Source organism: Agelaius tricolor, unplaced genomic scaffold (genome assembly GCF_023055355.1).
Source record: "Agelaius tricolor isolate 1412-34295 unplaced genomic scaffold, bAgeTri1.0.p SCAF_1, whole genome shotgun sequence".
NCBI lineage: Eukaryota > Metazoa > Chordata > Aves > Passeriformes > Icteridae > Agelaius > Agelaius tricolor.
Genome location: NW_027269261.1, coordinates 89,821,107 through 89,943,002, shown reverse-complemented (window position 1 = coordinate 89,943,002; position 121,896 = coordinate 89,821,107). Strand labels below are relative to the sequence as shown.

Here is a 121,896-nt window from a genome sequence, read left to right as displayed (position 1 = left end):
TCTGAGGCCAAGACTCAGAAGTCATTTTGTCCCTTCACCTGGAGAAGAAACGCTGAATGAAGGGCAGGAATATATCACCAAACTACTTCAAACCACCGGCCTGTCCCTCTGGTATCCACCAGCTTGCTGATCCCCGATGCAGCCGGGGGTCGGGATGCTGTTCCAGAGCGGGGAAAGCCTGTCCGAGCCGGGGCCGTGCGGGACGGCGGGGGCGGCACTCGGGCTGGCCGCGGGCCAGCAGGGCCGTGCCAGGGCGCGGGGGCGGCGCTGCCGGCGGGGCGGCTCCGCGGGGCCGAGGCTGCCGCGGTGGAGCGGGCGCGGGGCAGAGCGCGGCACGGCAGCGGGAGCGGCCGGCGGTAAGGGGGCACCGCGGCCGCGGAGGGACGGCGAGCGGCCGCCTGCAGGTCAGAGGGGTGCCGGGGACGCGGGGCCAGGCGGGCTGCCCGGGGCCGCATCCCGGCGGGGCTCCGTTCGCTGCAGGAGCAGTGAGGACAGGGACAGACACGGGGCAGGTGCAGCCCCTGGGGCGCCTCGGGCACCGCTCCGCAGCCGGGCAGCCGCCGCGGGAGCCGGCCGTGGGCGCTGGGGAGCCGGGGGGCTGAGCTAGAGAAGCTTGTGCCCCCTCCTTAGTAGGGAGCTGACAGTGGATTCTGTCCCTGATGCAGGGTTGGGTGGTTTTTTTTTTTTTTTTTTTTTCTTTTTTGCAACGTGACTGCGGTGCGTGCAGGAGATTGGACTAGCATGACACCCTCGCTTAGTTTATTGGCACGAGATGAAATAATTTATGTCCTGCTATGTCCTTCTGTGCCATACAGAAACCTGCATTATTCTTGCACTGTAACCAGTACCGGGTTACTGGTTAACTGCTTTAATAGGTTGTGGCATGGGAGTACAAACTTTACAAGAATTAGTAAAGTAGATGGGTTCATAATAACTGCAATTATACTTGTTTCTGTACCTGAAAAGAAAAATTTACTCTGTGGGCCACTTCTGATTATTGCTATTTAGTTGTGTAATGCTTAGATGTACATAGTATTTACTGTGCTGGAAGGATCTGGTCTTTGAGGATTAAAAGACTGGGAAACCTGTCCATTGGTTGATTGTGAAAGTCTTCCAGCTTCCAGCTACCTGAGAAAGCCTTGTGGATCTGTTAGAGTTAGTAAACTTGGAAATTTTCTCCAAACCTTATTGATTGTGGTTGTTCTCATTATATATATCACTCAAATATTTATTCAAATACATAATACCGAACTAAAGGATGAGCACAAAATATTTCTTTTAAGGATTGTGCTAAGTAGTTTCCTTAGGAAATTTATTTTTCAGCATGAAGACTTTGACAGGATGCAACATGTTAGAGATGTGCAAAATCAAAAATTTCTTTTGGGGATGCATAGCAGGATTATAGCAGATGTGCGATGGCATCTCTTGGTAGTTGTGATTTTAGGGTTTGTGTCTGGTATCAGTACTATCTGAGATTCTGGACACCAAAGTTCCAGCAATCTTACTCATTCAGCAGGAGATGAGTAGCCAGAGGTGGTCAGAGATCTAGAAAACATAATCTTTGGGAAAACAGTGCAAGAACTGGAATGTTGCGATCTAGGGAAGCAAAAACTGATGAGAGATGTGGTAACAATCTTTGACTGTATAATTGGTTTCTGCAGAGTGGTGGGAAGCAAACTCTTCTCCACATCCAGTGGAGATATGACAAGAGCCAGGAAAGGTTAGGTTAAATTGGTAGGGAAAATCCTGTCTAATTATAATTGAGCATTTCATGTCCAAGCAATCACCAGAAATCCATAAGACAAATGTGATCCTGCCTTCCTTTTGTCAAAGACACTAAATGACCTCTCCAGGTCCATTAAAGATTCCAGGGGTGGCAGATGCAACTAGGAGACCAGCCTGTGAACTCACATACTCCTGATGATGATCATGCATATCAAAGAACCAGCTCTGTGAGGTAAACAGGGCTCAGTGATCCATTTGTAATATTTCACTCTCATGCCTAACTTTTATACTAGATTTTGTTATTCTTCTCCCTTCTGCTCAAACTGCATTTGCCATTGAAGTCTGAGAGCAGTGGTGTGTGATCTGCTGATGAACATCACATCTTGGTTTGGTACCATCATAGCCAGTAAATTGACTTGTTGGTAAATGTTAGGAAATTTCAGCTGCATTTTGAAGTACAGTTCTGCAAAGTGGATCACATTGTTTCATTGAGTCCTCAGTAATTCAGAGTGTCTCAGAAAGTCCATGAGGCAGAACTACTTTGGTTTAATTCATGTCTATATTGGCTATGATTATCATCGTGGAAAGTACTCAGAATATAATTCAGTTTGCAAGCATACTTTGAAATTTGTAGTTTGTCCTACTACATTTAACAAAGTTTTGCCTGCAGTATTAGCCAAACTAATTACAGAAATAGCGGACTTAAATGAGTATAGGTGGTTTTCTTCCCCTTACCTCCATTCTAGAGCTTTTTGCTGCTTACCTCAATATTTATTCTTTTATCGTGTTATTCTTTGTATTATGTTTATGAATTTTAATGTTAATTATATTACAAATTCTACCACAGTCTTTACTTCCAGAAATTAATTTCCCAGTATAAAAAAGGATCACTTAGGTTTTTTTGAACATTCCTATTTTATAAGAGTGGGAACAGGCAAGGCCTAACCTGTCTTTCTAGATTATTTTTTACTATTTTGTGTCCTGTGTTCTGCCCTTAGTATTTGGATAGACATTGAATAAAGCTGATTCAATCTTTCCAGTGTCTCTTTATGAAAAAAGAGACCCTTTCAATGCTCTTAGTCATCTGTTTTATTAAGATGTCTTTGTTTCTGCCTTTTTTCTCTTCTTTGAGCTGACATGACCAGAGCTGAGCCCAGTAGGCCTGCTGAAGACATGCTGTTCCTGAGGCATCTTCTGCTCCTTGCTTCTCAGCTGCTTTCCATCACACCCATGGCAGCGTGGCAGGCTAGAGTGCTTGAAGACTAACCAAGATGTGCCTTATAAAATGTCTTTCATTTGTTTTTTCTGATTTGTGGCTCTGGACCCCATCAGAGTTTCTCTGAATCATCTCAAGGATGAATTTTGTCAGGGTATAGCAGTAGGGGCTCCCCATGCAGGGGTGGCAGGGATGAGCCGGGCCTGTCCCACTGCCCCAGCACAGAGCAGAGTCTCTGGGGGCACCAGGGCAGCCCCAGCCCTGCACATCTGGTGCCTCCCTGGGAAATGGCTGAGGCCAGGCTGGGACCTGGGCCTGCACCTGGACCTGGCTCCATGAGGCCATGGCCAGGTCAGGCTGGGCTGTGGCGTTACTGGAACAGGGGCTGATGGCCCAGGGGGCTGACATGGCAGCTCGAGTTGTGGGATGGGCTGGTGAAGGCTTGGTGAAGGCCCTTGACTCATTTCAGAGGTTCACTGACCCAAGTTTTGTGTTGGTAACATGTGAAATCTACCCATCAGCACAGTAGCAGGTATCGGAAATATCCGGAAATGTTGAGCTTTAGGGAGAGTGGGCCTACACAACCTGGAAGGTCAACTTTGGCATCTGTCCCAGGGTGACAGTCACAAAGAGTCTGCCTGAGAGTTTAGCTCCCCCACTTACACAAACCAACGTGGCCTCTAGAACGGGTGTTCTGTGATAGAGAAGTGTGTGCTTGAGCACCGCATTGTTCTGCAGCATTCCTTGGCTCGCCTGTCCTGCAGCGTGTCGGGCCGCAGGGTTTGCTGCCTGCTGTGCATTCTCTGCGTGGAGAATCCAGGGCACCTGCTCCCACACCGCTGGTGGCAAAGCTCAGATCTTTGGGTTGAAGGTGGCTCCTCCAGCCAGGTCTGCTTGTAAGTAGCCAATACTAGTCATCTGGAGTAAAATTTAGGGTAAGCAGACAATTATCAAGAAGATTGCTACACCATGACAAGACATACTGCTTTGTTGAGTAAAAGCAACCCCATAGTAATCAAGGCTTGACATTTCTTCCCCCCTTTTTGCCCATGAAAATAGGCTGAGCCCTGCAAGGCTTCTGTGTTCCTTCATTTAGAACTTGTCTGGCACTGGAAAAACACAATATGTGGTAGAAGAAAACTTGGGCCTGTGGGAGTGTAGAAAAATGTCTTGAGGGACTTTTTTCCTCTCTCTGGTTTCTGTGGTACTGGGGTGCAGTGAGACTTACAAAGGAAACTTTTCCAAGTTGCTATTAATCTGCACAGGCATTGTTTTAAAGCACTGCTGATTGGTTTAGTCTTTGAGGGTAGATGTCAGGCACACTATTCATGATTAACAGCAGATAGAGACCAGGGAGATGAGCAATATTGATCATACTGAATAATACTATGAGTGGAGAATACAAGGTAAATATGTGTCAACCTTTTGGAATTTTGTGTGATTTATATAATTTCAATGTTGTATAATTGATCTTTTTATTAGTGTGCTTTATGCTGTAGTGAAACAGGATTTAAATAGTGAGAAGTTAATAGTTGCTCCAAGTAAAACACACAGGCACTGGAATGAGCCCCAATCTCTATAACTAAGAACATGCAAAAATTCCAGGGAAGTTTGTTCGAACTTGATGTGGTGCAGAATAAAACCATCATTCATGCCAGTGAGATTTGCATTTTTCCTTGAATTTTCTGTCTGTTCAAAACAAGCCAGTTAAGTGTACTGTTTTAGCACATAGGAAATTTACCTTTCTACCTTGTATATTTGTAGTTTAAGGCTGCTTCATAATTCAGATTTTTGCATTCCAAGATTTTTCTCTCTCCTGTGGTTCTGGTAGCTTGCTCTGAAGCTCTAGTTTGAACTAATAACAAAGAAGGGCTGGAGGCTTCTTAGTAATGACAGAAATGAATATAAATATGGCAAAATGAGCTGGTTATGGAGATCACAGAAGGTAAGACAAGGAGGGACTGGGATGAACTGCAGGTCCTCTGGGGCAGGAATAGTTGAGAAGTGGCTGCAAGGGCTCTTTGGCTTCAGAACTCTAGTAGTTGGTGTCTTCTGGCAGCCGACAATGGGACAGAGGCATGAGTAGGGCTCAGGGACAGGGAAGGTTTGGCAGAGATTTGTGGCAGCAGGGTCTCTTTCATTCCCTCACACTTTCCATCCAGACCAGTTCTTCTCATTGTCTTTTTTACTGTCCCACGTTGTGGGGTGCCTTTTATGGCCTCTGCAGTCATCCATTTTTACTCAAGCTAACATTTTTTCTTTCCCTCTTCATTGCCCCCTGCTAATCCTCCCCAGGCTTTGGGAAAAGAGCTGGGATCTCAGGGTCAGTTGTTCCTGCTGTCAGGAAGGTGGTAAAGGGGGGTATGAAGAGAGGTGAGGGGCCTGGGCAGAGGTGAAGACAGCACTTCAGTAACCTTTTAGAGAGAGATTTACTCCTTCTGGAGCCCTGCTTGATGCGAGGGATGTCTGGCAGAGAGGCACAGCAAGTGTGCCTCACGTACACTCAGTCTCTGTCCTCGGAGATGGTGGCAGAGTGCTGTGTGAATAGGTGCTAATCAGCAGTTGAGGATGTAGCTCTGCCATTCCCGTATTTAGCATGGGTAAAATCTGCTGCAGAAGGGGACTACTTGCTTACAAAAGTGCAGGTTTATGGGTGTAAAAGATGTTGGATGAAGAAGTGATCATTGGGTTTTTGAATGTTTTAATTAGGAAGTTAATCTTATCTGGGAGGGCTTTAAATATGGAATATACACAGCTGTGTATGTGCTGTGCAATAAAAATTGTAGGATATTTAAAGATACCTGTTTATCTGTTGAATATGTTAGAAAAGCATCTTTACCCAAGCTGACTTTGAAAGGGAAAATTGAGTTGTTGGGATGAAGAGTGCCCCATCTTCTGTGGCTGGAGTGTTCATTAACAATGCCATTTGATTAGCTCAGAACTTTTTTGTATATTTCAAAGACCGCTTACTCTACCCAAGCCTCTGTATTTTTTTTGCATTTAATCCAGTTTACCAAATATACAGTATTGATTTGCATTATCCAAACTGAAAGTTCTTTTCCCTTTTGTGTAAATTTTCAGAGCCATTGTGATGACAAAACATGTCCTAACTTGCCTGAACTAATTTTTATCCTACATCAAAAAATGGAAGAAAAAAAACAAACTCTGAGCTCTAGTTTGAAATTAAGCCAACAATTTTTAAAGCATGCCAACTTGGATTTTCCAAAATATGTTATAACAATCTGTACTTTCTTCATTAAGTAAAGTTAATGATTTCCAAAAGTTTTCTTTTTAGTCAGAACTGTCTCAGCATATAAAAAGGAGCCCAGTTGTGGGGCTCGAAGGTGACTCGAAGACACATAAATGAATCGTGCTGCAGCTGGTATAACAGCAGGAGTATATCTAGGTGTAGCCTTTAATAGACATTTGGGAAGTCTTGTCAAAAGTACCTTGTGCTCCTTTTGGTCTCAGTTGGTAATTCCAATTCCCACCCCCTTATGAGCTCCCTGGTTCCACAAGAGTTGCCAGGATCATGTATCTAGAGGTCTAGATAAATTTGCATAGTTGTATTAAGAGTACAATTTATAAAAGTATCAGATTATTGAGATCAGTTTAAAATTTGTGGTATAACTCTTGCTTCACTAAAGTGTGCAGACTTTTGCCAGACTAGCAGAGGAACTGCCAACAAGCATGATGGGCTTTCTAGACTGTCTGTGTAATTCATACATTTGAGGGAAGATGTATGAAGTAGTATGCAATTCTTTTCCTGATGTTGGATGCTGAAAAGGTTCAAATTTTAGGTGCAACTAGAAAACTCCACTGTCAGTGTCCTCAAATGTATTTTTTTTTCTTAGTCTTTTAACCACCTGGGATTACCCTGGAGCTGTGTCCCCAAGAGACTCCATTGGACAGAGATCTAAGCAAGGCCATTTAAACCTCTTTAGTTGCAACCTTCCTTGACCAGATCAGTATGTTCCTCCTTACTTGCACTTGGGATCTGACCCTGGTTTTCTACTGTTTCCCCTTTACTCATTGCACATGGAAAAGACGGAATAATATTCCCAGCTGATTAAACAGTGTAAGTAAGCATAGCTGCAGTGTCCTGTGTGGAGAAGAGGAGCAGACACATCTGTGCAATGCTTACAGGGTGGGTGAATTATGCAGAACGTGGCTTGATAGAAGAAGTGGAAATGGACCATGCAGAGCTTGTAGTATTGTGAATTCACTTCTTTCTCAGTTGTGGGAAATGTTGCAAAAAAGCATTCTTTGGGAAGTGACTCTGAGATTACACTTTATGCCCAAGACAAAAACCCAGGGGAAAGTTACATAATGCTGGACTTCCATTTTATCAGAGGTTTGATTACCCATGGAAAGTGGACATGGGAGTCTCCAGCTCTTTAATTCTTGGTCTTGATAGCACAGGACTATAAAGGGTAAAGTAGATCACTCCTGGCAAAATATAAGCTGAACTGAATGTCAGTGTCTTGGTAAGAATCTATGTGCCTTCTTTCCCCAAGTGGAATGGTATCTGCCTAGCTATCACATTTTGCTTAAAAAGTTTCCATTAAGAGGGAGCAGAACTGGGTGGATGAAAGTGAGAGAACTTTTGAGATAGATCATGACATCTTCTGTCGACTCATGGGACAGAACAGTGTGGAAAAGTACAGCCAAGAACACTGGAGTTACTGTACAGCCCTTCATAGCAAAAGTGAAGTGAAACTCTATGTGGAAATATAATAATACAGAGTGTTAATATGTGGAGGGGAATTATCAAAGACAACCCCCCTATTACCTTTCCCACTGAAAAGAAATTTAAATTCTCACCTACTGAAAAGAAGTCCTCTGTCTTTCAGAAGCTGTCGTTTGCAGTGAAAGTGAGCATCAAATGGCAAACCTAAGAAACCCAACCAAATAAATTAAATGTCTTTGAATAGGTGTGTCTGGAAGTTAAGAGAGAATGGGGAAATAATGGCAGTTAGGAGACCTGGAGGCATTTTTTCGTATCCCTGAAAAGTAAAATCCAGAATTCTTCAGGTCCTATGTAGAATGACACCAGCCATGAGAAATCAGTGATGATAAAATCTATCTAAATGCTCACAATATATTAAACTGTAAAAGATATGCCCTTTCAGTACAAAGAAGATAAAATGATAAAGGAGTTTTTTTGCTGTTTTACTACCATGGAAAAGAATAAGTGTTAGGGAAGAGGAGGAAGATTTGCTGAATAGAAATAACAGCAAATTCTTTTTAAAGGTCCTAGACAATGGTGGTTTATGTTTGTTATTCCCTGGTGAATTTTCAATGAGGAGAAAGGAATGTAATTGTATGCCCCTGTGATTAAGTCCATTTGCTGTGCAGAGGGGCCCACATGGCCATGGCGTGCTCATGACTGGGCTGAAATGAACATTGACAAGTTTTGCCAAAAAGGGGAGGGAAGCCGGAACGCAGAGGATTTCATTAAGGAGCTCAAAAGAGAGGACAGCTGCACCTAATTTTCAGAAGCACATATTTGTCTTCGAGGAAGCTAAGCAGTACCAAGAATAAAGATTAATTTTTATTTCCTAAAGAGCAAAGACATTCCATTTATTTTATCTTGTGTTTTCTTTTCTGATCTGGATTTAAATAAGGTATCTGCCCTCAGAAGAGGTGTTTCTAGCAAAGGAGAATTTCTTCTCTGTGCATGCATAAGTATACCTACTAAGTACTCACTGTAGTTGTCAGTGGCTCATGGTTTGATGGTACCTCTCAGTAGGAAGGAAAAGGCATTCAACAAAACCATCCTGGAGCTGTCCAATACAGAGCATTTCCTTTGAAGAAGGCTTGGTTTTCTCTGTTCTTCAACACTTGACCACATGCAGTTTTGGACTTGTTTCATAGTCACTGTATGTGATTTTTAAATAGATCTGGGTGATCCATGTCTCCAGCTCCTGCAGAATTACTTATAGGATGCTTATTGGGCAACTGCAGGCAATGAAATCTTGCTCAGAAATCAAGGAGCTATGAAAATTCTGTTACATGGCGATTTCATTCTGAAAACTCTCTTACATTAATACTACAATAGAACTTGGGCACTGATGATTGACACCTGAAGTAAATATGTAATTGCTTTAAATAACCTGTTTTCTCCTTTGAATAAACAGGAAGTAGCCTTCCCTCCTGAAAATGAGTAGGTTAAGATGTTGAGAACATTTTGATACAATGGAAAATATTGATAATTATTACAAAAATTGTTATGAATTACTTCTATGTCCTTTTGTGATACAAACACAGATTTTTGTACTTTTCCATGAAGTAGTTATTTTCTAGTTTTTGTTGCTTACACCTTTTTCACTAGTTGATGTTTTCAGTCTATTTTGGTTTTTGTGGAACCTTAAAAACATGACTGAAAAGAAATTGGCTTTCTGTATTTGTATATACACTTTTTTCTTCTTTAATGCTATCTGAGAACCAATTATCATGGACGCATGGACGTATATAGAGTTCCTGTTCAAGTTCTTTCCAAAACATACATGAGAGTATTTAATTTTAAAGAGCTAAAATATAAAGTAATGCTTATGTATTATAATAGCATTGCTAGCTGTTGTGGCTAAATCATAGCTAAATTGTGTGAGTTCTCATGAATTACATAGCCCAAAGAAGAATCAAGAATGTAATCACACATTTTGAAATAAGGCTCAGTTACAAGAAAATCCATTTTAGTGAGAGCTGGATTTATTTCTTATAGTTTAAGTAAGGAAACAGTATATGATACTATACACACCATTTTTGACTCTTGATACTATACCAAAGATTCCTCCAAAAATACATTTTTTTAGGGAGATGATCGTTATATAAAATAAGATTGTAAATAACCATGTAAAGTTATTTAGCCTATTGCATAGATTATCTAGAATTCACACACCACGTACATAATTATTGAGGTCTCAAAGTACCTTCAAATACCACAATTTTTGCAGTGGCAAATATAACTTCTGTGAAATTACCCTGAAAGACTTAAGTTGGCATTCTTGTAGAATTCAATATTTCAGTAGTTTTGTATTTTGTAAACATATTATCAACACTGGAGGAATAGAATTTCAAAGAATACTTCTTTTTGTTTCTTTACATGAAAGACAATGTTTGGTGGAGGTTTGAGCACTGCATATCATTCTGTAACTGGAAATAGAATAGCTGTTATTTAAAGTTTCAAGTTAGAGGGTGTAATGTGTATGCTTATTTATTTTGATTACTTCTTGATCTGTTTTGTTTGCAGGCCCAGTTGTACAGACACAATGCTTTGTTTATGCCTTAACACAACAAATTACAGTCCAGGTGCAGATTTTATGATCCATTGAGATCACTATTCTTTTTTTTTTTTTTTTGAGTGGAAACTGCAGTCTATCCAGTCATTTTAAGTTGAAGAAGTTACACTCTGTACAATACTTGGTTTTGTCTAAACACACAGATGTTAATTTTACAACTTGTAGGTAAATGCTATAGTTATTTTTACATGTCTGTGTTAAAGTTTACATATTTTTTTATACTTCAGCATGAAATGTAGACAATAACATACTTTATTAAAACCAAATTTGTCTGTCTCTTCCTTAGTATTAAATTCTGTAAAAAAATTTTCTATATTCTTTGGCAGAAGTAAGGTAACTTTATTATTGGCTTGTAGCCAATAGCACACTTAACGGCTTCTTTAGGATTTTCCCCTTCAGGATGTCTTTGAGCAGAACTGGAGAAGTGTCTCTCTGTCTCTGGCACTCACTCAGTGATGCTCTGGAGCACTGAGAGCCAAGACCTGTGGCAGGGGCTGTGCCTAACTCCAGTCTACCTTCACCGCCACAAGGTTGCCCTCTGGTACAGAGGTTTCAACACCTCGTGGTCATACTGTGTTCTTACCCCTTACCTTACTAGAGGAGATAAATATACAAATGCATTTTTGAACCTTTTTAAAATTCATGTTAATTAAGTCTACTAACATTTTTTCTGCAAAGCAAACTTTATAGACCAGGAACATAAAAGGGACTATGTTTAGAAACTCTTCATCTGCATCCATGTTGATTTCTTTTTGTGCTTGTTGTCTGATTTAAATTAATTATTGCTATATGTTGGATAAGTTGGTTATATAGCTTTTTTACCTTTATTTTTCGCCATATGTAGTTGTTCATGCTGCATTCTTACTATATTTTCAACAGTTTATCAATCCCACAATTTAAAAGCTAATAGATATTTTCTAGTAACACTCTAAAAATTATTAGGAATCTCATCATTATGGTGAAATAATATAAACCAAGTTACTTTATGTTGATTCTCCATAGCATAAATGTAGGCACTGATGAATCTCTAGATTGGGGTTACCACAACAAGAACCAGCAGCACCTCATTTTGTAACTAACTGCTTTGTAACTTGTAAAAATGCGCTAATATTACCTCCAGCATCTTTTGTGCTCTGATGAAAAACGGTCAAACTCTTGGGAATGTTGGCAGACAGTTGACAATTGTCTCAATATAATTAAAAAGAATCACTCCCAAAAGGGAGGCTGCAGAACACCATGGCGTGAAGAATCTGTGCTGGTGGTACTGTTAAACCATGGCTTTTTATTTACTGTAGGAAATACAAATTGATGTTTAACACATGCATTTATCTCCATAAGCCTTCTTTATATGAGGTCGCTAAGACTGTATGCACAGTGCTTTTGTCCAACTGTGTAATCCTTAGCTTCAAGTGCCACAATAAACCCTAGAAACACTACAAATGTTTGCTCTGAAATGCTGTAAGTGATGCTCATGATGTGCTCCCTCTTGTATATAAATTCATCTTTTTAAACAAACAAACAAATAAACAAACCAACCTGAAATCAACCACTTTTCTAAGAGCATGAGTTTGATATTAAAAAAGAAAAGCTCATCTCAAGTTGAATAGCTCTGGAATATGTCTCAAAATGATTTCTGGCACAAATAATAATTATTCCTTTCACTTTTTAAACTTTCTATTAAAACTTGTGATAATATAAAATCTGGGTTTTTTTTTTAATTTTTTTTATTTGAGGTATTCCTCTGAAAGCCAAGTTGTACACCTGGTGTTATGCAAGAAAGCATGACCTATACTTTGTTCAGGCCTGTGTGTTACCATCAATATGCTGGGTAAGCAACTTGCCATAGGTCCTAATAAGTGTGCCATGCTGCTTTTTTCATCCTTTTGCAAACTACCTTGCTGACACTTCTTAATGGACTCTATGGAAAATAAGTTACTCGTGTCCTGTACATTTTGAAATATGGGAACTACTTCAGAAAAATCAATCACTGTTTTTGAAAGAAAAAAATGTTCCCTATACTGCTCTACTGGTCATTTAATTCACTGGTGGCTAATTTAGGTCAAATTGGCTGATTCAGAAATGTGACACTCTTGAATTATTAAGAGATTCTAGGCCCCTTCATGTCAAAAAGAAGCAAAAAGCAGAACTGTTTGCACTTTTCTCTTGAACATGAAAGTTGCAATTGGAATGGCATGAAGGATACAGAATAGAATAATAAAATTCTTAAGGCTGGAAAAGACCTTTAAGAACATCAAGTCCAACTGCCAACCCAGCACCATTACTACCTTGACCATTAAACCATGTCCTCAAGGGAAAGTCTTTGGCTGTTTACTGTATGGATTATATAACCATTTAATAAAATATATAATCTCTCAGAATAGTCTGTGGTAGGTCTTCTGGTAAATAATATTTAGCTGTTGCTCAAAAGAGGGAGGAAAGTGCCTGATTTATTTCATTTCCCTGGTAGGAACCTAAGAGATGTTTGAGTGATGAGTGCTTATGACTGTTTGGGATCACTGCTGAGTATAGTAGCAAGTCTCATGGCCTGGGGGCCAGACGACTCTCTAACCCATATGTTGAGCATTTCTTCATGGATGTAGAGTGGGAGGAAGGAATTTGCCTTCTTCCCATGAGTAAACTGGCAAGATGGAACAGGATGCAGCCTTCCACCCCCACTCCATCCTTGCAGTGCCAGTTTGTAGGGAACAGCCTACAATGCACAGAAATTATTTTCTGCAGTTTTGAACACTGAGATTTCTAACAACTTCTAAGTGCAGAACAAATGTGCATGCCCTTGTCTGTTGATACTGTAATACCGAAAACTCTCAGCCTTCAAGGTAGTTCTCCTCACAATATCCTGGAGTTTTAGTGTTGCACTCCCACTTAAACTCCCCCAGCCCCAAGAGAGTGCTGACCAGGACTGCATGCAGCTTCTGCACCCTCACTCCCCATACCCCAAGAGTCCTCCAGAGACCTTCAGACATCTGACCTTCCTCTAGGTTCTCTCTCAGTGACCTGTAGCAATGCAGACACCCACACAAGGAGCTAAATTACTTTTTTAAAGGCCATTATTTAAATAATCAGAGACAGGTTTACTAGCAGACACTGAGGGATATCTAAAAAGCAGCACTTCCTAGATCATCCAGAATAATTTTCATCAGGTTATTCTATGTAGATTACTTCAGCAATGTTTTTTTTTTGTCTTACTGTTCCATAGATAATCACCTAAATATGCACTGTTGCTCCAAGACTGGGATAAAATAGAGCAGACTGTTTGGATATGTGAAGTTGTGTTGGGTTTGTGTGGCCAGGTTTTGATATCAGTGGGGGTTCTGTGGTGGCTTCTTTGAGAAGCTGCTAGAAGCTTCTCCTGTGTCTACAGGGTCAATACCAGCTAGCTCCAAGGTGGGTCTGCAGTTGCTGTTGGCCAAGGCTGAGCCCATCACTAATGGTGGTAGTGCCTTTGAGATAATTTTGTTAAGAAGAAGGAAAAAACCTGTGCAATGGCAACTGCAGCCAGAGAGAGGAGTGAGCACATGGGAGAGGAGCAGCTCTGCAGATAGCAGGGTCGGTGCAGGAGGGGCACAAGGTGCTCCAGGTGTCAGAGTGAAGATTCCCTTGTAGCCTGTGGCAAAGACTATGGTGAGGCCCTGCAGCCCATGGAGGATGGGGGTGCAGAGATCCACCCTCCTGGAGGAGCCCACTCTGGAGCAGGTGGATGCCTGAACAAGTCTGTGACTCCATGGGAAGCCTGTGCTGGAGCAAGCTCCTGGCAGGACTTGTGACCCCGCAAGGGACTCACACTGGAGCAGTTCATGAAGAATTTTATCATGTGCAAAGGACCTTGGAGGACTTTGTGGAGCACTGCATCCCATGGGAGGGGACCCCATGCCAGAGCATGGGAATCTTCCTCTGAAGAGCAACAAATAAAATGTGTGATGAACTGATTGCAACCCCCATTCTCCCTCCCCCCTGTGCTGCTGGGAGAAGGAAGTAGAGAATTTGTGACTAAAGTTGAGGCTGGAAAGAAGGAAGGGCTATGGGGAAGGTGTTTTTAAGATATGCTTTTATTTCTTGTGATCCTACTTTGATTGGTGATAAATTAAAATAATTTTTCCCCTAGTAGAGTCTGTTTTGACTGTGATGGCAACTGGTCATGATCTCCCCCTGACCTCATCTCAACCCATGAACCCCTTGTTGTATTTTCTTTCTTCCTTCAGCTGGGGTGGGAAGTGATAGAGCAGCTTTGGTGGGCACCTGGCCTCTAGCTGGAGTCACCCCACCGCAGAAGTACAAGGTTTTTAAGTAGAAGTAGGGAATTTATCTGGGATCTTACAGTAACAAGCATATTAAAATAAAGAACAGCTCCCTGTTGAGATGTCTTCCTGGGACATCAGGAAATATTGGTGTTTTTTCGATGTGAAAAAGTGATTTACAGCATCCAGGGAGCATACTGTACTTTGTATGGTATCTACTGGCTTACTTCATATTTTTTCTTAATGCTTTTTATCTTTCTATGGTGAAAGGAGAGAAATACACAGGAATCTTCTACAGGAGGAATGCCCAGAGATAGGGTTTGTATAGTGCAGGACTGCTGCCCAAAGATGCTTTGCATCTTTGCAAAGCCTCCTGGATGCAGCTTATCCATTTATTTGTTGCTCAACTCTGCAGCTGCTTTGTCCTTAGTTGCTTGGTGGAGTGAATGAAACCATATGTTAGGGTTAGGAAGGAATTTTATGCTTTATAAAAGTAATAGAAATAATTGTCTACATAGGCTGTAAGAGTCATTACAGTTCAAAGAAAGTGAGCTGGATTACTTGCTGGAATATCTTTAGTCTTTTTGCAGGTGTAAAGCAGCTGGGTGTAGAAGTTCTGCATGGTTTTAATTTTTGCTTGGGATCATACTTTTCTGGAAATGTGAGTATTTCTCAAAGTACCAAATTTTGGATATACTTGAAACAGAAAATGTTTGTTTTCCCCTTTGAGTATGCACGTGCTAAAGTTCTTTATTCTTCCCTCAAAAAACTGTTTTAAATCTTAATGGTTTGATTTAGCTCCACTGAATACAACTGTAATTCTTTCAAACTTTTTCAGGTCCTAAATTCCTCAAGAATTTCTACTAGTTTCATTTCTTCATCCATCACAACCTCCTTTGAGTGAATTGTCAATATTTTCAATGAAAACAGGACTAAGTAAATAGATTCCTATCATTTAAAAACAATAGAATTGGAAAACCTAAAAATCCTTTTTATCTATTCATCTTGTATGATTCTTCCTGGATTGATGTCAGTGAGTTTGTATATTGTTAAAATACTAACATATAATCAAATATTTTAGAGGGCAGTGTGCTTCATGATACCTGTATATACAGTCTAAAGTACATTAAATTGAATAAACACCCATTCTTTCTATCGTGTAAAACAATGACATAAGGTTTTGAAGCTTGAACAGATAGTTTAATCATCCTTTCCTGTGGCTATGGATTTTTGTTTTTAAAGATGAGTCTGATTTGCTTTTAGTTGACTTTTTCCCAGAAATTATGGGAAAAGGGAGAGGACAGTTAAAGAATTGCAAAGGACTGGGCTTTCAAAGGAAGTTTTGATGCCTTTGGCTAAAGCAGGCATCCACGGCATTATTCTTATCCTCCCCAGCCTTTGACATGACTTATACTAAAACAAATAATAGCGTAAAGTATAATTTGTGAAAAAAGACAATGAATTTCATTAGCAGTCTTGCTGCTGGAATCCAAACTTGTTTGGAGGATGAATAGGAGAAAGGAATAGAAGAAAAAGATAAGAAGATTGAAAAATAAAATTTCTTTTTCTGATTCAGGTCTTTTCTTGCAGGAGACAAACAAAGCCTGCAGACTTATTCTTTCCTTTACACCGTAAATTTATTTTAAATCCCCTCTTGTGTATTTCTCACTGCATCTCTCTTGCTTTCATGTCAAATGTTGCAGTCCTCACATTGCAAATAACATCTTAGCTAAGCAAACCCTGCCCTCGCTTTTTAAAAGTATAGAACTAAAATAAAAAGATGAAAATAAAATCCATGTATTGGGAAAAAAAAGAAGCGGGTGAGGAGCTATTGGCAGAAATGTATGTCTCACATACGACAACCTAGTTGAAGCTGGTTGCACTGACAGTGTTTAGGTCCATAACTGTCTTGCTTTTCTGAGGACTTTGAGACCACAGCAGTAACTGATGAGCAATTCTGTGTATCTCTTGTCAAATGGGAATGATTCAAAAGTAGTCTTATAATTGCATTAGGAGTTCTTACTTGGATTGATTCCATTTTTATGTTGTCTTTATGACTCTTTTTATCAACACTTATTGTTAGAGATTGTTGTACTTTTCTCTCAGATTTAAACTGATTTCTATAGTGGTTTCACTGCTAAATGATATATAATTTAATGTAATTATATATAATTACTTTATATAATTTCTAGTTATTTCATTATTTGCCCCAATTATTGTTTCTCTTGTCAGTGGCCCAATTGAACTCTAAATTCCTTAGTGAAAACAAAATGTTCTCCCAAACTATTGCACCAGGTTGTAATTTTGATTAATTTTTTTCTCTTTCCCTGTTTGGTAATATAGATACTTTTACATGTGCACAGTCAAAATTCAAACATTGAGATTTCCTCTAGGAGTTGGTTGGAACATTTCTTATGTAGACTCCTATTATCATATGCAAGGTTAATTTCAACTGTACCAATTTAGTGTCAGATTTTATCCTATTGATTAGCTGTTTTGTTTTTCTTGGGTCCATCCAAGGAGGGAAAGTTCTGTGGAATCTCAAGATGCTTGATAAGAGAGAAGTTACAGCACAGGCCTTTCACAGACAGGATTAAATCATGGTTTCCAGGGAGACTTCAAATTCTTTTGTTGCAGCCAGAAATCTGAGCTGCCAAGCGTGGTTACTTCCTGAAGTTGCCCATCCGATATTGTTTCCCAGTCAGTCGTGTGTCAGTCCAGTAGCTCAAATGCTGTGATAAACTCCTTTTTCTTTAACCCATAATAACTAATTGCCAGGTCCTGGCACAGCATCCTCTTGGAGTGGGAATAAATCCAACAAAGTACGAAGTGCCAGAATAAATTGGATTTAAAAATACAAGTCTTCTGTGACTTCAGATGTTGGAGCATGAATCCAAACTGTCTCTGCTGTAGACTGGAGGAACATGTGGGTTTGTGTGCTTTACTGAATCATGTGAAAAATAAACAGTCAGCCCGTGTCATTTAAGAGCATTATTTGCTTTCAAAACTATGTAAAGTCTTACTTGGGTTATAGGATGTGTCAATTGCTTACTTTAGTCTTCAATGTCTAGCATGGAACTTGATATAAAGCCTTTATAAAATTTATGCAAAGCCTTCTGTTCAAAATCTGCTGAGAAGGTGATGAATTCTTAATCCCCTCTGCACCTTTATATAATCTTCATTGTACTTTATACATCATATATATATCAAAGCTAGAAATATGAAGTGTAATCTTAACATGTAGTACCAATTCCTGTGAGTTTATCTTTTTTGTATTGAATACCACTAAAAATAGGAATTGTAATCATGTTGGAGAATGACTGCATTTAAACTACTGGTCCACTAAATTTTTTTCTTACCTATCCCTAAAATGTCTTGTGGAATGAAGAGTGAAGTGGTTTGCTTTATCAGTAGTTTTGGCAGTAGTTTTAACAGTTGACTGTTAAGTGAACTATTTTTACTGAGAGATTTAAATTGTATCTGTGGCACAAGTAATTGAAATATCAAACATCATCTTGAAGTACTAGTTACTGTCTTTACTGTGTTTTGAGGGAGAAATACAATATAACATTTAAACAGCAAAACAGACCATGCTAATGTGTACTTGAGGGACAACAGATGTATGTGCAGAGTAAGGTGAGATTGATTTCGGAAAATGGAGATGAGATGTGATGTTACTGTTTCTCTGAGGTCTTCAATATTCATTCATGTTCTTCACATGCTTGGACATTCATCTTCAGCTAACTCAGCTGCTTGGCCATTAACTCTGCACAGCTCTCATTGCTGCAGCTGTGGACTTGAGCCAGCGGTCTGCATCCCTTCTCAATTTTCCATGTGTTTCTCCAGCTCCATTAGGAGATCTCTGGTTTTTATTCTGTCTGCCAGGTAGGCTTTAGATTCATAGAGGGAAAGTAAGCAAAACTCCTCAACCTTTCTTGCTGTTGTAAAAAGAGAGATAGCAAAGGTAGTGGAAATGGGTCAGGTGGCCCAAGCAGTGCCTGCATTAGTCTTTTCTTTTCAAGGTGGTCCAGGCATTGCTTTCTGCTTGATTTCAGGGTTAGGAAATAAAATATCTGAAACTGTGCACTAAGTGTACTTTATATTGCCATGTATTCATATATAGACTTAGTACAGCTAAGAATTAGCCAGAATTGAACCATTTTATAATGGCTTTTTATCCTTGTTGCACTAGTACTTAAAAAAGAAAAAAAACACAAAAGAAAATTCTTAGTATGTGTAACTTAAACACATAATTTTCTTTCTTGACCCCTCTTAATTAAACCACATCCTTAATCATATATTTAATGTTGTAGAAAACTCCTGGCATGAATGTAGTTATACTGCTGATTATGCCAAAATCTTTTATTCCAACATAGAAATAGAAAGAAATGGCATGAAGGATACTGATGGACTTGTCACTTTTGGAGATTTTATCTATTTATAGGCAATCTTGCATTTATGTACATGTATATAGGTGCAAACCAAGCTTAAATTAATCATATCTTTACAGCCTCACCCTTCCCAGGAAATGCTGTTATTTTAAATGTTTGCAAGTAAAACAGCCTCATCAGTTGTGCCCACCAAGAAAAATAAATTAATAGGAACAATATGTGGAAAACGTGAATGGAGAATGGGAGTGAAATCCAAGTGTAAATAAATACAGATTCAGATAAATTACTTGATAAAAGAAACTGACTTAGACTCAGACTTTTTGAATGCATAGGACTGGTAGTATTAGGTAGAGATAGAAATAAAGAGCTAAAGGTAAATTGCCCTACCATTTTATTTGCAAATCCCATTAATTCTGAAAATGAAGGAAGCAAATATAAAAACGTGGTGATGAAATATTGCATTACTTTTCCACATTACTTAATGCATATTAATGAGGATTTTCAGGGTTCCTTTTTCTTGCTGCTCAGTTCCTGTAGTATTGTGTAAATTTTGAAAATGCCAAGAGTCTTCTCTATGTCCTTTCACTCATTACTGTTGTAATGTCTTCATACTTGGCCCTTTGTACAGCAAACTTAATGATCTCTAATTGAATTATGAGAGTTTTATGCAGTGATGCAATATGAGAGAAGTGTTAACTTATTCTTGTAAAGCTTGCTAATGTATATAACCTTTAGTCTGGTTATTTTCTCAGAATGCTGGAAAGGATTAGAACCATACCCTTCCTGACTTTCTTCTTAGGCAGTAACTAGCAGTGGGAAGAAGTGAAGGAAGAAACTCTTCCTTTCAATGTAATTCTTCAGCAGAAATCTTCATGCAGCAGAGAAGCCAGAAGATTTTGGAGAGAAGAAATCTCTCTCTATGAGTTTGAATAGTGACAAAACTGCACTGAAGAGCAAATATTTTTGATTCTGTAAGATTCCAAATTGCTCTAAATGGAAAGTTTCCTCAGAGAGTATTCATGAAAAGAATAAAATTATTTATTTGTCTGGACACTGGAAAAATTGCTGTGGAAAGACTGCATCAGTAAACTGCCCTTTGAGATGCAGAAGGTGCTGCTTTCAGGCATCATAAATGCAAGGTGTAAATACTGCCTGACCTGCTTAGATGCACAAATTTTCTACTGAAAACTTAAGTTGGATGTGAAATTATTCTGCTGTGCATACAGAGGAGATGTCATTTGAACCTGTGTGTACTTGTGTGCAGCAAAGCTGTTCTGAGAATTGCATGCCGTTGCATCTGTAACACACTGACAGTCTTGAATTAGTTTGAAAATCAAGTAGAGGCTGTTGGTTTCAGTAATGGCTGTACCACATTTCCACTGTATAGGAAACCTGAATTCCATTCCCTTCCCAGTCAGCAGATTTCAGTAGCCCTGTTGGTGCAAATGCTGCTGCACAGCAAAATTGCTCTGCCCAGAAGAAAGTGAGAAATAAGTTTCAGGAACTGTCCCAATGGTTAAGGCTGCCTGCAGTGACAGCATGTGGGTGAGTTGCTGTGTCACTGGTTTCCAAACTTCATTGAGTTTTCCTCCTGTGCACAGCAAACAGTGAATGTGCATGTGGGAGGCTATCACCTGTCTCTGACCATGCTCTCATGGAGTATGGCTGATGCAGCCAGGTTTTATTGTGCCCCCTTTCTCTCCTGCCTTTGGTGAAGACAGAAATAATACTTTGTGAACTCTACTCTGGAGAACTGGGTCTTACACTACTACCCCATTGGTTCAAGGCTCTGATGTTTAGTAGCACTGCTAGGACCTTATCTTTTGTGTACACTCAGATGCAGAGAAATTTGCCTGAGTCTTGATTCAGATCACTCAGATATGTTGTGTTTGCTCTACAGCCCCTCATTTTGAGAGCTCAGAGCAGAAGCCTTTACATGAGCTGTTTATTTTCCCTCTGTCTGAGATAGGCAGTTTTCCTTAGAGGACTGTTTCCCCTCACTCTAACATCCCTTTTGCTATCAAACTGGCATATAAAATACCGAGATAAAAAGCATACAGTGGAAAGAATGGCCATAATGAGTCACACTAAAGGTCCACCCAATCCAGTATCCTATCTCAGTTAATCCCTCATTAAATCTTGTGGCTTTAATTTAAACAATTTAGTGGTGCTGGGAGATAGCCAGAGGTTTGCTCCTGCCACCCTATGCATCACCAGCATTACAAAGCCTGGGGCTGGTTGTGGGGCTCTGTCCCTTTTAAAGTGGAAAAAATAAACAACTATGAGGATGCCTTGAAAAATACAGTAACACATGTGCTATTTCTCCACTAATACTCTCTCAGTCTGCCACCCTTTACTTGAGCTGGATGCAACATCTGTGTATTTATTTAGTAACCCTGTATGAATTTCTCCTACATCAACTTCCATACGTTAAAAGTGGTTTGGTATAACTGAGAAGTGGGAAGCCAGTTCTATGTGTTTTCCTGGTTATGTTTGGTAAAACCACAAACTAATCACTAGGGAAAAAGAGGCCAAAAGTTTTATTTAAAATATTCATTCCTGGATTGGGTGGTGTTTCTGTAAGTTTCAAGTACACTTTTGATGCCTGTTCAATAACTACTGTGTTGACAAGATAAAGCAGCTAGGTCTCTGGGGTTGTTGGTTTGGCATCTCTTTTTAACTGTTAAAATGCAGTGCTATAATATTATTTTCTTTCTAGTATATTGAGCATTGGAATCCTCATTATCTGGTTGCTTAAGCTCTAGTTTTATCCTTTTAATTTTGTTTCCTGTTAATAGGTCCATTTTGGCCTACTAAACATTTATTTTGGTTTATACTTAAAACCTTGCCATGGAAAAGGCTGGAAGAGATTTTAGAATGATCAATTGTGCAAACCACCAACAAACCAAATAATCTATGTAAAATGTCTACCTCTACTATATTCTTTTATGTATTATAAGCCTAATACTTATACACAGTTTCATAGTTTAAAATTGATCCTTTTTCAAATAGCTGGAATAAAAACCTGCCACTTAATCTGTTTGAATGAAGGTGATATCCCAGGATTTGTGTAGCAAAACTGGAGAAGTTCTGGATCTTATGTCCTATCCCATAGACTCCAAGATGTGTCTGATTTCTTACCCATTCTGACACAAGGTAATATGAATAACAAAATATTGCTCTACCTTGCAATTATCTGTAATCTGAAGGAGAAATTTAATAACAGAATAATTATGGTCATGCTTTATTAACTTCAGGGAATTACATTAGGTGGGAGTAGAATTTCCTGGAAGTTGACTGCTCTGCAGTGAAGTGAATTCACCCTGAAAATTGCATTTTACATTGAAGGGTGAGATGAGAGAATACAAAAGAGATTCAGTATACTTTCTTTCACAGTCTTGAAATTAATGGATCTCTAATACAGTACCCCAAAAATGTATCTTTTACCAGTATGATACCTTTTTTCATTAAGCATAGTGAATAAATCTTTCTTAATTAAAATAAATTAGTCAAATAATATTTTTAACAGCAATATGAGACTTAAATTGCATCTTTGCTTGACGTGGGGTTATATTTCATAAACCATGATAGCAAAGGAGACATAAACAGAGGAAAAAAAAATCAAAAGTTGAAGATATATGTAATCTTAGATGTTGCAATACACCATCTGCAGGGCTTGGCTTTGCTGGGGAAGGGCTGGGGCTTGCTGAGACCCTGACTGCTGGTGTCAGTCTCAGTCCTGGGGTAGAGGAGTGGGAACTGTCCCCGACTCCCTGAAGCAGCCAGGTGTGAGGCTGAGACCAAAGTAGCACCTCCCCACCAGTAATACATAAACACTTGCCATGTTTTGGATCTTTTGGTAATGTCTTTTGATAATTGCTACAGAGTGGGATAGTGGGATAGTGTTTGGACAAGTGTGACTAGGAATGTAACCTACTTGTCAATGTGCCTAGCAGGAGAAGTATATAAATGCACCCCGGTGAAAACTGAGCTTCTGCAAAAAGGCTGGTGAGTGTTGATGAGTTTAGAATCTCAATTTTGGGCTTACATGACTGACACTTTTTGAGTCAATGGTTCATTGAAGAGTGGCCACATCTGGTCTTACAGATTTGATGCAGAGATGTTCCTCAGAGACAGTTTTAAAACTGCAGAAGCTTAGATTTTTTTTTTGGTAATACAATAACACTGTATTTTCTTTTCATTTTTCCCCATCTAGTTTTGTATCAAGACCTTGAGAATAAAATACACATGGCACAGATTGTAACATTTTTTCAGATGCTGTTAGTTCTGCTACTTCATGATTATATCTCAGCTGAAGATGGCGAAACAAGAGCAAGTAGGTCTTAATTTTTGCATTTCAGATAAGTGCAACTTCAAAGCATGCCTCAAATTTTTAATATCCATTTTGGTGTTCACATGTACCCTTCTGTTGATGGTGATTTTATTTCAATAAAGTTTTCCTGGTGAAAATCCAATAATATAAAAATAAAATAAAAATAGCTTAAATATCTTATTTCTTCACTAGGATGGAAATGTCTTTACTTGTGTCTTGGAAATGCCCAAGGTGGCAGATGGAACTATAAAGCTCCAGTCTTGATTTAAAATTGAGTTTGAGTATATGTATTTTCATTGCTTCAGAAGTCATGTTCTGAATAGCTGAGTGTTATGTGAGAAACTAAATAAGGAAGAATAAAGCTTCCTCTGTGAGAGGAAGCTAGCTCCAGTTAGCATTTCTCCAGCAGATTGTGGTCACTTGCTTTCAAGGAAGGTGAAATCTTTTCTTGATCGAAGTGTCCATAGGCAGATTTCAGGGTAAGGCAAAGCTCTCCTCCCTATGGTGGAGCTGCAGACTTTCAGAAAACAAAAGGACAGTAAGCCTCATGGCCTCATGTGCCATGAGATCAAAATAATCCCTCCTGCTTTTGGCCATGTCCTTGGCACCTCATGTGTCAGTTATCAAAACCTCTTTCACAGTCAATGGAAGGTGATTCTCTCCTTTAGAAAGTTACACCCTCCATCTGAGAATGGCTATGTAGCATGGAAGGACTTTGCTCTGAAAATGCTTGTGTCTGTCCATTGCCTGTAGTTGGCAACTTAGTCTAAAAACTAAGTTCATGACTGCAGCTAGGAGAGCTGAATCCATGCCTAAGTCATAATGCAGTTACAGGTAGTTAGTTAATGCTTATGATATTCTGTATTCTGGAGGTTGAGCTCATTCACTGAATACTTTTCTTCTGTAAAAATCAGAATATGCTACCAGCAACATTCAATTGAGACTCAGGATTTTATAATACTAGTTCTGTATATGCCATTTAGCAGTGTCCAAAGTCAATTAAAAGGTATTTGTAAAAGGATTCTCGAGTATTCAGGCTATAGCCTTCCTCTGCAGTGTGCTTGGTTTGCTAACAAAAAGGAGTTTTTATGTTTAGCATCTCTGCAGATGAGATATGAAAAGACCCAATATATATTCCTCTCTGTTTATTGACTAGAATGCAATTGCCAGCTAAGGAACTGAATTCCAGAATTTTTCATAGTTGTTTCTGGAGCTAATGTAAAAACCAGATAACACCTGCTAACCAGGTGTTGCTTTCAGGTACCAAGTTGGATCTGTGTAGCTTACACAATCTTACACAAGTTTGCCCTGATGAACTCTGCTATTTTTTTTTTCAGCTGGAATGCATATGTCAGTATAGATCCTAATATAAACATTAATTGATAAGACAAACATTTACTGTGGAGGAAGAAAGGGAAAATGTTCATTAAAATATTTGTTTGATTTTTTTTTTTAGGTTGCCGAACTGCTCCAGCAGATTTAGTTTTTATCTTGGATGGCTCTTACAGTGTTGGCCCAGAAAACTTTGAAATAATCAAAAGTTGGCTTGTCAATATTACAAGAAATTTTGACATAGGGCCAAAGTTTATTCAAGTTGGAGTTGTCCAGTACAGTGATTACCCTGTACTTGAAATTCCCCTCGGAACTCATGAATCCACTGAGAACCTCATCAGGGAAATGGAGTCCATACACTATCTGGGAGGAAATACAAGAACAGGAAGAGCTATTCAGTTTGCCTTTGACCATCTTTTTGCAAAATCTTCACGATTTTTAACAAAAATAGCAGTAGTTCTCACTGATGGAAAGTCCCAAGATGAAGTCAAAGATGTAGCAGCAGAAGCAAGGAAAAATAAGATCACTTTGTTTGCAATTGGTGTTGGCTCAGAAATTGAGGAGGATGAACTTAAAGCTATTGCCAATAAACCTTCATCAACTTATGTATTTTATGTTGAAGACTATATTGCAATATCAAGAATTAAAGAAGTTATAAAACAGAAACTCTGTGAAGGTGAGTATAAAATACTTTAGGTGTGCAAAATGTAGTTCTGTACATATATTTTTTAATTTCACAAGCAGAATGCATTATTTATGTAACCTAAGGGACCTGATACTCTTTACTATGATCTTTATTTTTTGGAAATTCCTCCCAAAATGTTATTTTCTCTGTCAAACAAAGAGATATATTTGGGAAAGGTATGGTGGTTTAACACAGTATGTGTTTAATTTCAATATGTATCCTTTTACCCTAAGCCCAAATTTTTTTTCATTGATAAAGTTTAAAAACACTAAAATATTACAGCAATTCTCATAGTGCAAGAATATAGAGTTTGCTTTATTGATTTCCTAGTTGCAACTGATACACACAATCATCCAGCTTTTCTTCTAGGGAGGTGAGAGGAGAGCCTGGCATTGCAACAAGAGTTCTTCTGAATACATACTTCTAGTATGTAAAAACCATAGAATTGTGGAATGGTTTGGATTGTAGGGGACCCTAAAGATCACCCGGTTCCAACCCCCCTGCCATGGGCAGGGACACCTTTCAGTAGATCAGGTTGCTTTGAGCCCCATCCAGCCTGGCCTTGAATACTTCCAGGGATGAGGCATCCATAACTCCTCTGGGCAACTTGTTCCAATGCATTAAGACCCTGACTGTAAAGAATTTCTTCCTAATATCTAATCCAAACCTACCCTCCTTGGGTTTAAAGCCATTCCCTCTTGTCCTGTCACTACATGCCCTTGTGAAAAGTCCCTCTCCAGGTGTCTTGTAAGACTCCTCTAGGTACTGGAAGGCTGCACTAAGGTGTCCCCACACCCTTCTCTTCTCCTGGCTGAACAACCCCAACTTTCCCAGCTTTTTTCCACAGGAGAGAGGCTCCAGCCTTCTCATTAACTTTGTGGCTTCCTCTGGACTTGCTCCAGCAGGTCCATCCTTCTTATGTTGTGGCCCTAGAGCTGGACTCCAGGTAGGGGCTCATGGGAGTGGAATAGACATCTGGAGTTGTAGCAAGCAGTTATGATGTTTCTTAGAAGAATTTTATAGAAGAGTTAGCCAAGACCAACATCGTAAAGTGACTCTTTTAACAGCATTACTGTATTGAGGTTTCTGAAATTTTGTAAAACAATGGCTTTCTTTTATGTATAAAAAAGATAGCAAATTGCTCCTAAAATGTATCACTCAGATTCTAGTATGTCAGTGGTATTTTGTACATGTTTTATTATCAAGAATTGATGCAAGACATATTTCAGTTTTACCATATTTCTGTACTTAGTAAGAGTGAAAAATAGATTTTGTTTGCTCTCACTTTGAGTATCAACTTCATTGAAAAAATATGGTGATGCTTTTGTTGAGGATACTAGTGTTTATTTCCTGCTACATTAAATGAAAATCATAGTAATTCCTTGTGGCTGATGTAGTAAGGTTGTCAGTCCAAAAATTAAATCCGCTAAGTGGAGCTAAATTCTTTAATAGAACTTCATACAGGGAGAAATTCCCCTAAATAAACACTAAATAAACACAATATTTTCTTTGACTAAAGTTTTAGAAGAAGTGCCGTTATATTTCATCAAGATGGATTTTCAGCAACAAGTTAACTAGCATCCTTTGAAATTCATCTGTGGTATTTCACATGATTTACAGCAGTAATCTGTGAATATTGACTATTTATACAAAGTGTACTTATTCTTTCACTTGAAGTGACCCTTTGCTTTGTCTCCCTTACATTGTGCACTTCCCTTGTTATAGCATTTAGATCCTTGCAGAGCAATCAAAGACACTTGGCAGCTTCATTTCCAACCACAATGCCTTTACCAGGTGAACTCCAAGACTGATAAACTGGAATTTTTATAGCTAAGTTGTGCATATTGATTGATTTATTTGCTTACTGATTATTGTGTTGTTAAGATTGACTTTGACTGAGGCAGAGGAAGTTCCATGAGGGCTGAGCAGCAATAGTTTGGCTGTGATCAACTACATGAAACTGCCTGAAAATTTAGCAATTCTCTCTTCATGGTCTTTGTGTAAATGTCTAAAAAAAGCTAGCTGTTGCTCTATGGAGTTTTAAAATCCATTCTGAAGTAAAAGTGTAAACAAAAAGGCCATAGGGGCAGTATTTCCTTTATGGACAATGAAGACTGAGGTTTGGTGGTTCTTGGAGCAAGTATTGCTCTTAGGAACAGGCTTGCAGGTGGTGTCTAATGTGCCTTTTGGGGACTCTAGTGTTTGTTTTAGAGTACATCAGGGGAATAAAGACTTCATGAACCTGTCTGCCAGAATTGAATGAAATATTTAATAAATATTTAATATTAATTATTTATTTTCAAAAGTCAATTGTTCCTATACTATCAATATGTTATAACGAGGAAAAAAAAATTGTGTCTTAGGAATGTATTCAGAAAGAAAACCCAGTGCAGACCTTAGAAGTTTGTCTGAAGGATGCAGAGAAAAGTTGCTTTGTCCCAGATACTGGGATTTAACATCATAAAGCTATTTTACACTTTAGGAAGGAAAATAAACATCTGAAAACTATGTAAAAACACTAAAAGGCAAAAAGATTTTAGAAAAGGCTAGAGAGTTGAAGTGACCGGCACTATGGACTAGAAATATAGTCCCATTTCCCATGAAAAATAGCTTTTAATTTTACCACTAATTTCTGCATGTTGTATAGTGGCTCAGTTAGTTATCAGAATAGAAGACCCAGAAAGGATCTACCAGACTGTGAATTTTTCATGTAATTCACCAATGTGCCACTGGAAAGAAAAAACAGTTTCCTAATGTGTAATTTTACACATGCTTAATTTGGTTGGTTGGTATTGGTTCAGAACAGTTATTTTGGCCCTGATCCATCATAATGAGCCTCTTATACAAAATATTCCTATTTCTGCCTTTAGTTTTTGATTTTACACCAAATTTGTAATATTCTATCTGATAGGAGACCCTATACTTGTCGATGTATACGTATGTGATTATCTGTAATCTCTGTTAATTGTGATGTGACTGTTATCCAGCTTTGCTATAAATGAGTTTAGAAAATAGTTCCATGATAACAATGCACATTTGAAGAAACCTGAAAAAGCCACTATTACTCTTACTTAATAGTATAAGTATGTTGACTTAAATCTGTGTTTTGAGAAGAATGAGAAGGGATGTTTTGTTGGACTTCGTTTTTTTTTTTCTTTGAAAGCATTCAGGATGCAGACATCTTAATTTTCAAAATGTGTGCAGAGTTCTTGAAATTCTTTATTTTAGAACAGACGAATAATTTATTTTTATTTTGGAAGTCAGGTGTCATTTTGCTGTGGAGAGGAAAAGAAAACTAAGGGGAGTTTATGTGGCTTCTTGCTGCTGTCCCAAGTACCTGTGACATCCCCATGATTGTCCTTTCCCATGACAGACAGGGTTGTGCAGAAAATTAGCAGAATTTTCTTGGAGCATATATATCCTGCCTCCCCCACCAGAATGGGGCAGCTTCTGGCTGCCCTGGGGTTGGTTAGAAAGGGAAGTCATGCAGTGTTGCTCATACTGTGAAAAGAAACCAGTCTAGACCTTCAAGCTGATAATTCCCTGGCACAGAGACAGGAGTTCTCCAGCCCATGGCTGGTCCAAATGGAGATAGGAGAACTCTCCACCCCTTCATTGGAATGTATTCCTAACCTCTTCCCTGTCTATGAACTGCTGCTTTTCTGAAGAAACAGTAGGAAATGAATAATGATATTTATTGTAAGCAGTTTAGCATAATTTTAATAAAACAAAAAACTTTATTTTTTATTGATTTGTTATCCTAATGTTCATTTTAGTATTAGGTTTCACTGTCCTATCTCTTTTTCTTTTTTTTTTTTTGTTTGAGAAAACTTATGTTGTCACAGAAAATATATCACACACTCTATTTTTCCATTGAGAATAACTTGAAGCAGATTTAAGTGAAATAGACAAAACAGCTCAGAGTCCATTTTGAGTTAAATAAAATGAAAATAAAAGTCAGAGATAATTTTAACTTTTTCTATTTTCAGACTGATTTTATAGTTGGGAAGGATGCTGAATTCAAATTGTTAGTGCATTTTGGAAATTAATATCTAGAATTTTATATAATTTTAGAACCATGCAATTTTAGAAATGAAATTCAATATATTCATTAGCCAGATACAATAATACTCTTTAAATACAATTAGTGACATACAGTTAGTGACAATTCAAAATACTATGTGAATGTAATTGCAATAAAATATGACATCTTAATATTCTTGCTTTAAGTTCCTGAGGATCCTGTAAACCACTTTTCTCATGTTGTACTTAACTGAGAGTTCTCAGTTATCTTTTTATTTCTTGAAAGGCAGATAAAAAAATTAGTTGGGTGGGAGGCTACTTTTCTTGGAAGTCTTAAGTCATATTTTGGACTGTCCTTGCATTTATTACTTTTCAGAATCTGTTTGTCCAACAAGAATTCCAGTGGCAGCTCGAGATGAAAAAGGATTTGACATTCTTGTAGGATTAGGTGTGAAGAAAAAAGTTAAAAAGAGAATTCAAATATCAACCACTAATGCAAAAGCTTATGAAGTAACCTCACGTGTTGACCTCTCAGAATTAACAAGGTATTGAATTTTATAAATGTTCTTCTACATTCAGTAAGATTTTTTTTTTGTTTCTTTAAATAAGAAGGACTTATTTTAAGATTTATATAAATGTTCAAGTAGTGTCTTGTTTTTTCCACCCTTTCCCCTTATTTAGGAATGTGTTTCCAGAAGGTCTCCCTCCATCCTATGTGTTTGTTTCCACTCAAAGATTTAAAGTAAAGAAGACATGGGATTTGTGGAGAATTCTGAGTCTAGATAAGAGACCACAGATAGCAGTCACTGTTAATGGAGAAGAAAAAACATTATCATTCACTACAACAAGTTTAATAAATGGCACACAAGTTATTACATTTGCTGCACCTAATGTAAAGGTAAGGAGTATATCACTATCATGCTGGAATGCTTCTTTAGGTACACGTTATTCCAGTATTCCCCTCTTTGAGCAAACCAGTTTTATTGTTTTCTAGTACAATCTGAAGATTGTCTTTCAGTCTTTCTTCAGTAATTTCCAGTGGAGTATTCCACTCTTGTAAAAGAGATTGTCTTAGCTGCAGATGAGACAGAGGATTGGAGATTGAATGTCCCTGTTATTGCATTTGTAGCAGGAATATGTGCAGTCCAGAGATGGCCCTTCCTGCCACAGGGAGTATTAGTTAAGTGAACAGAGAGGGCTATTTCAGCAGAAAAAGACTGGGAAAGATTTGCTGCTGGAGCACTTCATGGCCAAGTGGGTTCAACTTTTCTGGGAAGTGGAGGCCTGCATTCAAATCCCTACTCCAATTCAGGCTGAAGGAATTTTAAATATAAATCCTCAGTAAAGGAAGGACTCCTATCCAAGGAATAGGTCTTAACTTTTTTATGCTAGAGGCATTTTATACTTCTGTTACTAGATGGAGAATTTTTGCTTTTTCTTTCCAAATTTCCTCTACCTTTTAATAATTATTAGTAGGCGAAATAATTTTTTTATTATTTTAAGAAGCTATGTTAAACTTGATTTACTGGAAACTTGGAACTGAATTAAAAAATCCAGTTTCAAGTCAATACTCTATTTATATTTATCTATTTCTTGAAGCTGCACAAACAAATCAATCTGATTCATGCAGTCCCAGGTATCAATGAACTTAACCATGATAACACACAACATCCATGTTTTGTTTGTTTGCTTTTGTTTCTCCATGCCTGCCTTGCTATTATGGAGAACAATAATTCCATGGCTTTTTTAGACTTGTGCATCTCTAAACAGAGTATAAATGCCAATACACTCCTAATGAACATTTTTCTTTAATAAACCTTTATGATAATTTATCACCTATCAATTTATCACAAGTACCAATTTTTTTTTCACAATAATTGATAATCTGAAGTGTTTGAGACATTATACCAGTGCTTATAAATAGGCTTCTGGCTGCATATTTTTAATAAATACAGGTTTGAGCTTGTTCATAGTCATAGACTAAAAAAAAATAATCTATGTGAGTTGTAAAATAATTCTGAAATAGGGATTAATTATTACCAATTGTCATATTTTCAATTACAATATTATTTTGCAATACTTTATTTTACTATACAGTTTAGAATAGTTTGTATGTAAAATCTTCAGCCTATGTAAAATCAGCTCAACCATTAACAGCAGTTTGATTGTTGAAGTGCAGTTTTATCACTATTTAAATTGAAAGCATTTTGTTTTAAACAATGCTGTTTTCTTCGTTTTTCTTAGACATTGTTTGATGAAGGCTGGCATCAAATTCGTCTCTTAGTAACAGAAGACTTTGTAACTTTGTATATAGATGGCCAAGAAATTGAAACAAAGCCATTACATCCTGTTTTAGGTATTTACATCAGTGGCCTAACCCAAATAGGAAAGTATTCTGGAAAGGAGGAAACGGTACAGGTAGGCATATGTTAAAACTACAATAATTCAGTAATTCTGTTGTAGGTTAAATTGCATTGGTGGCTTCTGTTTTCTTGAGCTTACTCTTCTAACTTAGAGTAGACTGAAATTTAGTGTACAAAATTTAATACTTAAGAGAGAGTAAAAATGGTCAGGAGGACTTAGCACAAGTGATCTATCCCGTGACATAGATACTTAACTGGTCTCACTGGTTCCAAGGACAAAATTGATGCAACGTGGTTGCCTGAGTTTGGGAAGCAGTGTCTCAAATTTGGGAATTTCCTCTGCTTGACATTTGCACATGATGTCCTTCCATCAGTGTATGTACGGGTGATGCTGGTAAAAGAGGAAAATTTTGGTCAAGTTTCTTTCTCCTTGCTTTGCAGTCACAATAGTTTATGCTAGAAAAACTGACAGTGGTTTCATTTTCTTTTGGAACGTAGCAACAAAGGAGAATGGCATAAAACTTTTGTTTACCTCATGCCAGTGTTTTTATTCAATGCTTTTTAAAGATTTATACTGTATACTAAACACTAAGCATTAGGGATGCCTTCAGATGCTTCACCAGAATTTACTAATCTTATATCTAATATGAGCAGGTCTGTGTAGAAGCATCTTCCCGGGTCCGTTAAGGTGAAAAGAAAGAGGTTGGGCTTGCCTGTGTTATTAACTTGTTTCCTCAATGATATTGGCAGCCAGTATAGTTCATGCTGCATGTGTTTGGATTAATTCCCAGGGAATATGGATGGTGATTTCTATGATTTTAAAAAATTCTTGGATTGATTATTTTTATTTAAGTAATTCTGTTACAGTATGTTTAATTGGTTGTACATATTAATCATTATGAGTAACCTAAAAATATTTCCATACAGTTAATTGATTTTTAACTGTAGTGAATGCACAGACCTCTAAAGAGTCTTTTATGTTTGAAATTACAGTTTGATATACAAAAACTGCGAATCTACTGTGACCCAGAGCAAAATAATCGAGAAACAGTCTGTGAGATCCCAGGATTTGTGAGTATGATAGACGAACTTTAGAGGACTACGTGGCATTGTTTTACAAATCACTGTTTTAAGCTGACTTAATGAGTTTTTAAAATAGATTAATCTACATTGATTCAGCTAGTGCAAACACATGCTTGTTACAGGCCTTCTTGGTTTCAACCTTATTTTCTCACAGTTTTTTCAAGTTGTTTTAGTTTAGGTATTTAATGGTGCATTTTTGATATATATGAGTACAGAAGAATCTCAGAATCCTCTCTTAAAATTTCAGATTTTAAGCATTATAGAATAATGAAACTTCTAGGTTTTTTCAGTGTAAAATTTTTAAAATATGATTTTTCAACTTTTCTGACATACTCCTTGCTACTTGACAGGTCATTTAATCTATGAAATTTTGGTGCATAATCAGCAAACCTGCATTTCTAAATTGCCTTCTCCTGTTTGAAATATCTGTGCTGAGGTCTGTGATAAACACGCCATTATTTGAATTGTTGCCATGATTTCAAGAAGTACATTAAGTACTAGGCAGAAATAAAATCAAGACTTTATGACTCATGTACACAATTATTAGCAAGTTTATGGAGACCTTTGGCCCTCTCTTGCTCCTCTTAAAGTTAATAATGCACTGCAATGTAAGACATATACAAACAGATTTGGAAACCAGTCATGACTGACAGAGCCAGATTTAAGCATTCAGTTCCCATCTCAAAGCATAAGCAAGAGATTGATTTAAACATGCAAATTCAAAATAATCTCCTTTGCTTGGTGGATGAAACAAACTGAGCTAAAGATTATCAGTTGCCAGTGTCCTACTATGTAGACCCACATTCCTCATGTTGTGATTAGATTTTGTGTCATTTGGCTGGTTTGACAATAGAACCATTGAATCTCCAGCATCCAGATTTTCTTTTTTGTCAGACTGGCACTTATTGCCAGCTAGTCTGTTTTTCTTCTTTTTCTTTGGGACCAGTGGGTCTGTTGCATCCTTATCAGGGCTTTTTCAACTTTCAGTCAAGCAGCAAGTAGGTGAATGGATTATTAGCTGTTCTGAACTCTGAACAGGTGCAGGAATACTTCTGTAAAATTAGCTTTGAATCTTGAAGAAAGTTAAGTATTTATTTAACTATTATTTAACTGCACCACATATCTTTCTGCTCTTTAAAAATTAAAAGTAAGATATGAAAAGTAATCAAATTAAAAATATTTTGCATAAAGAAAGCAAACACTTAAAAAGTCTTTCATAGCTTATTTTCTTGCTATTTATCAAGGAGTTGAAGCCAAAAGTTGTTTTTTTGCCATTTTAGTTTCACTGTCTGTTTTTGTAAATTAAATTTGGACTTTGCCCATGAAATTCTGGACTCCTTCAGAAAATAAAAATGTTGGATGATCTTCAAGGAGGAATGTGTGGTTTGTGGTTGTATTCTGTCAGAGTGTGGTTGTGTCAGAGTTCCTGAAATAAGCAGAGGCTTTATGTACTAATTACAGACCAAATTAATTCCCTTTCCCAGAGATACCTTGCTGCATAGTAATTTTAAGCTCCTTCTATGATCTGTGGAAAATGAAAACTTTCTCTAGGGTTTGCTCAAGCTGAAAATTGAATACAGAAGAAGCTTTCTGTGTCCACAGAGTGTGTATGAAATCTGCAGTGACTGTGTGCATCAGAATAGTCCTGTGGTCAGTGTGGCTAATGGTGGCTACTAAACTATTAAGACAGAAAATTTCATGGTTGCTCTGCTGAAGTATTTTGGGTTGGATTGTTCTGTGATATTGCAGATACTGGATATCAAAAATCAATTGATAGCAGAGTCTAATGCAGTCACAGGAAAGCAAGAAAAAGCCAGCCTTGCCTCTGTGCTGGTCTGTTTTCCCAGATGCTGGATTCAGGCAGAGAGCAGAGATTTCAGAAATATTTTGGTACATTCTCTGACATGAATGAGCAAGCAGAGCATATTTTTGATGAGAAGTTACTTCTGGTAAAAGGTTTGAACCAAATCTAAACATTTAGTGTGTAAATACTGACATGGTTTAGTATTAATTCTGTCATTATCTTTTAAAAATTGCTACTGATGACTCCCATTGACAGACCCTTAACAGCAGTTAACTAAATTAATTTAATATGCATTGATAGCAGCTGTACATAAGTCTCAGAAAGTCTAAAAATTTGAATTATAATTTCTTGACAGTTACAGCTCAGGAGTTATGATTGGTTTTGATAGTGTTTCCAAATGAATGGATTTTCTTTTTAGAAATATTGCTGTACTCTTAAACTGTGTTTCTTCTTGTTTCAGAATGGAGAGGTAGGCTCGATCCTAAACTACTCAAACTCATTTTAAGGTAGTATTTGAGTTTTTATAAGCTTCTTAATATTCTAGGTAATATACACTTTGTTTTCAAAAGGGGACAGAGATATGCTAAGCTTAAGAGTGCTGGACTTCCCTTGCTTGAATTCTAGTCAGTAGCCAAATTAAAAATAATTTTTCTGAAAAAACACATGTTTATTAGAATAACTGGTCTGATGTTTTCCCCCAGTTCAACTCACTTGCTGCTATTTGCAGGGGGGTGGGGGATATGCACAGGGGATAATGCAGCTCTTACCTGCATTGTGCTTATGGGAACTCCCTGAACAGGACCTTTTCTGAAGATCTAATATGACAACTTCCCTAACCTTACCTGTAACTCCCAACTTGTACCATTGCAATGGAAACATGGGTGTTTGTGTTTTGGTCAATCATTTGACCCCAAGAAAGAATTCCAGTCAAGAAACATCTTAAAAGGTGTCATTATTCTAGAAAATATGAGTAAAATGCTCTGGAAAGTTTTAGATAATAAAAAAAAAAAACTTTTCTTTTTAGCTTGGATTCTTAAATTTTTGCCTTTCCATAGGTCTAAGAACTTGCTGGGTTAGGGTTGATGGATGAAAAAGAATTTACTGGATCTAACTTCAACATATAGATTTAGTAGAGATATACCTATAATAGATTTGATTTAGTAGCTCTCCCCTTTGCCCGCCCGAGTAAAATACTGAGGTTTCATGTGGGGCTTAATGATGAGAAGTAAATATCACAAAAAAAGAAATAAATTCTAGAGGTTTATGTGATCTGCCAAGGTTTAGTGTTTAGTGCTGCAGGGAGCATGGTTTGGAGGAGGTCACCTAATGGTCTTTGCAGGAGGGGCACTCTTGGCACCAGGACTAGTGACCTCTAGGAGTCAGTGGTAGCAGCTGTGTCCTGCCTCCCCTCAGGTAGCTTCATACTTGGAACATACGCCTAGGACATAGGATACTTGGGGTTTATCTTCTTTTCAGGCTCACTGCACAGCATAGCATGCCAATGGTTGGGATCATTATGCTATATACATCATTTTACACAGTTTTAAATTAACTTGTTATATTTGAGATTTGGTCACACTTCAAATTATGAATATAGATTAGCTAGAAGAAGTGGCTTTCAGGTTGCAAGATTTTAAATTTTCAAACTATATGACAAAATATTTGTGAAAAAACAGTTACAGGTGTCAACCCAATACCAGTACTTACTTTGTAAATTTTTATTCTGGATAAAATGATTATATGCACGAAAACTACTTGGAGGGCAATATTCAGATAAGCAGAAGTTCCAGCTGAACAAGGGAGTGAATGCCAAGACCTAAGTGAAAGGCAGCCTAAGGAAGGTCAGCTTCACCTGGTGTTCCAATAAGTTTGTTGGCTGCCTTTGGCATATGCTGATGGCTGTTTTCACTCTTGGTAGTGCATGAATGGTCCCAGTGACGTAGGCTCAACACCTGCCCCCTGCATATGCCCACCAGGGAAGCAAGGACCTCCAGGCCCCAAAGTAAGTTCTGTTCTGTCTTGTTGAGTGTGTATGACCTGTCTTTCCCTGCTACTCTTCAGCAAATGATTTGATTTGGACTGTTAATTGTTTGAGGATGAAATGGTTTTCTGACAAAATCTTTTAATGGAGAGGGGTTTCTTTCTTCTTCTTTGTAAAAGAATGAACTAGATGCTTATTGGGAGAGTTTCACATTAGCTGTGCTGATGACCTGCTTTTTGTGTTGATGAAGAACTAAAATGAGAACTAGCCTTGAGCTGCAGAAGTCTTACATGGCAAACTCAAATCCCCAGTATTTGCTTCATTATCTCTCTCAATAACTGTACTAGGCAATGTTTACAGAATTATTTATAAGTGCAGACAAGAAAACCCCAAATCACTTGTCTTTATTAAGCAAATGAATAAAAACCTTCTTGGCTGTCATCATAAAAGAGGTTACAGTATACTGTAGCTACCTCAAATCTAAGGGCTTCTTGATACAGTGGAGAAGATTTCTGGTCAGGGAATTGAAATCTGAAACACAGAGATCATTATTATTGTTTCATGTAGTATAATATCTGTGGTCTTTTACCTTTTTTATTTTCTTTAGAGAAAAAAGAGAGAGAATGAAGTATTTATAATTTTAAAAGAATTGAAAACCACTTCCTGTAAAGTATGAAGGAATATGAAATTTCAGAACTCAGATGATCTATATCTATTGCCTTATGTGCAATCTTCATCTACAATGCACTGTAATAGTTGTTTGGGGATAATTGAATAATACAGGTGAGAAGATGGTGCCTAACACAAAAGGCTGCAGAAAGTGAAAAGGAAGCCAATTTATGGTTGAATAGGTTGTCTAAATTATAATATATATTTATTAATGTTTGAATACTGGACTCTAGAACCATATGAATTTAAACTTAATTTTTGTGTTTGTGATATTAATGGAGTGCAATAAATTGAATTAAATCAAAACAATTTCAAAATACAAGTAACTGATTTTTAAGCTTTTCAAGTTAAAAGCAGAAAATTTCACAGTTAAATGGTATATTTGGAAGCAAATGTTTTCTTTTTTTCTCAAATCCAAACCTGGACTTCTTAATTTGGACAACAATAATTCTGGGTAGCTTGTTCTAATTGAGCAAATTATGACTGTTATGCTTTTCAAAAAAGACATTATTCTATATTATCTTCCACTTGGTTCAGCATTACACTTCTGTGGTTTATATGTGAAATGATGTTTTTTCACATTCACATTGAAAGCTAGTTTCCTGTTTCCCTTCTAATGTCCTCCCTATTTGTAACAATTCTGCAGTTCAAAGTGACCCACAGGTCTGTTAATGGTTCAGGCTGAAGAAATAAATACCTGCTTAACACCCCTGCAGAAGTAAAATAGTTTAGAGGGCAAGTCTTTTTTGGATTTTGCTGAGTTCAAATCAAAGCTGTTATTGAAACAAATAGAGAAAGTCAATACTCTAGGAGGATATACTGAGTAGGGTGTTAAGTTCCTGCTTTCTCACCATAAACATGAAGCCTTGGCAAGCAACTTTCCTTTTACTTCAATCTGACTGTAAGAGTGATTATCAAAATAATTGCAAAGAACTTCTAAGAGAAAATCTGAAAAATATCTTTTTCAACAGTAATTGTTGTGTCGAGAGGAGTTTATTATTTTACAGGTTTTAATCCTGGCTCTTGCCTTTTTAGTGCTTTTATCTTAAGAATTAGGCTCAGCTAAAGCAAATGAGAGATTTCTTCAGAAAATAACTATTTTATTAAAGAAGTTTTATTAAAGATTGTTTCATCTACTTGATAAAAAATGTTTCTATTTCCTTTTATTTACATGCTAAAAGACTAGAAAGCTTTTAAGTTGATGGGTCAAACTTGTGCTGTAACCAAGTGTGGATTCACTTGTCCAAGAACTGCACAAGAAGTTGGGGAGAATTTCCCCCCCCCAAACCAGTTCTTTTTCAGTGTAGGAATTGCTCCTCAATAGTAGGTCCTTGGATTTGTAGAGGCTGTTTTATGGAATGTGTTAGGGCTAAGGTTTCTTTGTGCTCATTTGAAAATACTCTTACAATTTAAAAATGCTTATATATTTTGTGTGTTCACATGTTGCTTCTCCATAGGGTGACCCTGGGCAGCCTGGGAATCATGGTTATCCTGGTCTGCCTGGTCCAGATGGTAAGCCTGTGAGTACTAAAAACTTAGTCATCTATTGTAAATGTAAAACTAACAGGAGAAAAAACATGGAACACTGAAATTTTTGAAATTTAGATCATTTTGTTGCCATTCTCTGAAACGGTGAATGTCATTTAACTGTATGAAACTGTTGTATAAATATGTCAATCAATGTATTTCTGTTTCAAGGTAAAATACTGTAAATATTAGAGTTGGGTACTGTTGTAAAGCAGAAAAGAGTATGTTCTCTGCTTTACAACACTATGAGTGTTTCTGTTGATCTTTGCATTACTTTGCAGCAGTTATGTTACTACCTCAGTCTTTACTCCTTAAGAATTTGTTCACTAGAAAGCACTTTGGGTCACCTGAAATCCTATCTATTTTTTTTAGGGCTTGCTCCTTGGTTGATAGAATTTCATGTAGGCTACCTCAAGTAGTCCATCAGAACATGTAGATATGCATGTAAAATTAAAAAAAAAAAAACAGATCTTTTTTAGTTCCAAACAGGTTAATTTCAATCACCATCATCACTGGTGGTGATTCCATCTGTAAGCAGAGTTAGTTTAACAGGAAGAAAATAGATGCTAAAATCAAAAATGTAATAGTTTCTAAAAATTGAACATTTCCCTCTTTTAAAATATGGGACTTATTATATTGAAACCTGAGCATGCTAACCCTGATAGTACAGGTGAGCAGTGCGTACATGAATTTTTCATCAGTCCCACAAGTAAATATACTCATTTTACATGTGATTTAAAATGTTTTTATTCTTTTGCTCTTAAACAGCTTTCGATAGCTATTAAATTCAGGAGTTTTTTGAACCAGAGTTGGAGAACACAATCTGAATTGAAACTATCAGTGCTTTAAAATACTGCATTTTGATTTTAGACGATCCTGAAAATACAGGTTTTAAAGTACTCTAAGATGGGGAAGTCTATTTAACCAGAACAGCTTTTCAATTGATATTTGGTGGTGCTTAAGCTTATGAAGAGCAGTTCTGATCTCCTATAAAAGACAAGTATACAGACTGTCTGAACATGGAGTTGCATGGGGGAAGGTGTCCATCACATCTGACCATGCTGATTTCTGGAAATAGATTTGCAGTATTGATAAGCATAGCAGAGCTGCCTTTAATCCAGCTAAATCTGATACTTTGAAAAGTAAGGGGTTATCATGTAAGCTTTAATGAAGGCAGAATGGACTGGATATTGGTAGGGAAATGTCAGTCTCCTCTCCCTCTCCCTCTCCCTCTCCCTCTCCCTCTCCCTCTCCCTCTCCCTCTCCCTCTCCCTCTCCCTCTCCCTCTCCCTCTCCCTCTCCCTCTCCCTCTCCCTCTCCCTCTCCCTCTCCCTCTCCCTCTCCCTCTCCCTCTCCCTCTCCCTCTCCTCTCCTCTCCTCTCCTCTCCTCTCCTCTCCTCTCCTCTCCTCTCCTCCCCTCCCCTCCCCTCCCCTCCCCTCCCCTCCCCTCCCCTCCCCCTTTTAACAAATAGATTAAGACTTCATTTCTGAAGCATCCAGTCAGGTACAACCATATTGTTTTAGAAACAATTTGTTATGACTCTTTCATATTTTAATAAAAAGATTTCCACTTCAAGGCTATTTATCCTCCCATAAGCACTAGAATTTGTAACAGCGTGAATAATGAAGGAGAAATATATTGAAACTGTAGACCTACTGTAACTTTGTAATCTGGCAGTCATGGCTTATTTTTTCCTGCAAATAAGTCATAATGTGCATAGATGGGCATTCTCTGAACATAAAAAAGATTACCAGAGTATCTCAGAATGAGAATCAAAAAGCTCCAGCACAGGAGAAGTTGTATGATTTTGCTGAAGGACTTACATTATTTTAAGTGCTTGCTGCTAAATCCTGTAACTTTATTAACTAAAGAATGTTTCTGAAATATCATTTGTAGTTTTTGTGCCTATTCTGTGTAAGGACATAATTGCAAACCAATTAGATCATCTCACCTTTGGCCAGTACATTATTTTCCTTACAGCAGATTTTTGAGTGTATTCCAGGCGACCTTTTAGCTGTGAATGGTCAGAGACTCTTTAGATCCACTGTGCAGGAAAACAGATGCCTCTCTCTGTCTTTTTCTTTCTGTTTTACTTTTGTATTTGCTAATACAACTAGCACGTTTTCTGTGCTGTCAGTGATTTTTCTTGTTTGGGGAAACTTTGCTCATCTGAATCTTTTTAGTTTTGTATCTCAGGGAACTTTGAGAAACAAGCATTTAATTCAGACGGCACCATAGGCTTACAGGTAGTTGTGTAGTCAGTTTTGTTTAATCAAATGGCTTTTGCATGAAAAGCTTTTCCTGCAAGTCAGTCTTTTCTGTTCCCAAGCACATTTTTATGTTCTTCTCTAAAGTCTTTCCAGTTTGCCTATCTGTTATTAATTTTCTTGGAACACTATAACTGGTCAACAAAATGTTTCTTCCTCTGAGAAGGGTTTTAGGCATGCATTTATATTACTATGTGAAACTGATTTTAGAGTAAAACATCTTATAAAATTTAGCTTGTTGTTTGTGGGCTGGCTATATTGTTGTAATACTTACTGTTAGTTTTAGTCCAGAAAAATTAAAAACAATTCCTAATATCTAAAAACTTACCAGAACATAATTGTCTACCTGGTGTTAGCAGTAAAATTGTTTACTCTAATATTTGGGGAAGTGAACATAAGCATTACTTTTTTTCAGACATTTCTTAAGTGTTATTTTTATTAGTTTTATTCAGACAATCTTTGTTTTTTCCCCTTTAATTGCCACCTCTGTTTATATTCTGATACATACAGAAGAGATGAATTAAAGAAACTGTAAAAAAGCCTGAAAGTGAGAAGCATAAATAATGAAAATATGTTTTTTCAATAAAAAATGTAATTTAGAAATGGAAATTATTAAACTGTCTAGTCAAGAAAAAACCACTGATAAATAAGTGCAAAGATAAAAATGATATTTGAATTTCAAATGGAACTCATTTTCATGAACATTATTAATCAGAAAGAAGGAATTGGAGTGATTTCTGGCCCTGGAAGCACTCAGCAGTCTAACTGTGTGGTCACAAAGCCATTTTTTATTCCAAAAGATGCTTTGTATGTACTGTGGAAAAACTCAGTTTAAGGGGAAAAATAAATTATCAGAATCTATGCAGTGATCACTTGTGGTTAATAGAGGTAGGTTATCAGTCTGCAGACAGAAATTTTAAAAATCCACCCATTTGTCAATTTTGAACTGTGAACCTGCAGCTGGCAAATCTGGACAATTTTCGAGTATTCCATCTAGTTTCACTCATGAAAGTTTGGAACAATTTGCCTTGTCTTTACAGTATGTACAAGAAAATAAAATAAGAAATGAGAAAAAATAAGCAGTTTATAAAAAAAAATCTTGTGAGACCAACTTTACTGATAGAAGTAGATATGGAATTCATAAGGTATCAAAAGCCACACATAATAAGTAATTTCTGATCATTCCAATATATGTTTTAAAAGATTATAGAACATTATTACAGCTGTATTACCTAGAGCTTAATATTTGGTGACCAACTGAAGGCCAAACCTTTTGTGATGTACTTACTTACTATAAGAGCAATGATGAGCTATTTCAACAATACTTTTGGAATAAAAATGGGTAAATAGTTTCACATATACATAGAATTCCCTGTGTGTTCCCAGATGGCTTGCCTGGGATTTAAGTTGTTCTAAACTCTGGAGCTACTTTTCTCAGAAAACTCTCATAGACAGAGTTGATAATTCAGCTGTGAAATGCTGTTCTCAATTCCAGGAAAATATATATTACTCAGTAATACTGTGGCATTTTTATTGTTAGAGGAAATCTTTCTGCTCTGTTCTGATGCAGTCATGTAAAGCCTTTCCTGAGACCTACAAGTCTGGAATCAGAGCAATGCCTGATGCTGACTTGTGCTGCAGAGACAGCTGTAGAGTTCAGACAAAAGGCCACATCACTACCTGCAGCAACTGCCAAAGGCAGAGATATGATAAGGATGAACATCTAAACAGTGAGCAGGAAGTTAGACTCCCTTAGTATATCATCCTATCTCCCAATAGCCTGAAGCTTATGAACTTTTAAAGCTGGATTTACAGCCTTTTATTTAATGATCTTGTTGGATCTTTTTTCCTCTGAGCTATTTGAGAACATTGTGTTTAGGTAAAATATTCTGCTAGGGGCTCTGAATTATGAAGGCCTTGGCAGATGATGGAGTAGCTAATGGAGGAAAGTGTAATGAAATGCAGAAATAATAAACATGGATACATGTCTGCATAGTTACAGCAATTTCTGTTAAGATGTAATGTATTATATGAAAAGAGTTTGAAGACTTGTAATGCTTTAGATAGTTGTGCTTTAAAGATTTTCTGCAAGAAACTCCCACAAGAGGTCTGCAGACTTTGAGAGTGTTTTCTTAACGCCAAGTTAAATTTTCCTTTTGCAGTTGAATTCCATTATGCTTAGTTACATCACCCTAAATAGTTCTTTTTATTTAGTGTTTACAGTTCTTGAATATCTTTAGACCATTACTGTTGATCCCTGGTTCCTTCCTAGCCAAATTGAGCTTGCTTACTTCTCCGTTTGTCTTTCCCAAGCCATCTTGTGTTCATGCCTTTGGTGTGGATGTTGTCCATTGATTCCAAAAGCTTTTCATTATGGGAGTGTGCAGTGCAGTTCTCATTGACTTATCCATAAACCCTCTAATTTTAATTTTTATTTTTATTTTTATTTTTATTTTTATTTTTATTTTTATTTTATCCTAATCAGAAGAGATATGCCTAGGAATGCTTTGTGAACTTTTGTCCTTTAGGTGTGCAAATGCATTGAAGATATACTGAGCTTTCCTCTGCTGTTGCACTCAGAGTTCTCTGCAATTCTCATCATATGTCCTTCTTGCTCACTTTTTTCCCTTACAGGCAAACTAAGTTTCTTTTTCCAGTAAGGATGATTGCTATTTTTTTGTGGCTGTTATATGTTCTTTGACCTAAGAAGTGTGTACAGTCTTTTTCCTTAGAACTATTTGCAAATTATTGCCATTTTCTTTAAATTCCAAAGTTTCATTTTATCTGTGATTCTTTCAAATACCCAGCAATCTGGGACAAAACTAATCTCAATGTCCTGCTGTTTATCACTTTCCTTTTAAGGATTTTCAGGCACTAGAAAATTATCAGTACCATTCTCACAACAGTAAATGATGAGGTAAATTTTGTGTAATCCTGATTTCAGATGAACTGATGTAAAATAATAAATGTGAATATAAAGTGCTGTGGAGTAGTGCTGACTGAAAACATTGATGAAAAATGATAGGTGGCATTCATTTTCAGGCGCATAAATTTAGGATTTAAATGGGTACAGAGACACAGGGTGTCTACATTCTCATAGTAGTCAACTGTTTAATTAATATACCACAAAAAGTATGGGATTTTTATGCTGTAAGGTATTTTTTCTTGCCCACACTGCAAGACAATTATTGCCTCCCAAATACTTTGTGCCACTGTCTTCTAACATTGGGTGAGTGTCTCAGGAGTCTCAAAAGGCAGGAGCTGCCTATATTGGTGGCAAATATAGTGTGTTCACCCTATTTGAAAGAGAACCTCCAGTCCTGAACTCATCAATTGAAAAGTGAGATTTCATCTCTGTTAATTTTACATAAAATGGCAGCCATGGCACTGCTATTCTTGCAGATATGTATGTATGTCACACAGGCACTCCTACTGAGGACTTTGTGATAAGGGAAAGAAGATTTGAGCTGAATTTAGTGCAAAAAAAAATTTGTAGGCATTAGCATGTAGATTGGTGATCCATACTGCAAAAGGAGTAGTGATACAAATATATACTCATTTTTAATGCAATCTGTGTTTTTTTTATTTTATAGAAGGTGTTTTTTAACTTGCCCAAATAATTGCGCTGCCATTGCACCAGATAGTGATTCTAGCTTTTGTGACTTTCTGTGAATTTCCTTTTGAATCTTGTCTCTTCCAGCTTTCCATTAAAAGAACACGTTGACAATGTGTTTGATTTGTATTGAAATCACATTACAATATCTAGCCCTGAGCTAAATATGCAGTTTTGTAAGCTGAAAACTCTTCTGCTGTCCTCCATTCATCTTGTGATTTTGAAATTTAGTTCAGCCAGGAAATTGTCCTCTTCTACTTCCCCTGCTCAGTTAGAGGGAGAAGGGAAATTGCATTGCAGAGATCTAAATTGTGAAATAGAGCTTTATTTGTATAGAATTATATCCTACAGAAAGTCACAGCGATTTTTTTGAGAATAAAAAAATGGATAAACTTTTAGAGGCATTTTTTGATTTGGTGAATTGTTTCAGCTACCCAGGAGGCCTATAAGCACTCTGGAGATACTCTACCATTTACAGTTAAAGCTGATTTTGGGGATACTATACCATTTACAGTTAAAGCTGATTTTGCTAGAACTGCCTTGAGCACTAAAAGTAAAATGCTTGATAAGGGATCCATGTATGACAGAGACCTAGAATTCTGTTTACTTCTATATTAAACATTACCAGCTGGCTCATCGGGCAACTGCTCAAATGTCTTTTGGGAAGAGGGCACAGCAAGGACTCTCTTGTATCTAACCCAGCAAATAATTTTAGCTCTGTTTATTATTCCTAGGAAGCTCTGACTGATTTAAAGAAGAAATCAGACAAACACATTGCCTCCTTTGTACTGAAAACGTTCTATTAGTGCCTTTTTGCCAGTGTGGAAATCACCCCTGGAAATGTTTTTGCCAAGGTTTTAAGCTTGACACCCATTTGGAAATAGGATTATTACTTCTCTCAGTTCCAATCAAGATCAGATTCTGGGTATTTGAAATTGGATAGCCTGTTTAATGGGATTTATCAAACTTAGTTTTGTCTGCCTGCTGAAATGTCTGAACCAAATAGCCTCAGAATATTATAGAACAATTTCTCTTCTTGCTTTATATGTTTTCTTTAAAAAATCCTCTTGGTAGCTCATTTTGTCTACTGCAAGGACATGTTTTTAAATGAGCTATGCAAAATTCTTATTCTTCAGTAACTTGCCTCTCTTAAAGGATTTTTTAAAGCCCTTGTTAATTTTGCATGAAAACTGGCTATCTTTGCTTTACCAATTGAATGAAATATACTAAAATATAGACATATATTTTGATTTTTGTAAAGGTTCTTTTGTTCTGCCAATGTTGATTTCTAGCAAAGCATTCCTGAAATTCTCTTTTTAACTCATGAATTATTTAGTATTTCTTTTTGTAGTCTCAGTCATTCAAATTATTTTTGTTTGTATAGACTGTTATATACCTTCAAGTTCATAGCTAAGTGCTTAGTATCAAGAATGGAATTTTTATTATGCAGAGATATTATAAAACTAGCTGCATAATGTATTAGAACATACCTTGTTTGTTAAAGCTGATTTCTGTAACTGGATAAAAGCCTTTAAAAGTCTTGGCCAGTTTCAGCTATTTTTCTTAAGAGAGAGAGAGAGAAAAAAAAATGTGCTACATATGTGGATTAATTTCTTTTTTTTTTCCCAGTGGAAAATAAAACAATATGTTTGTTATGCTTTTGTGTAACAATTCTAAAATGACTGGTTTTAGCTAAAGTCTGGAGGATGAGAACTTCAGCTGCAGATATGAAGGCTTTTGAAGGCTGAAATCTAAATCCCAAATGTATGATTGCAGTTGCTAAAATCTGTGATGTAAAATTATAGGATTGTGACAAAAGTTCTTTAGTAAGCACAAGGATTGTTTTTTTTCTTTTTAAATAGGTATTTTGAAATTTATGTATGTTGCTTTTGAAAAGTCACAAGTCTTGGTTCTTTTCCTTAGGGATACCAGGGATCAGCAGGAACTCCAGGTATCCCAGGAACTCCAGGGATTCAAGTAAGTTTCTATTTGATTCCTAGAATTTGAATATCTGAGACAAATCCTGCCAAGTCTCTCTCAATATCTCATTTGACATTGAGAGCTGAGGTGTGGGGAATGAAGAGGACGTAAGGGGTGTCATGAATCAGGGGCCATCCTTGGGTGAATTGCTTTGAAATTCATATGGCTTTGGGGTTTGTTGGTAGGCTAACAGTTAGAAGCAGGGCTAGGCAAAGCCTCTAGAAGATGGACTCAGCCACAGCTTAGATATTTTTATCCCAATCCAGAAGCCAACGGTAGTTTGTTCAATTTTTCTGTGAATCTCTAGCGGTGATCTGAAGTCTTGTCATGGTCATGGATTGCCCACGATTCGCAAGTCCCAAGCAAGTTTTCACATAAAGCCCAGATTGACGGAGGAGAATTCTTTTTCTTTGTTGTATTAATTTAGTAGTCCTTCCAGAGACAGTTGTTGGAAACCTGTGCTGTATTTTACTTGTGGCCTGATCCAGTCTGAATGATAGTCAAGGATTTACTCATTAGTGGAATTAAATCCACAAAATCTGAGAGCCTGCTGGGGCCAAGAGCAAGCCTGCAAAATGGCATATGTGGAGGCTGTCTGATGGGCTATTGAAGGGGACATCTCTGGCCTCAGACGTAGACAGGTTGTGATTTTGAACAGGCTAATAGGGCTGTGTGACATTCTTTTTTTCTTTTCTTGGGGTGGTCCTTGGTTAGAAGAAAAAATTGTTTGAGTGTTCCTCAGTCATGGATTATGATAGTGTGCCATGTTCATCCATGGGTACACATTGTGCTTAGTTCTGCTTTTGTGTCCAGTCATGGAAATGTTGGAACCAGGCAGCTGACACATTGGTCTCTGACCCATGTTGTGTCACATTTCTGTGTCTAATTCTGTATCACATTGTATTAGTATTATCAGTATTTGAGTTGGTGTTCATTTCTTTCTCAATCTAGGGACCTCGTGGCTTGCCAGGTATCAAGGGAGAACCAGGAAAAGATGGAGCAAAGGTAAAAGAACCTAAACCAGAATGATAGATAAAAAGCTTTTACTCTTACCTTTTATAATTTTTGGTTGTACAGGTAATAGTATCAGTATTTTCACATGAATGTTCTGTGAGAATTGTTTGCTAAAAGGGTAATAATGAAGGACTAAGAATCCTAAATTTAAATTCTGAATCTGACCCTTTTTATTTATTAAAGTTTATATAGGCTTTGGCACTGCCAGTAACAACTTTAATTTACTGAATAACATATACTTAGAAAGTGTATCTAAGTATGGGTACCTGGAAGCACAATACAGACATCTGTCAGAATGGTTTTTTTAAAATTCTTTTCACCCTTTTTCTCTTTAAGTGAGTATCCAGATGATTTAGGTAGGAATTCCTGGATGGCACTTTATATCAGAAAACACTGGCTAACTGAACCCAAAACTTTTTGTGGAAAATTCTAGCTGAGGTGTAGCCAGTAGCTTGGAGATATAGACAGATGTGGAAGCTTATATGTAACTGTCTCCTGGTAATCAGGATAAACTTGACTTGGGATCTTCTGTATACACAGTGAATAAACTGCCCATTGGCTGTGGCATTCTCTCACATTTCTGCCCTATGTTTAGAAGAGTTCTAAGCTGATTGTAATGACAGTTATTTTGGTTTTGATTCATTAAAACTCCAAAGCCCTTTCTGTAAAACAAGTACTTATTTTCCCAACAGATCTTAGAATTTCTTTCTAAAGTTTCCGATAACTAGATCCTTAAATTCATTGCTGTTCAGCAGAATTCTCAAATTCATGGTTAGAGCTGAAAATTGCTTATGTGTTCTGTGCTTAATTTCATCTCAATCTAATTGATTGTAGAAGTTAATCTAATCAGTCAGTATTGGGCTATGTGGAGAAATGAAGATGCTGCTGATGAAAAACTCTAATTGCCTCACAGTGTAGGGTTGTGACAGATAGAATATTTCCTATTGCTCAGTCTAGCCTTGTGTAAAATAAGCCAAGAAATAGGGCTTCCACCACTGTTTTAGAGAACATTTCCATTGTAAAAAAGGTCTTGCCATTAGAATATTTTTCCTGGAAATTCTGCCCAAATTTTCATCTCTTTATTTCATCCCATTACTTGTAAAGTTTCTATAGTAGCTAATTTAAAATAGTTTTCATTTCCAAATGTTTTAGTTTATCCAATAATTGAACCACCACTTCTGAGTAGAAATCAAGACTCCACACTTTTTCATTAAGAAGCAATGGATATATGAAGTGTTAATTTTGTAACCTTTGCTGATTTTTAAACTCCATTCCATTGTCTGCTTTTAATAATTATTTGTTGAGAGATATTGTGATAGCATTAACCCACAAGCTGTCATTCCTGTGGTCATGTTCCTGCCTACTGCAAACACATGACAGACCTTTCCAAATCTGCAAAGGCATGAATGGCTTTGATAAACAGCATTGAGACATGTTGTCCTGGTTTAACCCTTGTCTTAGAATTTGAAATATTATATAAAATAACTTTCTAAGCATAGTTTACTATTCCTTCTATCTGATTGAAATATATTGAACAAATTGAAATATATTGTTCAATATAAAAGTAGGCATTAACAGAAAGAAAGCATTCTGATTGCCCAAAAATGATTTTGTGGTTAGCTGTTTTTTCGTGGGAAGTAGTCTACTGAACCAAGGAACTAGGATTGGTTTTATTGTTTCAAATCAAGTAGTGACAAGTTGTAATTCAGGATTTCATTGTTATTGCTCAAGAGAACTTGAAGACAAATTGTCAGGTACCAACAGCAAGAGTTTGGAATTCCTGATACCTGACATGTCTGAGAACAATAAAAAGAACTGGTATTTTGCCTTGTCTTTTCAATTGCTAACTGTTTTAACCTAAGTGTATTACTTCTTCCTCTGAAATGAGAACTCATTTGTCAAATTGCCAGAGTTGTTTTATAAGTGTATTTTGGTTTAATTTAGTTTCTTTTGTAGAGTAGATACTTAATATCTTATTTTTAATACTTCACTTATCCAGGATAAGCTGGTAGGAAATTTCATAAGGTCATAAATACCTGCTTTTGGACCTCCGTAAGACTTACTAAAAAAGTACTGTAAATTTACTCTGAAATTTAGTGATTAAGGCTTTTCTTTCATGTAATGAATTTTGTTTAAAGATAAAAAACCTCTTATTGGTCATCATACCAATGTTAAAAGTTGATATTGTAATATATTACATGTTTCCACTATTTGTTGATCACTTGATCACAAGAATATGAATGTTGTTGTAGGATATTACCACTATTTTGATACAAGGATTTAAAATATGTTTGCTGTTTCAGGGTGACAGTGGACTACCTGGTTTTCCTGGATTACATGGGATGCCAGCACCAAAGGTTGAAATTGAATATTTCTTGTTACAATATTCCTGTGTTTCAGCTTGCCCTGTAGTTCAATATAAAGGGTAAACGTGTCTATATACAATACTATTTCAGAGAATTTGATGAATTGCTCAAGATTAATAGATATGAAAGTGATATCTAGGGAAGATACATGCCATGGGACTTCATTACATAGATACCAAACAATAGAAACCTCCTGTTATTTAATATCTGTTTTGCTCTATGGGATTTTATATTAATTTGATTTTATTACTACTTAGAGGATTCTTTATCACAAATAATGTTTAAAAAAATAAAAACAATTCTATGTCATTCTACTTGAGTGACAGCATTTTGAAGAACAGTTCTGATCTGTCACAGTGATTTTAGTTCATGTGTGTGTTCCCCAAAACAATTTTCCCCATAGTTTTTGCTCATCTATGTTAGTACTCAACAGAATTTACCTCTTAGTTTTTCCAAATTATTATTTTTAACTCTTCAAATAAGGTCTTCAGAAAAGTCCAGCCCTTTCCAAGAAGCTGAATTTTCACTTAGGTTCCTGCCTATATTGAAGCAATGAAAATCACAAAGTGTCCTTTATAGAAAGTAGAACCCTTAAGCCTGCAAGCTGTGGATTGTCTCACCATCGGTGTGGGGCATTCTGGCCTTCTCCTCTAGGAAAACTGCAAATTCAGGATTTGCATTTAAGGCTTGGGCTTACATGGAGCTCTTTGCCTTCTTTGTGTCTGCTATACATGTATACTTTATTTAGATATAAATATATCTTTAGGTAACTACTTCTATTTTAAAAATTAACTTGCTCACATACATTTTATCTAGGGAGAAAGAGGTCCTAAAGGAGATCAAGGAGTGCCAGGAATATATGGAAAAAAGGCAAGTGACTTTATAAACATAAATTAAAGCAAAATGCTATTGGTATCTGTGATGGGGTCACCTAGACTGGATGCCTGGTGCAAACCCCCAGGCACCTCTCTCAGTCTCCCTTCTCAGCAGTACAGGGGAGAATGTAAGATGGAAAAGCTTGATGGTCCAGATAAGAGAGATCACCTGCCAGTTACTGTCACAGGCAAACCAGAGGCTACGTGGGGAAAACTAATTTAATTTATTGGCAACTAAAATAAGTCTGGATAGTGAGGAAAAAAACCCCAAAAAAACCAACTAAACCCCCTTCTCCTCTACCCTGCCTTTTCCCAGGCTCAATTTCTCTCCTTCATGGGATAGGAAATAGGGAGTGAGGTAGGGTGGTCTTTAACAGCTTCTCCCTGCTCTTCCCCTCACCCTCCCCCCCTGCTCCAGGGCGGGTCCTTTGCATGGGCTGTGGGCCTTCAGGGCAAACCTGGCCTTGCACGGATTCTCCATGGGCTGCACCTTGGTTACCGCAGCTCCACCATAGCCCCTCCAAAGGCTACAGGGGAATCTCTGCTCCAGCACCCTCTTCTTGCTGTCTGCAGAGCTGCCACTTTTCTCCTCTTTCCTCATTTTGCTGGTGTCGTGTTTCTGTCCCTTGTTAAACTCATTCCACACTCCCACCCTGGCCGTGGCTCAGCCTCACCCTGCAGTGCGCAGTTGGATCCGCCTGGAACTGGCTGTGCCTGGCTGGAACCAGCTGGAACCGGTTGTGTCGGCTGGAACCAGCTGTGTCTGGCTGTGCCCGGCTCAAACCAGCTGGAACCGGTTGTGTCTGGCTGGAACCGGCTGTGTCTGGCTGGAACCGGCTGGAACCAGCTGGAACCGGTTGTGTCTGGCTGGAACTGTTTGTGTCTGGCTGGAACCGGCTGGAACTGTTTGTGTCTGGCTGGAACCGGCTGTGTCTGGCTGGAACCAGCTGGAACCGGTTGTGCCCGGCTGGAACTGGTTGTGTCTGGCTGGAACTGGCTGGAACCAGCTGGAACCGGTTGTGCCCGGCTGGAACTGGTTGTGTCTGGCTGGAATTGGCTGGAACCAGCTGTGTCTGGCTGGAACCGGCTGGAACCAGCTGGAACCGGTTGTGTCTGGCTGGAACCGGCTGTATCCGGCTGGGGCAGCCCTGGCCTCCCCTCATGGAGCCCCCACATTCCCACTGGGAGCCTGGGCATGGGAACCACAGACAACATAATTGATATTTTTATAACATGCATATTCACAGAAAATGTAATTCTTTATTTACAGCTCAGAAAAATCTTCCATGCTTTTAATGGATGTATTTACATTTAGTAACATCAAATTTAGTAATGTCAAATTTACTGGATGTATTTACATTTAGTAATGTCAAACTCATGCTCTGCTTATTTGGATATTTTGAGAACCTTTTCATTCTGCTAGGGGATTGGTGTAATTCATTTTCACATAGCACAAAATGCATGTATTTTTTGTGAATATGTCTATGGTGTAACACACCATATACAGGGCATATATAATAATTGTACTGCAAATAAGTCTGTGTTTTTAAAACAGATGTACATATAACCAAGCAAGAGAGCGGGAGAGGAGTTAGGGGAGGGAGGAGAAGAGCACATAAAAGGAGTGGGGCTGATAGCAGATGGAAAGAGCGATGTCTTAATCTGTAATTTATATAAAGCAGAGAGTATAGTTGGCCATCCAGTGTTAACAGCTATATTTTCACCTGGCCTTATATTTTCTTCATGTCTTTAGTCTAGAGTTTTAAGCAATTTGAAAGAGTGCCTGTGTTAGCATTTCTGTAGTTTGAAGCATATTTTTGTTTATGTAATGGGGTTGTAGTTAATTAATTGGCAACTGCCCGAGTTGAGAAAGAAACAGATCTTCTGTACTTTTTCAAAATAAGAAATAACATACATGCATTATTGGTGAAATATATTGAATTTACAGCACAAACATGGAGCACTGCTTACTTTCCACTTGTTTTTCTCAGGGTTCAAAAGGAGAGAAGGGTGATACAGGGTTGCCAGGACTGCCTGGGCGATCAGTAAGTTTTCTGAAGACAATTTGTCATTAGCTTTTGCTTGTTAATTTACCTGCTGATTGCTGTTAAATGTTACCACAGGGAGACCCTGGCAGAAATGGGAAAGATGGATTACCAGGCAGTCCTGGATTCAAGGTATGTAGAAATGGATATTAATATCTCGATAAAAGTCTTCAATAGCATTGCTCATGGTGCAAACATACTGAGATTATTCTGTGGAGTGTTACGGGAAATCAAAATAATGTTGTTACTGAGAGCTGTGAAAGTTTACTGCAGCAATGAGCAGATTTCATTGTTTTCAATTGTTCAGTGAGCAAAGGAAAAGCTTTTATTAAGAGTGTATTAGTGATCACTAGAGATTGTTTATGCTTTATCTCTGATATCCTTGTGTGTTTCTCTAACCCTATGATTCTGGTAAAGAGATTCATATACAAGCATACACTGGAGAACATAATTGCTTTTGAAAGGAGTTGCAGCAAAATTAGGGGAAAGTACCTTCAGTACTGGATTCATATTTTTGTATGTTTTCTTATTCTCTTCACTATGCAGTGCTGTTCATATTTGACATAGAACAGTTTTCAAGTCAACTAAGAATGTGTCTACTGTAAAAAAGGCAACAGGACCTGGTGTTTCTAGAATGTATTGCAGTTTGTGAGCTTACTGGATGTTTTGTTTGACAAGTTGTTGCTTGCACTGTTCTAATTTGTGAAAACATAGACTTGTAGTATCAGTTATAAGTTCACAGGGAAAAGATTTTAATAATATGTGATGTAAATGCTCAATTGAATTGATCTAAAGAAGTTTTTCAACAACACCTTTGTTCCTAGAAGTTTTTTTTTAATAATAATGAAATTATCTAGGGCTGCTCAAGATTAATGTTACTTCAGTGTTCAAAAATGCAAAATTTGGACTGCATTTTGAATTTTAAATTAATATTGCTGTTTTTGGAGATCTGGATCTTCTGTTTTGTGACCATGTTTGTCTAGTGCAGTTGGGGATGCACCTGGCATATCTGTCACATCTGCTGCAGCAGGGACATATGACACAAGACCCATGAGAGACCTAAAACCTTCCGGGCAGCAGCTGTCAATGGGGTAGATCCAGGGTAATGCCAGTGGAGTCTGGAGAGTAATTCAGCTCAGAGAAGGCAGACTCATAGGTTTCAGTTTAGTTGTGCACATAAAAAGCCCCTGATGCATTTGAAATGCATTAGTGTCCAAAACATCCTCAGGGAGCTGAAAAATATGACATAAGTCCTATGGAAAGCCAGTGCCTTTCAGGAGTGGGAGTAGGCAAGATACTACGGGGTAACTCAAATATGATCAAATGATATGATCAAATGTCTGTATTTGAGCAGTGGAATTCAACTCCTGGTGTCTGGTCAGCTGAATCAATCCTCCATCAATTGTCCAGACTAGACTTCTGTTATCTGTGATATGAGCTTGGTTACCTCCAGGAATTTATTTCAAATAAATCCTCTCTTATTTTATATATATATATACATATATATATATATATATATATACACACACACACACATATATACACACACACATATATACACACACACATACACAGGTATCATTGCTAAGTTGGAGGAGAAATTTCTTCTCTGGTACTTCAGAACACAGGAAAAAAATAGATATTAGATTTTTTTCTTCTCTGGTATTTGATAACATGGACAGGTAATAGTCACAGTTAACATTAACATCAAATTTTAATTGTCACTGGTGGCAATTTAGAGTGAAGCATTGTGTTGCTAAAGCATGAATTTGGAGAGTACATATATTTGGAGTATATGTTTTACGCTTGTAAGCAATATACAGAGAATTCAGAATATTGTGTAAATGTGTGTACGTTTAAACTGAAAGACATTTTCTGGACTATTTTCCTTATTGTAGTACCAAAAATATGATGTGCTCATTAGCTTTTATTAATTTTATAATACAATAGTTAATAGAAGCCATATTTTTCATTCAAACATTTTGTTAGCCTGACTTCAACATCTGCTTGCTATAAAATATTGCTTCATTTTGGGTCTGTAATCAAATTCAGAACAGTAAAAAACAGGCTGTCTTTGAAGGAAATTTCTGTAGGAGCTTTCCTGGTTTTTACAATATTAATTTTGGGAAAGAATGTGGAAAAAACATGGCTGGAAACCCAGATGCTACCCATTGTTCCTTGAAGTTCAGGTCTTATAATTTTAAGTTGATTAGTGCCAGATTATTTTATACATGTGTATGTGTATATATCTATCTACATCTATATCTATATCTTTTCCTTTTTTATGTGCTTTTATTTCTGGAATTATTCAGATTTTCTGAGTACTTCAGTATCATACATACTTTGATAAATATTTGATCATTTTTTGTATTGCTGTATTCTGAAGTACTTTGAAATATTTTTCATAGTATTATTTATGCTAACAATTAGACAGTAACAGTCTGTTATTGTTTTATGCATTTTTTTCTACCAGAAATTGCTGTTCTGAGTGAACAGAAAACTTCCTCTCATCTCTTTTTGCAAGCTGTTTGACAGCTGTCAGACACAACATGAGAGAATGTTGGATTGATGACACTTCTTGCTGTGTATTAAACTGTTAAGAGATGTTTGTTTGGTGAAGTCTCAATGTATATTGCTTTGAAATTTTACTTAGATTAAAAATATCATTTACTATTTAAAATAATAATTTTTATTGTGCAAATAAAGTTGTTTTATTAAGACTTTTTTTATTTTAAAGGGAGAAGTTGGGCAGCCTGGATCTCCAGGCCTAGAAGGACATCAAGGAGAGCCTGTAAGTGATTAAATTGCTGACATATCCTTATGTACTGATTTGTTCGTTTTGTTGGGTTTTGTCTTTTTTATTTTATTTTTTTTAGTTAATAGCTATTATGCTTCATGTTTAATTCATGTTGTTTTAAATTGGTTGATGTGTCCATTTTTTAAAAAATACTTTGGTTTTTTTTTGCTCTTCATCTTTAAATTTGATTTAATGAAAAGCAATGAACAAGCCTTTAAAGTCAACGATGCCCTAAAAGAAAAGATTCTTCACCATATCGCTGTTGTATATACTGAGAGATTTATGGTATAAGATTGTCTCATTATTGAATTCTGTCCTACTGATGTTGTGGTATAGTTAAATATTAATAATTACTTACTTGAGGAAAGACTGGATGGGTTTGACTCTCATTTCTAGAAGATTACATGGTTTATCTTCTTTCAAATACTTGTTAATCACATTTGTAAAGTCTATTTTTTCACTGTATGCCACTGCCTTTCCTTTGCCCAGTTTTAGTAGCCTTTTACTTCCATGAATCTTCTTACACCACATTATCTGCATCTCTGTGCTTCTCGCTTTGCTGGGGACTGTGCTGCTTCATTTTTGCTTTGCTTCTTTCCAAAGACATTGTTCCTCTCCCAGTATTTGGGCAGCTCATTTTACCTCCCCTTAATATCTGATAGCCAGGCTTTGTCCTTCCTTGTTTCCTCCTTGTCCTCCTTTGTTCCTTCTTGCTTCCTTCCAGGCTGGCAGACTGCTTGAAGCAGATGAGCCAAGATAGCAGCTCTGAGTGCTGAGAGACAGCCAGCTGTCAGCAAACCATCAGCAATTCTTTTGCAGGCCAAGAGCAGTAAACAGAGCTCAGTTGATGGAGCACTGCCTTACAGATGAATTGCCTTCTGAATTACATTTAGAATTGTAAGATAAAGAGATACAGCTTTATACAGTCTGAAATTTTGTGATACTGAATGTAATGGGAGGTAGTCTGAGTTACAGGATCTGAAATGTGATACAAAGTTTTGATAATGAGGAGTTGGAAATAACTATTCTAGCTGAAAAATTCTGAAAGTTCTTAATTTAAATTTTTTATATAATCACCAAAACCTTCTCAAACATTTTGACTACACTGCGAAACACTGAGAAATCATGCCCAAGAGACTTTCTTCCTGCTCGTCTGGCTTAAGTGAAAAACACACATAATTCCTCCCTTGGCTTTATTTTTTCCTATTTTTCTGCCCCAAATAACTGTGAGGTGTTTTAACCTTTTACAGTCTCTGGTGTCTCCAAATGTAAGAAAGACTGAATGTTAATTAAATATGATAAAATACAAATGAAGGGATTTTGGTTTATTGTAAGTTGGTACGCCTTAACGAATGTGTTGAGATAAAAGTGAGTTCTGTTATTGTCCCTTGCCTTGGTTTGCCTCTTTTCATTTTTACAAAAGAAATGTTAGTTGGCCATTTTGATTTTTTAAAAAATTAATCTAAGAAATGGAAGGGAAAGGGCATTTCTGACCTAAAGAAAATTAAATATTTAATACATTAACAGCTGTCTTTCTAGTGTGATGGCATTTGTTAAGTATGAACTGTATCTACTACTGAAATGTATTTTGGTTTAAAGTTAACATAAATTACATATATAATATAACATTCACAATATAACATTTTAAACAGTAATGTAAACCCATCACTGAAGTCCCATAATTTTGCTTTAAAGGGAAATGAGGTGGTAGATTTAAGACATTAAAAGTACTAAGAAGTCTTTTTAAATCACCGCAAAACACTATAGAGGGAGACTTCCAAAACGTAAACACAAAAAAATTTAAACAATCCCAAAAGAGCAAGCTAAATTGCATTTTATCCTTCATTTATAATCAGTGGAGGTTCTGAAGAGTAGTAAGGCTACATGCTGACCACGAGATTGCCTCAAGGTCACCATTAGGGAATGTAAGACACTGAATCATCCCTGCCCATCTGCCTCTATTGCTGATGTAGCACCATCCTTCATGACCAACACAGCGCTCCCATCGATTTAGAGCCTGGAGGAGGAGCAAAAAGCAGCATTTCTGCAGTTCATTGCAGAAAGGTTGAGGTGAAAATGTGTGTTTGGGTTGTGGAAATGTGTGTTTGGGTTGTGGAAAATGAAAGCTATCTTCAGCTGTGACATATATGGGCTCCTCTATTCAAGTAGAGGGTAATTGGCTTTCACCTGTTGGAAAGTGAGCTGGATTTTGGGCACTGTGAGTGATATCTTGTGCAACTTACTGCTTGTGTTGTTTCTGCTGTTCCCCCAATGTGTATTTAAAATATCATGTGTAAGTGCCTCCTCTAGGCTCCCTTTCTATGGAATTCAGTGTAAACTTCTCTGGTGGGACACCCTTATAGTTAGGGCACTAGTGTGGAAGAGAGGGATTGAGCTGTGCTGTGCCATCCCTGGCACAGCCTAATAGGCTGCCTAAGCACAAGACGAGCCTTGGATGATACTGGATGTCTTTATATCATTAACCAGCCACATGCAGCTGTGGCCCTGGGACAGCTCAGCAGATTGTGTGGATACCCCACCCACACAAACAAACATGCAGACAGTCTTATTTCTTTCATTCAGCCATATTAGTGTTAGACATGGCTTAATTTGTTAAGTTGATGATTTAAAAAATAGACATCTAATGATCATTCTTGCTTTAGCAAATAAAAATAACATGGTTGTGAAATGGATACATGTTGAGACATCTCAGGAGCAACTGCCTAGACTGGAGAGCATAGGTGAACTGAACTCCCATTGCCTCCAGCCTTTGAGATGTGTGGTTATTTTTTGGACAGAATACTTTCTGGTATATTATTACTCTTATTAATCCCCAAAGTTACAAATGGAAAAAGTAGGTTGTAAAGATAAATAAATAATTTCAAGAGATGTGCTTGGTTTCCCTCAGTAATACTATTTGGAACTTCAGTTAACCAGACTGTCCCAGTTCTACCCACTCTGTAGAATAACATGTGACAGTATGGACAGAATAATTTAAGATTTGGTAAAGGTAGTAATCAAGCTTATTTTCCTGTTGACAAAACCAGTCCATGCTGTCACTTAAGTAGTTCAATGGCTAGTCATCTATCTTACTGATGACAGGCAGTTTGGATAAATGCATTGTTTTTAGGGACCAAATGTCTATAGAATAAATCAAGATTTATTTGATCCTAATTCCAGCCTGAATGTGCTTTTTAACATAGGTAGGGTTTTTCAGAATTGGGTTTCCATGGAATCTCCTTGTGTTTGCAATTATGCAGATGGGAGCCCTGAAGTGAGTGCTTGTGGGTAAAGCTGGCAGGACATTTATAGCACTCTTCTAGGCCCAGCATATGCTCTCCTGCCACAAGTAATATGTCTGAGCATTTGCAACTGCTCATGTTTACTATCCAGAACTCATATTTTTCAGAAATACATCTGCAAACACTTAAAATGGTAGAGTTTTGTCTCAATATTTAGGTCACATCGCAAGACCTCAGATGTGGCCTCATTTGTGCCAGCGATAGCAGCACAGCGTGACTTCAGCTTCTGACCTGACTCCCACTGTTATATCTATACCCCTGGTTTGTCTATTAATTGCATCAGGAATGCCAGATCAATGCATTCCCTGAAAAAAAGTGTGTTTTATGCTAGGCAATGGTAGCAAAATTCTTTTTGAAACATGTTCAAGGTACGCTACAAAGTACAACAGAAGTTGTACTGTCTTCATAATGCAGAAATCCTGAAAACAAACTGGTATAGCCAGATATCCTGTGTGTTTGGAAAGCAAATAAAAAGTTAATGTAATTCTGCTGCATTTAATAGCTATGCTGAGATTGATAGAAACAGGAAAAAAGGAAAGAAGAATCCTTATCTAGTAAGATAGTAGTATGCAGGCAAAGTTTGGGGTTTTTTTGTTAATAATATTTTCCTCTCTATGTCACATAATGTGTTTCTTGATGCTCCTGATGTTGATGTTGATTTGTACCAATTTTAGGTACTAAGATGCCATTTACTCAACATTTGTATCTTATATTTGCATTTACATACTGAGTTATGAAGTACTTGGCATAGAAGCAAACTTAAAACCTCTATTGTGTATCTGCACAGTAGGCCTTGTGAAAAAATTCTTTTCTGAAAGTGTTACATTATTTTTTATCCATCTAGTCTGATTATTAAATTTCTACTTTTAATCTCTTCATACATTAAAGCATAAAGGTCCTGTTGTATTTCCAGTGCTCAAAAGTTCATGTATTGTGTGAATTATTTGTGGAAATACTCCACAGAGCACTATATACTCCTTCAGATTTTATATCACCTTAAATTAGGCCCTGCTATAAAATAGCACTCTCTTCGTAAGTAGTCGATAAAGAAATTATTTCCTGTCAGTTTTCAAGAGAAAAGTGGTCAGGATACTCAACAAAGTAGTTGGTGTGAGTCTATCAGTTTTTTTTCATTTCTGATCTGATATTCATGCTTTTCTACTAGTCTGAGATGCCTTGATAGTAAGACCTGAGCTCTGGTGGTCTGCTTTTCAAAGGTGTTAGCATTACAGTCATGAGGGATATAAATACTAGCATTTTCTCTGCAAATTTTGTGGGTCTCAAAAGAATACCTATTTCTTTTTGAAAATTCTCAGTTTTACCTGTAAATAAAAAAATAATTTGTTATTTAGGTGGTATGATTTTTTTATTCATAATCATCTGAAAGTGATGATGTTTGTAGGCATGTGCCATGCATCATTATTTCTTTACAAGTAGGTTTTGTTAGTTGAATGTTCTTTTTGATATTGTTTCTTTATTCCTTCTTCTAATATCTAAATTGTAGAGGTAGGCAGAGTCTTGCTGATGACTTTCTGAGTGCTTGAGCTACATAACAGATGTTAGTTTTATTCTCATTTGAGAAAGGGGGAGATGACAGCTTTGACTGCACAAGACTCCCAGCAATCATTTGTTAATTACACAGTGCTGCAAGTCCAAACATGTTTTTTAGACTGAATGCAGGTTTTTCTGTGAAATATAATTTCTAGGTAGCTGTATGTATTTTGAGCAGACTTTATTTCCAACTTAGGTTATCTTCATTCTGACTGACAAGTAATTTTAACTAAATTCATTCCATACGATAATTACAGAAGTTAATTGCTGTTAAGAAGATGAATATGAGAATAGTGCTGTAATGAAACAGGTAATTAAAACTTCCAGAACTTCAGGCAGGCTAATCTGAGTTACTTCATTATTCCCAGTTGACAAAGATGATACACGACATGACAGCATAGCTGCTAATCCACAGTGTATTAAATCAGTGGAAAGATTCCCATTGAATCCAGTGTGGACTGTGGCCACAATAAATGCTGTAATAAACTTGGACCCACTGACCTATTGCAGCTTGGAAAATAAAGCCTGCTTTTCTAAGTTGTAAAGCTACCAGTTCTGTCCCAACTAATTCACACTTTCTGCCTGTTTGTCATGATTTTTAATTTTAAAATTTATTTCCTCCCATAGTGCACTTACATTAATATGTTAATTTGCTATAATTATAATATCTTTTTTCTCCTTTTTTTTGTCTACAGAGACTTAGGAAACTATTTTTTATTATATTTTGTTCAGCTAATGCCATTTTAAATTTGAAAATTTGGGAAAATCATGTAGAGAAGAGGTGGCATTCCTGCTAACATCTAAGACTGTTTTATAAATGCAATGTTAACAAAGGGAAATTCTTTAAAGTTGTAAGGAAATATGAAAGGAGCTCTAGCTGTAAACCCATTGTGGACATGAATGGCATATGCTATAAGTAGTTGTAAATGGTACTCAAAGTACCCTGTTTTCTGCTTGTATGCTATAGTCCTTTTTATGGCTACCCTGGCACTTTTTACTAATTTATATGTTGATAGAGGTTAGACATTAGCATTCCTCCCCTATTGCTTATGTTTTATGAACATAGAAATAGAAATACCTCTAGGAAATGTGTTATAACTATTTAAAATATTTCTACTGACTTGATGAGCTGTGTTCTAATAAAGAAGTGCTTATCATTTCTCTTAATTTGTTAATATTTTATAAACTGAAAAAGAGTGTTAAGCCAGTGTGATTCTGAAAGAATTGTCCTGCAGTGAGCACTTGGAGGTGCAGCTTTGTTAAAGAGTGCAGTAACTGACTTCTAAGCACAAAATTAGTGGTAGTGATGATTTATTTGTATTCCATGAGTGATTCCAATGAGCTAGACCTGTTTATACAGAAACCCACAGGCCCTTCTGAAGAGTCCGATTTCTTCTATGCATTGAAATAATTAGGGGTGTTTTTAGAAATTCTCACATAGAGACTTTAGGCTCAATAGTTATCTGTACTAGAAAGTGAACTTTCATTGCCAGATGAAGTGCTTTGGCATAAGCTTATTCTTATAAGCTTATGTTGTTCCACCTGAGTTTTTTCCCCTGAGGGAATGATGATGTCTAGGTTGAGCCTTTAGCTGTCATGTTTTCAGCTTGGCTTTGAGGGAGTCTAGGGATCTGGGTTGAAACTAAGAGTGAAAACAATTTGGTGGTATGGATGTATTCATTGCAATGTACTCTCTCATGGTAATATTCCCCAAAAATATGAATAAATGTTTGCCTATTTAAATGCTTGTGCATTTAGGAAATTGCAGAGACTGCGATATGTGCGTGCTTAGAAACATTGCTACCTTTTTTCTCAGTACCAGAAACTAAATTTTCTTGGTATTAGTATTGCAGTGGGTTTTTCTATAGAAATTCTTGGGTTTTTTTTGCATTTTAACATTATAGATATGTAATATGACAATGTGTTTTAAGTGGGAAAACATCAGTTTACCACAAGAGATTGTCGTTCAAAACCATTTAAAACCATTTCTGGTGAATTGTTTTTGTTGCTTTAATTAAATGATGTACTGATACATTTCAAGTATATTACTTAATGTACTATTTCTTGGACTGAGAAAAAGACATTCTAAAAAATCACTGGACTTGATGAAATGTAGATTTTTGAAAAGTTGAATGGACAAATCCACAAAACTGTGAATTGATCCTGTGTTCTTTATCAGAAATTTCTTTATTCTCAAGTATCAGCTAAAAGTGGGGTTGTTGATTTGGCTTAAATTAAAGAATTAAAGCAATAAAATGTGTGTGTGTGTGTGTGTGTGTGTACCTGTAACTGGTTAACTGGTTGTTTCAACCTGCTGAAAATAACTAGTAAAGATCTTGGAAGTTAAATAGTACAACGGAATAAAATAAACATACCTGAAGTGCTCAACATTCACTTCCTTTGATGTGATATTTAAAGAAGAACTCATTTGCATTCTTTTGGGTCACCTGATGTCAGTAGTAATATTTAGAGCATTCCTGAATGCATGTGCTAATTTCATTCAGCTAAGAAAGGCTTTTCTGAAGAGAAAAGGCTTGAAGAGAATGTTTGGACTGGTATATGTTGTGTATTGGACTGGCATCTGACCTGTAAGTGCCTGGTTTATACTTCAAGTAATCATTGTTTCACATTTGCTGATTATTCTTTAAAAAGAACAACATTTCCTTTTATTCTTGCCATGCAATTTTCTTGTTAACATTTTATGACTTAGATAAATATCTGCTGGAATTTCCAGTGATTCTGAAGACCAAGCAGAAACTTCCCCCAGCTAATTGCTATACTTAGAAACCAGACATAGAGAGTAGAGTTTGAATGAGGAAGATACTCAGTTAGAATGTAGCAGACATAAATATTTATTATTTTGGTTAATTTCATTGGTACATTGCTGTTCTCTTCTATGCTTTGCAACATGTTTATAGTAAGTTACTTAACCACAAATAGAAAGAGGTTTACCAAAAGGATGTTTGACTTTCATTCCTCTGATCCAGCTTCAACAGAGTAGTAACAGGGTAGCCAGTTTTCCAGCTACTCATCCTTCTTCTTCAACATGGGAGAAGCCAGAGAAAAAAATTGTTGTACCTGAGTCCTCAGAAGGTCTGAGTTACAGCCTCCTTGAGAGCTGCGGTCAGGGTGGTGATTCAAAGCACTCTAGCTGTATCTAGCTCTAAGTGCTGTGTCTGGCATCAAATCTGCAGTCTGCATTCTGAGAATTACCCAGAATGGTTTTCATTTCAACTCATATAGTCAAGTATAAGTCTATACTCAGTCTATTTCTTTCATATGATTTTTTTTCTACAGTGAAACTGATATCTGCATTTAACTCATTACTAAATACGTGTCTCAAATAGAAGGGATCATTTTTGTTTTGTCTTAGACAGTTTAGATATTTGGATTAATTGATTTTAATTGAATCCCTGCAAAAAATACACAAGAGAAAAACAAACAATTTGTAGCAGGACTGATTTGTTACTTTTATGTTCAAGTGGTAGTTGGGCTGTCAAAGTAATCAGTTACTTGTTGTGTTTCTTCTGTGTGACCTTCTTGATCAATTACACTGCATTATTCTAGTCCACAAATAGCTTTAAATGTGAAATTGAGAAACTGATGCTCAAGTCTCAGACACTCAAGAAAATATAGTGCTAGAAAATTTGGGGAAATGTGGCACATAAAAGTGTTTTGGTTTTTTAATCCTTCCATACTAAAATTACTACGAATTGAAGCTATGGAAAGTTTTATCAGAATAGAGTCTGGCTTCTGATCCATTACAAAACAAAACAAAGCAAATCAAAACACCATGATCCATAAGAGTGAATTTAAATCCATTTGCACGATTTAACTAATATTTCTCCTAATATTATTAAACCATTTTAAGAAGCAACCTTTGCCTGTTATTGTGCAAATTATTTTTTGCTTTAGTAGTTAGTTTTATTAATTAAATTTAGCCTTTATGATTGCTGAGTGATCACAAGGTGTGATTTTCTTTCTTTGTGCTCTGGAAGGGTTTTGTCCCAGCCTTTGTTCCAATTTTTCTTAGCTATTTCTTAAACAGGTAACAGCTGCCAAACAGACTTGGACTAAAGGAATTATCACAGAACTTTTTCTCTGGGAATGGATAGGAACATAGAGGGGTTTTTTGGCTTTTTTTTTTTTAACCTGTTATTTACTGCCAGATTCTCTCTGTCAGAGCTTTGGGACTTTCTTAGCCAAAAATGCAGGCTGGCCCATCCTGCTTAATAGCCAGCAATGGACCAATTCTGTAGGAATTTTACAATCCCTTTTGGAACACAGTTTTACTGTTTTCTTCTGCTGCATTCTGTGACCAATTTCGCAGAATCCGCCATATTTAAAAAAAAAAAAAAAAAGAGAAAAAAAAGAGTGAATGATTTATTGTTAAATTTACTCCCTGCTAATTTAACTGAGTGGTTCCTTACTATGGGAAAGAGATGTGGCTGAAAACTCTATCCAACTGCATCAGTGTGACCTGTAAGGACTACTGTTTGCTTATGTGGTGGGTGTAAGGAGCAGGGCAGCAGTCAGTGCCCTTCGGGGAGGCTTGGCTGGCTTCAGCCTGCCCTGTCTTACTGTGTCTAAGTGCTCAAGTGCTGTGACCCTTATAAATGTTTCCCTGTAATTGAAGTGGTGGAGAAATTTTAAACCATTTTGAAGGCTTATAACTGTTTGAGTATCAGTGTGATTAAGTGTCAAACATGGGTCAGTTTGTCAGCATTTAGATGTTTGTAGGATTTCTGACAGATGGGATGTTGGTTATCACAATCCCTGAGGCCAGTGCTACCATGATAGGCAGAGGGAGGGTATCATGGTGTCTCCTGCAGGGCTGGGAGTTCAATTTTGTCTGCCCATCTTTGGATCCATGAAGATTTGGCAAGTCTGATGTTCGTATTCTTTTGAGGGTTCTTTACAAGAAACAAGAGTAACACCAGTTTCAGCCACTGACAAGATATATATAGTTTTCATTTTCTATCACTATTTCCAGCTTTTAGATTATAGTTTTCCAAGGTCCGTGGTGTTGGCAATGCAATAGGGGTCACTCTGTTCCACATTTAACATGTGTGTTTTATTGCTAATAACTGATTTGCCAAAAAAGTGTTTGAAAACTGTGGCCTTATAACTGCAAAGATCTTGGTAATGCTTTTTCCTTTCCTGAACTTAATTTAAAGCTGCTGTGCTGGTCTGGTGGATAGTCATTATATCTGTGGGAATGCCTCTTTATATGTAGCCCTTTTATTTTTTCTTTCATCAATTGCAACTACTCAGTAGTAGCAGATTCTGCTTAATTGAATTTCTTATCCAGTTTTATACATCATCCAAATTTGGTTTGTCTCTTTCATTCTATTAGGATTATCATGGATTTGCTATAATCTTTTAAAAAGTGTTTTGATTGCTGTACTTTCTTCCAAATTATGGGTTGACTTGTATTTTTTGCGGGTCTCCAGTAAATCTCTCATGTATCATCAAGTAGGCTTTTTCAAATAAGGATCAGTAATACATGAAGATTTGAGTTTTCCAGGTGTTTAGAGGGATCATGGGAACATGTGGATAGATAGATATCTTTTGTGTATCTTGTTCTATTGCTGTAATTTATGTAAGACCCTTTAGGGTCATCTCAGCATTGCAGATTTTTCAGAGTGGAAGGAACCATTTGATTGAAACATAAATCAGAGAACTCATATATGCTAGAAAAAACATCTTTTTATCAGAAGAAAATAAGATAATAAAGGCAAGTATACTAAAGTTCTCTACATCTACCTGGGGAATTGACTGCAAAGCAGTTTGCTCTTAACAAAATAGCTTTTGGAAATACTCAATAATTTCACATCTTCCAGAGAAGAGATAAAATGTTATGATTATGGATACGCTACCTGTAGCCTAGAACTTCCTACTTTCCATAACAGGGTATCTTGTCCTACAAGGCACTGAAGAAATGGGGAATATTAAAGACATTAGCAGAAAATAAGAAATAAAAATTACCTAATATGTACTCCTTTTAAGACTAAAATAGGTTTTGTTTTGTTCTTAAGAAAGGTCTTCTGCATGGTTTCTTCTGCTGTTTGCAAGCATAAAATTAACCATGAGGGAGATGCAAATAATCCTGGTACTAACTGCAAAAAGCAGGAAATATTTTGAGAAATGTAGCTTGTGTCTTAAGTAAAAATGCTTACACCTAGTTAAACTGTATATGAGGCCCCAGGCAATTTCCTTAAAGGATTTTTTTTGGGGCTGCATGGAAGAAAGTCCATCTGTTTAATATAATCCAAAACAAAAATAGACACCTCATGATTAATGAAAACTACAGGAAAATTTTTCCAGGGATTGTGAAAACATTTTCCTCTTACAGTTCAGTTCTTAGAGTTCCATTCTATTACAATTAAATCCATTCTATCTGCCAGATATTATCAGAGTGGAAGATTTATTTAAATTGTTGAAACTGGAATAAAATAGAATATTTATACAAAATATAGTAACTGTGATAATTGAGGTTCATCATCACGACAGAAACAAATTAATGTGTGTTCTGAAGTCCCAGCTGTGCAGGCTGCAGCTGAGGAAGGCTGCATCCAGGGATTTAGTGGCATACTGAGATGAGCTTCATTTGGCAATGTGATACTGAGACAGAAGGAGATATCGAGCTGTGTGGGATTTGGCTGCCTGGGCATGGCCACCAAGAGCCACTGGAGTTGTGTGAGGACAGCTGCAGCATCTGGCAGGCACTACACAGTTTTTAGAGCAGAGTGACATCTTTTTCAAAGGGTAGGTCTGCTACCCCACAGCACCATCAGTGACACTAGAGATGATTTCAATTATCTACATGGCATTCAAGTGTCACTTTAGGTCCTGGGGTTACCCTGCAAAGCCTCCCCAGGCCTAACCAGGCCTTAGAAAGCTGACAGACTTCTGGGTACACATAGTTGAAATAAAGTAGAAGATAAATGATTAAACAAGTAACAGGCTGAATAAAGAATAAGGACAGCAGTCCTTACCCAATCTCCAAAAATCTTAGTTAGCTGCCAGACAGGTACACAGTGACATTAATTTTTAGGCACAAACTCAGCTGTGTGTGATAAAACTGCAGTTCAGAATTTTTAGAATAAACATGACTTTAAACCAAAGATTTAGATTTGCTCGACTATCTTGCTGGCTTTACATTTCATGTGATTATTGCACTTGGTAATAAAGGCTAAAATAATGAATAATATTACAGGCTTTTATGGGGTAAGGAAAGACTTCTCATTTAATGGAAAATTTCAAAAAGAGGAGGCAGGCATTGGAATGAAGTGAAGGTAATTGATGAAGTCAGATTGATGATGTTGGAAGAACTGAGGCAGTACTTGCAATTAACTTAATTTTTAAGTATGAAGAAATACTGAATAAACCTTTCATGAAGTTTGATGTAAAAGAAAAAGGGGAACACATTAACCAATTCAAAGTATAGAAATTCTCCAACTCACACAAGGATAGAAATCAGTAAAGGACAGTAGATTGTTTGATTTTCAGATATTCTGGCTAGAAATGTAATGCTACTTTCTATTGCTATTATAACTGCATATGTGATATACACAAACCATTTAACATACATTTTCTGTAAAGGCAAGGAAAAAGAAACTTTGGAATTACAACTCCTTTTCATATTTTATATAAACAAAATGTGCTCGATAGCTTTGCAAAGGACATCCCCAAAGGCAGGGTTTATTTTTCTATACGCCAGTGAGTCATGAACTATTCCACAGCATTGATTCTAATACTCCCAGTGGGTGGCAGTTTTCCCATTTGTAGCAGTTCCAAACATTGTTTTTCCCTTAGTGGCAGAAAAATTGCATGATAAATGTGTTTCATATTAAGTTTTGATTAAACACAGGCATTTGTTATAATTTTAGTTGCAATATACTCTTCAAAAAAATATTTTTTTTTGTCTTACTAATAGAGTAAAACTAATTGCTTTGCCTCATATTTTAAAGTTAGAATGCATTTTTTGATAATTAAAATAAGGTTTCTTTGACAGCTTAATGTTATGTCATCTTATTAAATATAACTTCCTATTCAAAATGTCTATGAAACTAAAAAAAAAAAAAAAAAGAAAAAAAGATGCTCAGATTCTAAGGATTTGTATTGTGAATGAAATCTCTCTTTGGGAACAAGACACATTTCCAAAGCTTGATTTGGCTTTTGATTTAGAAGTTAGGTAAGAAACTCTTGATATCTAAACTACCTTTTAACCTTGTCTTCAAGAGAAAGTGCCAATAATTCTAATTGGCATAATCAGAGATAATCCATGTAAATGGAAGTAATAGATTGGGACAGATGATCAAAAGACAATAATTTTTAATTTTTTAGGTATTCTGGAGCTGATTCTACAGAAATTAGTCCTTGTAATTACTTAACCATAGAAGCTACACAGAAAAATAACTCGTGGGAAGTACTCACTCTTTATGACCAAATTAGCCCCTTTATTCTCCTTTTGTGCCAGTCTACATGTGGAGAGTATCTGAAAATCTCTACCTCATGCACTCTGAAAATCACTCACATCAGCATAAGTGATTTATTCATTCTTAGCTGAGTAAATGTTAATGAACCATAAGAGAATTTTAAGGGTTTAGACCACCTCTCACTGACATAAGGGTCTAATTTCCACATACCTCAGTAGTGCAGAATCAGTCAGAAAGGGGAAAAAAAGGGGAGGGGGGGAAAGAAAGGAAATATGACTTAGTTTTACAGTTGTTGTTCTTGGAGTTTCGTTTTTCTTTGTCACTGATATAAAATTAAATGTTGTGTACTAGCAATTTATTTTAACCAAGAAAGATCAACACAGCTCAGCAGGACATTGTGTTTCTCCTAGGCATGCTCATATCACGGTAAATCATTTGTTGTGTTGGATAAGTGTGTAGAACTGTCTTCTCTGAGCCCTCTAAATTGCCCAGAAATGTAACTGGAAGTCTCTGTTAGATTCAGGATAAGAGGGCTGCTGCCTAGTGGGATGTTTTTAGCATATATTAAATTCTGGTTTATATTACAGGTACAGACACTTGTAATTTGGTTTTATATTTTAGAGCTACAGAAAAAAAACCCTACATTATTAAATATTATAATTATATTAAATAATTATATTCAGAACTCACCGATGGGTCTGGAAATTCCTAAATGTGGTGACAAACATGCCCTATTTCCCATCTCTTTATTTGTGTAAAAGATCTAAGAAGGTTTTTTTGGACAAAAGTTACGAAGACTTATATAACATAATGTGATTGGAAGTCTCAGTATGAGGCATTATTTTCAAGTTATTTTTATTGCATTATTTGATCTCTTCCTTTAATGATAGGTACATCAGATTCTTGGTGGTCTGTAAAATGCTCAGGATGTAATTGTTAACTCATATGCCATTGACCAATGAACTGTTTCTACTTTGTGGGGTCATTATTTACTAAAAGTGGGTGTAAACTGCAAAACAATGGGACTACCTTTTGCAAAGATGTAATTCATATGAAAACTATTAGGTTATGGCTGTTACATTCATGTTATGTTTTCCTATAGAATATATTTGTTTCAGTGGTGTCTAGAACAGTTGTCTTGTCTTCACTGCAACATGTTATTTTTAATATTAGATTAAAATGTAAAGCCTGTAAGCCAAATTCTTGCTGCAGATTAGTTATGGTACAAGTAGGACATTGTCTGTCCGAAAAATTTGAATTAATAGTTTTTACTTGAGAGAAAAAATCAACTAACTGAATATAGACTTCTGCATTAAGCATACAGAGAGGTCTCTTTTAACCTGAATCACATTCAATTAAATTATCACTGTTAGAAAAATGTGAGATGTACTGTAGAGCTGAATGAGCATGATGCTGAGGAAATGGCAGAGATCTTCAAGTATTTATGAAGGTGGAAGCTAGTATGCATCAAGTAAAACTGCATCTGTCTCTTTAAAGTCACTGTATTTTAGATAATATGATCTGTGATGCTGATGGTCCCATTGACCAGGGCTTTTGCTTTAATTTATGTGGGAAATCTTATGGATAATGTAAAGTGGTTCCTTTCCATGTGTCAGTCAGGGTTTTGGGGCAAGCAAGAGCATATGAGCCTGCTGAGCAGTAGACATGGGCTACTGCAACAAAAGCAGTGGGGAACAATTCAACATTAGTGTTTCACTGTATCTCTAGAGTAGTCTGCGTGTTTCCAGCTGAAGCTCTTTCTCCTATGTGTTTTTGGTCCTTTGAGGGATTTTTTTATTCTTGGGGTTCTTTTTGTTGGCTTTTTTTTTTTTTTTTTTTTTTTTTTTTTATTTTTGTTGTTTGTTTTGTTATGTTCTGTTTTGTTTTGTTTGTCCCTCCCCATATTTTGAACCCAAATCTTTTAGGCAAATGCTAAAAAATTTCTGGTGAAATTATTCCCTATATTTAAAAGGTTTTCTTTTTCTTTCTCAGGGAATTCCTGGAATTCCTGGAAATCAAGGAGCAAAAGGACAAAAGGTACTATTAGTTGTTCAAAACACAGTTAAAACCTATACTGTATGTACTCATTCCAAACTAAGGGTTCAGGCTTAGAGAAGAGTTTTCCTAGTGGGGATTTATAACATCAAATCATGCTGCAAAAGAATGGAGACAATTCATGGCACGTTTAAAAATCTCTTATTAGGTTTTACTTTAACTACTCCAGAAAGAATGAATAGTTTAAAAGGAACCATGCTAATTTCCTAATACATTAAGAAACAATCTTAATGAATTAAATCTGCATAGTTAAAGAATATATTAAAAAATGTTAAGTATGCATACATTAGTCATAGAATTTTCTCTTTATGTAAAAAATACAGGGTGAAATTGGACCGCCAGGTCAACCGGGAGCAAAAGGGTCACCAGGAGATACTGTAAGTTTCAAAATTGTGTTATTATGAACAAATAACTGTGGTGTTGCCATTTTATGCTTGTCATAAACAAACATGCAATGGTAAATACAAACTAGCATTTACAGGTTGGAAAGACAAGTCTATGGTAAATGCAAGTTTTTAGCTCAATGGCATTTTTGCAGCATGGAAATTCTGACTGAAAGCTGTGAACTGTTGTTTCTTTGTTACCTTTGCCATTACTTCAAGTTCTGAATATTTTGACAAGGAGTGAATTTATGTTTTTATAGGTTCTTGGATTCTGATAGCTGTTAAGAGATTGTATTTTTCAGTTTAGTAACTTGCCTGTCTCACAGTTGATCTCTCCTGTCATTTTTTGAGGTGTTTCCCTATGAAAATCTTCATCAGTGAACTTCTCCTTGACATACAGTAGTCAGGCTGGATTTCATCCATTTTGATAGACAAAGGGGGTTCTGATGTCCCTTGCAGTGTTAAAAGTAGAAGTAGTACACATTTGTATCTTCAAGGACAAATACAGAATACTCAGTGGTTCTCTAAAAAGGCCTTAATATTCATTTCTCAATCATGAGGACTGTCACATTGTTAAGGCCATCTTAGTAGCTGCTTTTCCTTGCATGACAGGAATAATCTTTTCAGGGACCATTCTTTCCTACTTTCAGTGACTGCAGGGCTGCTACAGTGGCTTCTGCCTCACTTGGTTGGATGAGAGGAACCTTGAAGGAAGAGGATGCCAAGGATGTCCATGTGGACCTTTTAATCCTCTGTCTTTCTTGATGAATCTCTTTAACATCCTAGCTAAGGTTATCATCCTCTCGAGTGTGTAAGGTCAGACCTGAAACCAAAATTACTTGGGCTTACATCCCACTCCAGTATTCCCTGTTCTGAAGAGAATCCTTGTTTGGATGGAGGTTAGCAACACATATGTTTGACCACCTTGGTATGTGCAGTCCTGTGTAATTACATGTCACTGCATGCCAAATCAGCCATCTGGGTATGAAAGTAGCTACTAACCTAAGCATCATTTACATACTGGTGTGCTGGGGTGTTCCTCATGGTATGGCTTCCCTTCCCTTCCCTTCCCTTCCCTTCCCTTCCCTTCCCTTCCCTTCCCTTCCCTTCCCTTCCCTTCCCTTCCCTTCCCTTCCCTTCCCTTCCCTTCCCTTCCCTTCCCTTCCCTTCCCTTCCCCTGATGTAGTTTTTGTTGGAGACAGAAATTGTAATTACTTTGGAATTTTAAAATCTCTGGGCTACTTTGGCATCCAGTACATTTTGAATTTCCTACACAGTATACTTACCCCATATCCAAAAACATTTTGAATTTCCTACACAGTATACTTACCCCATATCCAAAGAGCATCTCTTCCTTTCCTGACTACCACAGGCACAATCACTACATTACAGCTGTCAGAACGCCTTTTTTATATAGAGTACGCTGGTTAATTTTCTTTTCATGAACTTTGAGGACTTTTCTAGCTACCTCCTAAAGATCTCTGGAAAAAATAGATCTCCTTGACAGTTATTGCAGTTGTCCAGAACAAGTTTGGATGAAACACTGCCTGAACTGGAAGTTTAAATGTCCCTACTCTTAGTTAACACATAAACATTTGTTCTCTCACCTGTGCCTCCTAACTATTTTTATTGCCTGTTACTGGTATTTCTTTCTCCATTTCTTTCTGAGCAAATTTGAGCAAAATGCTAGAGGGAAGGCTATATCATCAACTCCAATAAAGCCTTGTGGGATTCCAAAGTCCTCATATTTATTTAACTCACCTACCATATTTTCTTCAAATTTTATTTAGATAAATAACATCTGGTTCACGATACACTTGAAAATAATTTATTTCTCTTTCCTGTCAATTCATTTAATGTATTTTTTTGTCACCTGATAAATTAAGTAGGAGATTGATGCATGGAATATGTGAATATATTATATGGCATCAGGGAATTTAAACCAGAAAAGATAGTGGGATTTTCCTTGTATTAGTCACACTGAATATGTTTGTTCCAGAAAACACAGATGGAAAGCTTGTGGATGGTCTATTAATAGCTTGGGAAAGTTTTTCAGTAACAAGCTCTTCTTCAGTAATCACTATCCCTTTTGCATTGCCAATACCAGCAATTTATTAATTTACCTGACATATAATGTCAGCTCTGCAAAACAGGATGATAATGCTATATTTTATGTCCTTGTTCTACATTTTTGTTCAGGACATTCTCTTCTCTTCTAATTTTTTATAGCTTTTAGATTATGTTCACAAGCTTTTCCTATATTGCATCTGAAAGTTTCCTTCTTGCAGTGTGCTGATTTCATTTAGTAGTTTCCATGTAATTTTTTAAACAAAACAAGTCAAATATGGCCTAGTAATGAAAGTGTAAAAAAGGAAACCAGGAAATAGGGACTTTATTTTCCCCTTTTCCTGCAGATGTATTCTTTACCTTAAATTATACTAAATGTATTTTCTCATTTGCCTTCTCTAGTGTGTGTTTGTAGGTCAATGTGAATACATGGCTGATTTAACTTAAAAAAAAAAGAAGCTATTCTGTACCTATAGTACTTCTGCTTTGTATAAGATAAAACAAATGAGGGACATTTTTGGTGAGCATATGCCACTTCTGTAACCCAAAGACTGATGTGGATTTCACTAGAAATGATCTAGTGTGGTGGTAGATTGTCTATGGCCTAAAGAAAAGGTTGCTATATTTATTGATGGAAAGTTTTGGTGACCAGTATTTTCTTACCATAAAGCAGGCAAGAAACATGAATTAATCTGTGGTTAATTTGTATTAATCTTTGGTTAATAATAAAGCACAGGTGAAATACCAGAAAACTGATGAAATTCTGAAAACAATGGCTACAGAGAATTACTTCTTGCTTTAGGTATTCTGAATTTTCTCTTCTATTGTGGAAACAAAGACACCCTTTAAGTTTTAGTTTAGTTTTAAACAAATAAAGTTTAATTTTTTTTTGCAAAGCTGCGTTGTTATCTGTATGAGAAATTATATCTGGTTTTGATTACATGTGACTTTTGGAAGAAGTCTGAGATAATGTCGTGGGAGTGAATTGTTCCTAACATTTATTACTAAATAGAAGGTGATTTTTTTTATTTATATGAAAGAAAAGATTAAAAAACAGCAATAACAGTGAATTTTGAAAATATTATCAGTTGGAATAATTGATAAAATTTAATCTCTGACAAGTTAGATTTCTAGGCCTTACTTGTTTGAGTTTCTGTATCATTATGCCTTTATTTTATGCTGCTCTTATTGCAGATTGTATTTCACAGTATTTAAGCAAGTCCAAGTACAAAAATAATAATATATTGATTTTATTGATGCATGCTGTTCTAGACTAACAGACTTCTAGACTTCACTTCTAAAAGTGAAGTGAGATGAAGTGGTGAAATAGAGAATTGTTAACATCAGATGTGGAAAATGTGATTAATGGAAATTCCTTCCTGGAAAGTATGATTTCAAAGGATTTCTTTTCTAATCTATACTTGAGACTAGCTTTAAACAGAAATTAAGGAAGTCAGCCCTTTGATGATTTGGTACTCTTTAGCTCTTATTTTAGGTTAAAACAGGCAGCTAAACATACCTTTATGAACTTGATTCCATTTGTGGAGTCCAAGAGGTTGTTTTGGCTTTGTACATGTGCCGAAGTGTCATGATCTGAAATGGCAGAAGCTATTGGGTTCTTGAATGAGTAGTTTAACTCTGAAGATTTTGCAGAAGATACAAAGGTGTGGCCCCAAAAGTTAATTGCTCCTGATAAATCTCCACAAAATTTGCCCAATGGGTCAAGTTATGACAACCTTTGAGGGACACACAGTCAGAAAGGAGAAAGAGAATTATGAAATGCCACAAATACTTCTGTTGGTTTTGGAAACCCTAAACAGAACCACAGAAATTTTTGTGTCACTTTCAGTTATGACTAAGGAAGCATTACAGACTGGGTCTTGAGTTGAAGAATTTTTCTCTCAGGAGTATTCTATGACAGCCTGTTCATTTTTCCTGGATGATTTTTTTCTATTGCACAGTAGCCCTTCATTAGAAGGTCTACTGTGGTCATTCAGACCATAGAAGGTCTAAATATTTCACTGTACTGTATCAAAACTGTAGCCTGTATAGTAATAAGATAAAAACATTGCATTTTACTGTTTAATTCACTAAAGAAATAGAACAATGATACTAGTAATACAATACCAAGCTCATTATTCCTCTGTTTTAGTACAGAAACATCTCTCTCTTTTTCATAAATAAATAGGGTTTGATGGGACCAGAAGGTTCACTTGGTCTACCTGGAGCTCCTGGGCCTAAGGTAAGTGTTTGACTTAATTTGCTTGTGACTGATAAATGACTGCTTTGTATGCAAATTTGATCTGGGCAGTGCCAGGATTTTGCAGCTCATTTTTTTGTGTATTGAATATTGGTGAGCAGCTGGATGATTTTCCCTGTGTTACCTTTTTATGATAGTTCAGTCTCAAGAGAGGTTAATATAACTCAGTAAATGGCGCCTGTCATCCCGTGAGGTTTTTAGCAGTTGTGGAAATGGTCAGACTTTGTTTCAGCTTTACAGTCCTGGAAAACATTCTGCAATGCTGGAAACCAGATAATTCTCAATATACATCTGAACTTTCCCATGTTACATTTATTTATATTTTAATTGTGTTCAATAATGTGATGTGCTGTTTCTTCCACCCAAGGAGCCAAAAATATTTCAGATTTAACTTTATTGATTGCACTTCAGCTACAGCAAGAACTAATTTTACCAATGTTCTCAAAAGCTAAAATAAATACTACAAATTCAGATTGGTTAGTGTAACTTTTTTATTTAATCCAAAATGAGTTTTGGATTAAATTGTAAGTAAGTATTGAATTGTATGTCCTAGAGAATATTTAGGAATACAGAAACCATTTCCCTAAGTTTGCATTTACATTTAGATTGCTTTCCCCCATACATTAGTCTACATCCAAAAGTGCATATGCATTTATTTATAATTGTATACTGAGAGTCTCATTTTTTTAAGTATTAATGTTTTCTGTGGTCAATAAGGTTGAATACCCTTGATACAGCTGAAAATTATTTAGCTGCATTTTTTTCTGTGAAAAATGCTTTTATTTTGTATATTTTTCTCACTTAGAATATAAGCTGTTTCTTAGAGAATCGCTCTTAATAAGCTCATTCTTACAGAAGTCCATCATGATGTAGTCAATAATTCCTAAATTTAATGCAAATCCTAATGCTGAATATATGTCTAATTCCATAGGCTGTGATAAAAACCAGAACATAAATAAGTATTTTGACTTAGACAATTAAATAAGATGATGGAAATGTGAGATTGGTACGCACAAACTTGGTGTGACTGTGTGAGGCAAATGAGGCAAGTGGAGATGGGACAGGTATGCAAAAGCTGGCAGATCAGGTTTTGTCATCAGTATCTCATCTTTCCTGAGAGAAAGTTAAACCTTCAGGCTACCTGTAATGGAGAAGAACTTCAGCCTTTCAGTCACTACCTGGGCCCATTTTTAAGAGTCAGTTTCTCAGAAGTGTCTGTTTATGTTTGCTAGACATACCACATGTGACAAAACATAATGCTGAATCCCCCACATTGTTATATAGGGTGATAAAGGCGAACCAGGAATACAGGGGAAACCAGGATCATCAGGAGCCAAGGTAAATATGATTCTGGCAGTGTTCTAGTTAAAGAAGGGATTCATTTACTTCTTCATGATGTACTAATTTTCCATTATTTCCCCATGCTAATTATAAGGCAGTTGGTTTCACAGTAAAATATTAGTCAACATCACATTGCATCAGAATCCCTTTGATGACTTACTCTTACTAATTTTATACTAGATTTTAGGCTGTGAAAATCAGATGCTCATTAAGTTCAAACCTGCAAACGTTGTTACTTGAGGTAGTATTTTTCGTGTAATTTTGAAACATCAGCTGTATTAAAAGAGAATAAAAATAGATACTGAATGTGGCTTCTCTATATTCACCATCCCTTCAAAACTCCTTTAGACATTTCAATGATCTTCAGTTGTAAAATTTCAAAATATCATAGCCAAAGTGTATCCTGTGGCCTTGAGAAACATGCAATGTGTGTTTTTATACACAGCATGTCACTGACACAAAGCTATTGTATTACTCAGGGAGATCTAGGAGTACCAGGGGCTCCAGGTGAACCAGGCTACCCAGGCATTCCTGGTACCCAGGGATTAAAGGTAAGTATTTTTTCCCAGTTTTACATTAATTGCATCTTTTTTTTGGAAGTGCTTTTCTTATAAGTGATCATTATTTTACAAAATCCTTTCTCTAAATATATCATTATTAGTAGATAACAGTTGGACACATTTAAAACAATCATATGTCCATCCTGAAAATTTTCTTCTGAAGGATAAAGCCCTTGATGTGAAGGCATTTGTGGTGAGTTGACAATGGATGAATGCCAAGTGCCCACCAAGCTGCTCCATCACTCCCCTCTTAAGCAGGGCAGGGGAAAAAATCAAGAAAATAAGATGGGAGAAAGCTCATGGGTCAATATAAAGGCAGTTTAATAAAGCAAAAGGAAAGGCCATGTGTGGAAGCAAAGTAAAACAGATTATTTATTCTCTGCTTCCTGTCAGTATGTGTTGTCCCAACCATTTCCAGCAAGCAGGACTTCAGTACACATAGAGGTTTGGAAGACAAATGTCACAAAATTAGAATTTCCTCTCCTTCCCCTTTCCTTTAGCTTTTATTGCTGAGCAGACATCTTATGGTATGGGATATCCCTTTCAGTTTAGGTCATCTGGCTGTGTCATAGAACCATAGAATGGTTGTGTCTTAAAGATCATCTAGTTCCAACCCCCATGTCATGGGCAGGGACACTTCCTTCCCCTACATGAGGTGGCTCAAAGCCCCATGCAACCTGGCCTTGAACACCTATAGGGAGGAGGTATCCACACCTTCTCTGAGCAACCTATCTCAGTGCCTCACCACCTTCAAAATAAGGAATTTTATCCTAATAAACCTAGTGTCAGTTTGAAGCCATTCCCTCTTGTCCTGTCATTACAGCCCCTTGTGAAAAGTACCTCTCCAGCTCTCTCCTAAGCCCCTTTCAGGTGCTGGAAGGCTGCTCTAAGGTCTCTCCAGAGCCTTCTCTTCTCTGGGCTGAGCAACCCCAGCTCTCTCAGTCTGTCTTCATGAGAGAAATGCTCCAGCTGTCTAATCATCTTCATGGCCCTCTGCTGGACTTGATCCACCAGATCCATGTCCTTGTTATGTTGGGGGCCCTGGAGCTGGACATAGGTGGAGTCTCAGGAGAGTGGAGTGGAGGGGGAAGAATTGCATCCCTTGCCCTGCTGGCCACAGTGCTTTTGATGCAGGCCAGGATGCAGTTGGCTTTCTGGGCTGGAAGTGCACATTGCCCGGTCATGTTAAGTTTCTCATCTGTCAACATGAACAAGTCCTTCTCTGCCGGGCTGCTCTCAATCCCTTCTCCACCTAGCCTGAATTTGTGTCTCCACCTGAGATCTTACCTGGCCCTAGCTTACAGGAAAAAGCAGGGATTTGGAGAGAGAGCCTTGATGTTGCAGGGAGCTCTGCTCAGCAGTACTCAAAGCATTGATGTGTTATCGACACCTTTTTAGCCACCATTGCATAGCACAGCACCATGAGGGATGCTATGGACAAAATGAACTCCTTCTCAGCCAGACCCAATAGGGCATTAGAGAAATAGAATTAAATCAGGCATTTCACTTTTATAAGAAGAGAGAGGTTGAAGGGTAAAGAGACAGTAAGATAGAAGGGTGGTGTTATGATTCAAGTTTTATGAAAACCCCATGCAGAAGTATTCCAAGAGAGTTCATCTTCTGCTCCAGAAGGCACACATTTCTTGTATGTCCAGTGTCATATATGCCAGCCTCATATACATGTGTTACTTATACTAGAGTAATTCACATGTCAGTAGACACATATATGGACGTGCCTTACATTGACTAGAGCATGGATTCAGTGTTATAATAATAGTTTAATCATTCATTATCACTATATATTCAATTCAATATCTCAGGGTGATGTAAGGCACATGTACTAAGACAATATTTTATGAAAGATGAATTTGTTAAAATTTATGGAACTTCTCTAAATTTTAAACTGAAGAAGCCTTTGAAAAGGTCATTTATTTTATATGAAGATGCAAGTTAGCTGGAGTTACAAGTCCAATGACACATGGGAATTATTCAGGAAGAAAAGCACAGTTCGGGCATCTGGTAGTAAAAGTGATCCCTTTCAGCTAGAGATGATTTCAAAACTTGAAACAACAGAATATTTTACTTTCAAGTACAGTACAACAAAATACCACGGGTGGCATAAATGTCTTTTATGTTCTGGGATTTTCAATCAGGTAAATATTTGCCATGGCAAAAGTCTCCTCTTCACTACTGTTCACATTTAACTAAATATTCTTTTCTTTTTCACTGCCCTCCCCCCTCCCCCACCCCCCCCAAAAAAAACCAAACCAAAGCAACCAAACACACAAAATTTTGGCTCTTACAGGAAGGTTGACAAAATGGACCCAAAAATCTCCATTCTAATTATTTTTTTATTAAGTGCAGTTTTGCACACCCCCCCAACAGATCTGTCTTTTGTTCCATGAGCTGCTATGTTCATGGTTCAGCATTTTGATTTATGTCTATTTAAACATAAGATGTCAGAGTTAGAGTAAGAGCCACCTCTCATAACTTTTAAGTTTCCTTTTAAATTAATGAAGAGAGATGGCCACATTTTCAGCATACATATTTTATGCCTCTGTTGTTAATTGGAGTGAATAGTTTTCATGCATTGCCTGTTTCTCTCCAATGTCAATTAGGTGGTCTTCAGACAAGTTGATAAAACTACATACCTGACTTCTAAGCACCATTTACACCATCTGATTGCCAATCCCCTCATTATTATTAACTTTAAACATTTTGAGGCAAAAAAGTGAGTCAAAATGGAGCTTGGTCCTTAAATATTTTGATTAAATTTAAAGAGGTGTTTGTGCTGAAAAAATACTTTCTTGTTTTGCATAACTTATGCATGCAGTGGTGCATTCAGCTAAAATTTAACCCATAAGAAACATTGCCTCTCTTCCTGCCTACATCCTCTCCACTCCATACACTGAGTAGATAAAATCCTGCTAGACTTGCCACCTCATTATGTTGTAGCTTTTAATTTTTTACTTGGTATGTGAACATCCACTTTCTTTTTCATAGTTGTTTTAATGACAAAGTCCTTTCTTAGTATAGCTTTCTGGACTTTTTTTTGTGTACATGAGGATAAAGTGATTTGTTTTCTTTCAGTATAAGAAAAAGATAGCTGTTTCTTTTGTAATTACTGTGTTAAATTAAGGCACAGACTACATGTTTTAGAGGTGACTCATGTTTAAATGGAGACCTTTCTTCTAATTTTTACAGGGGGAGAAAGGAAACCAAGGTGACACTGGTATCCAGGTATATCAACTTTGTTTCTAATGAAATCATCGGGCATTGCTATTTGTACAAGTCTTGGGTATTAATTCAGACAGGGCTTTTTTTTAAGATTAAACTCCTCAGAAGGTTAACTTGAATAGCAGCAGTAACTCTCCCTCAAGGAAATCTTCTGCATTTCTGGGGGCCTGAGCAGGCTGTTGGTATTTGGTGCAGAGCTGTGTGCTCCTAGCAATGGTGCAGGTGCAGGTTGTGCTGCTGCCCCAGAGGAGGAATATCCCTGTCACAGAATGCATTCTGTCCCTGCCTGCAGGATCACAGAAACGCGGTCAAAGGAACTCCACCTGGCCTCTGCCTACCTACTTCACTATTAGCATGTGGGATTTTCCTCCTTGCTATCTAAAATTGTGGAAATACCTACAAGAAAAAAAAGAGTATTCTGTCATTACCTGGATCCTGGCTTGGTTCCTCTGTGTTCAGGGTAGAAATTTTGTTCTTCACAGTTTCTGCTCTGATCTCTTTGAAAAGTAACTTTTCAGGTTGATTTGTCCTGGTTTAGAATGAGGTTTTAGTATTTAGCTCCTTGTGTTATTTTTTTGATAATTTAATAACATGTGCCAGATAAATCTATATTTTATAAAATGTGCTTCTTTTCTGAAGGGACTGAAAGGAGAAAAAGGAAGACAAGGAAATCCAGGCTTACAGGTACTGTTAAAATATTGATCCTACTTCAAGAGAGCCATAGTGACCCTAGCTTGAGGCCATGATTCATATTTGTTTCTTAACACTTCTTCCATCAACACATATAGGTCTTTGCATCAGGTGAAATATATTTATGTGTAACATGGTAACATAGTTATATAAGTTGCCTCTTAAACACTCTTAGTATTTTTAAAATAATAACTATAACATACAGAGAAGATGGAGTAACACTTCTCTCAGCTGTACATGCTTGAGGGAGGAGAGGAAATGCACAAGAATTGGAACACAGAAACTTGATGTACAGGAAAAACATTCTGCTCTTCCAAATTTGCCCTAAACCAGGACAGGTGGTCAAACACTGAAGCAGGTTGTTCATAGATATTGTGGCAAAACCTGTCTGAACAAACTGTTGAATTGATCAAGCTGCATCTGTTTTGCAAAGGAAGTTGAATCCAAGGAGGTCACTTCCAACCTACATCTTTCTGTGTTCTGTGGTATTATATCTTGAGAAACAGACCGTAAGTGCATTTCTTTTATTATTGTAGTAAAGCCTTAATTATAGAATATTTTTATAAAATAGTTACAAGTAATATAAAATGCAGATAACAGCAAATAGTGGCTTTTGCATAAAGGTTATAATAGTGTTAGTTGAGATGTTGAGATTTTCATGCACTATGCTACACTTTCATACAGTTCACTACCTCCTAGACTATGCTGGGAGTCATTATTGACATCTGTGCTCATAAATTACAGATGTTTCCTGTTTCAGCTGTAAATCAGTGCAATCCAGTTGTATCTCTTTAACTCTAGGCCAGTGTATTCTGATTGTGTCATAGTTGGCAATCTTATTATTCTGCAGAAAATAGCTGTTAGTATTTATAAATACTTGTTAACTGCATAATCTATGTCATGTCTAAGCAGAGAAGTATTTTTCAGAGGTACATATCTAAAACTAGACTTGGAAGGAAGCCACGGTTGCTTTTTTCAGAATTACAACATTGATACAGCTGCCTGTCTAGCCAGATGGACCCAGTTCCTGGGGATTCTGGGCAGGAGATCTAGACTGCATGTTAGTTAACACTCTCAGAGATATGTAGGTTGAAAATAGTTCATTGTTAAACCTGACCACATTTTTTAATAAAGAAATAGTTTAAACTAAAAGACAGGTCATTGACTTAACCAAATATAATGTCATTTGATTGACATTATAGAATTTAAACTTTGACATTTTACAATTTAAACTTTCTGGTTTGGTTTTTTTTTTTTTTTTTTGCAAATAATGGGCAATTATAAGGGAAAACAAAGTGATAGTGAAAGAAAACGTTTTTTTTCCAGATAGAATGATGCAACTGAATTGCTGTTTGCTTGCTTTCTTTTTTTTCTTTTTGAGAAAGCTGAAAAAATAGTACAGGCTAAGTCTAAAAATGTTTCCTATGCTTATCTGGTTTGGTCAGGAACCAAACAAATCAGTCATTTAGTAGACAGCAAAAGATCTTTCCAAGAATTCTCAAGACTCCAAGACACCCTACAGATCTCCTTGTCCATAAGAGTGAATCAGAAGGGTGAACTGCCATCTTGCCATGGGACATAATGGGCAGTAACACCACTGAATCACTTGGCAGAAATGACACCAAAATAATTATTGCAAAATCTGCCTTACCATGGAGTCTTTATTTCTAAGGCTCTGAAATTAATTTCTGCCTAGTAAGATGGTATTAAACAGTTTGAATCAGGAGTTTACTTCTGCTAGGACACATGCTATTTCTTTTGTAAAGTGAATAAGATTTTGTCTCTTAAATCTATATTATGTTTATATGTTTATAATAGGTGTGATATATTCCCAACTTATGCTCTAGGTACATTACATTAAAGGTAATACTGAACTGTTCATTCACCCTGATATAAATTTTTTATCATTATATATAGCTTTGTTTTTTGTACTATAGCAATCAGAGAATCTTTAAAAATTACCATTTGTGATTGATTACTGAAAACAAAGGACAAAAAATATTAATTTTTTATTCCAAATAATTTGGCTCAACCTAAATTTTAAATTTCTTTTTCATCTTATTTTTAAAGGGAGTAGAAGGATTGAGTGGAGAACGAGGAGAGGTATGTATTTTTGCAATGATAAATATAGTATTACAAAATTACTCCATTTGTTTCTGCAAATTAGGTGATCTGTAAAATGTGTGTTTAGTCATCTATATTCACATGTCTATATGCAACAGGGGAGAAATTGAAAAATATCAAAGAAGTATTAGTTATAAAGAGACAGAATGAGATAGACATTTCATTAAAAATTATTAAATCCAAACATATACTTTAAGAGAACTGAAAAGCCAAGAAACCAACCAACAAAAAAAAGAAGGGATTGGTTGAATAGAGGAAATAACCAAAGAAAAAAACTAAAGAAAAAGAATCATTGTGTTGCATGTTGTTTAAAAATTGGTATTTAAAATATTAATTTTGTTGGCTATCATTTATTTATTTCAATATTTTGTAAAATCCGAATATACACTTTCCCATTATTCAAATCATTCTTCAAATTTATTTAGATATTGTTTGTTCAACCTTTTTCCTTAGAGCATTATTGCATATCAATAGCTGGATACATTAGCTGGAAGTTTCATGCTGATAATGAAATTACTTTATCCATTTTAACATATGAATTGTTTCATATGCTTCTGTGGTTCTAGGAAATGCTTCAGTTGCAGTTTGGCTTATAGGTGTTTTACTAAATTATTGCCAAAACTGGTAAAAGATTCTTGGTATGCTATTGAATTAGTCTCCTTAAGTATTGTAAAACATGGCAATAAAATATGTCTACTGGAAATTCATTTAAATAATTTCTTACTGTCTGTTAAGCTATAACGATGTCATTGTGTTTACTTATCAAACCTAAAAAATTAGTTTATTTTCCATTTCTCTAAAGTACGTTTTTTGTTAGACTCTGATTTCTAATAAGTTTCTTCAGCCTGTAAGTCTCAGCACTCACTGAGCTGTTTTCCTTTCTTTGCTTTTCTTTGCCAATAGCAAGGGTCAGCAAACAAGGCCTCACATGGATGTGGCTGAGCATTAAAACACCAAGATATACTGTGGAAAATTTTCCCTCTACAGTTTCAGTTGTTCCTTGGCAAGTTCTTCAGGCAGTTCTGCTGATGCTTCCAACATTTTCTCCTGGTGTTTTTATGCTGGCTTCTTGCCTCTAATGTTGTTCTACAGTAGATGCTATTTCCCCAGTATTCTCTGGTTCTTAATGCCTTCTAGCCCCTCTAACATTTAGTTCAGATAGCTCAGCTTGCAAGTCTTTTATTTAAATATAGTCCACAGGGTAAGAGGAATTAAAATTTAAAAAGAACCAAAACAAAATCTCTCCTAGCTATAAACCCAAGATGATTTCAGACTTCAGCACATACCTTTTCTAGTATAGCCATAGGTAGCTACATAAGCACCATGTGCTTATCTCTGAGCCTTCCTGACTGTTTAAATGAAAAAAAACACCTCTGCAATAATGTATTAGAAGTGAGCAAGTACAAATCTACATGAGGTAGCTAAGAGGATCCCTTCTCTGTGACTACAATATTCAAGATGACAATATCAAGAAAATAAATTACAACTACAACTTTGGAAGAAGCTGTATCTGAATTAATGAATGACTTTTGAAGGTATGGACTGCTGTTCAGGTCATGCCCCTGAACTGGCCATCCTTCCAGCAGTACTCTTAGGCACTTGACTGACATCTGTCACATTTTGTCTCATTTCTCTGTTTCTTTAAGAGCATGAAGTACCTCTCTGATTTTACAGCCTAGCTCATAAAACTGGTTAATCTGACACTGAATTTAAAGCTTGTTACCCTGTAGTAATTCATATAGAGAATTCTGGGCATTGTTACTAATATAGACCAGGACAGGAGGCTTTGAATTTTTCTGATGTGAAGAATCTTGATAAGTAATATAGGAGATGTTACAAAGTAATATAAATGCCATAATTTAAAATTCAGTGGAAGTCTATTAAGACCATATGCATGAGCGTTTCTTAAACTTCTATTAATTGTTTCAATAAGTTTGTCATATATAATAGTCCAGTTCTCACAGTTCCATCTAAAATAGTTGGAAGTGGAGAAAGAAAATTTTTCAGCAGCTGATAATGTTATGCAGAAGCTGTGCAAACAAGGGAGGAAAAAACTCATAAGGGAGCAAGTGTAGTATACTGACTTTAATCTTGGGCACATAATGATGTTTTGTTGGCTCCATAGCAGGGAAAGAGTTCCACATGAACTATTGCAATAGGTAATTCCATAAATGGAACCATTGCTTTGGTGAAGGTACATCAAAATATTTTTCAGCATTTTTTTTACCTTTTCCAGTGATGCAAACAGACTGCAGTTACTATCAATGGAAAAAAAAGAAACAAAAAAATCCCTACCTAAAATAAAATTATTTTTTCCTTTGTGTTATACACTGAAGATAAAAGGTAAAAGGCTTTAAGTTTCCAGGAACTTCAGTGGTGCCAGAATTTCACATCCAATTTTTCCAACTTTCTAAGGATTCTAACAGACTATAAAAAAGATTTCTGATTCTGAGGAAAAAGTGAATAAAACCCTTCCTTCCATGTGTTAATAATGAATAGTAAAATGGGTCTTGAAAGTTAAGAAAAGGTAATTTATTTCTAATTCTCTTTGGTAATTTTATCTGAAACAGCTACTAAGGAATCTGAAAACTTCAATGCATTTTAGCAAAATACATTTCATCAATATAAAGTTAATTTTCATTGGCATCACATTAATTTTATGAAGAACTTCAATAAAGATTTCTTAGAAGATCTAGGTTTGGTGCTACCTACTTTCCAAATGATCTGTGAACATATAATTGGCTTTTCATTGATTTTTCAATCCAGAAAGGTGAGAAAGGAGATCCAGGCATTCAAGGCATCAGTGGACAAAAAGGAGAATCTGGTGTCCAGGGTTTGATTGGACCTCCTGGCCTCAGAGGTCAGCCAGGAGATAGAGGACCCCCAGGACCACCTGGATCAGATGGAAAACCTGTATGTATAGGAGTTCAGACTTTTCATTTGTGGTACCTTAAAAACCAGAAAGAATTGCATGCTCTGTTCTCTGTTCAATTCAGGCACGGGAATTTTCAGAAGAGTTTATTCGACAGGTGTGTTCGGATGTACTGAGGAGTAAGTTGGAAAGCTTCTTTACTGTTGTTTCCTTGTTTGAAGTGCTAAAGAAGTTTCCTGATAATTACAGAAATGCTTTTTTGAAAGCAAGTTCCATACTGCCAATTTATTAATTTTTTCCTACACGTGTGGAGCTATATTTCCACATCACAGGCTCCATACTTTACCATCTTGTTTCCTAAAACTATTATATTCTGTTAAGAGAGGGAACTGATTTTGTATTAGTGGTTGGGGGCAATACTTCTATTGTTACAACACTTTAAGCTATTTTTTGTTTGAATTCTCCCAGCCCAGTTGCCTGCCATTCTCCAGAGTGGAAGACTACAAAACTGTAACCATTGTCAGTCCCAAAGTGCTCCCCCAGGACTTCCAGGACCACCAGGTCCAAGAGGCCCTGAAGGCCCAAGAGGGTTTCCTGGTTTACCAGGGAATGATGGCATTCCGGGGCTGATGGGCATGCCGGGTCGCCCTGGGGCTCGTGGGACAAGAGGTACAGTGTGCGTGGGCACGGTGCTAAAGGCCTTTATATCTTGGGTTTCTGCTTCTAGTTTTGGATGGGATTCATGCAGGGTGGAGTGAGAGAATAGCTGGGATTGTTTGGCTGAAAGGAATTGCGACTATGGAGCAGTGTGTGGATGTTTCACCACCTTCAGGCAACGCGTGACAGGAGAGAGAATACAGGAACGCAGCCAGATAGTTATTGTTCAGTTCTACTGTGGTGTACTATAAACTCTGTTCTGATCTTTTTAGAGAGTTCTTAGTCTCATGTAAATGTTTCTACCTGCATTTTGATTATTTTTTTAGCTCAAATATGCATATACATAGATTTCAAGGTATTTCCATGTCTTCTGATTTCTGTTCTTCCAAACTTGTTCATTTCTGCTTTTTTAAGAAACAGTATTCACTGGCTACTTATTAGCTGTGCTGGTTTTTGACATCCAACAACTTTTGTATTTATATTCCTTTGATTTTTTGTCCTTTTGCTCTCTTTATCTCAAAAGAATTTCTGCTCCTTTCTTTGTAAACATTCATTGGTTCTTTTTAGGCAGCCTAAGGTTTATACTTTCAGGTAACTCAGCTGTCCAAGCATTCCAACTGATTTCTGTGATGTATTTGCAGATTTTATGTTATGTATGCATATGTAGTCTGGAACTAGAGCAAGAGACTGGATGGAGTCCATAATTTGGTAACTGGTAGCATGAAAATAATCAGGAAAGCTGTATGAAATAACAGCTAGCTAATAATGTGCCAATGGTAAACAGACAAATGGTTGATAAATACTTACTTTCTTTGTGACTTACTACCTGTGACCTAGCACACCAAATTAATTTTGTATGTAATGCTGATTTGCCTGTAGTACTTTTGTAATTTAATCTCCAACAGGAGAATATGCAGTTTTCCTCTGGAGCTGACACTAGCAGTTCTGTTTATTCCATAAATGTTGGAAAAATAGATAATGTATCTATGAAGAAGCTGACTTTACTGGGTTGTACTAGTGTAAGAGAGCTCATATTTTGACTCTCACAATACTTCTTTGGTGGAGATTTAATTCTGCTGTGTGTGTTGTGGAACATTTTCTATATATTCTGTATTCCACAGGGTTATGCTGAAAAACTTACACCTCCTTTATACAACATATTAAAAACTTTGCTGATAGGAAGACGATGACAGCAAATTGCTTAATTACCTGTCATCTATTCCCTCAGCTGATAGTGGCTGTCTGCTTAACTGTTGCTGCATCAACTCTAAATTCAGTAGAAATTAGCATAATTTAGAAACCAGTCACACTGTGCAGGTTACAAAAAAAGGGTTGTTTTGCGTCCCATTATTTACTTTTGAAATATTACATATTTAATTCAATAAATATTATCAGATGCTGATTTCTGTCTTCATTGGATGAAAATGATGTGCAAAGATATGTGTGTGTTTGGTAATTCACAGGACTGCCAGGGAAGAATGGTGCAAAAGGCAACCAAGGAGTTGGTGTTCCTGGGATCCAAGGCCCCCCAGGACCTCCAGGTGAAGGATGGTTCAGATGTGCAGATTCCGTGCATGCTAATAACTTTTTTGAAGTGTGGTTTAGAAAAAAATGTTGATGTAATTTGGGAAAACTTGCATACTTTGTACACATTTTACTTACCAAATATATTTTAGGGTAATGCCTGTCACTTGCATCACTTGCACCTTATAAATTGCCATATAATAATTATTTAATATAAGACAGGTCCTGTAGGAGATTGGTATCTGAGACTGCTGTTTCATGATAGATGGATCCTGAAGTCAGCTATATCTGAAAACTGAGCCCTGATATGATCATGTGACTTTTAAGGATTGCTTAATGAGGGAAAATATTCTTCATAACATTAGTATATGCATACAAAATGTAAAGTTGGGCATTTAGAAGATATATTAGGGCCCCATCCAAAGGCAGAGAAACAAATAGAAATAGAGGGACTGATTCTTGCCATGGTGGTACCAGATAATATGATAAAGTAGAATAGTGTACTAAAGCAGATTTTCATATTCTCCTTTAAAAGCTATCTTTATTTAAAGTGTTCTTCATGTGATTTAAAAATCTTTATAAGATATCATGTCATTTCTATAAATATATAAGCAGTTTGTAGCAAGAAGTGTCTTTTGCAGGAAATGAAGTTTTCTTTATCTGCATACTTTACCAAAGAGCAGGGGTGTTGTGGATTCATACTTGTTCTTTTTCATTTTAAGGGTAATGCATTTATTTATTTATTGCATGTGTGTTATTAAGGTCCTGAAGGTCCACCAGGGATGAGTAAGGAAGGACGTCCTGGAGAGCGTGGGCAGCCTGGTAAAGATGGAGATCGTGGCACTCCAGGAATGCCAGGACCAGTTGGACCCCCTGGAATTTGCGACCCATCACTGTGTTTTAGTGTAATTGTGGGGAGAGATCCATTTAGAAAAGGACCAAATTATTAATTTGTGATATGATACTTTAGAGGAATAGTTACGGTGCTTATCTTTCATGGTCTTTCAAATCTCAGGAAGGTGACCAGCAATAATCCCATAAGAAAGAACAAAAGTACCTCTGACATTAAAAGCATTATAAATAATGATCTCAAAGGTTATACATTCCTTTTCAAGAAACTCCAAAACACCTGTACTTTTTTTATACCTTGCACTGGTTGAATCTCAAGTGTTTTTAAAGAGATTATCAGTTTTAACAGAAATAAAATTAACTCTAATATTTGGTATTTAGTATTTAAGTGTCCTGTCATTCTCCTTTTACCTCTCTTTACCAAAGCAAGTCCTTTGCAAAATTGCTGGAAACACCACTGGGAGCAGAATTAGGTCATAAATGGCATTGGTCAGGTATAAATAACTGTGAAATTTTTCACATGCAGCCAACACACACAGTATTTGATTTTGAAAGAATGGGGCTGACTTTGACTTCATATGTGTGCAAATTTCATTGTCGTATGTCCATTTCATATGTCATTGCTCCAGATGTGAGTGAAAGCATGTTATCAGATTTTTATGAATTAAGACAGATACTTGGACTCATCACGGGAGAAATGCCACCTGTCTTGCCATGCAGCTCTGCTTCAAACTGAGGTCAAGTGCAAAGGTAGAACTACAGGTCCAAGGGCCAAGGTTCTATTGAAGATGGTACTGTCAACTGTGACATGTCAGAAGTTTCCATGTGCTTGATTCAACTCATATGAAAATAGCATTAAAAATAAAAAATACTAAAACCCTGACATAGCTGGCTTTAGCTATGATTTGACAAAATTAAAGATTTAAAAATGTTTGCACAACCCCAATGTAACAGTTCTATGTAATGAAGTATCAAGTTATATACTCTTTGCTGCTTCTGCTCAAGGACTGCATTGCCAAATTGAAGAAGCAGGTTTACAAGGAGAAAGGTCTAACTGGTGGCTGACCAGCTGCAATGTTTGTTATGCTGTTTCCTTTTTCATTTTAAGCCAGCTGTGTGTAATTTTCATTGTACGCTTTGCTAATGAAGTTTATTGCTTGCTTTTACATAAAGAGCAAAGGCACAGTTCCCATGAGAATTTAAAATCCATTTCTTAAATTAAGGCAGAGTCCTGTATTAAGTTAACCTGTGCTTCGTGAGTCACTTTTTCTAATGTGTTGTTTTTCTGTTGTCCTACTATCAGAGACTGTTAATATGCTTGACATTCAAGGTAAAATAAAAGACACACTTTCCAATAAGATGTATGGTTGAGTGAATTATGAGTCTGAGAGGAGGCAAAACCAAGACCAACCAAACAAGTGCAAGTCAGAAGGACCTTTGACTACAGTGAATACAAACAGAAGACCAGAGTTCCCTAATTGTAGAAAAATCCTCTTGATTTTCAGCCAGTCTGATTGGTAGCTTTATGATTTCATTTGATCAAATTAACACATATATCAAGCTTTAATTTTAAAAGTAGTGGTGGTTTCGTCACCCCATTAGTCCTACTGGAGGGTTGTTTCTGAGTGACTGACTAAGGATCTATGAGTAATTTCCAGTTTGCATCTATTAATTGCCCCTTTCTTGTAGTTTTTTATATGTATGATCAATTTTTATTTGAGCTCAGCTTTGGTTTTCTGTCTGCATTTCTGTGCACTGTAGCAGTTCCCTTATAGTTCTTGACAGGTGTTTGTCAGCTTTTCCATCTCTGGAACACTTCTCTTTTGAACAGACTCGGAAGCTCACAGTTCAGCCAAGGTGGTCTCTTGCTCTGCCTACTTCTCTATCTTTAAAGGAGATGAACTGTTTTTGTGCTTCCAGGAAGAGAATTTAAGAAAAACTCCTGGCACAGTCTAGCTCCTTTATCCTTCATGGAGGCTTCCCATGAAATCCTTCCCAATTTAGGTCTGAGAGAGCTGAAATTTTCTCTTCTAAAATTTAAAATGTTTTTTCCACTACTGACCTCAGTGTGCTCCAGTTCCTCCTGTTTGTTCCCCAGGCTGTGTGCATTGATATGCATACACTTGAGGTGGTTGGTCTTCTGGCTGTCATCTTGTCAGGCTGCTAAGGAACATTTGTCTTAATTTTTTTTTCCATGCAAATAAAAGAGATAGTTACTTATCCTCTGCTCCTTCTGGTATCTAAAGTAGCTCAGTCTGGCCTAGCGTGAGTATTTCTGTACAGTGCTGCTCAAAGAGTACAATCTAAGCTAGCAATAGCTATAAAACAAAATCTCATGTTGGACCCATTTCATTTTGTGTAATAATATGGTAGGAAAGACTGAGTTAGTAAACTAAATAATTAAGAGGCTTCACTGAATGTAAAACTAAATTCAAAACCTTGATCTGCAAAAGGGGGAGATCTGATGCTGAATCTATTTGATTGCCTACACTCCTGAATTGTTTGGATGCTTTGAGCTTTAGTGCTGCTGGATCTCTGGTATTTTGCTCTGAATTTGAGTCTGTGAAACTGTGGCATTTTTACAAAAAAAGGTTTGGTTTTGACAAGCTGGAATTTTCCAGAAGACATGCTAGCCATCCAGTCTGTGCAGGTGCCTTTTAGAAAATTAGCAGTAGTAGCTTAAATACATGGAGACACTTTGGAAATGTAGTTCTACATTATTAAATGCCCAGAGCTCTATAGGAAGTATCTTCCATCCCAGTGAAATGCATATGTTATAGCCTAGGAACCTGTGATTTCAATTATTCCTCCTTAAAATTTTATCAAGCCAGAATTTAGCAGACATCATAATCATTTAATTTCCTGACTTCATTTGATATAGTGGGATTATACAGCAGTGTAGGTGTGTCCAAGATTGTATCTTGATTGGATCTTTTAACTGAGAATATGAATATATTTCCAGATCTTCATCTGATTCTACAGTAAGAGGTTAAACAAATGGTATAAACTTGAGTATTATCAGATTAATGATCCACAGGAGAGAGACTTTTATTTACTGTTGATGCAAACTATATGAGGTTCTTGCAGATGTTAATCTTCAATCGGAAGCTGTGAATTAAAAAGATCACAGTGCACATGTCACCATCTCTGATATTCTCTGGAAATAATAACTAGAAACTCTGTTAACTGACATTTACCTACTCTCCTGATGATAGTCTTTAAAACTGGATCTTGGGCTAATTTTTAAGCAGAGGGCAAGATTAAAAAAAAAGTCAGGATTTTTTTTTGTATCATTTTGCTGTCTAATCTTGAGTTAAGAAATATCCTCTCTGGTTGTCTAGTGCCTCTTGGTGTCAGTAGAGGAACTATGATTCACTACACTAAATTTTTAATATGGCTTCAACTCCTAATATCTCTGTGTGCATAAAATAGATTTAATACTTTACTATGCTCATTGATTGCTATTTTCTCTCAGTTTCTTAGGCATGTACTTGGACTTAAAGATGCAGAATGGAAAAGTATTACTGTGGGAACTGGATTTCTTAATGAAAGCCTAATGCTGTATGGATGGAGCTCAGCAATTTTCACCTCTGAGAATCATGATCTTAGAGAAGTTTGGAGTAAATACATATGGAGTGATGTGTCTATATATAAATAGATATGATTTAGCAAAAGACCAGATGTCACAGATGGTTTCCACATGTACAGATTTATTTGGTAAATATATACATGTATATATCATGTGTGTATATGTGTATATATCTGTGTGTGTATGTATCATTCTCAGTTCTTCATTTGTTTGGCTGAAAGATATCATAGTCCTACAAATAAAAATAAAAAAGTAAATCATAAAAACATAAAGTGGCTTGGGTTGGAAGAGACCTTAAAGTCCAACTTCCAGCCGTGGGCAGGGACATCTTCCACTAGACCATCCAGCCTGTCAGGGATGGGGCATCTGCAACTTCTCTGTGCAACCTGTTCCAGTGCTTCACCACCCTGACAATATTTCTTCCCAACAATCCCAATTCTCTTAATCTTTCTTCATAAGAGTGATGCTCCATCCCTCTAATCATCTTGGTGTCCCTCCTCTGGACTCATTCCAACAGGTCCTTCTCCTTCCTGTGCTGGGGACCCTGCAGGTGGGGTGTCACCAGAGTGGAGCAGAGGGGCAGAATCCCCTCCCTCACCCTGCTGACCACGCTGCTCTTGGTGCAGCCCAGGGCACATTTGGCTTTCTGGGCTGCAAGTTGACATTTCCAGGCAGGCCTCTCATCCCCCAGCACCCCCAGGTCCTTCCCATCAGGGCTGCTCTGGATCTGCTCATCCCCCAGCCTGGATTGATACTGAGGGTTGCCCTGACCCAGGTGCAGCACCTTGCACTTGGTCTCATTAAGCCTCATGAGATTGTCATGGGCCCATTTCTCAGGCTTGTCCATGGCCCTGTGGATGGCATCCTGTCTTTCTGGACTGTGCAGTCTAGTCTGAAATCTAGTCTTGTAGGAACTGAACAATCTCAGTCCTTCTACTGCTTCAGAGCCAAGGTGTCATTGTCAGCTTCAGGAGTAGTCAGCATATGTCAAGTTTGGTTGGCCTTTCAGAGGAGGAGCTGAGAATTGCTAGCTGTGCATCTTTCAGAACTAGAGAACCTCATTTCTGTGAAAACTCAAGGTGCATTAAAATGAAATTTCAGCACATCTGACTGTCCTGGCAATGAACACTCACTATGGCTCACATGGATTGAATCAAACCTCTGTGAAAAGATACTGTAAGTTTTTCCTGTAGGGGGAACACATAGGTGATAAATCACCTGATAGTCCATAGTCAGCAGAGACCATAAACCCCTTTAAGAGCTATTGCCTTCTGGAGTGCTATTGAAATGTTTAAAACTTGAATTAATATAAAAACAAATTGTAGGTTATTTTCTGTAGGTTATTTTCTTCTGTTGATAAGCAGGATTTTCTCATGGAGGACATCATCTATGTATCTTGGAGACTTTAAGTCCATTTTTACAATGGGGAAATCATTACTATATGGTTCCCGATTTTTTTCTTTATAAGCATCTTCCCTCTCCCAGTATTTGCATAGAAGTGCTTTTTCATATCAAAAAATATTCTGGTGACATTCCAGTATATTGTATTACTCTGTGTTATGGTTTTCTTTCTTGGCACAAAATGCAGGCACTAGATGTTTTTTCAGAAGTCATATCTGGCCACTCAGCTAGCTCTCCTGTGGGTATCTTGGCAGGTTGAAACTCCTTGGTTGTCTGCGATAGGCTTAAAAAACTAAAGTGCTCTGTATTGATTTTCTGACACTTTTCCCCAATTTTATGCTTGTAAAAGTATGTAGTAACCACTTAAGGAAAAGGTAGGTGAGAAGATGTAGCCATTTGACAGTTACAACATCAAATGTCCATAATGCTTCCAAAATATCTTTTTCATGTTGGAAGCTCATAACTCCAAAGAGTGTTTAATTTGTTGTTTACTGATTTTCCTTTTTTAAAACATGTAAAAAAAAATCATGGTATCTCTGGGAAACACTGAAATCACATATTGAATATAATGCAAAAAACCCCCAATAATGCAGAGAAACTGTGTTTCAAATAAATAACATTATTGAACTGTTGAAAAACGTAATGCTACCTGAGAGATGGAGGAAAAAAAGCTCTCTTCTAACTGGGACATGGTTCTTCAAGGTATGTAAGATGGGGATGAATGGCTCCCTTTAATGTAGCAAAGATGGATCCTGAAGAAAAAAAATGGCTTAAGCAGTACAGGAGTCTGGGTAGCAAATGAAGGGGAAGAAATAGGTCATCCACTTTATTCCTTCATTCTAATATAATATGTATTGAATGAATTGTGCTTTTCCCTGTCCTTCTCAAAAAAAAATATGGGAAAGTACACTGTGGGTGTAGTACCTCTCTTGATATGAAGGAACAGACCTCCCAAAAGTGACAGCTCATGATGAATATGTCAGTGATGAGCACCAGCAGTCTCTGACAGCTGGGACCAAAGGTCTGGATGAGAATTCAGGATTATAATAACTGTCTCACCCTGATACTATCTCCTCCTCTGGAAATTGGCAAGCAAACGCTAGCACTTAACAGTATTTGTGTTATGAAAGTTTAAAGATATTTTTTCATGTACACATTAGTCCTTTTATAATGCTTGTCAGGGAAAAAACCCCCAAACCTAGAACTGAGGAAAAAGAATGTGGCTTTGTGTGTTGTGGTCACATAAATCTTGTACCGAATATCCAAAGCCATCTGTGCTCAGGAACTGGGCTGATGTGCCTTTCTGAAGTAGGGGATGAACTGGCATTCCCCCAAAATAAATAAATAAATAAGTAATAAAATCCCCCAAACTTCATTTTTTCTCTTGCACCACGGTGTCTGTTGCACTCAGGAATCCAGCAGCCAGCAGCTTTTTCCAGGGCAGCTCATTATTACTCAGGCTAACAGAAGCAGTGTTCAGAAGTCATTTACTGTTCAGTATTCACTGTAACCAGATCACTGCTAAATTATGAATCAAATTATTGTTGGAGGTGCCTTCCAACAGGTGTGCATACCACTGAGCTCATATAAAAGCTGGAGGTACCCACAAAATACCAACTGGCAAAAGCAAACAGGTATTAAAAGTTACTATCAATGTTTCTTTAACATGTAGATGTAGTGGATAATAAATAGGAAAACTTACTTTTTTGGTAGATAAACTCAGGCAGTGTCTGTCATGAGAAAGAAAATTTTATATAGTTCAAAACAGAAGTAGGTTATTATCATTTTACCTCACAATGACATTACTACCTAAAGGATGTCTTTGTAATTCATTCATACTGGCAAAGGCTTGAGAAACCGTGGAGTAATTAATATTTTGATGGTAACTCATCAGTGAATCTTCTTTTTTCTTTTTCCTCTATCTGCAATGAACTTTTTTTCTTTAATCTCATTTTCATTTTCTTTTTTTTTCTTTGTGACTACATTTCTTTTTAACTACATTTCTGCTTTTGTTAAGCTTTTGTTCTGCTTTTGTCATGTCACAGTCTGTATGTGTCTTTATCCACATCTTCCTTCTACTTCAGTCTCTTCTGCTGTGCTTGCAATGCTCCTTTAAACAGAGGTGTAAACACCAGGTATTTCCCTAGATCCTGAGGAATAAAGGGAGTTACTGGCAGACATGCAGCCTGTTGAGAGCTGTGTGCATATTCCTTTGCTACCATGGGATTGTTCTCTCTGGTTGCAAAGTTGTGTGAGAGAGAAAAGACTGCCTGGAGGAGAGGGCAGCTGCTGAACAGGTCTGTGAGAAGGACTCATGGAACCAATGCTGTAAGGAATCTTTGTGTGGTGGGAGGGAGCTCTGAGATATTGACAGGGGAAACCTTCTGCCTTGTGTGCCTGTTATCAGAGCTGGAAGGACGTGGTAATAAAAATAGTGTCTCTTAGGACTAAACTTCTTGCCTGTTTGAGCTTGGTTTCCTGTGTTGTCTAATCAGCAAATACAGCAGTCTGGGAGGATGGGACTTCATAACCTGAAGCTGTAATTGGACAATTAACCCCAATATGTAAATGAACCAAAACTTATAAAAGTGTGAAAATGTGTGACCCATCGTCCATCTTGGGTGTAGTGTGAGCCAGGCTTTTGTACTGCCCAAGGTGCATCCTTTGAAGAGCTTTTAATAAATACCTACCTTATTCCTTGGACTCTCTCCAGCCTCTGTTCCAGGTAGCCTCTCAAGGCATCAATATAATCACAATGTAAATATGCAATGAAACTGGTGGGACACTGGAACAGGTTGCCTGGAAACTTTTGGATGCATCATCCTTGGAAGTGTTCAAAGCCAGGTTGGGTGGGGCTGTGAGCCTTGGGCATGGACACCCTTCACTAGACCAGGTTGTTGGAGAGTGCTGCTTCACATCAGTGCATCTATCAACATTTATTCCTTGGAAGATTATGCAGTATGTGCATTAATGCCATTACACGGCAGTGACTTCAAGGAAGTCAAGGAGGCAAATTTTAACATCAGTTCCAAACGCTTCAGCATTAAGAACCACCTTTTCTCAGTGCTACAGCAATTTCTCACATTTACTCCATCAGTTGTGCCCGTATGCCAAGTAAAGAAATAACATGTTTGGAATAAGTGACATTTTAATTTCCAGTAAAAATACTTGGATCATACTTGGAGCTTTATAGATACATAACAAAATGTTCATCATGTTTAAATCAAAAGTTTAAACAAATTGTCATCTGTTAAAATGCCTTGAGAGCACTGGGCACTAGGTGTTGACAAATGGAAATTAATTTTTATAACAAGTGTACTTATGGGAAATTTTATGGTTACAGGAGGTGTTCCGGCATATCCTTGACGGTAAGCAGCCGCATTTTCCATGCTGGATGATCAGAAGGAAAACACACAACTGTACACCTTGGCACATTGTTTTCACACAACTTCATCTGATCACTTGTACATGTAATAGAGGGAAATTTTCCCTCTATTCTTTCCCCTTCATCCAGCACTGTTCACAGCCTGACTGGAACTGGAAAGTCTCTTCATGGTCTAAACCATGATATTATGTCTAAAAATATGATCAGACAAAACATAGTTATTGTTCATGTGACTCTGATGCCATGAGAAGCTCTTGTAATATGCTATTTAATTAAGTGCTTCTCCTGGCTGTCTCACCTTTACTGTGCTCAGTGCAGTTCTGCTTCAAGTCTGTAAGTTCACCTTTCTGTGCATATTCAGTGAATTATGTACATTGCCATCAAATTCAGTTCTCAAGCTGTTTAAAGTGATTGAAGTTCAGTCCAGCACACAAGTCAAAGAAAGTGTCTTGTGTTTATTCTAAGTATGCACTTCATTCAGAAGAGAAAATAGATACAGCTCCTTAATGTAAGGTACTAACATTTCTGAGCACTTCAGCAATGTTCATTAAGTTCTAAAAAGTATATATTCAGTGCTAATATGCATGATCAAGTTCTCTCTGCAATATCTTTGTCATTTGAAAGCTCATTTAACAGATGACATCCAAATCCTACATGTGAAGACATGTTGGCTGAAAGACAGTAGCAACTTAGCATTCTGTGTTGCTGAAAACTGAGTGTATTCTTTCATAATCAAAAATAGCCCAGAATTTGGAAAGGAAATGAATATGCTAAAAACTATTTAGAAAAAGCAGAGTCTCTACTGTTTGCAGAGTTACAGCTAAAGGAACGCTACAGATATAGCTCCTCTGTTCCTCATTGTAATGAATGCCTGTCCAGTCAAGAAAGAGTAAATTCCAGGTCAAGGGATACTTGCCTTTCTAGAGAAAGCGATCATGCTGCTTTTCTAACTGATTTTTCTTCAAATTAGGGGAGGATATAAATTAACAGCCAGATATTTCCTAATTCTTTGAAATGAGAATTAATATTTTTATAGTATATGTATCAGCCTCAGTCCATCGCTACTGAATCAGATGCCCTCAGAAAGCAATGGCTGATCTTAATTTGAAAGAGATATTTCTTCCAGACTGAAGACAAGGCTTGAAATTCCTCTCATTGTGACACTGAGAACACAGAAAAGCAGTGAAAATTCTCTGGATTCACTCACCACACCACTCTAAGAGTGTGCATAATTGCTCAGGGAGCTGACATGAAGGTACTTAAGGTCTGGAAAGGGATTGAGTCAGATCCAATACAGCCAGTGATCTCTAGAGCTGGCCTTAGAACCCTGGGTGAGGTACCTGGATTTCCTAAACTAATAAAGAGCTGCTGAGAGCAAGCTGAGAGGGAAGGACTTAGGGAAGGATCAGCCTTGGATTCTGCACTGAAATAACCTCCCTCAGTGCTAGGGAGGGTAGCAAATCTTCCAACCCATAAGCCACATCCGAATTAAGGCTTGTGAAATTTTCTCCTGATACTCAGCAACTTGATAGCAATTTCCCTTTCCTAAAAAGTGGGCTATGTTTGAAAACACTCATCCAAAATACAGTGAGAACTTCGATTCCTGATTGAAACTGAAGGGTGTGGTTTGGCTGAAGCAGGAGGGGCAGAACTGTAGGACAGCTGTGGGGCACCTGCCCAGAAGCTGTGTGGGAAAGTGGAAATGCTACTACTGCCCCCAGAGAAGTTCTCACATGTGTGAATGCCCATTGCCTACAGAAACAGGCTTTGAACTGAACCGACTGCACTACTTGCTGATAAAGTGCCTTAAAAGTTAGACCACAGTGTTGTGCTCCCACCCTGGCAGAAAAGCTTACAGAGCATCAGGAATTAAAGAAAGCACTCCTGGGTACTCTTTACATTGGTGCTTTGGCTGGGAGCTTGAGTGTCTCCAGTCAAGAGGGCTGAAACTCCTCCCTGATTCTTGGATGTTTCCCTGGTGCCTGGGTGTGACCTCCTGCAGATGGGCTGTGGCGCTTTGGAGGAGTTCTAAGTGGCAGAGCTGGCTGCAGTGGAGAACCTGGAACAAGGGTCATTGCAGGATTTCTGCAGGGAACAACCCAGACCAGGTATTGTGAATGAGAAATAAGTGTTTGCCAAGTTTCTCCAATTTGCTGGTGTCAGTGTAGCATTGTGTGTTTTATATGGGTTTATTGTAAAGGTAGTTATTTTTTATAAGTTAAGAATTTGGTTAGACCCTCGGTTCCCCCCATGTTCTCCCTTGTAATGGTTCGTTCCTTCCACCAGTTACCTGTCAATCAATGTAACCAACCCCCTTTCCTTTTGAGAAATTTCTATGTCAGTCTTCCCTTACCTAACATATGATTTGTCCCCTGAGCCTTTTCCCTCCCCTGGGCCATTCCTATTGGTTCAGTTGTGTCCTTCGCTCCACCCCAGGCTTCGTTCATTGGTCCCTCGTGTCTCCTTCCGTTACACCCTTCCCCTTTATAAGTGCCTCCCTAACGGTTTTTCCCTGACACCATCACTGGCCCCGCCTGGGTCAATAAAGCACCTTGGCATCCCTACGTGTGTCCACTCCTTCCTTCCTTCACCTCAGTACTTCACAGTCCTGCTCTCGCCTGCGTCACTACGCTGCAGACAGAGCCACTACTCAGGGCTCTCGCAGAGGACCTGGGAGTGGTGGGATTTGTAGTCTCCACCGGTCACTCCGGGAGCAGCTAGCCTGCCCTGTCAGCTCCAGTGGCTGCGGGACGAGACTGCGGTTTGGCATCCAACGTGGGGCTGAGAAGGCTGCGGCCATCGCTCTTTCAGGTGGCAGATTGGCTCTAAAGACATCTTCAATGATGAGCATTGCTTTCCGCATGCACTCTTCAATAACTTGAGTGAGTGTGGGCGGTGGTGACGTGGGAAGAGCGAGGATGACCCTCCTGCAGGCATCATTGTCATTGGTGGTTGCAATGTCTAGAATGAGCTGCTCTTGTAGCTGAGGGCTGTCTACCCTTTTCTCAACTGCAGCTCTTACCCTGTCAACAAAATCTATAAATGGTTCAGAAAGAGATTGTTTAATGGCAGTGTAAGGCACTGCAGGTTCTTTGGAAGGCATTCCAAAGAAGGCTCATTTGGCTGTAGCCCTCACCAAATTCAGGACTTCTCGGGGAATTTTTGCCACTTGCGTTTGCACAGAATTCCACTCCCCCTCACCCATAAGGTGATCTATTGTAATTGGGTGGCCCTCAGTATCTGCAGCATAGTCCTCACTTCTTTGGATCTCTGGGAGGAGGTCCCCTGCTAACCTCCTCCAAGTCCTTTCCCACAATTGATACTCAGCTGGAGCAAGCAGACAACTAAAGAGCTGTTTAATATCTTTGGGAACTAATGTTCTTGAAAATGTTGTCTTTAAAATGCTCTGAAAAAACTCGCTTTTTGGGCCAAATTCTAGTTCGGGTTTGTAGAGATCCCAGATATGATCATAAGAAAGAGGCTTATACCGTGGGTGCGTCCCATTTCTATTATATGTAACTGGAGCGAGGAACAAAGGCTCTGCATTACTTATATCATCCTGCTTTCCAGGTCCCCGCCCTCCAGCTGCTGCATCACCGTGGGAACTGGAAGGCGGGGTGTGGGAAACAGGAACCGAGGGGGCAGCACCCTGAGGGTGAGGGGCGGAACTCTGGGCAGAAGCCATGTGGAGCAAGGGCGGAGGAGATGGTACTGCCGTGGAAAAAGGGGAGGGGTCAGGTGATGTGGGAGGAGGCGTTACGTAATCATGTGGGAGGAAACAATGTAAATGCTGCAGAGGAAGAGGAGGGGAAAGAGGCAGGGTTAGGAGGCAGGGCGGGATGGAAGGGATTGTGGGAAGGAGACACTTCTGCCAGGAGGTGGCAGCCATTTTGTGGCGCAGGCATGGTCGCCATGTGGCCGTGGCCATTTTGCGATGACAAAGAGGGAGTAAAAGACCCAGTCATGTGGTGGCAGCCATTTTGTAGCGTGGGAGCGGCTGCCATGAGGTGGTGACCATCTTGTGGCATGTCTTGGGATCGTGTGAGGAAGGGGTTTTGGGCAGCAAAAAAAAGCAACCTTGAACTTTTTTGGGCTCAGAAACTGTGAAAAGGGGATTGGAAGGAGGGTTAGGAGCAGGTTCCCCCACAGTGTGGCCAGCACTGTCGGGGCAAGGGTACCAAGGGGACTGGGGGAAGCCAGGGAGAAGGTAGCAGCCCTGCGTCTGCTCTGGATGGGTTGCTTCCCCCCCTTCCAGCCGGTTTAGGGGAAGCGGGAACAGGGAAAGACGGCAGGGACGGGGGTTGAGGGAGAACTGGGGAGCTTGCCGCAGGACATTTTCCACTTTCCCATTCACGAATCGCAGCACTATTTTTTAAAACTTCGATAATTAAAAGAAACAGCCGCATATACCCTTCCCTGACAGTAAGATTGCTTTTCTTGGTACATCCTCCTCAGTGGGCTCCTGGCACATCCTCCTCTGCATCCTGGAGCCCACTGAGTCCTTTGGGCTGAAATGGCTGCCTTCATACCACCTCTCACACAACCAGAACTGGAACTGACGGCACATGCAGTGGAGGGTGGGAGTTTCTGCCCCTCTCCTGAGGTAGAGAGGGATGGTCTGAGAGCATGGTAGCCCCAGGGGGTACCTGAAATAGCTGGAGGTAGCTGGGTCAGGAACAAACCCTGTTGCAAGGCCAGAAAAGTTGTTCTGTGAAAAAACCTTGTTGGTTTCACATGGATGGTGGAGGTAGGGCTTGAATTCGGGCACCAGACCAGCTTTACATCTGTTTTTAGAAGAAGTTTCACTGCTGTCTAAATACTTGGGGGACTTCAAAGGAGAAGATGTGGAGCACTGAGCTGAGCTGCTCTCTGCATCCAGCAGTGGCACACTAAGGGGGATTTTAGGATTGCAGCTTTTGTCTGAAACATTCAATTAGTTGTTTTTTTGGGTTGGGCCAGTTCCAGTCTTGGTCCCAGGCCCAAATGAGTGCCCAAAATTACTACACACATAAAAGACAGAAAGCTCCATACTGAGGCTTATAATTGGCCTCCTATAAAATTCCTCATACAATTCCATCCTGGAGGAATATTAAATTGTTACATTTCCTTTGTTTCACAACTTTGTATATTTTTTCATTCCTGGAAAATCAAATAGAGCTTTTGAAGTAAAAAGACACAAAAGAAGGGGAATAAGGAGGTAGGGACAAGAAGCCCACAAGGCAAACAAACCCATTACAATCAAACAAATAAAACGTGTATGTGTATACAAATGGGAGATATTAAAAAAGGCAGTCAGAAGGCTCAAAGCCTCATTCTCTGCTTGAACCCAAACTTTTGTTAAAGAGCATAGCATGAAAAGCTACCTGAGAAATTCCATACATAGACACATAATTACTTATTATTTAATTGTGAGACAGAATCTACATGAAATGGAAACCAATCACGTTTAGTAGTTGGAAGGGCTTGCTGTTTTCTTCATCTTCTTTTTTTGTTCTCCCTTTTTCTTTTGCCAAAGCAAGAGATGTAGGACAATGAAACACATTTTTGTGACCAAAAAAAGCAAAGACTGTTTTACTTCTTTTCAATTTCTCACTCAAATGGGTAATTTCCTCATTCATGTTGCAACTTTTCTCCAAACTGGATATGGATTCCTCACTGGACCTATGTTTTCTAAAATCTGTGAGTTAAACTGCTCAGTTTTTTCATACTCTAAAGGATTTTGTAGATCACTACTACATTCTTCCTCAAATATCTCTTTTTCTGTTCTTAATCTGCTTTTGTATAGGAGTCTTTCCATGCCATCCTTACAGTCTCTTTTTCTGAGCTTTTCCTAGTTGTATGATATCCTGAAAAGCATGATGCCATGGCATGATGCAGTGAGTTTTTTTCATTTTCTGTACTGTTTCTACTGGTTTTTGATGTGTTTTCCTCCTTTACTGTAGTAATTCCAAATAACGCTTGACTTTCAACTATGTCTGAGCCTTAAATTGATGTTTTCACAAATATACTTAAAGCAAATCTGAGGCCTTTGAAATGTAATGAGAAATTCAGACACACCTTTCTGTATCTGTGATTTGGAACTCTTTTTCCCCTACATCCATAGGTTTTCACTTACTGGATAATGGTTTTCATCTTCAGTCTATGTAATTGCTTGGTAACACTTTCTAGTGAAAAAACACTTTCTGTTTATTGCCCTATTCATCCAGTCTAAGAGTTGATGATCTTGAGTACATCCCTGCCATCTGTGAACTTGGCAACAGTTGTAAGCTCATTATTTGTTCCATATTTCAAATAACTTCTGAAAATATGGAGCAGCAAAAAAGACCTGACAGCAGATTCTTGCCATCTCAGTCTATTTCTTTTTGCCTAGCTTTCTGGCTTTTAACCAATTACTAATATCCTGGGAATTTTTTTACTCTTAGTGCATGATAGTTTCTTTTAGCTTAGCACAGGATCATGCTGAGAAGCTTTGAAAAATCAGGCATACTCCATTCCAATGTTCATTCTTAGCTACATTCTTATTGTTTTTATTTTCTTGAGAGAGAAACAGAGTGTGATTTTTTCTCATTTTAGTGTAAATGCCCATGCTAGTCTAGATTAAATCCTTTCTAAAAGTGCCTGTTCTCATTTACTGAGAACTAAGGATTACTATGTTGGGAGCAGCATCTACAATGGAGTTATATTAAAAACAGGCAAGATTCATCCTTCTCTCTGGCTGAATTGTACTAGAAAGTGAAATATTGCCAGTGAATGTTTTTGTGTCAGTGAATAGAGGGAAAACCCCTGGCATGATGTTCACCTAAATAATTGCCAAGTTCAGTTCTGAAGTGAAAATATTCCAGACACCATCTCATAAGACATGTGCATGTAGGCACATATAAACACCACGTTTTAGACACCAAGACAGTTCATCAGATTAGACATTGCCAGCTCCATCCCAGCTGACCTGGCTGTCTGGGGAAGTTACTAACTTACCTGCTTGGGAAAGTTAATAAACCAATAGCTAACTAGTATGAGGGTATTAATGTCCCATTTCTATTTCAGAACTCCCATTGGTTTCAATATCTATGGACAATCACTGCTGTCCTTATCATGACTGTGGTTGCTGTTTCCCTCTACCCCAAATCCTACATGCATATATTTCCAGGTAACCCCTAAATCATCTTCCTACTGTATTTTATTTCTGAAAAACTGAGATCTTTGTTAATGCTGTATCCAAGAAATCTCTTTTATTCTCATTGGCTAATCATTTTGAAGGTATGAAGGCTTCCAGATTTTGCTAGGGCTCTTTACTTTTGGATGAAATTTGGGATGGACGATATTCATCAACCTAACGAATTACCTTTCCTTTTTTCTTTCATGCCACTTTACTCTCTTATCCTCAATCACTGAAATTTCTTCAAGAGTTTCAGATGATTATATCCAAAAAGTTTCCTTCCTTTCTTTTTGGGTGCTACAGCATGTCTATGCAGCAGTCTCTTTGTAGCATAAAGAAGGAAGCCAAAGTGCTACCAGAATAGGTATGCACATAAACAGGGTATATTTTCTCTTCCTTCTACTAACTGCTTTTATTTTGTCCTTATATCCCTGAAAGCATGTGTTTATCTCATTCTATCCAAAAGAGGTCAGTCATTGTCTAGCCTTTTCATACACTGTGGAGAGTTGAGGAGAATATAATGTGGGCCTCTGGCTCTAGTGGTTTCTGATCTACTCACTTTTAGTCCCAGAGGAACCATAAATTTTTATGTGAGTTAGCAATGTGGTGGAGTAGTGTGTGATTCAGATGAGCCCTGGCAGCTTTTCTCTAAGTGGACTCCAGGCCCTTTGCAGTGGCACTTTCTGATACTTCACAAGTCAGCAGATCATTCTTTCAGCTTCCTCAGCACTGAGTCCCAGAAGCACTGCTCTTTGAAATGCGCAAGCACCACTATAAAAAAGAAGTAGATGCTTTAGGGCACATTTTTCAAATCTGTAGGGTAGATTCCTTGCAGGTCACCAAGATAGAAATCAGTTATTGGCCTTGGCTGCTAAGGCTGAGCAAGCAGCATTCCTGACTGAGCCACATTCCTTCTCTCCTGCCAGAGTTGCTTCAGATTCCCTAGATAACCTAGAGCCTTCACACTTCCAGATCTTATTCTGCTTCAGGAAAATACATATTTATTATATTTCAGTCAGCCCACTTCCTTGTCAAGCTCTCCTGCTGCTCTTGAGAGGACCTCCTAACAGCAACGTTTTGGATGGACTTTTTTATTTTGACTTCCTGAGTTTCAGTGGATGTAAGACCCAGTCTTTAAGAAGTCTGTATGAGTAGATCCTCATATTTATTGGCATCCCCATTTGAACACAGCCTTTACAGAAGCAGTGGAAGATATGCCAAACAGATGTCTCCAATGAAGGTCCATTATGAAGGGGCCCTCCTTCACTGAAGCCCAAACATTTCCCTTGCATATTATTATGATCTTCATTTTCCTGTTCTTTAACTCTGACAGTAAACACCTTTGCATTACTTCTTTACTTTCCTTTTTTTCTTTAGGTGGTTACAATAAATTCTCATTGAAGCCTAGAGTATGTTCCTACAAGATAGTGATTACAAAAATGGATACAAATAAGTGGTTATTATAACACATATGTAATTTGGGGAAGCCAAGTAGATGTTACTCGCTAGGATAAACTGGTAGGACAGAGAAACATTGAATAATTTAGATTAGAAAGGACTTCTGAAAGTAACCTGGTATCTCTGCTCAAAGAAGGGCCAAATTGGAAATTAAAGCCTACTTGAAGTTAGATCAAGCTGCTGATCCATAAGATCAGCATTTTTTTAGGTTTCTTTAGTTATGGACAATGGTCACATTTCATGTGATGGCGAATTTTATACTCTTCTTCTGTACCAAAAAAAAAAAAAAAATTTTTATAGATATTCTGTACATTTCTGTCATTTGATGAAGAGGCTACAATTCTGGGTATCTTAAAGATATGATGTAGAATGCACCAGAAACCAAAAGAGAAAAGATGCCCAGGAGCAAGAGACAAGGAGCAGGAACAGAAAAACTGAGTTAATATTATCAGCCCATTTATCACCAGTTCACCAATCAAGGCAGAGTAACAGAGACAATAGATTGGGAAAGCATCCTTTTATTGACCTTTTGCATCATTGGAGAGCACATTTCCATGACAAATGTAATTTTCTAGCTTCAGTGTTCTTGAGGGATGGGCGAGAAGAGGGGAGTAAGAGGGGTTAGTTTGAACTTTGCAATAGGCAAATAATATATATACTGGAAGGGTTCCATACACAGGACACATTCCTGTACAAAATGTCCTTCAAAACAGATTTGGGATATGTGATATGCTAGAAACATTTGTATTTTGTGGGCTTGTACAAACTCAATCAATGCATTGTCATATTTGATTCTCCTTTAAACAGTTATGCTTTTGGTTACACTTAATTCTGTAACAGCTAGTTCCCTTCTGCTTCGCTGTTTTCAGATCAGGATATCAAATGAAAATATAGTGGATACTCAGATCTACTTTTGAAACTAATAGCTACTGTTGTCCAGAGCAATAGCTAGAATCCTAACAATAAAACTATTTTCTAGTGACATGGCGGCAAAAGGCTTTGGTTTTCTTTTGATACCTCTAATTATTAATCAAAGTGAAACTTACCTAATTTGCAAGAATTTACATGGTAGTGTAATTCCATCACAGGATATTCCAAATTAACCATGAAGGAACAAAACAATGTCATAAGCTTATCAAAATCAAAAGGTGATTTCAGGACACAGTTACAGCAATTTAAGCCCTCAGAACTTGTAAATAACATTGCTCATCAGAATTGGTTACTAGCTAATTTTCTACTTTCTTCTTTTTCCTTAGTTGCTCAAATACACTGAAGGCAAAACAAACTAGAAAGTTACTTAGCATATGTTCTTTGGAACACTTAAAATTGCTGGGAATCATCTAATCCTTAGTCAAATTATTTGCACAGTTTGTTGAGCTGGACAAAAGTACATGTAGCTAACATAAAATTAAGCAGCTCCTGTGTGCAGCTGGATTTGGGGGATTCTTACTTGAAATCTCTGAGCTAATAGAACTACCACGTGTGCTAGCTACAAAAATGCATCTTGTTGTAGGTCATTGCCTGTGGAAACTTGCTTTCTTGCCTAATGTTAAAACATAGCACTTCTTTCTGTAAACATAGTAAAGAGAACTGGAAATTTCCTTACTAAGACACATCATTATAGCCTTGGCCTGTATTTTAACATGATGTGCTCTATTCAAGTATATTGTCCTTCTTAAATATGTAAATATATAAATATATATACACCTTTGCAGCTAAAACACTCCCTGAACAAATAGCAATATGCAGCAATGACTGTTTGTTCAATTTTTCTTTTCCTTTCCAAAGTATATCAGTATTTCATAAATGTCATCTGGATCTTTGAGGAAAACCAGCTTTAAAAGAAAATTATTTAGATGATGAAATCAATAAGGGCATAGGAAATCTGTCAATTCCTTACTACTAGAGCGAAAAAGACATACAATACTTTTGGTAGATGATTATGTGGAATTAGGCTGAGAAATACATAGTTCTTACAAAATATGCTTCTTTTGAGCACAAAAAGAACACAGTTTTCACTCTTGAATTCTTAACTAAGAGGAAAACTGGAACTCTGCAGTATTTTACTGATGGTGCTCCAGGGAACACCTGATCATTACTGTGCACCTTAAATTTTGTTTTAATCAATTTCATTTAAGATTCTACTATGTCAAAATGGCAATCTTTCCATATTTACTTTTCATTCATATAAGTAACAAATTTACAGAAAAGAAGCGATGCTATATTTATTTAGATCATCTGTCCATCATGACTGTTATTTTGTCAATGTTTATTTTTGCAATGACCAGTAGCAGACACTTAATATAAATTTAATATGGATAGAATATGCTACACCTGCTCACTTCCCTGGAGTGAGTCCTTCATTTATGACAATCAGTGGTTGTAAACATTTCCTGAACTGTGGGTCTCATCTGGACTATCCACTATGTAGCCTCTAATGGAACTAGTCTCCATGAGAATTTTTTAATGCCTTTTGGAGCCTTTTGGACTTTTGACCTCCCCAACATCCTGTGATAATGAGTTCCACAGTTTAATTTGAATGAAATCTAATTAAGTGTGAAAAATGACTTCCTATGTTTGTTTTAAACTTTCTGCCTGGTAAATAAAGTGGGTACTCCCTGATTATTATACTAAAAAAACAGTGACTAGTGCTTCCCTATTCAATTTCTCTACATATTTAATGGTTTTATAGACCTCCATCATGTCTCCCTTTTGTTATCTCTGTCCAAACTGAGAGACTCTGTCATGTCTTCTTGCATTAAAATAACTCCATATCTTTTTTCAAAGACGTGCGAGGATACATAATGATGGAAGAATGAAGGTGATGATGCTCTCTATGACAACAACTCTGTAACTATGACAACAATAACTGTAACTCCATTCCTTTTCCAAATTAGAAGGACTTTTGGCCGGCCTGCCAAAATATTTGTATGAAGCCTATCAGGCTGAAAAATTTCATAATTTACATTTCTTTTTCCAGAAGACTTTACTTTTTTCTCTAATATTCACACCTGACCTGTATGACCATTACATGATTTTGCATCAACTGAGCCTTCAGTAATTAAGTGAAGATTCCTTGAGAGTGCAATTAAAATGTATTGTAATTGTTGAAGGCATTACCTGATCTGCTGTTTTATGTTAACACAGAGACTACTTGGGTAAAATTTAATAGTTGGCCAGGTAAGCCCAGCAATGAGAGAAATCACATCAGCTGAAATTCTCTTCCGGGTTCAGCATTGTTATTCTGAAAAGTAGAGATTCATTATTTCTCCAGCATGTCTCAGGAGTGTCTCTATAAAATTAATATTACTTGTGATGAGATTACCTATTTATGATACTGTTAGTTAAACTTTACTCTGACATTTGTTCTTTGTAGTTCAGAATTAGATTATCTTAAATGCATTTTTTATTTGAAAAGAAAGAACATTTCTCTGCTTTCAAGACCGCACAATGGCTTCTGCATATCCCAAATGGCATTGGATGCCTGTGTGAGGACAAGTGAATTGAATCATTTGTATTAATGAAAAAAAAATGAAAATGTTTTCCTTTATTTTAGAAAGATACCTTATTTGAGAGGATCATGTAAATCAAGCTTACTTTTTGATTTATGTCTTTTATTCCTATGGTTTCATGTACTCTTAACCTAAGTTCCTGGAAAATAATTAGCTTCTTTCCTTCAAACACTTATCAGAAGGAAGCCTCCAAGTTACAGTGTATACACAGTAGTCAGAGCCTTACTGCCTCATCTGAGCAGAGTACGGTTATTGCTGTTTCCTAATCAGAGCTGTTTGGGGGAAGAGCTGTGGGAACTGACAGGAAGCTCATCTGGAGTCCTAGGAAATCTGCTCCAGTGTTATTACCTAGTCAGTTCAGCTGATATATTTCATCCCCAGACATATTAAAGCAGTTGGAAAGACTCCAGTAGACTCCAATGGGCTTATATCACACAATTACATGACTGCTGGAGAACTGGAAATTGATAGGCTTTTACTTTAGCTGGAAATTCTTTTGAAATCAATGTAAAGTGATATGGGAGTATTTTAACAGATATTCATCTCAGTGACATATTCTTGGTTTCCCCTAAGTAATGGCATTGCTGAATATTAAGGAATGAATGGACTTGAGGTTTAATGAAATATTTCCTTCTCACTATCTGGGCAAGGATGGAAGCTTTGCAGCATGTAACTGCGAGGGCACTTTTATTGACAAGACTGCAGCTGTCTGCAGCCTCAGGCACAGGCAGTGAGGCACTCACTGAGCCCTCGAGGCACTGGAATGGTTATTTTCCCAAAATAGTTTCAGTATTCCATTTCCACTAAAGGAGTTTCCTTTCTATTGATAAATTAATTGTCTGACATAGACAATTGCAGATGTAATTTTCATTACTTTGCAAAAAAAATTAAAAATTTACTATCTCAAGCAAGTCTTAGCATTCTCTATTCCCTGAATGTCATGTTATTATCCAGACTCCTTACCTCTCTGTAAGGAGAAGGCATGAATTAGTGACTTCTTTGTGGACAACTGGGAACAGCTCACAACATTTAAATTATATGTTAGAAACAATTATCTACTCTTCATTTTCCTCAGAGGGTTCTGAGCCTTCACACTTAAACATACTCAACGGCCTTAGCGAACTCACTAAAACTACAAGCTTTAGGACTGAGCCATTTGCGGTAAGTTTGGTCTTCAGGGTATTCTAATTGATTTATTTCCATTTACAAGGTACTGTAAGTTGAGCAGTATATAAAACACTTCTGATGCAATATTAAAAGATGAAAATTGTGGCTTTGGACTATTATTGGCTCGAAATTTTGAGATTCAGAAATAAATATACTGAAGTCAGAGTCAATCCAAAAAGCAATCCCATAGGCATGCCTGTTTCCTGGCCAAGCAGTGTAGTCTTCCTATACTGATGCTTTGCATCCAGATTTAGGGTTTCCCCAAAGGGCAATAACTTCTAACAAGACAGATTTTCATTTCTGTCTTTTATGGACTCTGTACCTCTCTCAGTAATGCCAGGAAGATGCTTTGCTGGATAAAAAGTTAAGTCATGAACGAGCATTGACTTTGTGAAATGGTTTGGTCTGAGGTGTACTACCATATATACTGTATAACACACAAAGAGTTAATACAATTCATATCATGTGTGCTGACTATAAGGAATCAGTGATGACATTCATTCAGGCTTGTTTCTATAAGGAAGTCCTTCAGTTATTGCCTTTGTCTTCTATAAGTTTCCTTTCCTTTTTGCCAAGAAGCATGGTTTTTTTTTCAAATGAATCATTAATTTTTTTCCAACATGATTATTTTGTTTAGCTAAATTTTGAGGCCCTCTTAATAATCTGGAAGGAAATCTTGAAAAGAAACAAAACAGATCTTGAATTAGTTGTCTGAAGCCATTTTTACTCTCCTTTAAAAAGACCAAGGAAATATTTCAAAGGAGTTCAAAAGGAGGGAGTAGAACATTTGGTGCAGATGTGACTTTATGGTATGTGACTGCAAATGAATGGCAACGTAAAATGTACATTTTTACTATCAAATGTAAACAAATTTGTTTCTTATTGTTTCTAGGGCTGTTTTTTCTCCTTGTTTTATTTCATGGCATGTATTTTATTGCATTTCAGCAGCTGGGTTGACTCTGGGTTCTGAATTAGTTAGGGTTATTTATGTGACCGTAAGTTGTGTTGAGTGTTAAATATTCATTATAGTTCACTACAGCTCTCATTCAGTTGCAACTATTTTGATGGGCTATGCAGTATTTATATATTATAATAGCACATAGCTTTGTGAACAGAGTTGCAATGCTTTTGGACCTCCTACGTATATGTCTTGGGTTAATATTTAATAAAAGCTGAGCTGGTACTGCAGCTTTGAGGCATTAAAAAAGTCTCTCTTCCATTGATTTGCCTATTTTCACCAACTTCTTTGTCAAATTTGCTTAAATCTTGGTTACCTTGAGATCAAAATATTTTAGGCAGGTTAGGATTGATAGTATGGTATAGTTCTTATTTAATTTTTAATGTTTTTTTACTGAGTACCCATACAAGAATAACACACCAGTACTGAACATTGTCTGTTGTTCTATGTCCCTTACTCTCTCCTCAGCTTTTGGCAATCAATGGCTTAGGGATTTCCTGAATTAGACGCAGCATCTGGACCATCATATTTTAATAGCCACTGGTGGACCCTTTCTCCATGAATTTGCCTAATCTCTTCTTTAACTCCATTTATGCTTTGGCCTTAACAACATCCTGTGGCAATGAGTTCCAAAATGTAATTATGTGTTGTGTGAAAAAGTACTTCCTCTTGTTGATTCTTAAATACTTGTGATGGGGAAGGTGCATTCTCTGCTGAGTGATAACACTGTTTTCTTTACTGCACTTGGAAGCAATCACACCCTGGACAATAGGTGTTCCCAGCAGTAGGCTAATGTGGCTGTATGTGGACATCAGTGAGAAGAGTGACAGGACACAAGAGAATTGTGTAGAGGCCCCTGGTTCATTTGGCTTTGCTCTGTCATGAGACTGTACATAAGAACATTACGCCCTTAAACAGGAATTGCACTGCTGGGTCATTTATTGATGATGTTTAACAAACTGGACAAGTGTTTATTGTAGGCTCTTCCTCTTCCCATACTTTGCAAATGAACTGAAATATAAACTCCAGTTTACCATACATGGTTAGATGCATGTTTCCACTGCTCTGTGTTTAACAACATGCAGTTAATATATTATGCACTTAACACTTGTGTTTGCAACACAGATAATGTAGTTGTCTAACCCACATGATATACTTACTGTGTCAGGGTCAGTTTTTTTCTGGCCAAAAGCTTAGAACTAGCAGCTCCATTGAGGGATGTCACTGTCTAAACCAAGCTCCTGAGCAGCAGGATCAAGACATTTATTTCTAAAAAAGTTTTATTTGTTAGTAAATGTTTTCCCAGATAAGTCAATTTAAGTGAAATTTCTAATCGTTTAGAACTTAGGCTTTTTACTTATGCAGCAAAATAAGGGTACAGGGTATTCTAACCCAATTTTACTAAAGAGACCAGTGCCTAAAAAGGTAGGAAAAATTTTGTGCAGCCAGATCCTCTTATTCATGTCAGCAATGTCTCAAAAGATTGGGACAAAAATAGCTCTTCTATGAGTTAATTTTGGATTATATCAAGATTTTTACTGTTTGAACTTGCATTTGCATTACAATCCTACATTTTTAAGAGGAAGATTCAAAAACTAGTGTTACTATAGATGACAGCCACTCTTTTCACATGGGTTTTGAAGACTAGAATGAAATTATTATGAGAACATACCTGGTTGCACTATAATATGTTCTTCTTCTTAATTTTTCATTAAATGGAACATCTATTTAACAAGAAACAAAAGGTGGCTAAAGAAACACTCTACTTGCAAAGGAAAATGAGACACTGCTTTATGCTCAGATAACAAAGACTGTCATAATATTGCTAACCAGTGAAAGTGTCTGAAGACATGAAAATGCAATATAATCTATAGAATATATTTTGAGGAGGAGACATATTTCATATTCTCTGTTGTCAAATTGTAGGCACCTCCCTAAGATATACAATAGTCTCTCTGTCTTCCCATATATAAAAAATCCTAAAATAAGATCTTCAAAGAGAAACACTTAAATTCAACTCCTATGCCAAAAAGAGACACTACTATAGGAAGTTTTCCATTGTTCCTATTCAGAATTACCCTTTGGAAGTGCATGTGTCTCCATATTATCTTGAAGTTTGGTGATGTGAACTTCCTCCTTGCAGGTCTCACTTCAGGCAAGAGTTGTGAACTCTTTTGCAGGTGCTGAGGGAACTCAGTGTAAAAATTAAATAGAGGGAAACTACAGCATTCACATGGACTGTGGGATTCAGTTAATGAGGATTTTATCTTCCTTCTACATATTTTTCAAGCATTTAAACCTACTGATTCATGCAAACTTAGGACGTCAGACTGCAATAAATTCAGTCAGTACCATTTAACTTACTTTTCACAAGCATTTCCAGAGAAAAGTTTTCTTTTTTTCTTTTAAAGAAAACTAGCAATTTTCCTCTTGGCAAAATATTCAGTAATAAAACAGTTGTTTAAAGCCGGGCTTGCACAGGGGCTCCAGAACAGTGCTTACAAATCATCTTTAAAATACAGTGGTCAGGATAGATGGGCTACAATTCACAGTGGGGTACAGTATAGTCTTCAAATATTTATAACTGATACTTCACAAATATCTACTTTTTAAATAAAATCAAGAAATCCTTGCATTAGGAAGAGCAGAGAGGGTGAAATAACACAGAGGATTTATTGGAAAATACTTGTAAGTGCTCAGGACAGGCTTAAAACATGTGGTCAACATATGTACACATTAGCTGAAACCAATATGTAGTTTCCACTGTCCAGGAACATAAAATTTATTTTGTAAATGCATTTTTATGCCAATGATTATAAGATATTATTCTTCATATCAGTGAAACCTGGTTATTTCTTTATTGACCTGACCAAGTAAGCAAGAGGAATCAGCACTTGTGTTAGTGAAACTTAGATGGCATCCCATGCAGCTCAGTTTCTGAGCCCAAATTTTTAATGACTGAGAGTAATATTTTGAGAAAGAAACAGTAAGACAAAAATACTATGTTTTTTCATTTATGGCAAAAATGGAGGAAAATTAACCTCCTTTTGAAAATGTAAGATTTTGCTTGAGGGTTAGGATTTGGGTTTTTGTGGGTTGTTTTTTTTTTTGCTTGGTTAGGGCTTTTAAAATTTCAAATAGTGGATATCTTTGTGCATAGATTTTCATTTTAAAGGTACATGTTTGGTTGGTTGATTGGTTGCTTTTTTCCCCCTAAGCTGTTCCTACTACAAATGAATTGTGACTTGAGAGAGATCCATCACGGCATTAACAATAGTTCCTGCTATATTACTCCTGAAATCAACTGCTTCTGAAAGGAAGATGTGTTTAAATACATAATCAATCCTGATTCAGATTAGTCTCAAAAATATTACAATTGAAGGGTACCTGTTACATTTTGAAAGGTGCCTTGTCATTCTCAGCAGAATTTGCTTTGTTATTATTTTAGTTGTTGGAGTTTTGCATGACCTAGAGCTGTAACCTGCAGAAAGAACTGCTGGGATCTCACGCAGGCAGTCTGTTGCAGCATCCCTGGAGTCACTTGTACTCTGCCACAAAGCTCCTGAGGAACAAAGGGGCTTGGTTGCTCAGCATGTCCGGAGCAAGACAGCTTGTAAAAAGTGTGAGCTTGTAAAAAGTGTAGAACAAAACCCCACAACAAAATGGGGAGTTACCCAAAACAGGTGGTGTACATGTCTCTATGTGTACTGCTGTGGGCAGAGGTCAGCCACTGAATCACAACTATAACTTACACAAAGAGCTTGTATTTCCTATATTTAGATACTTTCAGATCAACTGCAAATAGCTGAGCTACTTCAGTTGCTGGTAAGATTTTAATTTTTTTTAAATTTTTGCTGGGGGGACGTTTGTCCATTGTATGATCTTCCAAGTGAATGAAAGCTTCACATCTCTGGAATGGATCTTTTTGTCTCCATAGCCATAACTATTTACCTTCAGGTTATACCTATCTCTTAGGGACTTCAGAAAAGAGGTAAATATGTACTCTTAGATATGCAGATGCTGATTACTAGTAAAACAGTTTTAGAAGGAAATTAGTATTACCTAAGATTTTTGAGAACCTCAGAGGATCTTGTCTTGTTCCACAGAACCCAAAGAGATGTTTTCCTCCTAACTTCCTGCAAACACCCATGATTTTGGTTTCTAAAGTCAAGACAAACAAATGTGGCCCACAATTTTCCATTGCATTCTTAAGTGGATGAAGAATTTTTGGACATATTACCCTGAAAAGCCTTTTTCTTGCAGAAAAGGTAAAATTTTAGGTGGATTTGAAATACCCATAAAGCAATGTGTACCTTAGGAAGCTGAAGTAGCAGTAAAGCCCATATTTATGGTATAAATTAGGAAGAAAATGAGACCTGCAGTTCTTCAATGAAAGTCTGGAATGTGCTGTGAATCAGGATAACACCTGAGAAACAAAAGGCTTTGAGCAGGGATCCCCTAAGGAAAAATCATTTCCACTTTTTCCTGGAACAAAATTCTAATATGGGACAAACAAATCTATGGCAAGCAGGGTTATGGTCTAGCTGGATGAAGCTGGTAAAAAGCCAAAGATAGGAACCTGTAATTTCAATGAAACAGGGCTGTTGAGAGAAGCAGGATTAATCCTGACTTCTAGCTGAGTGACTAAGATGGGGCCCTTAAAAGACACAATCAGGGAGTTTCCCAGCCATAACTGTAGAAAAACAAGATCTGATCAAGAATCTGGAAAATAAAGCTTGGATCCACACTGGCTGTCTGATGACACATAAATCCCTGCTACTGAGAGACAAAGATCACATGAACTGTAAAGGAAATGTTTATGTCTGGAGATGGTGAAATTTCAGTTGCTGGAACAAACATTTGTTTAGATTTTTCTTCCTGGGGAATGGTGTAGTTCTCATCCCTGTGTTTCAAGACTTTACTTCAATTTTCTTCTCCACGTGAAGAACAATGCTAAAACCAAGTCACTGCATGGAGATGAAGAAAGGAATTTCTGTGTGAAAGTTTTAATTATTATGGAATCTGCAAAATACTTAATTTGATTTTTAGGACTAAGCCTCTCTTTTTTGACTGTAAAGCAATCATGCAAAATTGTAAATCGTCATGCAAAGGTTGTTCCAGTGTGCTTTAGTTGTTAGCTGTGTTACTGCTGGGAAGAAAAAAAAATAAGAAATACATGCTAGATTTTTAAAAACTTTTCACATAGAAGGAGATTTTTAGGTTTTCACATATGCCTTGACCTCTTCTTCAGTTGAATATTGCTGGGCACCCCTCTTTGACAACTTAGAGATTAGAGGGTTTAGTACAAAGCTGAATGTTGTCAGATGAAGCCCTGTAGACTTGCTGACTTGCAGCTGAACACTAATGCTCTTTTACTACTGAATATCCTTTTTCACTAGACATTTTCATTTTAGAAATTCTCAAAAGAAAAGTGCCTAAAATACAAGCATTCATATAAACCTGAAATACCAACTTGGAGTAATTGGAGTATATAATACTAAGAATTACCCCTTAAAATAAGAAGTGGAAAATCCACCCTTTAAAGATCTTTGCTGAGATTTTCAGGTGAAGAGTCAGGTGGAATCTGCTCATCAGAGCAGTTGGATCAATGTCTTCTGAGTTGGTCTTATTAACAGGTTAAGTACTCAGTAACAAGCAGCAATGATCTGATGATCTCCATGAAACAGTTCATTTAGGCATTTTTAAGAATACATTGCCATCTGCTGTACAAAATTTCAAATTTCTAGTTATCAGTTTTACTATTTAAAATCCAATGTCCTCGGGCAGAAAACTTCCATCATTTGATTCTAATTTTCTGAAATCAACCTATTGACCTGAATGAACTAAAAACTATTGTACTTTCCAATGCAATTGTTTTGTACAGTGTTTTTGAACACTTGTGAATTCACACTGTGGGAATGATACATTTAAATTACTATGGAGATTACTTACATGTAGGGGCTTTGGTTCCCAGTGGCTGAAATATCTATCTTGTTTTATCTCTAAGCTAAGAGAGGAAATCAAATACAATCCTGGAAAAAAAAATTGTGTTTATATTAATCAGATAATAAATTGTGCTTATATTAGTAAGAGAGGCACTGCACTGCTCTGAGGGTGCAGCATCTTTATTGCTTGTACCTTGTGCAAGGAGAAGTATAAAAAAAAAGCAGACCTCCATCCCAGACAGATTTTAGGGGATGCTTCACTGATTTAAATTAAGCAAAGGTTTGATTCCTAATTTCTAGCTTGATTAAACAGCAGATTTTGAGTAGGTACTTCCATTTGGTCTCACAATAAGCAACTCTGAGTTTGTATTAGCTTTTTAGTATATGTCTTCAGATCTTCCATAATCACTGATCAAGGGTGATTCTGGTATTATGAAAGCTAGTAAAACTAGCTCCTCAAATATTATGTTTGTCACCTGGTAGGCATCATAAAATGATGCTCTGTTAAAAATATTAGCAATCAAAAAAAAAAAAAAATTCCTCGCTTAAGTACATGCATTTTCCTGAAGTGTAAATAAAATTCGAAAGTCTCTTAAATGCAAGCAAAAACTCACAGTTTTCCAAACCCCAACTGCATCCAGTCTGATGAGAAATGGAGCAGTCACAGAATCACAGAATTTGGATAAGATAATATTAGGATTGGTTCTGAATTTCTATGTAAAGATTTTTTAAATTATTCTAATGAAGTTTTCAAAAGTCACCTTTTTTTTAACAGTTGATTTCTCGTTTAGATAAGTTCAAGGTAAGCTAGCTGAGTGACTTTCTAACAATGGCACTAGACATGCTGCTCTGTGGCTCTACAATGTCTGTCTACCACAGTGGAGTCCAGCTCTCCTTGGTCATGAAAGACTGCCATGCTAATAAACTTGTTTAGTACTAATCTTTCTTATCTTGGGTTTCTGAGGACCTCTTTTTCTCTTCTCATGGAATCAGAGGAACAAACACATGAGGTTACTGGGTCAGGCTCTAGTTCTTCTAACAATGAACTTTGATTTGTTTAATTCATCTGTCAGGATTTGTTTGGCTTTACATAATTACTTCCAGACTTATCTGTGATAACTTAATGGCTTACTTTTGTTGTGACCTTTTTGGTAAGGTTGTATATAAAAAAAATTTCACTGATTGCTTAAGAGGATGTGGGCAGTATTATAAAAGACATTTGTTTGATTAAATGGTAATTAAAAAGTGAATGCAATTAAAAATGCAGTTATGACCAGCTCTTGTTCAGTCTGACTCTTGTGTAGCTTAGAGGTCAGTTTATGCTCTTGCTTTTAGTGGTTATTACTATTTATTATGTGTATGCTAGAGTAAGCACAGCATAAATAAAACACCACAGAAGAGTTACTTCAATCCCTTTAGAAAAAGTAATTGTCTAAAGTAAACTTCTTGGATTGCATTTTAAAATTCTGTCTATTATTTACCCTGAAATTGTTTGCTGCAGTCAAATTTGAACTCACAGTAGAAACCCGACCCTTAAAAAGATGGCCATTTTCAACAGAGAGAAATGTTTTGGTACATGCTAGAGTTGTCTCAATTTTTCTAGGTTCTCTTTTGGTATAATTAATACTTCAAGGGAAACTAGTCCCAGGTCTGTATGAGAAGATAAAGATATGGTTGCACAAGTGTGGGAAGACAGCGATCGTTTGCACTTTCTGATGTAAGAAGGAAGACTCCCTAGATCCTCATCTCACTAGGACATCTTTATCTTATCCCTGTTAAACTATGCTTTGAACCTGATTGCTGGTGAGTCAGGAAAAATAAGGAGGAAAACTTAGTACAAATTAGAGTTGTTTAATTATAAATGTAAATAAGAAAAATCAAAGTTGTTTGATCAGGCTAAAGAATCAAGAAAAATGCATCAGTTTTAATATCAAGTATAGACTTTTATTTCTGCTTCATCAGAATGATTTGGAACATTAATTCTATGATCACATTATAATTTATAAATGAGACAGCAATCTCTTTTTTTCCAATATACCCATGCAATCATACCAAGTTAATCAAGACATAAACTGATGCATTTTATTTTCTCACTTGACTACCTTTTCATCTGGGGTAGAAGCTAAGGGAAGCCATGAAGTCTTGATTTCTGTTTCCACACTTTTTTTCTTAGTCAATTTTAATACATTTTAAAAGTCCTACCTTATGAAGCTTTGCAACATATCAGACACAGTTGCAACACTTATATTTAACAGTACTCTCAGGGGAATAGAAAATTGATGTGACATGTTCATCTAGAAACATGTTGCATAAATTGGAAGAACTTCCAGCTCATGGAATAAATGAGTTGTTTCCATTATTTTGGGGCCTTTTATTTGTTTGTTTTGTTTGGTTATTATTTTTTTTTTGTTTCTATGTAGTTTTCAGGGGGGAAAATGTTTGTAGCCTCTGACTGTCATTATATTATTTGGGAATAGTAAGTATTTGTACTTCTCTCTTAAAGATTTATAACTAGCCTTGAGCAGCAAGCTAGTTCAGTTCATTTCTGTTTGGATGTTTAACCAAATAGAAGTCTTAATGGACCTGAAATATTTAAAATAATAGTATTTTTTCTACAGACTTTATGCTGAAATTGGATTCCTTTTTGTGTTTTCTTAGCAGTTTTAACTGTAAATTCATCTTGATCTATATCTTTAAGTAACTTTAATACTATAGTGCTGTTCCTAATCTGCTGTGCTAGTGCCAGATCTAGATCTCTCCTCATCTATATTTCTTCTTCTGGAGTTAAACTCCTAATTCAGACCAGCTGCATAGGTAGCTTATGTCTAGGGGTTTTTGCCAGTGAAAAATAGCAAATAGTAATAAGTGCTCACTGTGGATGTGGGAGATGGGCAGTTGAGTCTCTGCTCTAAATCAAGCATGAGCTGTACCATCTGTAGTAGGTATTCACACACCAGATGAATCTCCCAAATATTTCTGTGCTGACCTTTGGCTCTTAGTATGCTCTGAACAAGTCCATAGCTTTAAGGTCCACTAACAAATTGGGTGTTTTCTATAACATTACATCTGTAAATGACAGTAATTGTAAATTGCTGGAGAAGCTCCTTAGTGGAAAGCATACCTATCTGTATGACTTTTGAAAGGATGGCAGCTTTGAGACTTAAACTAATGCAACTTTGGCTGTCCCTTCCTTTTTCTCCTGATCCTTTTCTGATAGAAGAAATATGTGACATGAAGTTCAAATGTCAATATAGAACAGTTTGTTTAATCTCTTTTTTCCCCTTGGCATGCAGGGCAGTTGGGTAATTCTGATCTGAATGTTCGATGCTAACTGAAGTCCTGTTCTTGTGTGCCTTCACTGAATTTGCTTGCCCTCATCCCTACGTGGCCAATTGAAACAGAATTTCCCGTTCCTTTGGAGCTGTAGAGCTGTGGGGACTTAAAGAGTCAAGTTCAAAAAAGGGATCTTCAGGAGTTCTTCTTGTCCCTGTTTCAGAATTAGCGAATTGACAAGATGGCCATAGAGAAGACAGCTGGATTCCACTGTCATACCTGACGTAGAGATGTTTTGTCACCCAGAAAAAATAATTACGTCAGTATATTTGATTTTTTAATTGTTGTTTTTACATTTGTTTGCAAGATTTAGAGTAAATGCTTGGAACATTGTGTCACTTAAAAATCTGTGGATTTGAGCCAGACAGGAACAGTAAACAAATATTTCCCTGGTGCTTTTAGTTACTAGGGACCCCATGGAGGAAAAACAAA

General features: G+C 37.1%; 1 protein-coding gene across 2 annotated transcripts; it reads left to right on the top strand.

Annotated features, from left to right (window-relative positions):
* Positions 1 to 289: 289 nt before the first annotated feature.
* Positions 290 to 90,918, top strand: COL21A1 (collagen type XXI alpha 1 chain). 2 transcript variants are annotated; one of them, XM_071442779.1, is made up of 30 exons: positions 290 to 404; positions 23,106 to 23,225; positions 24,679 to 25,230; positions 29,639 to 29,807; positions 29,944 to 30,160; positions 31,507 to 31,680; positions 32,619 to 32,696; positions 34,973 to 34,981; positions 36,431 to 36,514; positions 38,620 to 38,682; positions 46,494 to 46,547; positions 47,502 to 47,555; positions 49,868 to 49,921; positions 50,747 to 50,800; positions 52,797 to 52,850; positions 52,929 to 52,982; positions 55,588 to 55,641; positions 70,934 to 70,978; positions 71,320 to 71,373; positions 75,635 to 75,688; positions 76,991 to 77,044; positions 77,527 to 77,598; positions 80,812 to 80,847; positions 81,484 to 81,528; positions 83,605 to 83,637; positions 86,425 to 86,571; positions 86,655 to 86,709; positions 86,999 to 87,199; positions 88,651 to 88,728; positions 89,474 to 90,918. In XM_071442779.1, exons 2-30 carry the CDS (start codon positions 23,138 to 23,140, stop codon positions 89,659 to 89,661), a joined length of 2,874 nt encoding a protein of 957 aa, XP_071298880.1. In that variant the 5' UTR covers positions 290 to 404; positions 23,106 to 23,137; the 3' UTR covers positions 89,662 to 90,918. The 2 variants fall into 2 exon arrangements, with proteins under 2 accessions (XP_071298880.1, XP_071298875.1); XM_071442774.1 differs by lacking the exons at positions 290 to 404; positions 23,106 to 23,225; positions 24,679 to 25,230; ... (1 more) ...; positions 29,944 to 30,160; positions 31,507 to 31,680 and having other exon boundaries at positions 32,615 to 32,696; positions 34,973 to 35,018.
* The last annotated feature ends 30,978 nt before the right edge of the window (positions 90,919 to 121,896 follow it).

Coding starts and splice junctions, on each gene's coding strand:
- COL21A1 (XM_071442779.1), top strand. CDS start 23,138: ATGGCACAGATTGTAACATTTTTTCAGATGCTGTTAGTTCTGCTACTT. Junction 55,642..70,933: donor AAGGACATCAAGGAGAGCCT/GTAAGTGATTAA, acceptor TTTCTTTCTCAG/GGAATTCCTGGAATTCCTGG. Junction 81,529..83,604: donor AAGGAAATCCAGGCTTACAG/GTACTGTTAAAA, acceptor TTATTTTTAAAG/GGAGTAGAAGGATTGAGTGG.